The following is a 132,148-nucleotide window of genomic DNA, read 5'->3' as shown; positions in this document are numbered from 1 at the left end:
GATGGAGTTGGGTGATGGATCCCTGAGAAGTGTTTAAGGAAAGACGGGACCCGGCGCTTTTTGCCATGGTCTAGCTGATGTCATGGGTTGGACTCGATGATCTCAGAGGCCTGATGGACTGTGTGCGACTCTATGATAACTGATAAAAACGAGAGCAGGCTCCCGGTACTAAAGTGATTTCAGCTTTTATTATAAAAAAAAGAAAGGCCTAAAGCATGGGGGCTCGCGGGCTGAGCAGCAGGAGCGTTCCCGTCGAGGATACTGCAACTGGAGTAGTGATGTAGTGATGTCCCCGATGGAGCAGCACAGATTCAGTGAGTCAGAAGCCCCTTTTTATCCTGTTTTTTGTCCCTTTGGATTGGTTTCTTTTTAGATTGTTCGTTTGCATGAAGGTTTAAGGCCCTTGTTTTGCCCATTACACCTCTGTCCAGGCTGGCTTGTTTCGCTTGGGGGGTGCTGCACTTTACTTCCATGTATTATGGTACGTTGAGTACTGTATTTCCTATAATTACCCTTTTAATCCCTTTTACAATATAATAACCAAAGTAACATACGTGCTTAACGATCTATCAACTATTTTACAACAGTTTCTAACCTATTTTTAACAATAACCATCATTATTATTATCACCATTATTGCCATCAGTCACACTCTGCTCTCCTAGGCCTGAGCTACCATTGTCTCTCAAGGGAGCTGGGAAGGCTCTTCCCAGCCCTGTGCTTGGATTGAAAAAGGAGCATTTCTTGTAGTCCTTCCTTGGCTGCTTGTGTGTGGGTCAACCAGAAGAAAGTGATGATGCAAGCACTTATCTCAAGTATGCCTCAGCTGAGAGGCTTGGGCAGAAGAGGCACAAGCATGAGATACAGCCAGCTGCCCCAGCAGCTCAGCACAGTGGCACGAGCAGGAGTTTCCTTGCAATGCAGATGAGAGAAAACACACACCTGGGTAGGTGAAGGGCATTCAGGCCTGTCCTGGTTTCAGCTGGGACAGAATTAATGTTCTTCCTAGCAGCTGGTACAGAGCTGTGTTTTGGGTTTAGCCTGAGAATAATGTTGGTTGTGCACTGATAATTTGGTTGTTGCTCAGCAGTGTTTACCCCAAGTCAAGGACTTTTCAGCATTCCATGGTCTGCCAGTGAGAAGGTGCTGGGAGGGAGCATAGCCTGGACAGCTGACCCAAATTTCCAAAGGGATATTCCATACCACAGAATGTCATGCCCAGTATATAAACTGGGAGGAATTACTGGGAGGGGCTGATCACTGCTCAGTAAGGGGCTGGGTGTTGGTCAGAGGGTGACAAGTCGTAATGTTGTGCTAACTTGTTTCTCTTGGTTTTTGTCCCTCTCTTAGTTGTCACCTTTTTAATTATTATTTTATTTCAACTAATAAACTGTTCTTATCTCAATCCCCAGGTTTTTCCTTTTCTTCCCCAGTTTTCCTCCACTTCTCACCAGGAGTGGGGGGAGAGCAAGCAAGTGGATAGGTGGTATTTAGCTGCCAGCTGAGGTTAACCACAACAACTCCATCACTTGGAATTAGAGAATAACATTAAGTAAAATGCTAACAAGTCTTCCCTTGAAATCTTCATATCGTCCTGAATGTCTGTTATTTTGCTGGTGAGCTTCTCCAGTGGTTCACTTTTATTCTTGATACTGTTCATATTAATGGTTCAGCTTACTCCCACTGGACCTCAGAGGATGCCTTTTTTTCCACCGTCCATTATCAATTTTTCAGGTATATAGATGTCTGGAGTGATGGATCCCTTCTTGTCTGCTTCCTGAATAAAAAGATGTAGCCAGAGCTAATTCAGTCTAATTTAGACAGACTTATTCTCCCAGAATTCTGGAGTGCCTTTTCTGAATACTTTTTGATCTTTCAGTGTTTTTCTTTAAGCACACAAAATAAAACTAGAGACAATATTGCTGTCACAGAGGGATATTGTTTTATCTCTTTTTTTTTCTTTTTCCTCCCCTCCCTCCCCCTTTGAACCCCTGCATTTCATCCTCCCAGTTGTCAGGTAAACAAACACTGTTTTCCTACACACACTGACACAAAGAAAACCCATCAGCAAAGCATGCCTAAACATATACAGACTCAGTCTTACTCACAATTATGGTTTGTATCCTTTCCTTTATTGTAAACCCTGTGGTTAAAAAAAAAAAAAAAAGAAAAAAGAATCCAGAGAAAACCAAGTATTTTTTGTTTCATTTTTTAATTTGGCTTCACGCTGAAAATTTAATTTACAAGCCATTCATGAGGAACATGTCCACTTGAGCAGAATGAGCCATGATTGTGTAACTGCACTCAACACTTGTAGTGTATCATTTAGGTCCCTTTCAGTAAATCATCACATGCCTTCTATAGCACATTTTAAGCACCTATACCATATGCTCACTTCATCACACCCTATAGTCCATTTTAACCTATCAGACAAGTAACAAGAGAAGAATGCTCGAATTGAGGTATTTCTTTTAAAAATTTACTGATCACTGGCATTCAGAGGTAATGTTAAATCATATAGTTTTAAACATTGAAAAAATGTACAAAAACCAAGTTCATTTTTAAAAAATATTATCATTAGTCTTCCATGCATGTTAATAAAAAATATAAAAATCAAATTTATAACACTGAAGCTATACCTTTTGTTCTGCAAAAGTATTTCCACAATTAGAGCCACAAGGTATGATCATCTTTAATACAATACTTGTTTTTGCTCTTCATTTTATGAAGTATAGTCATTCAGTGCAAAGGTAATAGTCTATGTACACATATCATTGGAGCCACATGAGGGAAATTTACAGCAGAAAATATGCATTTAGATCATTATTATCCAGTAGCACTATATATTGTTACAGATTTACACTGCACATCCAAGGGCTCTTACAATAAAAACCTTTTTTCTTTAAACACACCAGCTCTGTTTGAGCAGCCTTGGAGCCAGGAATAGAAGTTGTACCCCTGATGGAACAACCATGTAATACCTCACAAGTGAGGCCCAACAAAACAGCTTCCTGCTCTGTCAACACAGGTTTCCAGCTAAAAGCATCCTTTTCATGGCAGTGCCTAACTTGGATTCAGTAGAAGTACAAGAAAATTCCAAAATGTGATAATTTCATTGTTAACTTTTTCGGTTTTGCATTTAAAGTTTCAAATGTGTTCAAAACCATAGCAATCTTTTTTTTTTTTCCCTCCCAAAGTATAAAAATGATATCCTCAATACAAGTTCAACAACGGAGATAATTTTTTTTTTTTGAGTTATTTCTCAGCTTGCTGATTACTCAATTTTATTTTTCCAAAAAAGATCAACTAGTATCTGTCATCAAATTAGAAATGTCTCACACCCTGGACAGATGCTGGGAATTACAAAAAGGATTAGAAAGTGGTCCCATTGAACAGATGTCAAATACTTTCAGCACAATGCTGCAACATTTGAGTAGTAGAGTACATAATACAAGGTTAGCTGATGCTTACTCTTGGTCCTCTTCCAGGAAACAAATTCTAGCACTTCTAAAGAAATTTACTTCTGACTTCTATTTCTAACATTGCTGATTTACATGGACTCTTAATACCCTTAGAGCAATATGAAAAAGCAATATAAACAGATCACCGAACACAAACAACTATAGAGACAAGCAGCTGCTATGGGTTTGCTTTTTGTCTAAGTATATACAGTTGCTAAGGAGACATGTTTAACTTAAAGGAATTCTAATTCACATATTTAAAAATACAATTTCATTTTTAGATGTTGACTTTTAAACTGCTTTTGTTGTCTGGAAAATATAGCACTGACTAACCTAAATGTCCTTTTTGAAATATAAGAAATATTTTGCTTGAAGTTCATTATAAAAGAAAACATAGGACAAAAAAATATATACTTAGGCCATAAAAGATCTTTCAAAGTTTATTTCTTTAGCATTTAAAATACAAAACTGTCTTCATGCTGGATAGTGAATAAAAGACATGTATTTGGGTTTTCCCCATATACATTCATAGACTTAGAAACAACCTATTGTCAGATGAATTTCATTTCCAGTACCATGGTAGGATGAAAAGTGTCTGAGTGTCAGCTTTCTTCGGTATCCATGAGGAGACTTTGTTTGCAATCACATTTATAGATCCTGCATGTGGAACATGGAATTGAACAGGCTCACACTGAAAGTGATATATATATATAACGAGTCAGGAGTCAATCCAATTTAAGGTTTCACTGTAAACTTCTAATACTTCTAAATTTAATGTCTTGTTGCTCACAGGAACAAGGACAATCTCATAAGCTCTTTCAGACCTGCTGTCACCTGGACACAGCTGCAATGGTTGAAGTGTATGAAAAGAAGAAGCAGTTCTGTACCTAATGGCAGGCATGAACTAAAAGAGTTTAGTTTTGGGTAGCAATACCAGAACAGGACTCAAATATTCACCTGCTGCTGCCGGCTCAGGGAGAAAAGTCCATGAATGTCACTTCAGCTTAGGAGGCAGCAGGGTCTCCCTCTGGCTTCAACAAACCTACAAAGGACAGCACAAGAAAAAACTAGGAATACAGTAAACTGAATTCACCAGCCCAAGAGGCAGAAAAGATCCTTCTTTACCGTGGGAAAGGGCCAGCTGCCATGCTGGGCATGGATGGGATTTTCTACGTGCTGGTTCAGAATCAGAAGTTCAGCCTGATTTTTCTTCAGCTGACTTTGGCTCAGAACTGACACTCTTAAATAACACCCCACTGACAATATAAAAATAGAGTACTACAGAAGTAATGACTTTTTTCTCTTGCTTCTGACATTTTTGGTCAAAGTGAAAAAACTGAAATGTAACACTCTACCAACAGATTATCATACAGCACCTTTTTTGAGATCCCCAAGCTATCTCAAATGAGCTCTGATGCTCATATGGCTCTGTTCAACTTAGCTCAGAATAAAGCATGATAACTGTGATAATAAAAAAATACCCCAAAGAGCTAAGTTATGTAACAGGAATAACTTACTGAGGTGCAATCAGTGGTGAGGTGATTCTGCTGTTTCTGTTCCCAGACACTGATCATTTTAAAACTGCAAATACATCTATACCCCAAAGTTGGTCTGCACAGGAGTATTCTGCTCTGCCACCCTGCTAAGAAAAGTGGCATAAACAGCCACTGCCACCACACAACTGCTAAAAGGATTTTGCATAATGGACTTGCAAGACAATCTAGGCAGTGTCAACTACTGTGCAGAAATGTGTCAGCATATCTCACAGAAACATAAACCCTCTATTTTATAAGCCTCTTATATCCTCTGCTCTCTTGGTATCACCCACTTCAGTTTAATCACATTACACATGATAAAGCACGTCACACCATCTGGGGAAAAAGAACCTGCTTTCTACAAAACAAAGCACTCTTCCACTTAAGGAAGTCCAAGTAGTTAGTATCTTGAAAGAAACCTGAAATGTTTCCCAGAGAAAGAAACTGTCTCAACTTGAGCACCATGAGACGCAGGAAATACTCACAGACCCAAGTCCAAACACATCTAAAGGATGCCCTGTTTGCTGCTGTGTTCTCTCAGCAGTTTTAACTCAGTAATATAATTTATACCTGGTTTGATCACAAGGTGTTGGTGACCAGCACTGTATATCCAGTTCACCACCATAACTATTCCACAGAACGATCACCTTTGTATCTCTGAGGTGGTGCTGGAGGGTTTTTACCTGTAAGAAGATCCTACAGGGTTCCTGTCATGGTTTGAATACTTTTCTCCATATTCAAAGAAAAAAAGGCAAGGTGAGAAGATATCTCCACTGTCAGTGACCAAGACATTACTGGCATGTTGCAGTACCTTCAAGAAATCACCCTCTGAGTAAAGACCACTTGGCTTAAATTCTACCTAGTCAGGATAGCAAAATTACCTGAATGTAAGCCTTCTTGCTCATATGTAAAACAGATCTTGCAGTTTTGCCAGACTGATCAATAATTTAATTAATTAGTAACTAATTATCAGTGGTGCTGATGACAACACTTACTTCCATTTTCTATTCTTCTGGGGTTTTTTTGTAGTGATTTATTCAGAATAATTTGTTAATTTAAGTCTTCCTAATCAGCTGAAGTTCAGATACCTGAAAAGTAACAAACTATTTGAAATGCCTGGTTCACAGGGAACTTAGGTGCCTCAATATGGCTTTAGGAGCCAAATTTGAATTTTGTAAATGTAGAACTCTTGGCTAATGTATTTGTCATTTCCTGTTTCTAGAACACTCATTAAAGCTCTGCTGGAGAAAAAAAACAGAGGGTTAACATTAGGTAAAATGCAACATTTCAGAAAGTATTATGACCCATACTCTGACCTAAAGAAAAATTGAACTTACTTGGTCAGACCTTTAAACCAGAATTTTGTTTCTCTCCAGGCTAGTTCAGTCCCATAACATGCAAAGCTGTGCCTACAGGTTTTTTCTGAGATCACAGGATCTACAGCACATGCCACATGCTACTGGAGTTCTGCAACTAGTATTTTTTAAGTCATGGCAGGTGGTTTTTTTTTTGGTTGTTTTTTTTAAATTAAATTTGTCCTTTAATGAGGATGTTATTTTTGAAGGAACAGAGAGCAAAAGGTGACTAAAACAGTTAATCTGAGAAGCTATAGTTCCCACATGGTAATATAAAAGTAGGAAGAATAATTTACTGGCAATACCAATAACAAACTTATCAGGGAACTCATAAATATATAAAACCACACCTGCTTTGTAAATTTATCAGATGTTGAAGTGCAGCAATGACTTTTACAGGAAAATGTTTACTGCATTTTGTGAATACAAAAATATTCCAACCACCGCAATGCCTAAACTAGCTAACAAAGTTATTCAGCTTGCATGAAGATTATTAATAAAGAGCTCTGTGTGACACTTAGCTATTTACTTCTGGCAGCTGTGTCACTAAAGAGGTTACATCACTTCCTCACTGCACACGTGTCCTTTTCAACCCCTGTGACCTAAGGATTTATACCTTGAAAATGGGATTAGCAAACACACACACGTCTGGTTGCTATTTATCACACCTAGATCATTCTAGCTACAATAAATGCATCTAAAACATACAGTGTAATTAATTAAGATAAAACTAAGAGTACAGCCTAGTTTCTCCTTGATGCTTATAAATTTCCTATGAAGCATTTTAAATTTATCTGTTACAGCAGACTCTCCATAAAATCTGTAATAACACTTGCCATACCATGCTAGAGGCAGTGGTTTAAACATGATTTGCACCTACCAAGCATTTGTTTGGTCTCAGTACGGTTTCATTATGTTCAAAAAAATATAAATTAAACAACAAAAAACCAAACAACCCCCCCAAAACTTCAGATATTTTGGATTTTGTGGTTTTCTGGGTAACTTTAAATACTTGTTCAGGCATATGAGAAGAGATACCCAGTGCCTTGGCTGCGTATCTCATACAATATGTAAAAATTCAGGTTGATGCAAGAACTCTACTGGCAAGGGATGGCAGTGTTACATAAGAGTACAAAAATGCTCATCAGAAATGTCAAATGCCTTCACATCACTGCATTTTTTGTGTAAGGATCATTCAAGTTAAATAGTTGCTAAGTCTGCTTATGTCCCCTTGTAAATTTAGTGGATATTGATAGTACCTGTTAAAATACACTAATCTGCCTATAAAATCAGTAATATTTTAATGGAAAGCATTTACATGTCAGTGTTTGGTGAAGGAGAAAGGAAGTTTTCACTTCTACTCTGACTTTGCATCAGGTCACTGAAACTTGACTGTCACAATCCAGCTGCTTCACAGTCGGGGGGCACTGCAGCCTCTAAAAAGGCTTCTCATCAGGAACTACTGAAACACTTCTGCAGCTGGGGTTTGATGGATGAGTTCTAACAGAGTATGGCTGCAGTCATGTGGTGGGTTACAGGCCTCTGCCCTCAAGAGCCTGAGTTCACCACCCTGTGGTAATGTGGCTTCTCTCTCACTACAAGGCAGTCTACTATGATATACTACAAATGCTAAAATTAATGGAATTCTTTTAATTAATATTTAATTAAAAGAATTATTTAATTAATATCAACTTTTGTATCAACATGATATGTGATCTAACAATGTTTCCATGCAGGCTGATCCTTCATCCTATCATTCCTCCTATTATGTCTTTATCTCATTCAGTAATTTCTCAGAAGAGGGAGAATCACATTTCCTTCCTTCCAGAATCTGTTGTTTTGTCTTATGCCTTTTTCTTTTTAATGATTTAATCCACCAATTTTTAAATGGGTTTTAATCCATTAAGAGTACTTGCTTGTGCCTTGTGTTGGTCACCAGCCTTCTCCAGCAGCAGCTCTGGACTGAGCTCACTGGTGCACGGGACTTTCAGTGCCTCTTTGTGGAGCCTGTTCAAGGGCCCATCTGCTTGAGGCTGCAGTGCCCCCCAATGCACTCTGTACACAAGTACACCTATTGCACTCACCACAATTACAAAACACCTCACAAATAAAAATTAAAAAAAAAGTCAATGAACCTATGGGTTTTCATAAAACAGATCTTCAAGTTACTCACACTATACATGCAAATTAGACTTGTATTTAGCCAACTTCAACCAGCCTTCTTTGCTTTTTCACAGATGTGGTCAATGTATCTCTTTCTTTGGAGCTTCTCTCACTTCAGAGTTGTCCACAGGATTCTAAGCTTACCTCTTTCTTCCTTCCAGACACATGTTGGGGAACTCTCTCTCGTTCCCTGTATTCTGAAATTCTCACATACCCAAGATCATATACAAAGGAGAAGATAGCTACCTTAGCCAGCTTGAGCCACATGCCATAGTCTTGTAGAGATACAGTATGTCCAGACTACACCTGCCTTCCCTTACATCTGTATAATTACAGAAAACAGACCTCAGGGACATCTCCCTGTAACCCTGGGGCATCATCAGCAAAATCAGGTGTCTCTACTGGAGCTCTCTGTTTTTTCTGTTTTCAAAAACTCCAGTTTCAAAAACTTCCTTCTTCCAGTGAAGGAAGGCAGGCTGTCCACCCCACCTGAAACTCTTCTCTTTAGCTTAATAAGGAATATTGTAAGAGACTTTTCCTAATGCTTAACTTGCCTTTTCAATTAATAGCTAGCATCTACTATCCTTGTGGAGAAGAGTGTTCCTATTTCCTCTATAACAACTTTTTCCATATTCATAGACTGTTCACATCTTCCTTCAGTCTCCTCTTTTGGATTAAAGGATACTTTTGATCTCTTTTTGAGTACTTTCTGTCCTCCAGACTTTATTAATTTACACCCCATCTCTCTCAGGTGTCCCAGTATGAACAGGTACCTCAGACCTTATAACAACTTGATAACAAAGAAATACCACCCTGCTTCTCACAGGCCACATGCTGATGCATCCCTCCATCATGAGCATCTTTTCTGCAGCAAAGAGTTAACAGTGCTCAGTTTGACATATTCTGTGCCATCCCTGCCTCCAGATATAGCACAGTAATACTCACGCCCTCCTCTGTGCAGCTGACTATTCCTACTTAAGTGTAGATTCTCATACACCTTATTTTTTCAATCAATTTGTCCTATTTTTCATGATCAGTTTTAATTCATATCTTGCCAGCCAGACTGCTGCTGCTCTGTGAGCTTGCCTTTTGTCACTTGGATAAATCAAAAATTTAATTGTTACCTCCATGTACCCCCATAAAGCATATTTTCTTGCATTTTTTTCCTCCTACCCTCTTTATTAAAGCCAGTTCCAGTTTGGAGACCTGCCACATACAGTTCAGGATTTCTAAGGACATATTCCAATACCCTAATGAGCTTTAAAACACCTGGTATTTAAAAAATAGTTATAAAAGCATTTGGTACAAACAGACATCCTTTGCTAAAATTCTTCCATTTCAAATCTAGTTTTAAATTCCTTGGTGGAAGTCTCTAATCTCAATAGTTTTCCATGCACAAAACCCTATAAAACTGGTCAGAAATGACTTAAGAGATTTTTTTGTTTGGAAGCAGAGTTGCCATCACAGTTATTTTGTGACAGTCCTCCCTCCTACTCCTTGAGGCTTCTGTCACATTTCCTAATAAATGAAGTTCTGTGGTTTTATAATAATCTAGATTTTTCTCTGAGACCTCCAGTAGCAGTTAAGGCATCTGGCTTTACAAAAGGAAACATATGAATTACTAATAAAAGTGTGGTGTTTTTTTTAAACAGTTCTAAACTACTCTATGAAGTACATATGTTCTATGAAGTATATGTAATGTTGCTATAGAGATTTAACTAGCACTTCTTTGGGATGTTCTGCAACTTGCTGCTGGTTTGGCCTCTGAAGTGACTGCAACCTTTTCCAACTTGTGCTGATACACCAAAGTTTCCATGATGTATTCCATTCTAAGTTATCTGTACAGGCTTGCTACAAAAGAAACCTGTGATTCCTGATAAATCTCAATCAAATATAGTTCTGTATACATCTGCCATAAAATGTTGTGTGGATGTGATTTGGATTGGTTATGAGAGAAAAGCACAAACAGTTCAGTTACGTATTTTCAAACAGTATGTGGCATGTCAGTTTGGAAAGAATTCATGTTTAATTGCATCCGGAAGATTACAGTAGAAAAGTGCTGGGGTGAGGGATAAGGAGCCTCTCCTTTTCATTCTACCATGGAAAGAGAAACAATTTTGCCATTCAGCAATAAAAAGAAAAAAGTAATCCTTAGCAAGTTTTTGTATTACTGTTTCCAAACTGGAACCAAAACAAAGGGCCGAAGTATGCTTACCTTGCTCAAGAGAATAATTCCCACCAAAATCAACAAGACTGACTATTCAGATATGGACAGCAAAGTTTGGCCCCAAATAAACATCCCCATAACTAGGGAAAACACTAATCACCAAAGTGCACTTTACACCATAGTAGCTACATTTTCTTTATACATGCACAGTTTGTGCGACACTTGGTACATGGAACTAGCCAATGGAATATAAATAAGTTGTGCCGCTTCCTTTTAAATATGAACATTAATAATGAAGCACATTCACATTTTTGCCTTTCAAAGACCTTTTTAAAAAAAATAAAAACACCTTTCCCAAAGTAACCTGGAACATGTTGTTAAACACAGCACATATGATTCAAAGGATGGTATTCAGGTAGAACTTTCACACACAAAACTGGTATTTGCTGTATAATTGGAGTGACTTATGAAAATTCCAAGAAAATACAACCCTCTCACCAGGAGAGGAAGGTAACAATTATAGTGTTAATTCAGTTTCTTCTGCAAGGGCTTGCTTCTATCTCCAGCGTTGTCAGGGCTGAAGTCAGTACAGATACCATTAGGAGCAGAAAGAGGTGAAATCTCCAAGCTGCTCTCAGCTCCCATCTGATCAGCATAGAGATATTCTTCTGCAAAGTGTGGGTGCAACACAGCAAATGTGTAGAAGTCATCTAAAAAAAAAAATTGTTGCACAGGATCAGCTCTTTGAAACAGAAGGATGCTAAATTTGAATACTTACACATATATAATCACATGATTTCTTTGGAGGAAAATAGCAGCAGTTAACATAATGCTATCCCCAGTGCTTGTTTTAGCTTTCAGCCTAACTTTATCACATCTGTAGAGCTGAGATGCTGTAAAGAGTTATCTAAGCCCTCTGAAAACACTTCAAGCCAGAGCTTAGCTGTATGAAGAGGTAAACAGACTCAGATTTGCATTAAAATGCATGATGAGCACCACATGCCCTGACATAGCATTTCACTATTCACTGGGGAAGTACAGAAGCCCTCCAGCTGAAGATCACTGAACATCAAGAGCAATCATTTCTTAAACTCTTAAAACTCTTTTGCAAACATGCCCTTTAATGTTTTGCACTCATCGTTTGCTTCAACCTAACAGCAGCTGTCACTGCTGCCTTCTGCTTTTAAGATTTCAGCATTTTAAAAGTCCTAATATTTTAGAGAATAATATTGAGGAGATAATTTATAACACAGGAAAGAGCTCCTGATTTTAATGTCAGATAATAACACGATAATAAGAAAAACCAGATTAGTTCTTGGTGGAGTGGGGAATCTTTAACATAAAGAAGTAACATTCTTTGTTGAAAATCAGACACTGAAACTTTGTCTCAGTTTGCCTATATGACTTTATTCAGACATGATCTGAACACAAGATACTGTACATGAACCAAGCAACAAGAAGCTATTCTTATAATGTAAACTGACACTAGAAAAATCTGGATGTGAATGTTTTCACTAATTCAGTCACCTACAGTGTATCACACACCTCCCACTCAAATTCACTGTGCTATCCCAGAAGAGCCCATGATCAGATGATGATGTGAATTTCCTAGAGTGCAGAGCAGATGACACCCGAAGAAGCCTTTCAAAGGAGTGAAGCCCAGTTCCTCCTACAACTGGGCTGGTATGGAAGAAGGGAAACACTGCAGCTTTCCCTCTCTGCCACTCTTTGAGATGACATGATTTTTCAATACTACAAAGGGCAAGGGAGCAAGGGAATGCCATATGGCTCACAGGGGCACTGAAGCTGTAGGGCAACCCTGCCTCTGAACTGTTGCAAAGGGATTGGTGAGGAGAAGGCAATAAACATAACTTTATCCTTCCACTCACAAAAAAGTGGGTATCCTTCATCTACAGACTATATGGATCTAGAGCATTCTGGATCTATAACTGCAACAAAAGTTGATGAAGTTTAGGTCATGAAAACCAACATTACCATCTGTGTTGAAAAACTCTATGTACAACAAGCTGATGCTGATGGATCATATAAATGAAAAACTCTTCATGAGGAAAGGGCAATCCAAACTGAAGAGAGTAACATTTTGGATACATCTCAGTAAGCTGACATTTTGGGTCCTGCTGAAATAAGTACTGAAAGTATTAAGGAATACTTATTGAAGTTGTACTTGCAGAATGCAATGAAAAGTGCTTGGAATCCCATTTGCCTTATTCATCAGAGACGTGATACAAGGTCATGTAGAAAGAACCAACTATTCCAGCATCTAATCACAGCTCTCATCTTGGAGTTCAAACTGAAAGCGACTGGGAAGCATTACACTGAAGGAAAAGATCACCTCAGTCATTAACTTGGGGAAAGAAGGTGATTTTGCTTCCCACCTCCATTAAAAACAAAGAGACAAATGAAGAACCCAAAGCGGAGTTAAGATTCATGTCAATGTCTTTGCTTTAAGTATGCATACGTACTACAAGAACTTCAAGAGTTTTTCTCCTACCCTTGAAACACCCTCCTACTACTTGATGCTCCTCTTGGAAGCTCTGTGCTCGTTAATCTTCTCTAGTTTTTGTTTCAACTAAGCTAAATAATATTATAATTCTGTGGTTAATATATAATTATTTTAAGCAAATAATTCTTCCTTCCCTGATTCTTCATCCATACAGATACTCCAAATATGGTCAATTCCCCCTTTTTTTTTCTGGCTACAGCAAGCCAGGCAGTCTGAATTGTCTTTTAAGAGCTGGTTGAGAGTTTCCTAGAATTTGACATGCTCTCCTAGAGAACCAATTCAAACTCTTCAGAATCATGTCTTAAGACTGATAAATTTTGCCTCTGTCTATATTAGGCTAAAAGGAAAAGCATTGCAATGAAAATGCATCTGAACAATTAAGCCAACTGCACACTGTATAAGAGAACTGATACATAAATCTTTGGCAACCAGAGTGCTTTCAACCATGCAAAAAAAATTCAGATTTCCAATAATTCAGATTCACAGCCTCAATTTTGCTCTTGATTATTCTGTTTACTTGCAATCTGAGCTTTACCTTTGAGATGAGATCTGTGGCTTCAAGGACTCTGCTGTGCAGGCAGCAATTTAGGTTTGATACTTTAGGTATTTTATCTTTTGTTCTTACAAGTAAGGCTCAACTTAATATTCCTGCTTTAAATTCCAACACCCTAGAAAGGAGATTGGCAGTAGACTCTGCTGTGTGTATCCAAAGTAACATTAGTTCCATCAGATACAATGCTTGATTTCTCTGAACTTGTCTGGACAGTATCTTCAGAACTGTGTGGTCTGCAAGTTTTTTCACCTCTCCTTTCTAGTAAGTGCAACAAATTGAGCATGTGTGAAGTTCCACATATTCTCAAGAAAGGCAGGAGGTTGAATATTTATGGCAGGAACTCTCAAGACAGAAATGCACTACCAAAAGTTATTTGCAACTTCTAATTCTGTAATCTAGTAACCTGGACATTTACTTCCACTATTAAACTTTCAGATATGTTAAAATGACATGTTTCTATTATAAAATGAGCACTTCTCTCAGAAAAACTGCTAAGGAAAGTTTCAAAGAAATTATGTAAACATCGTCCTGCTATCTGCTTTGTGTTCCATCATAAAAGACTATTCTTGACTACAGGATATAAAATAGTGAAAATGAGGGCCAAGCACTCCAGTGGCCACTGCTGCGGCTTGGTGGTCCAGATTTTCTTGTAATGGGAACATATGATGACCACTTAGGGAAAAAGTGCAGATTAATTGCAACAATTACAGATGAGTATTAAAATATTAATTCTTTGGCAACTCACATGACCTGGTCTGAGTTCACTTGTACATGACTACAAATTTAGCTATTCTCAAACAATGAGATGTGCCAAAATTAAAATTCTGCTGCACTTACCAGCTTAAGATTTGTGCTGGTATTTTTGAAGTTGGTGACTGCGAGGTGGGGAGAAGAGCTGAGTGACTGCACATTATGAGTTGGAAGACAAGGAGCAACAGTGATAGGCAGGAAAAAGGTGATGGGCAGGATGGATTTGGAAATGCTGGGGATGTGACAAATAGAGGCACAGAAAGGAAAGGGACAGTACAGCAGGAATCAAGGAAAGAAGACGGTAGTCAGGCAAAAAGGAAAGGACAGTGGCAATACTGTCCTGATACTGATTTCAGTAACTCTAAGATATTTGTGTATTTGAAGCTTTACATACATATTGTATGCTTGAAACAGAGGAATTACTAATGTAGAAACTATGATTTACTAACACTAATGTACTATCTTGTAAGATTTTTACCAATTAAATACATACTGATTATCCTGAGGGAAAACAATTAGAACAGGGTATGTCATAAGCACTTATACTGGAGATACTTAATATGTTGGCTATCAACAACTCAGTTCATACTCAAATGATATAACTAAATTTAGAACCTTACTGCATAAAACATAAATAATCTGAAGTAGTGTATAAGTACTCTGACTCCCAGCACAATCTATTCACCCAGGTCTCAATTTTTCAAATGCAACTTTCTTGCCTCCATTCCACCTCCACTGCAGACTATAGAACAGGCAGCCTGATTAACCCCTTCATTTCCTGCTCTCAGGCACAAGACACAAAACAACAAGACAGAGCTAAGGCATGTTTCTTTAAAAATACACATTCACCTACATGGAAGTGATAGAACAGAATACTTTGAAGGAGCTAATCCTCATATTATGTGACCTGATGAGGAGGGGAAAACTGAAATCATGCAAACATGGCATTTGATACCAAAGGTGAAACTAATTTTTTAAAATGTAAATTTACTTTGTTTGCAGTGCTGTTATCACTATTGAAGTCACAAAGCCAACTAAAAAAGGTAGTTTAATAAAAATGTAATTGCTTTGTTTGTCAACATGAGTGCAAGCAACTTGGACATTTTGTGACAGTTCAGATGCAGTTAGAATACTTACCATATGTAATCTTTCCTTTTTCCTCTTCATCTACAGCTCTAAAAAGATGTGTAACATCAATTTGTGACACACCCATGGCAGTCTTCAGAATATGAGCTAAATCCTCTTCTGTTACAGTTCCGCCTTCTGACTGGTACAGCTATGAATCAAGACAGCAAGATAAATCATTGCAAAGCTGGATGCCAACTCCTATAAGCCAACTCCTATAAACAGTACTACACTGAAGTAAACCAAAACAAAAAGTTGGTATTAGAAATTTTAGACACTCTCAGACTGATGTGATGCATTAAGGATTTCAGATTAGTCTGGGTAAAAAAATATCATCATCAGTTCACATGTGCATGCTTAGAAAGTAAAGCTTGCTATAATCAGAAAAAAGTCCTATGTTTACATGTCTAACCACTGGAATCACCGTGATATTCAGCAACAAGACTGTCAAACACTAACATGTTTTGCAAACATACACCTGAGAACAATATTTAGTCCATTGAGCTATGTGTCTGAACTCCAACATAGTCTGTAATATTGGGAGATATATTTAGATCAGCCAGATACCATTTTTATGTGATTTTTTAAATCAGATACCATTTCCACTTGGTCAAGTGTAAAACTCAAGATTCCTTTGACCAAAATCCAAGAGCCAGCTTGCACTGAATGTCTGTATCTAAATGATATTAATCAGGAGAATCCTATCCATACACATGGGGCATGTACATATGGGCATATAATTTTCTACAAGTATTTATTCTAGAAATCAATTAATTGCATACTCTTACATCCTAGAAAGTTACCTCAGAAAGATTTAGCTTTACTACTGACAGATTGATAATTATAAATAATTGCTCAGTCTCATTCCATTTTTGCATATGTACGGTGTTTTACCCTGAGAAATGGACCTGGATACTTCAAAACATCTGTACCAAATACAGCTTCATTAAGCTTCCTTAAAAGAACTCAATTTGCCTATACAATCTGAAGTGAGAGAAAGGAGGTTTTGAAATATATCTCTCTCCTTTTCAAGCATGACAACACTGAAAATATCAAACCATGTAAGAAGTGCCATTTAGGAAACTTCCTTTTAATTTCTCTACATCATTGACAAGGTAGGAACTGATGAGATTGAACAAACCAGGCACAAGTATGTATTTTTCACACAAGCAGAAGCAATTGCCACAAGACAGCACACCTTAGGGGGGGTGCCCCCCCAATAGGGGAATGAAAATATTGAAATTGGAAGAAAACATGCTCAAATCGGGAATCTTGCCTTTTGCCCCCCAGCACCTAGCCTGCACACTGTTTCACAGGAATAGGGCAAGGACCAAGACATTTCTTTAATAAAACTTGATACATTTCCACTGAACAAGTAGTCAGGTAATATTGGGTGGTCAGTAAAAACACTATATTGACAAGATTTACAACAGCCTTTAGTTTCTTCAGCAGTTTGGAAGGGAAGGTGTAGCACTTACACTGGAGTGCTGCTCTTAGTCCAAACCTCCCGCCAAGCCAGGGTCACCTAGAGCAGGGTGCACTGGAGTGCAGCCAGGTGTGTTTGGAATGTCTCCAGAAAGGGAGACTCCACAACCTCCCTGGGAAGCCTGTTCCAGTGCTCTGCCACCCTCAACATAAATAGGTTCTTCTTCATCTTGAGGTGGAACTTCTTGTGATTTAGTTCATGGCCACTGCTCCTCATTCTGTCATTGAGCATCACTGAAAAGAGTTTGGCACCATTGTTCTGACACCCACCTTGGATTAATGAGATCCCCTCTCAGTTTTCTCTTGTCCAAACTAAACATCCCCAGCTCTTTCAGTCTCTCCTCATGAGAGATGCTCCAGACCCCAAATCATCTTGGTGGCCTTCACTGGAGCCTCTCCATTACCTCCTTGTCTTGTACTGAGGAGCCCAGAACCAGACACAGCACTCCAGATGTGCCTCCCTAGAGCCAAGTAGAGGGACAGGATCACCTCTCTTGACCTGCTGGCCACACTCTTCCCAAAGCACCCCAGGATCCCACTGGCCCTCCTGGCCACAAGGGCACTGCTGGCTCATGGCCAGCTTGCCATCCAGCGAGGCTCTCAGGTCCTTCTCTGCAGAGCTGCTCTCCAGTGGGTCACAGCCCAGCCTGTGCTGGGATTTGGGGTTTTCCTCCCCAGATGCAGGACCCTGCACTGGCCCTTGCTGAACATCATCAGGTTTCTCCCCATCAAACTCTCCAGCCTATGGAGGTCTCATTGAATGGCAGCACAGCCCTCAGGCGTACCTCCCACTACCCCCCGTTTTGTAACAACTCCATTTAATGATACTATTTTTCAAGTTCTTTACTCATACACTAAAACACTAACTTTGAAAACTTGCAGCTGTGTGAAACGTTGCACTTTTCTTGAAAGAAGTAGCACATGGCAGAGGAGAGCGCCTGTTTAAAGTCATACACTCATGAACTAGAGAGGTCCTTCAATGGCTCCAGGTAAACTCTGTGAATATCTTATTGTAAGTGAAGTCAGGACAGGAGGTAGAAAAGGATTTTAAAAGGTCCTCTTTCCTTATTTTTTAATCCCAGAATAAGCAAAATTTCCTCAGCTTGACAGTTTTCTTAACCCTTCCAATCATCACTAGCAGGATAAAATGAGCCATATCTGCTTCCCCTTGCTGAGTACTTCCCCTTCTTAATACATGCATAAAGCTTCTTTGCAGTTTTACAGCTAACTTTATATTTTGTAATTAACAAAGTGACTCAAAATGATGTATTATGAGTCGGGGAGTGAAGCAGACAATGAAGAACAGAAATTTTCCTAAAAAACAGCTTAATTAACTTCAAGTGCTTCCAGAAAGAAAATAACCATCCAATCTGAGCTTTTCTTCCTCTCAAATGATAAAATTATCTTGCATGTTATCAAGCATGACAGCTAAATTTAAAAAAAAAATATTTTCCCAAAGCCCCCTTTACATTTACTTCAAATTTGTTCATTTCAGTATGAAGACACAGAGCTGACCAGCAGCACCTATTTTTCTATGCCATTTTATAGATGAAATGGACTGAGTCAGGACAGAGACATTTCTTTCTGCTTTTCCCTCAGAAGCAGCAATAAATAACAGCAGCTACTAATGGCAGATTTCCCACAATATTTGTAGGAAATAAATATTTTTGCTCCATCCTCCTTTGCCAAATTTATTGGATTCTGACTGAAGGGTAAGAATGATACATGTGAACGCTAAGCATTCACAGGAGCCTCATTTCTTCAGCAACACTTATTTAAAGTCATTATGCTGAAGAACCTGAATACAACTACACAGAAAATAAGGCTGCAATATAGCACCATGCAATTGAGTGCTCTGAGCTCCATGCATTCACTAATGAAGACAGTATCAAGACTTAGCACTTCTCAGTTTCAGTAACACTGAAGACCATGTGAATTCAAGGCAAAGGGAAAAGATGATGCAGGATGCAGCAGAGTTTGCATGTTGAAACAGTAATATTAAAGAAACAAATTGAAAAGTAATAAATTAAGGTGTCAGAAACCCATTGGTTAAGCATTGCTTCTGTCACTTTCCCAAAAAGCTTCCATTAACAATCTGTGGTGATGCTACAACAAACTACCAAGGCTAGAGCAAGATCAGGAGCACTCCTGGGAAGCATCAAGTCTGGACAAAGACTGCAGGACCACCACACATACACGGTAAGACCAAGAGGGAAGAAAATTTTAACAAGAAATAAAAAGGAGATGAAAAAAATCTCTATTAACATGTAGGAAATTAAAAAAAAATACTTTATTAACTTGAAAAACTAGATTTGATTGAAACATTCTAAGAGTAGTAAGTACTACTCAACAGACTGTTTAGAGGAATGTGTACAAAGGACTTGAAGTTTGAAACTTAATTTGCTAAAAAGCTTTCTGCCAGAATTTTACAGAGAACAATTTCAAACAGCAAGCGTTCATAATTTTACACAACTTACACTTGCAATGCATTTCCTGTTAACACAAACTCTTAATCTAACTCTCCATTAATATTATTTTAAAATGTCATCGAGTATTAAAAGGAAATGTAGAAACATCTATTGAGTCTAATGCCAGTATTAGTAATTTCTAAAAATACGTAAACTACATAGACCAAGAAAATGCAGCTTACCTGAAATGCCAGCTGAATTGTTTCCAGAGTTTTGGACGGCTTACAGACAACTGACAGAGCAATGACAAATTCCCGAATGTCAATTACACCATCTTCATTCTGTGAAGGAAAACCTTCCATCAAAATAGTGCAGTTTGTCTGAGAACTTCCATGAATAACTAACAGTTGCTAAAAATGCAGAATATTCAGAAAGATTGTTACATGCACCATGACAAAAAAAACCAGTCCCACTGAAATGAAATCACATGAGGACAAGAACCTGGGTGAAAGCTCTGCAGATTCTTTTCACAGTCTCAGTCAAAAGTCACAGTTTAAATATTCTTGAAAGACAGCACTGCTACTGTCACCCTTCACTCGCATATTTAAGATTTTTCCATTAAAGCATCTGAATCACTGGGCTGAAATTAAAACCAGAGAGCCAGAGGACAATGCACCCTAATTTAAGCCCTGAATACATGACATCTGCTCCAGGAGAGAACACTGTGGACAAATCCACCTCCTGGTCCAGACAGCACCTCATCCACACAAAGATAATCGTCATTTCCCCATTCTGACTGATTGCCAGAGGAATGAAAAATTGGCTCACTAGCCAAGATCCTTCAGGTTTCAGGCTCGTAGAAGAACAAGTCATTTATTTACAAGGTAAACAAAATATCAGCTAACAGACAATGCATTCATCTGCTATGAGCAGCAGCAGAGGTCTAGCCTGACCCTACCTTTCTTCCTCTTCATATTTTGCATCTAGAAAAAGAGACAGTTTTTGTCCAGCTGATATTCCTTTTAAGTTCTAGCTGAAGGAATGCTTTATTTAGCTGATGATAGGCACCCTTACCTTGTTGAAAGGAAGTGCAGTAAGCAAATTCTATGGTAAAATGCTTAGAAATCAGACCTCAGTGAATCAATTGAAACAGAAATAGGCTAAAGTGGAGTTTACCAAAAGCAGTAAAATTCTAAAACTTAATGTTGTTTCTTACCTCATCAAAAAGTGCAAACATACTTTCTAATGTCTGAGAAACTGGAAATTCCAAGTAGGCTGAAAATTCTTTGAGATTAACCTTTTCTTTCTTCATTTTCATGGCACTGGCAGCATATTTATCAAGATCATCTTCAAGTTTTTCTGGCTTCAGCCTATAAAGCACATTATTTTTGCACATTTTAAAAATAAACCCAGTTTTAACAATATGTATTTCAAAATATCAAATGAAAAAAAGGATGATTATGGCGTAAAGCATTACAAAGTCTGGTTTCAGAATTATTACACAACTTTATTATCAAATAATGTATTTCTGTAATTTTAAAGCTCTCATTAGTTCTCAAGCTGTATCAGGAATTACTGCAAGGGCTTAAAAACCCTGGGCAAACTCATGTCCTTTAGTCTACCTTGATTATAAGCCGTATGTGTAAGCAGTTCAACAGGAAGAAACACAGAAACACAGTCAAGAACTAGCTAATAAATTCCAAGCATGGAGAACTAGGTGGAATTTAGGTCACCTGAAAATGGCTGTATTGTAGGACACTAACATAAACCAATTATGTTTCCAAATTTACTAATGTCACTGAAGAGGAAGGACATGATGCATCTTACCTAAAAAAAAAACCCCAGGGATTACATAATAGTGATTATACTGTTAATCCTGTTTATCAGTCCTCATTTTTCACATTCAGTCTTGAGTTGGACACCATTATGAGGTAACCCAAACAAAATTCTTGTAGTTCGTACAGCTACAGAATTTCCTTAGTCCTTCCCTATTGCAAAACCAGATACTGACTGAAGAATGAACAACTTTATATTTATATAGATATCTACTGCATGGTTGTTGGTTGGATTTTTCCCTAAGTCAAGCTTCCTGTTTTGGCTTGGCAAAAAAAAAAAAAAAAAAAAAAAAAAAAAAAAAAAAAAAAAGCTGACAACAACAACAACAACAAAACCTCCAAAAATAACCAACCAAACAAAAAAGCCCTACTGAATAATCTTACTATGAATAAAATAAATGGTGCTGCAGGTACGATGTAAAGAAAAGCAGCTTTCCCACTTAATATAACATCAAGCAGATCTGGATCAGGTCTCCTCTGAACTGATTTAGGGTAACTTAGGCATCTTTCCGCTCTGAAGACAAAGGATGCCAGTAAAGTCTCCTACAGTGTCCTTCTGCAGTTGCCTGTTTTGCTGCTGCAGACAAGGAAAAGCAGTTATTCACACAACTCAGAAGCTTACACCAGACTGCAGCTGGGACTCTTCAGCAGCTTCCTCTCAGTAACAAGAATGAATAAAATGCTTAATATCAGAATTCTGAGGAGCTTCTGAAAAAAGATAAGAGCATTTCTGCTAGGAAGATGATCTGATACATCAGCTCCAGAACTGGATTGCTTGCTCTAATGACCCTTCCTAAACATCACAACTCTTAAGTAAAAATACAACTCCCATGGTTTTTGTCATGACCTATACTGACTTACCAATATGTACAAATTAAACCAGCCAAGACCTGTATTTCTGAATTATAAGACTTGAACATGCAAGAATTCTTCCAGAAACTCATGGCTCCTACAGAAAATTCACAAATTCTCCATCCTAGGTTTAAAGCACTTATCTCAAGATTTAGTCCTAGACAGTGAAAAAAGAATGACATACCCTTCTGCAAACATTAACTTTCCACAATCAAGCAGAAAAGTAGAAGGAACAATAACCAAAAAAAAAAAAATCCATAGAGGATTTGAGATGCACACAGAACTCATCTTCTCACATGTAGGATTACATGGAAGAAGTGTCCACTGATAAAATAACCCAGAGTACTGGCTGCACTGGATTTTAACTGTAGCACAAGGACAGCTGGCATCTAAATCCTCCCTTGAGATAAGCCCCCACTGACACAGAATATGTAGTGTAACATTTGTCTCTAAATCAGAGAGATTTTGTTTGCAATGAATTGTCTCAAAATTCACCTTCTAGAAATGAGGGAGCACTCATTTGAAGAGTAGCACTCAAGACTTGCAAGATCTCCTCTTCACCAGTAATTAAGCCTGAACAAGTATAGAAGCTTGAAGGCAAAACCTTGTATGGAAAGTAATACAGCTCATCACAAATCTTACAGGCATCTTGTGGTTTATGTTTTGTAAATATAGAAAGAGGTGTAAGGCAATCTCAAAAGCAGTATGTGAATCAGTGAGGCAAGCTGCTTCAGTTTGAGTATGACAGCATCTTGCTTCTGGTCATCCAAGGTGGGCACACTTCCCTCTAGCCTTTCAAAATCAGGAAGTCATTAATATGTGATGACCATAAGCTGCTAAATTGAAGTCTTCAGAAGCCAAGTGCAAAGCTCATAATAGCTTGTGAACCAATGTGAAAAGATCTGAATGTCCCAATTTCTTTACAATTGTCACTTTTATCCCAATGGAGGCCATAAATTAGAAAGACAACAAATGTCTTCCCTCATGAAAGAATTGAAATGATGTCTGTTGGCTTAATAGTCTCCATGAAGGATCTAGGCTATAACATATATGAAATTATTTGCTGTTGTGATGTTTTGCCTCATTTTTTAGGTGCACACTAAAGAGAACAGGAAGTATTCCTGAGTCCATGAAGATGGAAAGGACATTTTTCAAGATTAACAGCTCTGAACATTAAATTTTTCACAGCAGACTTCACAAGGAAAACCAGATCCCCCAAGGTAGAATATTTTACAGCATAATTACCACTATTTTTAGCAAGTAAGCTAGTTTAACTATATGTGACTACTTGAAAACAAGCTTATTTTTTGCATGCCGGGGAACCTGCCAAAACCCTTTACAGAGCTGGAAGAACAGCTGGATCTTGTAGCTATCTGCTGGAAACTGCAAGCACAGAGAAACATACCCTAAGCCAGAAAAGCACAATACATTCAGCTTTAAGTCTGCTGATGTACTTGTGTGGAAATTCAAGCTATCTTAGCGCAACTATACGTAAAACCGGAAAAATTGACCATCTGAAAAACTCTTGGAACACCCTGCCTTCATCCAAAAAAGCAGGGGCTACCATGGTTAGTATTTGCTGTCATGTCTGATCCATGAGCAACTCCAGTAGTGGAGAGCATTTTTTTAACAACAATGCAGAAGGCAAAGACCGTCCAGAGGAGTTTTTTCTTGTTATAGATGACATCTGAGGACTCTGAAGACGAAGCAGAGGGAGTTCGCAGAGCAACAAAGGAAGCCGAGGGCTAAGAAACATTCCAAGTAGAAAGCTGTTGAGGAGGCCATGTTGTAGCAGAATTCTGCTCCCCTTGGGATGCCTTTTGCAGCTGCAGTGTGTCTGGAGCTCTGGGCTTTGTGGTTTTCAGAACCGTAACCCTAGGTGGAACCCGAAACCTAACCCAAACCCTAACCCTAAGCCAAACCCAAACCCTAACCCTAACCCTAGGCAGAGCATGAAAGCAGCCTAGGGTTAAGGAAGGTTCAGAGGAGAAAGCAGTTCAGAAGGCCATGTTGTGGAAGTTATTTGTTCTCCTTGGGATGCCTTTTGCAGCTGCAGTGTGCCTGGAGCTCTGGGCTTTGTGGTTTTCAGAACCCTAACCCTAGGTGGAACCCTAACCCTAACCCTAACCCTAGGCTGAGCATTAAAAGAAGCCTAGGGTTAAGAAATGTTCCAAGGAGAAAGCTTTGAGGAGGCCATGTTGTGGCAGTTTTGTGTTCCTCTTGGGATGCCTTTTGCAGCTGCAGTGTGCCTGGAGCTCTGGACTTTGTGGTCTTCAGAACCCCAATCCTAGGGGAAACCCTAACCCTAACCCTAACCCCAGGCAGAGTAGAAAGGGAAGCCTAGGGCTAAGGAATGTTCACAGTAGAAAGCTGTTGAGGAGGCCATGTTGTAGCAGTTTTGCATTGCCCTTGAGATGCCTTTTGCAGCAGCCTGGAGCTCTGGGCTTTGTGGTTTTCAAGACCCTAACCCTAGGGGGAACCCTAACCCTAACCCTAACCCTAGGCAGAGCATCAAAAGCAGCCTAGGGTTAAAAAATGTTCCAAGGAGAAATCTTTGAGGAGGTCATGTTGTGGCACTTTGTGTTCCCCTTGGGATGCCTTTTGCAGCTGCAGTGTGCCTGGAGCTCTGGGCTTTGTGGTTTTCAAAACTTTAAACCTAGGTGGAACCCTAAACCTAACCCTAACCCTAGGCAGAGCACCAAAAGCAGCCTAAGGCGAAGTAATGTTCCAAGAAAAAAGGTGTTGAGGAGTCCATGTTGTGGCAGTTTTGCGTTGCCCTTGGGATGCCTTTTGCAGCTGCAGTGTGCCTGGAGCTCTGGGCTTTGTGGTTTTCAAAACCCTAACCCTAGGTGGAACCCGAACCCTAACCCTAACCCTAGAAATCTAGGCAAAGCATCAAATGCAGCCTAGGGTTAAAAAATGTTCCAAGTAGAAAGCTGCTGAGGACGCCATGTTGTGGCAGTTTTGCATTGCCCTTTGGATTTCTTTTGCAGCTGCAGTGTGCATGGAGCTCTGGGCTTTGTGGTTTTCAAAACCCTAACCCTAGGTGGAACCCTAACCCTAACCCTAAATCTAGGCAGAGCATCAAATGCAGCCTAGGGTTAAAAAAAGTTCCAAGTAGAAAGCTGTTGAGCAGGCCATGTTGTGGCAGTTTTGTGTTCCCCTTGGGATGCCTTTTGCAGCTGCAGTTTGCCTGGAGCTCTGGGCTTTGTGGTTTTCAAAACCTTAAACCTAGGTGGAACCCTAACCCTAACCCTAACCCTAGGCAGAGCATCAAAAGCAGCCTAAGGCGAAGTAATGATCCAAGGAGAAAGCTTTGAGGAGCCCATGTTGTGGCAGTTTTGTATTGCCCTTGGGATGCCTTTTGCAGCTGCAGAGTGGCTGGAGCTCTAGGCATTGTGGTTTTCAGAACCCTAACCCTAGGTGGAACCCTAACCCTAACCCTAACCCTAGGGTGAGGCCCAAAATCTGCCTAGGGTTAAGGCAGGTTCAGAGGAGAAAGCTGTTGAGGAGGCCATGTTGTGGCAGTTTTGTGTTCCCCTTGGGATTCCTTTTGCAGCTGCAGTGTGCCTGGAGCTCTAGGCTTTGTGGTTTTCTAAACCCGAACCCTAGGTGGAACCCTAACCCTAACCCTAACCCTAGGCAAAGCATCAAATGCAGCCTAGGGTTAAAAAAAGTTCCAAGTATAAAGCTGTTGAGAAGGCCAAGTTGTGGCAGTTTTGCATTGCTCTTGGGATGCCTTTTGCAGCTGCAGTGTGCCTGGAGCTCTGGGCTTTGTGGTTTTCAAAACTTTAAACCTAGGTGGAACCCTAACCCTAACCCTAGGCAGAGCATCAAAAGCAGCCTAAGGCGAAGTAATGTTCCAAGAAAAAAGGTGTTGAGGAGGCCATGTTGTGGCAGTTTTGTATTGCCCTTGGGATTTCTTTTGCAGCTGCAGTGTGCCTGGAGCTCTGGCCTTTGTGGTTTTCAAAACCCTAACCCAAGGTGGAACCCTAACTTTAACCCTAACCCTAGGCTGAGCACCAAAAGCAGCCTAGGGTTAAGGCAGGTTCAGAGGAGAAAGCTGTCGAAGTAATGATCCAAGGGGAAAGCTTTGAGGAGCCCATGTTGTGGCAGTTTTATGTTCCCCTTGGGATACCTTTTGCAGCTGCAGTGTGCCTGGGGCTCTGGGCTGTGGTTTTCAGAACCCTAACCCTAGGTGGAACCCTAACCCTAACCCTAGGCTGAGGAACAAAAGCTGCCTAGGGTTAAGGCAGGTTCAGAGGAGAAAGCTGTTGAGGAGGCCATTTTGTGGCAGTTTTGTGTTCCCCTTGGGATGCCTTTTGCAGCTGCAGTGTGCTTGGAGCTCTGGGCTTTGTGGTTTTCAAAACCCTAACCCTAGGTGGAACCCTAACCCTAACCCTAACCCTAGGCAAAGCATCAAATCCAGCCTAGGGTTAAAAAATGTTCCAAGTATAAAGCTGTTGAGAAGGCCATGTTGTGGCAGTTTTGTGTTCCCCTTGGGATGCCTTTTGCAGCTGCAGTGTGCCTGGAGCTCTGGGCTTTGTGGTTTTCAAAACTTTGAACCTAGGTGGAACCCTAACCCTAACCCTAGGCAGAGCATCAAAAGCAGCCTAGGGCTATGGAATGTTCCAAGGAGAAAGCTGTTGAGGAGGCCATGTTGTGGCAGTTTTGTATTGCCCTTGGGATGCCTTTTGCAGCTGCAGTGTGCCTGGAGCTCTGGCCTTTGTGGTTTTCAAGACCCTAACCCTAGGGGGAACCCTAACCCTAACCCTAAATCTAGGCAGAGCATCAAATGCAGCCTAGGGTTAAAAAAAGTTCCAAGTAGAAAGCTGTTGAGCAGGCCATGTTGTGGCAGTTTTGTGTTCTCCTTGGGATGCCTATTGCAGCTGCAGTGTGCCTGGAGCTCTGGGCTTTGTGGTTTTCAAAACCCTAACCCTAGGGGGAACCCTAACCCTAACCCTAAATCTAGGCAAAGCATCAAATGCAGCCTGGTTTAAAAAATGTTCCAAGTAGAAAGCTGTTGTGGAGGCCATGTTGTGGCAGTTTTGTATTGCCCTTGGGATTTCTTTTGCAGCTGCAGTGTGCCTGGAGCTCTGGGCTTTGTGGTTTTCAAAACCCTAACCCTAGGTGGAACCCTAACCCTAACCCTAACCCTAGGCTGAGCACCAAAAGCAGCCTGGGTTTAAGGCAGGTTCAGAGGAGAAAGCTGTTGAGGAGGCCATGTTGTGGCAGTTTTGCATTGCCCTTGGGATGCCTTTTGCAGCTGCAGTGTGCCTGGAGCTCTAGGCTTTGTGGTTTTCAAAACCCTAACCCTAGGGTGAACCCTAACCCTAACCGTAACCCTAGGCAGAGAATCAAATCCAGCCTAAGGCGAAATATTGTTCCAAGCAGAAAGCTGCTGAGGACGCCAAGTTGTGGCAGTTTTGCATTGCCCTTTGGATTTCTTTTGCAGCTGCAGTGTGCCTGGAGCTCTGGGCTTTGTGGTTTTCAAAACCCTAACCCTAGGTGGAACCCTAACCCTAACCCTAGGCAGAGCATCAAAAGCAGCCTAAGGCGAAGTAATGATCCAAGGAGATAGCTTTGAGGAGCCCATGTTGTGGCAGTTTTATGTTCCCCTTGGGATGCCTTTTGCAGCTGCAGTGTGCCTGGAGCTCTGGGCTTTGTGGTTTTCAAAACCCTAACCCTAGGTGGAACCCTAACCCTAACCCTAACCCTAGGCTGAGCACCAAAAGCAGCCTAGGGTTAAGGCAGGTTCAGAGGAGAAAGCTGCTGAGCAGGCCATGTTGTGGCAGTTTTGCATTGCCCTTGGGATGCCTTTTGCAGCTGCAGTGTGCCTGGAGCTCTGGCCTTTGTGGTTTTCAAAACTTTGAACCTAGGTGGAACCCTAACCCTAGGCAGAGTTGAAAATGCAACCTAGGGCTATGGAATGTTCCTAGTTGAAAGCTGTTGAGGAGGCCATGTTGTGGCTGTTTTGTGTTGCCCTGGGGATGCCTTTTGCACTTGCAGTGTGGCTGGAGCTCTGGACTTTGTGGTTTTCAAAAACCTAACCCTAGTTGGAAGCCTAACTCTAGGCAGAGTAAAAAGGCAGCCTAGGACTATGGAATGTTCCAAGTAGAAAGCTGTTGAGGAGGCCATGTTGTGGCAGTTTTGCATTGCCCTTGGGATGCCATTTGCAGCTGCAGAGAGCCTGGAGCTCTGGGCTTTGTGGGTTTCAAAACCCTAACCCTAGGTGGAACCCTAACCCTAGGCAGAGTTGAAAATGCAACCTAGGGCTATGGAATGTTCCTAGTTGAAAGCTGTTGAGGAGGCCATGTTGTGGCAGTTTTGTATTGCCCTTGGGATGCCTATTGCAGCTGCAGTGTGCCTGGAGCTCTGGGCTTTGTGGTTTTCAAAACCCTAACCCTAGGTGGAACCCTAACCCTAGGCTAAGCATCAAAAGCAGCCTAGTGTTAAGAAATGTAACAAGGAGAAAGCTGTTGAGGAGGCCATGTTGTGGGAGTTTTGTATTGCCCCTGGGATGGCTTTTGCAGCTGCAATGTGCCTGGAGCTCTGGGCTTTGTGGTTTTCAGAACCCTAACGGTAGGTCGAACCCTAACCCTAGGAAGAACAGAAAAAGCAACCTAGTGCTATGGAATGTTCCAAGTAGAAAGCTGTTGAGGAGACCATGTTGTAGCAGTTTTGTATTGGCCTTAGGATGTCTTTTGCAGCTGCAGTGTGCCTGAAGCTCTGGGGTTTTTGGTTTTCAAAACCCTAACCCTAGGTGGAACCATAACTCTAACATACACTAGGTAGAGCACTACAAGCAGCCGTGGGTAAAGTCAGGATCCAGGAAGGGAGCGTTTGAGGAGGCCATGTTGTAGCAGTTTTGAGTTCCTCTTGGCATGCCTTTTGCAGCTGCCTTGTGCTGTGAGGTTTATTAGTCTCGGGATACAAAGTTCTACCTACAATGTGGACCATTTCAGATACAAGTGGAGAGCTGATGTCTGCATTGTTGTTTGGATGGTAGATGCTGTTGAGGTAGAATAGGCAGGCAGCAGGCCTGAGGTCCTTGTAGATCATGGTAGCTTACAGCTGCATTGACTAAAAGGATCCTCATGGTCAACTTGATGAGGTAATATCGGGAATTAGAAAAAACAGAATCTTGAAACAATAGGAAGAAATTAATTCAAACTAGAACTCAAGGATCTCCTTGCAGGCAACTACCCTAAAGCAACTCATTAGAAGCATCTCATAAAAAGACAGACTAGACTTAATTACATGTATTAACACTTCCTGAAGGAGTAGATATTCAAAGAAGTTTTAGTAAGGCACAAAATCCAAATAAGATTAAATGTCCAGAACATGGCAATAGATTCAGATCAAGTAAAAAAAGAGATTCGCTTTAAACAGCGGGGCAATCACTTACAGAATAAGTCATCAAATGAAGCAGAGGATTTACAATGTATGAAAAAAACAAAAGAAAGCTATAACATATACTGCACATAGTTTAGAAATTAGCTTGTTGGTCAGACAAATTATCAGACTGAAGAGAAATACTACTCCTTGAGGAGTAATGAATGCACAAGTTGAGAAGACAGGTCTATGATCAATTGATCTTGTTGATAAAGAGTAATTTTATCACAGAGTTTGGTACAGGCCAGTTGTACAGCTCTGTTAACGCAGCCCGAGCTCTTCCTTAGATGAAGCATGAGAACTCACTGCTGTGCCTGCATGGATTCTGGACTGGATCCCATCCATCTGAGCGCAGGCTAAGCAAATTTTACAGACAATGATAATGAATCCTATAGACACATAATGTGCACCTTAGTAACTCTTCAGTAGAGCAAACTGAGGTGTAAGTTGATTTCAAAAAACAGAAACCAAAACCAACTCTGAATTTGCCTTACTATAGGAATCTTAAAATTGGATGTTACCTTGAAAGTATGTCATTGCTCAAAAATAAGTGTTAAGAGCGGATGAAAAATTCATTGGATAAAATTTACTCCTCCAGTTGTTTAGGGATGCTAGTGGATGATCTTAATGCCTCCCTGGCCTCAAAACCTTTGAATAAACAGCAAAATTACTACATTATTATCAAATGTGCATTAGAGATGAAGTCATATTACAATCTTCATCCAATTGTGCCAGAAAAATACCAGCATAATATCCTTCTTATTGGCACACACCAAATTCAGAGAGGATTATATTTCACCAAAGATTAATTACTCATGCCAGAGAGAGAACTCCTGGGCTGCAGCGAACCTCACTCACAAATGCATGCAACTGTTTCTGAGGCCAAAACAAAACCCTAGAAAAGCATAATTTGAAAGAACAGATTTAAATTGAGCAGACAGAAGCCAGACAACTTAACAAGAGGATTAAACTGAATCCCAGGATTATCTACTGCATAATAAGAGACGTGGGTGGTTGGTTTGTTTTGCTTCACTTGTTTTTCTTCCTTAGTACTGTAAATTCAGAGCCTTTTAAACAAAGTGAGAATCTTTATTTTCCCTTATAAGTCTCTCCTATCCTAATGGAAGTTTTTCAAATGGAAGCCCTGACAATAGATTAGTACATGCTTGTCATCTGAATTTATAATGTGTGCTGTCCTACATTCCTTATTCTCCAACAGAGCTTTTTCTTCTGTATTTTCATTTATGTACACAAGCTGAAAATGAAGGAAAAATTAGTGAAAGGAAATAAAATACACAATGGAAACATGAAACGACACTCTGTACTTTCAGGTGATGAGACAAGAAAATGAAAAAGGTGTTTGCATATTGAGAGTTAATAGGATGAGGCTGTACATTTAGTTCATAGTCGCTCAGTAAGATCACTGGAGAAGCAGGAGAAAAAGTGGAAAACAGCAGCAAGTTCTACTATTCGGTTTATTTAAATTTTTTGGGTTTGCTGAGGGTTTTTAGAAAAGTAGAGCTAGCAGAAAGTAGCACTATGGGAAGAAAGCAGAGAGGGCCCAAGCTGCAAGCGCTGAGCTACAGCTGCATTAGAAAGTCCATCTGGCAGTGACCTGCTCAAAAGATCAACCACCACCTTGTCCTTCTCAGGATAGGGCGACCCCTCTGTCCTCACTATTACAAGGTTAATCCAGTCACAAGATTGCTGTTGGCAGCATTTGTTTTCCCTCCACAGATGTCACAGGAAAAGGCAATTGACTCTCAACTGAATCAAATATTAGGAATCCCATGGTATTCCTGATCCTCTTCAGAAACTGTCTTCTAGCTCAGAAATGAATGCTTCTGACTCATTCTGCTCACTTGTCAGATGGAAAATAAGAATTTTACAACCTACTCATTAGGATTCAGGGGTGCTGCTTGCAAGTGAAGTACAGTACTGTTTTAATTTTACACTTGTGTTTCCCTGATTGTATGATGACAGCATTCCATTTATACTCATAAATGCAATATTGTTACATGATGGGAAAACTACAGATATATAATAAAGATGCACCTTACATATAAATATTGTATATGCTCACCCAAGGCTTCTCACAAGCTTTGCAAATTCTAAAAGACACGTATCTGCAGGTAGACGAAGCTGTCCCTCAGCCAAAGCCAGCTGACAGTCTTCAAATGTGTAGTCTGTCACTGGAACTCCCAACGCCCTTGAATAAACCAAAGAAAAACTGTAAACAAGACAGTTAAAAAACTGAGCATAATAATCACTTGTTTCACAGCAAGAAATCCTGTAACAATTATGCTCTCAAATCCGAAAAACTGTAAGGAAGAGCCAATAAAAGTAAGTTTACATAGAGAGAACAAAATACAGTACTCGATCTGTTACAGAGCATCTGCTTTGATTGAGTCCATGAAAACATGCAAGAACACAAGGCAAAAATTAGGCAGTGCATTGACTTTCATTGCCATAAATTTCATATAAGTGAATAACTAAGGTTTCAAAATTTTTAATCTAGAACACAAATATATATTTATTAACAACTGTGGCCAATATTTTTATTATTATTGATTTATTAAATGCGTTAGCACAATCACCTGAGCAGAACAGCTATTACCTTCAGCTAATAGTAATATTATACAAAAGGCAACATTTCCCTATAAAGAACAGCTAGAACACAACATATAAAAACAAGCAGAGTTAAACTCTAAGCAAACAACTTATTTTTAAATATATGACATAAAGGTAGGAAAAAATACTCCCAAGTCTTTATACACCAAACAATTCAGTACTGGTTTTGGCTTCACTTCTAACTTGATGCTCTGTAGTCATTGCAGCACCAAAAGATAGATGATGGAAATCCTGATATTGAAGCTGCATCCATTTGCTGTGGCAAAGTTTAGAGAAAGACAGTGTGGTATGAAAGAAGCCTTTAAGAATTCAGTGGACAAACATAAGATGCAATTCAGAAAGCCAGCATAGCTCCATATAAGCTACTCATCTGCCACATTTTTACTATACTTGATTTTACTCATCATAGTAAGGAGCATTATCTCCTTTATGCAGCGTTTTCTAGTTTGATGAAATCTTCACAAAATTTTTTGTTTAGTTACCTTCATTCTTTTCACCTACAGTTTGTCTACCTTACTGCTAACCACCTTTTTCATATGTGAAGTTAATACACACTAACGGCAAGACTGATGCAAAACCTTGAGGTCTGCCACACTAATTTTGGCTTTGATGAAAACTCTGCATTCAATTCTATGCTTTACTATAAACAGTTTGATCTGTAATGGCAGTTACCTCTTATACAAACAATTTCTGTCAAACAGTCTCTTCCTCCCAGACTCTCACTCCAAGGCCTTTGAATGGCAAGGTAAATAACATAAGCCAGTTCTCTTCTGTCCACTGATTAATTATCAAACTTCAGGAATTCTGATATATAGGACATGCACTAGACCTTAAAGGCACTGATCAGGGCTTCTCTCTTCCCTTTAAGGCTGAGAAAGTCAAACATTTAGGAAGAACACCTCACTAATAAATATTCAAGCTCCAAAGTACCAAATATGGTAAAAAAAATAGATAGTATTTATAAGCTATTTATGCACAAAACAAGGAATTAGAAGGTAATGATCTTGGCTGAATAGCTTCCCCCTTCCTAAGAAGAAGAAACAAAGAGAAAGGAACAAAAGGACAAAGCAAACTAAACCAAATGATTTAGGTACATAGAAAAGTCATCTTACAAGCAGAGTGTTGAAGATTAGATTGTCTCATACTGGTGATCTAAGCAATTAAATCCAGTTGCTCTAAAATTTTCTCTGCTTGATCTGTTCGTGTTCCATCAATCCACTCCTCCTATGGTGTCCCAGCAGTATTTGTAAATCAGTAAACCACCTTAATGGAATGCACAAGATTCTTGTGATACTTTACCTCACCCTACAGGCTTATGATAAAATACAGATGAAGAACTCCCCCATGCTGTGGGGATTTAAATCCATTTCTAAGTTCATCCTGACTTAGAGATCAGGTACTATGAGCATGTCAAGACTTCTGTTTCATTCCACATAGTGCTATATTATACAAGATGAAATCACTGGGATTTTACAATACAAAATTGATTTTCCTCAAAAGAAGAGAAAGGAGTGGATGAAAGAAGCAGAGTTTATCCAGCCAGTTGAGATTACTTCCTATTCCCCTCTTTTGTATCACCAGTGCCCTCGATCATCCCTACAGACATCCATGGCAACTGTCTCCAGTAAGGACATGCTACAGACAGTACTACCCAGAGCAGTTCCACAAAAGAATGGGGCAATAAACAAAGATCTAGCCCAGCCCAGCATATTACACCAAAATGCATCAGTTCTCCAGGCCAGGCTAAGTATAGCATGTAACAGAAATACAGGAACTTACAGGCGATCAGCTGAAGCACAGGGGAACTACATGCAAAAGGGGAAGCGTGTTAAAAATAAGTTAGGAAACTGAAAGAGTAAAGTGTTCCTCTGTTGGACGTATTAGGACATCAGGAGAAGTGGTAAGATACTTAAATTCTGACAGGGCAGAAAAAAAATTAGTGTCATTGAAAATGATTAAAGGTGGCAATTAAAATAAAGAGACTTTAAAGAAACAGAAGAAACTCAAACATTCTCTCAAGGGAAATGGAGAAGATGGACAAGCTAAAACATAACCATAATGTAGCAAGCCAAAACAAGAAACAATAGCTTGTTAAAACCAAAAGAGAGATGCTGTTCCAACACATCAAAAGAAAGATGACTAAGAAAGATCAGGGCACTCAGCCTGGGGGAGGGTTGAAGCCTGAGTGACTGCCAGCCCAACACCAATGTCAGATTTAAATAACTGCTAAATAATGGTCCCCAAATAATGGCAGAAGCAGCCTAGCCAAAGAGACATTTTAAAAAAGCCCAAAACAAACAACAAAAAAAATCAAAACCAAACTTTAGAAAACAAATTCCAAACAAAGGCCAGGGTCATTTCAGACTCAGCCAAACCACAACGGGAAACACAACCTACATCTTTTTATAGCTTTGTGCACCCCTTATAAAAGAGGTGGTAGTTGGGCCAGAATTATATTGCTGCTATCAGAGAAGGAAAATCCCCACTGCAATTAATACCTACATGTATATTCAATGTCAACACAAAATGGGATTCAGACAGACAAAAGCAGCTTCTTTTGTTCACCTGTTGTAATTTTCAAGCTACTGGACTTAAAAAAAACCCAATCAAATGAACTTAAAGAGGGTACATATACATCCAGACTTTCACAATAACAAAGATCAGAAGTGAGGAAGGAAAGAAACACTTTTGCTCAAAGCAAAGTTCAATCATAGAATCAGCCAAGGCCGGATAGAGTTCAAGGGGCTCTTGAGTTCAGAAGACAAATCACAAGCTGTATAGAGCTAGCAGCTTTAAAGGTCCTTGATTTCAGCTCAGAATGTTGAACAAACTGAAGCTGGGCAACATATAAAGTTAATTATTTATACTAAGACTTGTGAAATTTTTAATTTCTTAGAATAAAGCCTGGCTTATTAGAGTTCACTGTAAGGCCTCGGTACAAGTGCAACTCACAGGATTTTCTACTGAACCAGTTATCAAACTATTCTAATTTATTCTCCAAGGCAATCTTTTTCTACTTCAATTGCGAAAAAAAAAGATAATTTCAATTTGAGATGCAAATCACAAGTACAATCCCATATTCTTAATAAACTAAAACAACTTTTCCCATATCTTCATTTGAAAGTGCTTCCCCCTGTCTTTTCTTCAAACTACCTCTGCTTTCACACTCCATTAATGTGAGCCTAGCCTTTTTAAAAGTCCAGCAGATTTAAATGGCCTGACATGAATGTCTCACTTGACATACCTTTAAACTTTTTTCTTCCCTGCATTGCCCAAGATGCTGGCTGTTTACCCATCATGACACCATAGTACATGAAGTTTCAAAGTTAGCAAGTCGCTTGAAAACAATAAACTCAAAGGAAACAAAACCTCTAAAGCTTTCCTGCAAACCCAATCTGAGAAACACAACAGCTATACTTGTTATACCCTGATGTCTTACACCAAACAGCTCCCTATGTCTAACATTTGTCCAGTCATAATACAAGATGAATTATTAACTTCCTCATTTTCTGCATACCAATCCACTATGCATGCAAAATGCTAAACATAAAACAGAATGTAACTGCTGGAATATTATGTAAAGTGAGAGAAAATAGTACAGGCAATATTGTGACATTCGGAATCTACATTTCAACAAAAAGAGTCTCAAAATGTTTTACATTGTTCATAAGCAGAACTGTGAACTAATCAAGAGAACATTCCATAGGCTGCTCAGAAAAACTCCTTTAAATCAATTATTATCTTTATTAGGTGCTGAAAACATTAGGATTCTATCTATTTTGGTATTTTTCTTCATTCCCAGATGTTCAGTAAAAAGACAAACAAAACACAGTGGACAAATAACTCCAATTATTAGTAGTCATGCAATCTAGTCATCAGTAGTATAGGAACTTCCTGAACCAGAGACCTTTTGTACCACTATGTTTTAGAATCACTAATTAACCACATGCTTTTCACAGTATATCTCAGCTCTGATGAAGTAATTTTGTCTATCTGGTAATGAATGCCACAATTTTGCACATTTTAAAGACTTACTCAATATACTTTTAGCTGATCTACTGTTGAGTGCTTTCCATCTCTCCTGCTATGAAAAGTAAGACTTCCTTTAGTATGCTTTTTCAGAACACTGGTGATTTTCCTGATCTTCAAAACAACCCTCCATTCTCTCTTCCCCTATCCTTTCCCAAGCTGAAGTGCTGCCAACTATTTAGTTTTGGAAGGCCAGAGTAGATAGTCCCTTTCTCTCCTCAGACTACTACTCTGTGACATTCTCCAAGCAAAAGAAGGTCCAGTCATGAGTCTGAAGTTCACATAAGGAATCTATTATCTTAAAATGGTTTAATTTTTAGACAGAAAAAGAAGCAGCCAACGACTGTATTTCTGCCTGGTGTTGCTTGAAATTGAGTCCTGTAATTGTTGATCTTGTAGACTTGCACATCACAAATCTTCAAGAGATAAAAAACAGAAGAGATTCTCCTTGTGCTGTCAGCATTCAAAAACCAGAATGTTGCAGTTCAAACCAGTGTTGCAAAGCATTACTTAACATTTAAAGAATTAATTTCTTCCTTGAGAAAATAAATGTAGCAAGAAGCTGCACAGTTGTTTACCCTGTTCTGTGACTATGTTCTCCACCTGCCACACTCACAGCGTTCACAGAAATGAAAAGAGTGCACAATGTATCTCTCATCTCCATTTTTGTTTATAGTGTGAAACCCAAACAATGCACACTTTTTTAGGTGGGAAAAGACCTATGAGGTCAAGTCCAACCTTTGACTGATCACTGTCTTTTCAACTAAACCATGGTGTCACATCCACTTGTTTCCTGAACAGCTCTCCGGGCAGCCCATTCTGATATTTAACACTTTCCATGAAGAAATTCTTCCTGATGTTCAACCTGAACCTCTCCTGGAGCAGCTTGAGGCCATTTCCTCTCATCCTACCACTGGCTGTGCTGGACAAGAGGCCAAGCCACAGCTTGGAACAACCTCCTTTCAGGCAGTTCTAGAGAGCAACAAGATCCCCCTGAGCCTTCTTCTCTCCAGGCTACAGAGCCCCAGCTCCCTCAGCCACTTCTCACATGATTTACTCTCTAGACCCTTCACCATAAATGCTTCAAATGGATGCTTGTTAACTCCAGCACTACAGTAATTCCACTTACACTGATGCTTATGCCTTTGATGGCATAAAAATGCCAAAAACCCAGTTTGGATTTCAAAGTTGAATGCTGAGCATCCAAACAGTACCTGTGCAGAATCACACAAGGAATTTCAGAGAGCACAGGCACAGAACACAACAGTTTTTCCAAAGTTAGATTCAACAGGCCACTGAATACAACAAATAGCCATGAGTCAAACCAGTAAGCTACTGTAAACTCCCATCCTCAAGGCCACTCTTCAGCAACTAGCATTACTCTATCACAAACATTAGCAAAGATCACATTCTGATGCTGTCAGAGCCTGCAAGAAAAAAACCAAACCCTGATTTTGATTGTGTAGAAGATGACAAAAGGGAAGATGGACACAGAAGACTACCTGTAGTGTTTTGTGCATTCATCAGCATGCTGGATAAAAGTACTCATTTTTCAAAAGCAAGATGCAATGCTCATATGTCAAGCTGGTAAGCCAGTGCTTTAACTGTATGACATGCTGCAACATGGGGAAAGTGATCCTGGCAAGCACTTGACAGAAAACATCAGGAAGGCAGATGTTTCAAGTTCCCTGTCTAACATCCTGCACTTTAATTAATTTCAACATCTATGCAAATATAAAAACATGTCTTTAAACGTTTCTGTGAGGAAGAAAAACAAAATTACTGGACAAACGCAAACTGCATTATGACATTTTGCCATTTCTACAGGAAGGCTGCCTTTCTGGGCTCACCAAAAATGAAACTCCAGGACTCCTGGACAGTGTCACACATGTTATTACAGTGCTGAGTTTAACACTCAAAAGATCTAGGAAAACAAAATGCTCAAATCAGTAGTACTGAAAGAACTTAAGTTCTGAGGTGCATACAGTTTTGAAAAACAAAGGGTCAAAGGTTTCTGGTTTCCTGCAAGTTTCAGTCTCAACAACTGCCACATGCAAAAAAAAAAAAAAAAAAAAAAAGAACAAATTTGCAATAATTTGTCTTCCATTTTTTCCCCCAACTGTACCACCTAACCACATTCTTCCCTATTTCGAAGGCAGTCTTTAAGAGAAACTAAAACTAAAGGAAAACTAATTGTGTTTGCATGTGAATAAGTGACCTGTGGGTCTGTGTATCATCGTCTCATCAGCTTATATCTGTAATTACAGCTCAGGTTACTTTAGACTTGCACAAAGAGCCTGCAGTGCAGATTTTCACAATCAGCTGCCTTCACTACCACTGGCTTATCTATGTACAAAATGAATTTTTACAACTAACTAAAAGCTAAGCTACTAACATACTTCTTTCAAACATATCTGAGTCCTAAAGAGCAGCAGGGTAACAAACTTAACTTTTACTCCCACTTTGGGGGAAAAAAACATCTGCTTTTTCCTTCAAACAGAATTTCTATATCCTAAATAGTACTTTGAGTACAACTAAGAGATGTCTTTTAGAATACAGTTGCTCATCAAAACTAGGCATTTAAGAACAGTAGCAAATGGGTACAACCCCACAATAAAAAGAGGCAACTAATATATTTTCTTTAGGGGAAAATACTCCAAACAATCCGCAAAACAAATAACTCTTTAAATAGCTATCAGTAAATTAAGAACTATGATGCAGCAAAACATTATAGAAAGGTAAAAATGCATAAAAAGTTGCAATTGATGCAGCTAAGAAGCATAAGACTTTTCAAGGCATAAGAGAAAATACTAAAAATAATGTAACAAATTACAGCTAAGGATAGGAAAATTGTCATCAGGAAAAAGGCCCTTCTGTCATGTGCAATACTTTACATTGGGAAACAGTTAAGACAACAAATCTTATGAATAAAAGTAAGTATTTCCCAATGCTCTAAGAGTGACAGATATTTCCTCTACCACTGAGAAATTTTTAGAAATAAATACTTGTGATTGCAAGGTCAAGTGATTTGTTCCTAATAATTCTGGAAAAGCTGGGATTGAAGTTTCAAGTAGCTGACAATTTTACAACACTAACATAGTTCCACTAAACTATTACTTATTAATTCAAAGATTAAAAAAAACCCAAAAAACAACATGGGCCAAAATGTTTGACACTTGAGTAGAAAATATAGAGAAGAAACTGTGGAACTCAAGAAATTAACAGACCAAACCAACACAAGTTGACTACCATCAACATATGATGATAATAGGTTATGCACATGAACACCAAAATGATGATTTTGCTGAAGTAATACACAAGTAAGGCAACATAATATTTACCTACATGGCATGAATTTCAGAGCCAATAAAGAACACATGAAGTGAATTCAAGCTCAGAACAGCACCACACTTTATTTACTGATTATAAAGAGAACCAGCCAGGACTGTTGCCATATTTAAAAGCACTCAACATTTTCAGTGATTTGAAAGTGACTGTAAACACAGATCCTGATAGCACTTGGTGGGTGATATGGGCATTGACTAAACTGAGTAGGAGCCAGAACAAGGCTAGAAGGACCAAACAAGACAGCACCTCCTTAACAAAATATTTAGTGTTCACTTTTATATATATATATATAAATTGAGTATCTAGAGACCACCATCACTCACATCTGTGGCCACCCACAGGAAAGCTAGTCAAATATGGGTAAACCAAAAATTCTTCAGAGAGCCAACAAGCAGAAACAGTCTTGTCAAATGCTTTGTTCGATGCTAAATAGAAGCTGTTCACAAATTAGGATTATTGTGAAGGCAAACAATTTCAAGAGCAGAAATCCATTGCTGCACTCAGCAACTTCTATCAACTCCCTCTGAAATCAAGAGCAAGACACAAGGTTTCCACAACACTGGTTCTAGACTCACTCACTGGGAGTGCCACCTTTGATGCTGTAAAATATCCAGCAGAATCAGGCACTTCAGACAGAGAAATATGATGGGGAGGAGGGGTAAGAAGACACCTAAAGAGATACCAAAAGGACCTCTTGACAATAAAGTGCTACACTGCCACTAACTCAAGCCTCAAGAAAATCTAGATGAAACAGTAATATTGTCTTTTATCCAGCAATGCAGAGTGCAATGCTACCACCAAACAGCACCCGAGGCACTTGAGTTGCAGCTCCTACAGCTCCAGCCTTGGAATCAAATGCTTGATTCCAGCATTTGAGCTGGAATCTCCTGTACCAAAAGCAGCATGAGTAAGTCCAGAGAACTGACACAAGAAGGAGGAATCTGGAAGTGGTCAGAAGTAAATAATTTTAAACTATGTTGATGTTACTTGGTCTACAGTTATCCATGGTATCCAGGCATCTACATTCTGGTTTATTCCAATCTGCATTTTGACTTCAAAACTTTGATATCCAAACACGTTGGTTTTCCCATTCACATTAACACAGCATCTACAGCCCCTGCTTCATCCCAAAGCCATTTTTGACATCTCTCATTCTGACACTCTTCCTGTTAGATCTGCACTCCTCTTCTGAGACCACAAATGCTTAATTCTTCAGGGGTGGGAGGGAGAAACATAATCAAGTTTTTCCTCCTAAGAGCACTTAGAGTGGAAGGCTTGCAACATGCCAGTTGATGTAAACTTTTGTAGGCTTTCAAAAGTTTTCCTTATAGCACACAATCCCTGTTATGTGATTGGAGCAGAGTTCAGAATGAAGATTTAATAACCTGGCCTTCTGCACAAAGTCTGAGGACAATACTTGCCAGGTGATGGTCTTTAATTACCAACAAAAGTCTTTAAGGCCAGTGCCTCAAAGATTTTTGGCTCTAAGACAGGATGATTCAAACAGGTCCTTTTGTTCTTTTCTCCTGTGAGGAATGTCCTTTTGTACAATGGATCTATTATTATATTATTGTCTCAACATCCTTAAGGAAACTCACAGACCTGGGTTCAAGGAGACAAGAACTCTTAGTTACTACCTACAAACTGGCCTTTGGCCTAAATTGGAAATGGAAGAGAAGTTACACAAAGGAAATTATGATTTCACAAGTTCTTTCAAAATCAAGATTAGGAAGATACATAAACCTTTCAAGAGTTATTAGTGGTCACAGGCCTGAGGGTTCACTGTATATATGGAAAAGAGTTATCTACTGACTAATGGAAGATTTACTGAAAGAACAAAAAATAAATGAAAAAGACATTAATTAAAATGCAACAAAAGAGTGAAAGTATTAAGTGTTGCCTTTATTATACCCTATAGACAAATGTTTTAACTGTCTTCACATTAACATTAATTTCAATAATTTGCCTTGTATCAGCCCTCTGTTTCCAATGGAAGTAAAGCCACTTCACTGTGCTTTACTGTTTGAAATACTACAGGCTAACAATGAATACATGAAACTATTCTTAACCTCATTAAAACAGTCACAGCTTAAAATGCAACCCCAATAGCACAAAATTCAGTTACATAACTTTCCCAAAAAATTCCACCATACTCTTCCCCCAAAAGATTAAATACCCACTGGAGCAAGCAGAACTGGCTTGTTATATGAAGGCATGTTAAAAACCCCCAAAAGAACCAACTGAAAAAAAATATTCCAAATCCATCGACTCCAACAGTTCTTGCTGTATTTGTGGCTCCTTGGCCTCCTCAGAAGGGAAAGTAACTGCTATGTAAAAGGTCCTGCAGACTACAAGGCTCTTTGTAGGCAGACAACCACACCGACTTGATTTTGCGATATTTACTTCAGTCTAAATTTAAAATCACACATCTATTTTAACACAGAATTACAACATACTTACTCTGCCATTACACGCCTGACGTTATTGGCATATAACGCTGGATTTTTTCTTTCTTCTTCTGAAGGAATATACACAGGTAGAAACTGCATACAGAGAACTGAATTACACCAAAAATATTTAACATTTTAAACAATCTCTTACAGCACTACGGTGAAAATTGTATACAGTTTGTTGTTACTCAGAAAATTATATTAAGACTACAGAAAATATTAAAAATGAAACTTTTAAATGCTTAAGTATATGTCATACTTCTAGAAATTCATATAACACTGACTCTGCTCATTTCTCACTGCATGGAATCCAAGCAGAGTTTTATTTTCATTTCCTATATGGGACTCAGAATTTGAAAATAATTTAGAAGTATTAGTACTTTCTTGTATAAATGTCACTTACCTTCTGTATTGTTCAGCTCTTTTCAGATAACCAAAAAAAGCACATGCAACAGGAATATTGTTTTATAACTTAAAAATTAAGAATTTAATTAAAATTAAATTTTAAGGACACCAGGTATTTACTGTTCCCCCTGCATATTTTGAAATCATGTATGACTGCCTAATATGCACAGGAGAAGTGTTTTTATTTTCTGCTGTTGGTTGTTTGGAAACTTTTTCCTTCTAAATGGACATCAGCCATTAACGCTCCATTGAAATAAAAAAAATCTAAATGAATGCAGATGACCAGAGAACCACAGAACAGCTGATGTTGGAAAGTAGAAAATTAAACCAGAACTGCTGGAGACCCACAAAAGAAAGAGCAGCTTTCAGAATGGCACAGCCTACATTAAAATATCCTCCAGTGTTTAAAGCTGTTTTTAAGTGTCCATTGAAAAATTACATAAGCCCCAAGATCACGGCCAGTCTCACCAATAAAAACTTGCAAAACATTTCATTCTGCCAACTGACTAACTTCTCAGATGGGAGGCACAAGAGAGGATCACTCTGATCACCACTCCTACTCAGTACCAGACAGTTAACTCTCTTAATAGTGCAGCACAGTGAAATAATTTATGCACTAATTAAGCAATATGCTCACAATCCTGTGTAAAGCTTCTGTTTAGAAAAAAAGCTGCAAGAAGCTTAGTAGTAGTACATATAATTACCTATGAGTAGCAAAAATGGAAATTATGACCCAGAAATTTCACACTGGTCTTTAAAACAGAAACTAACAACTGGGTAAAGTTGTTAGTCTTAATTTTAAAGTTTACAATTTCAGCAAACACTTCTCAATAACCATGAAGCTAGCTGTGTTTTTAAAATTACATAACTGTATGATCAACGGTAGCCAAACACTGCTATTGGACATTCATCTTTTCCTGTAAAGGACAAATATTGAATTGATTTTGAGTTTTGCTGGAGTTTTCTCTACGTGCAACACTGCAGCTGAAAACACATGACTCCTGTCTTCTAAGTTTATGTTACAAGCAGGTACACCAGCCTCATGTAATATACAAAACCACAAGGACTCTGAAGTTAACAGAGATGGAAAGACTGCTCCTTCAACTTCCAAACCTCACTCCATTTATTTGTGTTGCAAATGGCTATCAAGTAATTTGTCCAAACACAGGAGAAGTTTAAATATGAGGTGGTTTCAGAGGTGTTCTGCATGTCTGTGCCTAACTAAACATAAACAGCGTAATCATTACAACATCACTAACAAAACCAAGAGAAGAACACTCAGCTGCTGCAGACTGTCATGGATGTACAAACACTGAAGTTGACAGGTCAGTAAAACAGACATGAGCCAAAACAAACTACAGGCGCAGATGATCATACATCCTTTCTTCTTCACAACATTGCCAGCGTGCCAGTTCTAAGTACAGGATGGGTGGATGGGTGAATATTTACAGAAACCTATTACAAAACCTACATGGGTGCTCTCTTCTCAATACACATACTGGATGACACACACAACATGCCAGAACATATATTATATGCAGAGAAGCCCAGACTAGCTAAGTTTGGATCCTGATTGCTGGCTATTAAATCTTCCTGGCTATCATTTAATAAAAAAAAAAACAACCCTGAGGTTGTGTTGTTTTGTCATGTGTCTTCCTGAGTTATTGAATCATCAGCACTAACTGTGGTACTCAGGCTCCTAAGTATTTGCCAGGATCTCTGTGCTGATTGAACAGAGCAGGAGCTTCAGAGATCAGAGGAAAAATAAGACTTTGAGCACAAAAAACCTACTTTTTCCTATATGTTGCTAGTCCTCAGTGCACTTCCTTGCAAAACAGATTCAACTGCTACAGCTCCAGAACAGCCTTGACAGCATTTGAGCTGGAATCTCCTGTACCAAAAGCTGCATAAACTGGGAAAGTCTAGAGAACTGACACAAGAAGGAGGCATCTGGAAGTGGTCTGAAGTAAATAATTTTAAACTATGTTTATGTTAATTTGTCTACAGTTATCCAGATAGTATCCATGGCATCCAGACATCAACATTCTGTTTCATTCCCATCTGCATTTTAACTTCAAAACTTTGATAGTCAAACACATCTGTTTTCTCATTAACACAGCCTCATACTTGCCTTGAGGCATTACTGTGCCTCATACTTGAGAGCAACTTTGCAAACAGGTCTACTCCTCTAACCTCTGACAACTCCTGTTTTAGTTTGGAGTATTTCAGAAGGTCACTAGTTAGTTTGCTTTTTCTCCTACCAAGAACTACCAAAGATCATGGCTTGTTATGTAAGAGCTACAGAAATTCAACATCTGCTAGCAGCTGCTGCCTCAAAAATCAAGAAAGCTCACCAGTGTTCACTCCTGTGTGAAAGAACCCATTTTACTTGCCTAGGGCAGCAAACCATGTTCCTGAGAAAGGGTAAAAATCCTTCCAACCAGCTGGTTTGTGTCAGCCCTGAGTGAGGCTGTCATTCCTTGGCCCTTCTGCAAAACACAGGCCACTATTCTGGAAATCACATTTGTTTTCTGTCCAACTGAATTGATAACACAAACCACAAATTTCTACAACACATACAACTATTGAGGGGCTGGTATTTTGCATATTCATTAATTTTGAGAATAATTGATTGCAAAAATAATCAAACACAGCAATGACAAGTACAGTGATCAGCATGCAATATATGTTACCAGTGTAACACAGTGTATGTAAACATGCAATAGTTTTTCCTGCTGATTTACCCTGCCATCTTTTCCATCTGTCAGACCTAAATAGCTGCTTCATTATTCAAAAAGCAAAAGAATTGCAGAACATCTGTCAAATATCCTATATGACAAACTTCAAATATCGTAATTGTCCACAAAAATGTAATTACTCTGTGTAAAATGCATTAGGGACAACAAATTGAAAGGAAAGGCTATAATTGTTTTCATGTTTTCACTACAATAGTCTTCAGTCTTAAAATAACAGTATTTTCCTCAAAATGAAGTTAAGAATATAGCTAGATTTTCTCTGTGTTTTCCTATTTCACATTCTGAACAGTGCAGCCTAACAAAAACAAAAAAATTAGCCAGACATTAAATAACTTACATGGCCTATAAGAAACCACCTACAATTTTTCTCTACAAGACAGTTCTTAGTTCATACATCAGCATTCACACATGTGAATGTCTAACATACAAGGCTGGTACACTACCTGAAAGAGCAATCAGGCCATTAGAAGACAAGAAATTTGTTCACAAAAGACTTTTTAAAGTGAGCCAGAAATTTATCTACTCAATTCAAATCACTAAAAAAAATAAAGTCTCATGCCAACTGGAAAACTGTATTTTGCTACTCCATTTTTAGACTCTATTTTCAGATAAAGAAGCCATTTGTCTAAAATATAAGTAGTATCTTAACCTGTTTTTGCAGGCATACATACAAGATATGAATACAAACTTTTACTGCAGAATTATGTACAATATTATGTATTCTACAACTGCTCAGAATACACTGGAGTTTTTTTTACTAACCTCAATTTCCACAGAATTGTGAAATTGACATAAAGTAAGCCACAGAATTTCAAACCTAAAAGAGGAAAAAGATAGGGAAGGATGGAGAAAAAAAAAAAGTAGTGAAACTGTAATACATTATGCTTCAAAGTCTTCACATAGCATCCTACTTGTAGTATAATCATATTCAGGCAAAAATTAACAGAAAAGGCCTTTTTAAAGTACTTCTAAATATTACATTCTGTAAGGTGGAACAAAAGTTCACCCTGAATTGGCATCTTAAAAAATAGTCAAAAATGGGAAGACAAACAGTGAAAGATAATATATGCATAACATGTTAAAGGAAGAGTAAGTCTGTTTCAGAAAAATGCAGTATTCAGCACAGAGCTGGCAAGATTAATTACGTAACCACTGAGATTTTATCATTACCTCAGTTTGGAATCAAAGTTCATTATACTTCCAAAGTCTGTTAATGAAATGCAGTGTGTGTTTTAATAGCCTAAGATACAAGATAACTGGAATCAACTTGACCTTAGAAAGCATTAAGATTCAAATCCAGGAAAGGATTTGGTAAACCTAAATTAAGGAGCAGTGTCAAGTAGCCACATTTTCATGCAGTACCTAGGTAGTTACAGTAATCAATCATTGTGAGGGGATGGCAGGCCAAAATCCTCTTACACAGATAAAGTACGGTTCCTAGAAACAAAACCCAACTCATTTTGTTATACACCCATGTAGGGCTGCAAAACAATTCCCCTGTTATCTTCTTATTGAGCTTCCAACACATCAAAGAAAAGAAAAGAGTCAGGAACAACAATGGAGCCTGTAATTTGAAGTTTACATTCCTGACAGAAACACCAAAGTCTGGTTTCTTGTTCAAGAGCATTAAAAACCCCAATAAGTTACAAGCAAACTTTTCTCTCTGCCATCTCTGTAATCCTCAAAGACTGAACCCTGAATTTAAATAAAATTTAAAACTGATTGAATCTGTATCTAACTCAACTATGGTCATTCTTTGTTTTCAAGGTAGACTCAGTTGATCTGTTCTGAATACTGCCAAAGCAGTAAAAACATTACTTTCAGTGAGTGTTTAAGCTTGCACATGACAAGTTTTCAATCCATCTGACAGGCTACAGCACTTTTAAACAAACAGAATACTCCTAGATACAGAAACATTTCCAGATTTCTGTTTTAGTGTTAGCCAAAACATAAAGATATGTTTCCTGAGAAAAGGAAGCCTGTTATCAGTCTTGATAGCATTTTCTGCTAAGATATCACAAATACATTTTAGGTCACCCAGGAGAATTAATCCTAATTAAGCCAAGCTGTAATTTAAACTGACCCAGTCAATTTGTATAACATCACATGCTGCTGCAGATACTGATTCAGCTTTAATTTAACTTTATTAGCAGAGGTCAACACTTCAGAATAAGGGTTTTCTAGACATTATAATGATATGAGGCAAGACACCTACAGGTTTCTTTTGTCTTTCTCTGTGTTCTTGAGTCCCCAGGTAGGATACTAAGGTGGAAGTAAGCTGCTCACCTTTCTCCTCTATGGCTGTGTTACTTTTTTACATGACTTGCAGTGCAAATGCAAGGGAAGAGGTAGGAGCTCACAAGAACAGAAATCCCTTTATGCAGCAAATACCGCAGTGTCTGTTTACATTATACACAACCATGGACTCATTACTTCCGAAGTGGCAAATTTGTAAGATGAACCTTTGCAAGTGATTGATGATTTCCTCAAGTGTCAAAATCATGTCCTTAATTAGACCTGGTTCCTAAGTGCAAAACTTAATTGACAAAACTCTAAATTACTTGAATCTTGGCTAATCCCCTTGGTTTCCTCATTATTACTGAAATGTAGGATGTCACATGGGATGTTCAAAACAATACAGAGCATTAACCACAGAAGCCAACTCTACTTAGGGTTCAAAATTTGTTTTCCTCTAGATCTAAACATTTTGGAATTTCTATTCAAATCCCAACGAGAAAACAAAGCTTAACAATTTTTTTAAACAAGCAAGAACTGCTTTGTTTAATATTTTGTACTACATGAATTTGCTAAAGAACCTCTAGAATAACATTTTATTTTAAAAAAAAGGTCAAAATTATATTCGGACAAGATAACAGAAAAAGTATCTCCAAATTCTTTGAGTGGTTCAGCTGTTTTCATGAGAGTAGACCAATTTCAAACAACAGCCCTAGATTTTATACAGTAAGATATCAAATCAACTTGCAGGCATAGAGCAAAAGCAAGTTGTTTTACTTCAGGCACTGGGCTAAAAAAAAAATAATTTGAAATAAAAACCTAAAATTCTTTCTGCAAGCCAAGAGAATCATAGCAGCTGAAGTACATTATTTACACCTGGATTCCTCTTAATGACTATTAGTATAATTAGAGAATAATAGATAAAGGATAAATTAATCCTAAAAAATAATCAAATAACCAGCAACTGGTTGATTATATATGCATATAAGTAGTATAAATAAAAACTAATTGAGGAAAGCAATGATAAAAGCAATAAAACATTAGCAACTTACGCTCCTGGCCCTTGCCATGTCCATGTGATTGTGTCCTAAGAAAAGAAGTGTGACATTTGCAATTAATTATTGGGCTTTCAACTTTTTACACTGCACACAGCATAACTCACAATGTATTACTAAGAAGCTTTCATGGAAACTTCGATGCTCTCTTTGCAAAAGCTTTTAACCCAGTTAGGAATCAGCCCATCTTTTATACATCTACATGGCCAAAATGAACACTGTGTGAAACACTAAGAGAGGACAAATCACATTAAAAGAAGTGAACAAGATGCAAATAGCAAAAAGGGAGCAGAGACCTGTAAAGCAACATATAACAGGTAGGAATCATCCCATTTTTAACTAATACTAAGAAACAGCACTGGAAAAAACTACACTACTTGGAAATGTGATTTAAGTGTACAAAAAAATCTAAAAACCTAAAAATTAGTTCTGTTCTAACTGGGAAAAAGTGTTCAAGTCATTAATGTAAAGACAAGAAGACTCATTGAATTCAGGTTTGTGAAAGACCTGATCAGAAAGACATTTTTTTCAACCTACTGAACATGTTCCAGTTCAGTTCTATGCTACGATCCAAACCCATTCTAGAGATTTCAGGTGATCACACATGCCATGACCATGAAAAACACAAGTTAACTCAAGTTTTAATTACCATTTACAGCCACCTAAAGTAAAGATAAAAGAAAGCAAACCCATCCATAGAAGGTGAAAAATGCCATTAATGATAGAACAATAGCTTGGAGAGTAGGGTCAATATGTCATAAAGATCCACTAAAAATTTAAAACTTGACATTTAACAATTATTTTCAATCAAACGAAACATGATAAAGGATGAGTCTATCTGTAGCAATCAATTTACCTGCATTAAAAAGCCCCACATCCATGTAGTGATATTTTAGAACTATAACCTGGATAGTTTTACTGTCACACAGTTTCTGGCTGCTTTGATGTCTCTGATAACACTGCAAGTAAATGTATTATGGGTTTTGTCTTTTTCCCACAAGGCCCTTGCATTACAAACCATGAGAAACCAGTGTAGATAGCTGATAACTTATCTAGAGACTAGATCTGCCTTATAGAACACCAAGCACTACACATCTCCAACTCTGCTCTCTAACTTGCAAAGGCACAGAGTGAGATAAAGAAAAATGTGATCTCCATGAGAGTGTCTGGATCATTGAACAGGGCACAGGTATTTTCAGAATCCAGCATCATGCTGGCTAGCTGGCAAGTCAAACTCAAGTAAGCCATCAACAATATTGCAAGAAACTCCCAATGCAAATGTCATAGTTGACAGGCATGTTTTTTTTGTTGAAACATCAGAATGCATCAGGGATAATGGCCAGGAAAATGGTTAGGGGGAAAAAGGGATTCTGATCTGTAAGAGGCAGATCCATGTTACAGGAGACTCCGACCAACACAGTCAATATCCTTATGATAAAAACAACAAGCAGGCAAAGGGAAGTAGGATTGTCCTTACATAATTAACTTACCTTTTATATTTATCACAGCTACCAGCTTATGCTTCCAGACAACATTCTCTTTGACAGCATTCTTTGAAACTACTGTATCCAAGTAATGAATACTTTAAATTGTGTGGAAGTACATAAAATGATACAATAGCTTGGTTGGAAGGGACCTTTTAAGGCCATCTATTCCAACTCCCCTGCAATGAGGAGGGACATCTTCAACTACATCTTGTTGGCCAGAGCTCCATCCAACCTGACCTTGAATGTTATCCCCTCTGTTATTTCCCCTCAGCATGGCAGGAAACAGGCAGAAGAGCCATCTTCCATAGAGGCTGTATTTGACACAAGACAATACTGAGAATCACATGTCAACCTTCAAAGAGGAGACTGGCTGTGGTTTTATAGGTTCAGTTAACCCTGATATACCAAAACTGTACAAGAGCTGCTGCCAAACTGCTTATCAAATAGCACAGTTACTTGTGGAAGACATATAGACAGAAAATACATTTCAAATGGCTCTGTAATATTTAAACAGGTATATAGTTTATATATTTTCATAAGTAAAAGCACTCTTGACAGAAAATTCAAATGAAGAAACAAGGGAAAGACGCAAAAAATTGTGCAAAGGATTGCAGTAGAGAACCTATGAGTGAAGACATTATAGCATTTATTCTACTTAGAATATAGGTAATAGCCCTCAGGCATCCAATACCTAAAATACTATCAATCTAGACAACCAGTAGCAAAATTTGGAATATCAGGTTTAAACAACATTTTAAACCTTAAAATTTATTTCTGCTCATGCATCAAGCAGAGAAACATATTAAAATACTACTACTAAAAATCACTGATAGAGGACTAGAGATGTCATCTAATACAAATAGTCACAAGCCCCAAGATGACTGTTTTTCAGAGAGCAACTCTATAAAAAATATAAAACACAGAGCTCTTCACAGCAACCAGAACTATATTTATTTGCTAGAAAAAAACTCTGAATTTACTTCTTCACTTTTGCCATGTTTCAGCCCACTGCAGAACAGTAGTGCTTTCCCTAGTTCTTCAACAGACTACAATGAAATAAACATTCCAGAGTGCAGACACCTACTACATTCACCCCAGGCTCTGATCTCAAAAAGCCTCTCAAAACAGCCAGGTGCACTCAAATCCAAGACTGTTCTCATCTATACTGTGGAACTCAAAGCTCTGAACACAGATCAGAGCAGGCACTTCAAGCAAAACACAGTGGGTGACTGGACACAATGCATATCTGGAGCTCACTGGCTAAGCAAAGATCTTAAGAAGTTCCTTTCTAAACCCGAAATTATAATTTGCATCAGTCAAACAAGACAACAAATAGAAAGCCAGAGACATTTAAAGTTTGCTAAAAATGTTATCTTAGTGTATGAAAACCAATTCTCATTCCCTACTCTGTTCTTACATGTGTTGTGGTTTAATCCCAGCTAGGAACTAAGTACTACATGGCTGCTTGCTCGCTCACTCCTCCTCCCCCAGGGTGGGCAGGAGAATTGGGAAGAAAAGGTAAGCCTTGCCTTGTAGGTTGAGATAAGAATAGCTCAATAATTGAAGCAAAATAATCTACCTCCATATTCCTAACCAAAATAAACCTCACCTTCGTGTACCACATCATATTCCTTCTGCCTCAACCCCTTCTAACTCTGATGCAACTCTTCTGCAACCCCCAAGCTAATGTAAAAATAAAGCAGTAATAGCAATTATCACTCCTGTCATTAATACTCAGACCTTTGGATGGTCTCTAGGAATTAGATCATAGGAGGTTAAATGACTCAGTAAGGCACTGAAAATGAAGTGTTTTACAGCAAGTAGAAGTAGTAGGAAAAACTTAAGTCCCATACACAAAACTCATGCCAGCTCACAATGGATATCTATATAACTAGTTAGAATTCCTTTTATAACATTTTTGCGGTAATATAAAATTATGAAAATTTTAATTTACATTTATATTGTTTTACTTCAACATTAGAAGCTCACAAATTTCTCTTAGTAAAGTGTTAGGAACATTCACTATTGGTTTACAAACACTGAATATTATGTACTACAGGCAATAATGACATTTCAGTATGCACCTGGATTTTGAAGATATTTGCAAAATAACATTTGATAGCTTTATATTGCTACGGCCTTAACATTAACAAAAAGTTACAAGGCATAATTAACATGACATAAGCCATGAGCATGTTTGCCATTTTAAATGGCAGTGCCATCAAAACTTCAAACTATTTTTAGAAAATTATCTTTCTTCCTGAAAATATAACAATTATGTAATGAAAAGTCCCAGGCAGCCTGCTACAATGCACTTGATACTATGTAAGCATATCAGGCTGCTATTCTTGTCACAGCATCTGCCAAGATAATTTTTGGGTTTGTTACTGCAAACTATTTGATTGCCATTACACCTTAACACAGCCAAGAGCAAATGGTGTTCTGTGTATATTAACTTTGCTTGGATCCTTTTTTTAATCAAGCATATGTTTTATGTTTCACTTGTAAATGACAGAAAGAACAGTGGATGGAAATATTTGTAAGCTACTCAAGTACCAAGAAGAAACAAAATCCTTCCTTAGAACGAGGGGTTTTTAATGGGCTAGTCAGAGATCTTCTGATGTGACATGCATCAGTAAAAGAGACCAGTGGTCCTTATTTTACTTCTGACACTCTTCATACCCTCCCTAATTAACTTCCACTTCAGAAGGGGACAAACTTCAGATATTGTAAATAAACATTCAATAATCTGCATTTTACCTGAATATAATTTACACTGGAAGACTAGTAGAAATTAGCTAATTAGCTAATCACCATGCTTAGCCAAGGGCATGGTGAATGTAAAACAGACAAGATGACACTTTAAAAGGTGCAGATGTCCTCAACACATTACCCCTATACCATTCATCCAGTCACAGTAATTCATGACTAACGCCCCCAAAGGCAGGAGATGAAGAAGCATCTTCCAGCAATAAATGACATTAAGAAAACTCTCCAGCAAACACTGCAGGAACAGGGAGCACTTAGGAACACAGACCCTTGACAGAAATTGCCATTTGTCGAGTACTTCTTGTAACAACCTGAACAACTTTCAAAGCAGAAACAAACTATCCTAGTTAAAACTCTCTAATATTGCTTGAGGCTTAGTGAATAAATGCTTGACTAACAATAATTTAGTAATGATTTTTGAATTTCTAAACGTAAAAGACTACACAAGGGCCAATGCACTTCAATGAAAATTCCCTGAATTCCAAAGACACTGCAAGCTGAACTTACCAGTTTGTTTGGATAACGTAAAACCACTGGCTGCACAGGAACCCCAGGAATAAACGCTCCTAGAAGGCACATGCAATACATAATTAATTTACAGGGCATTTTGGTAGAGAAGAAATTTACTGCAACAAGAAAAAAATTATACAACTAACAGACTGATAGGAAGTAGTTGATGGTGAAAAAACAGGATCTGAAAGTAGCCTCAAAAGTAATCAAAAAAGCAAGCACTGGAGAATGACAATGTATATCCTCCTCTTCAGCAGATAGCTAATTAAAGTGTTTGCTTACACTATCTAAATTATCCTCTACCATTACACATACTGTTATTTACACAAGTCAAAGCTTAGTACCAAATTCAGCAAAATAAATGAATATTAAAAAATGAGCATGCAGAAGATGATTAAATTAATTTATTCCCTGTGGTCAACAATATTTTTGGTAAAGACCTTGGGCTTTCTTATATAAAAGAAGATTTCTATTTTTATCTGAAGAACAATAATTTATAGGCAATTTGCCATCTCTGAAATAACAGAATTAATGTCACTTCTATTCTGTAGCTACAGGAAAACTAATAGTTACAAATTGAACTAGAGCTATATTGAACTAGAGCTATTATTCAGAAGCATTGCTTCACTTCATGGGAAAATTACAGTTCTGATAAATAAGCAGCACAAGTTCTCTGTCATTTGCTAAGCATTTTCTTGGTTTCTGATACAAAGATTGGGTAAGCATGATAAGTATCTTGTTCAGGACTTCTCTTAACATCTCTTTCTCTTATGAAGAAATTTAAGAGTTTCAGTCAAATTATGTTATTCTTGACAATTTACCACGGTCTCCCTAATATTCCAATTAAAATTAAGAACTGAATAATTGAAGTACACTGTATTTCTAGCATAACATTTGCTTTACAACGTAAGTGTTGAGACTTAAAAGGAATAATTGTTTATGGAGTATAAACATCTTTAAATGAAGGTGGTCTGTATAGAAACCTTAAGAGATTTGGAGGCCAGTGGTACCTTCTGCTCAGTCTCAAAGAACAGTCTAAGCAACTTTTGAAATAATCCAAAGCTGACAAAAGCTGAGTGGTAGATGACAACAGTACCATTTAAACATAAACACAAAACCAAGAAAATGTGCAGTAAGAGCAAGGAGCATAGGCCATGTCAGCAGAATGGGGAAAGGCATCCTGATAGAAAAACTTGAATAGAGACCTAAAATAACGTGATTTATGGGAGGAATTTTGAAGCAAATGATTTCTGGAAGGCTGGATGGATGCAGATGCAGGTTTCAGTAGGAAAAATGAGAGTCAAGAGGCAGACAGCAGCATGTACTAGACCAGAGCAGAGGAAGATAGAGTGAGAATGTAAGGACAAAATACACGGTGCCTGGAATGTCTATGGCACAGAGGGAGGGCAGGAGGGCAGGAAATCAGGGCTTCACGTGAAGGATTCAGGCTAGCTTTCAAAGCATAGTCAGGATTCAGGTGAAGAGAGAAAGAGAGCAAAGAGCTACAGCAGTAGATGTTTCCCTAATCACCATTCTGTCATCTAAAAAGGTAAAAGCTTAGAGAAAAGTCTGAGATTCCTTCAGCCAAATGAATCAGTACAAGGAACCACAGTGCTGACTCACTACATGGTATTCTAAGTGATATTTAAATTGCAGGCCAAACAAAACACGAAACACACAGTACGACCAGAAACCAGGCAGAAAACTACCAAGTCCAAAAACACATTCACAGCTGCCTTGCTTACTGAAGCTTCTTCATTGACCATCTTTCTCCCTGCCTACATGATAAAGGCAAGTTTACATTAAAGATTAGCAGTTTACTGCAGTACTGACATTTGTCCCTACTGGAAATGCAGCTTACAGCTGCATCAATGTTCAGCGTTACACCCTCTACTAATCTGATAAACTAAAAGGGTGATACTACTGAAAAGAGCTTAGAACATGGATGTTATGTAAAAATTGTAAAAAATGGCAGCCTCTGTAGCAGTGTTACATGGGAAACATTTCCATGCACTTTTCACCAGAATGCAGCTCCACAGAAGAGTTAGAGAGGGATCAGCCAGATACAACACAGCAACAAAGGCTGAGCAGCCTGAAATAGATACACTACAAAGCTTAAGGTAGCAGTGAGTATCTTAAATGCTGCATGACAGACCCAAAATAGGAAATGGAGGGGGCAAGGGGAAAAAAAAAAGCAAAAAGACATAAACACAAACTCAGGAAGAAACATTACTCCTTCAGTTCATATGCATCTCAGAAGCCAAGAAAAAACCTGACTTATTGAAACTGTTTTGTTCAGCAGTAGAATTACAATCTTCCTGTAGCATCAAAATTTACATTCCAATTTTACTCTATTGCAAGGTTTTTAACTCAACTTCTGCAACAGCGAGCAAATTAAAATGCAACTGGTATTTCAGAAAATGAAGATACAAGGACATTCTGTAGAGAACAGAGAAATGAGCATAATACCTACCAGGTTTGAATGTAATTAGACAGGATCGGTTTGTGCAAGTGCCCTCTGGGAATATCATTATCTTGAAGTAAAAAAAAAAGTTGACTTTTAAGAACTATTTCAATGTGAATTTATTTATAAATACATATTTTCAAAGCTGTTACTAACTGATTACAGCAAAAATGTTCTCAGGGAAAAACAGTTCAGTTAGAGTAAAACAAAATGTTGCTGAAGATGTCAAGTAAAGTTCTATCTTAATAGGAAAAATATTTTTATCTGCGATTCTGCCTCTTTCTCGCCCTCCAATAATAATTCTATTTATTGGAACATTGACAATGACCAGAAACACTTGTTAAGTATGAGTATTTTCACTGAAGATTTTGGTGCTAGAAAAAGTTACATAGTCTGTTGCATACCAGAACAAAATTCCTGCTTACAGGCTAAGAAAAACCAGTTTTCTCTTTGCTGTTATTTGGCACAGATTTCTCTTTGCTGTTATGTGCACAGATTTCAGCCAGAGACTGAAAATACCTGAACAGAATTCTAAAAAAAAAGAGCAAAAACGATTAAGTTGAACCAATTCAGCAGAAGAGGGCAGACTGTACAAAAACAAACAAACAAAGCCCCCGTCCCTGAATCCATGTTACAATGGAACAAAGCAATGGACTAGAACTAACATTACTAGTTTTATTGCCCACTCTGTTCCTAGCTTGTTTTGAAATCTAATGATGAAAGTCATGATGCAAAAGCTATAAATCACCTGTCACATTGTTTATAGCTGTTTATAACATTTTTGCACATGAGTACGCAGAGGTATACCCACTGTTAGCAGAAATAATCCCATTAAAAATATACAGTGTCCTAATCTCAAAAAAATCACAGGAATGCTTCAAATTTGCAAAATAATCACATGCTTCTAGGAATCTGAGACCTTATATATCATCCTTTCTCTCTTTCCCATTGCTCTCTTTCAAGGCACATTATAAATAGCCACATTTAAGGTGCAGAAAAAAGCCCTGAGCCACTTGTTGTATCCAGGTTTTCATCACGTGTTTTAACAGAGGTGGTTATTGGAACATCCAAATTTCTTGGGCTGCCTTGCCCAGTATCACATCTCCAACAACGGCAATGCCAAAATTTTGCAAAGGGCAAGAACACACAGTACTTTCCCAGGTATTCTGCTGAGCACTCAATTTTTTTCCTCTTAGAGGACTTCCTCACCTGCTGTGGTCTGTCCATTTAGTTCCACTTAAGAGCTGTCTAGCCAAGTACTTATCCAGTTTCCCTCAAAACACAATGCAATGAGAGACAGATGAGAATCTTACACCTTCTAGAAAGAGGGGGTGAGGGAAATTTCATACACACGCACACCGCCCCAAACCATCTAAAGCTACTCACAATGAAGAAAGCCATCTGCATATCCAAAGCCTGGAAATGCCAAATACCATCTCTTACAGAGTAGCAGAATACAGTACCTGTGGCCATTTACCATCAGACTGGGCACGCCTCTTTATCTCTTCAACAGTTTTCCTGCGAGAATCCTGGTCTGACCGAGATACAAATACTGGTCGGATATATTTGATCAGAGCTGAAGAGGAGGGAAAACAAAAACAAGGACCAGCCTTTATTTTCCCTTTGCTTGAAAAAGATCCCCCACCTCCTCCATACATCTCTACACCCCCCCCACCAATTAGTCCTCTGGACAAAAATTTTTGTTAAAAGAACATAACTACTTTACTATATTACACTGCAGAATTAAATACTCAGCTGAATTATTGCAGCTTTATTGAAATAAAACAGTTTTCAAAATTTTGGCATTTTGCACTTTTCTGTTTTTAATAGATCAATGCATACAACACAGTTAATGTAAAACATGATGGTACATATTATGCAGCTTTCTGCAACAATGCAGCTATGGCTGTCTATAGGCCATTTCCTCCCCCCCCAAAAATCACAAAGTCTATAGCCACTCCCAAAACAGCAAAGCAGCAGGAATCTCCCATAATGCTTGTAAATCACATCCTGTCAATCAAATTGTCTCTGTCTTTAGAGCTTTTGTCTTCTATGACAGCTCAGCTCCACTAAAGGTATAGCACCCAAGATATTATATACACTGATGTTATTTTTTGTGAAGAATCAGTGTCAACGGAAAAGGCATGCTCATTTTCTTAGTTGTCATTTGTTTGCCTGTTCCTCATACCAGATGAATTAGATCTCAGACATCCTCTTTCTGGCTCAGTGGGAAACCTCTTGTATGTAGCCAGACACAAAATGAACATGAGCAAAAATCAGAAATCAATCCACAAGATACTCTCCATGCATGTCTGTCACAAGGACACAAAAGAATACTTACAAAATAGGAAGAAGCCCATGCAGCTTTTTTGCAGTGTCCAAAAGCACTACAAGAGAAGCAGCTTCAAATATAGTGCTTCATGCCTTTAATTAAGCAAGTTGTCTTCCAAAACCTTTTAATAATTTTTGTATCATGTAATCTTACTTGAAGGTTCAAGAGTCACTAAAACATCAGCTATTCTACTTGCCTCAAATACAGTTTTCATTTTTCCAGCCACTGTGAGAAGAGTTCACTGACACTGTATAATCTGCTTTTGTCAAGGATAAACTTGCTACATTAACGGATCATCCAGTGCTTAAAGTGTGAAGAAAAAAAAACAGTGTATGGAATTACAGCCCTATACTCAGCAGAAGCTGCTGGTTATGGTGTTATCCCACTGGAAGTTTAGCCACTAACTCGCCAAAATCCTTCAATTCTGAAGGTTCTGAGAAACTAATCTGTCAAACTTTACAGCAAGTTCCCAAACATTCAGCCAGCCTCTGAAGCCACAGCTCAGGAGACAGTGTATCAGAGAAGTTACCTTACTCTTCTACTTTTTCCTACATGCCTGCTCTTAGACAGTATCTACAGAACAATGCTTGTCAGGGGAGCAAAGACCATCTTTAGCCAGCTGGGGTAACTGTCAAGGCAAGGTAAAAACAAACAAAAAAGCCCCAAAACAAACCACAAAAAGACTAACACACAAAGAATAGGGGGAAAAAACCCCACAAACACAGAACAAGCAATAAAAATAACAAGGGAAACCATACTTGGTATCATAATTGTTTTCTTAGTGATCCTACTCCTGAGTTTGCCCCACTGTTGCAATTTACTACTCCATAGCAAAAACATTATAAAGTAAAGGAAAACAAAAGATCCAACATCCCCAGCCTTCACTTGGAAGTTTCTTTTACATTAGGCCCAAATGACAGAATTTGGGTTACTTCAGGCCAAGGAATGAATAAGATAATTCCAGAACTCCCAGGCTCTTTTCTGAGGACATGCTGCAAGCAGGGTCTTATTTATCATGCATGAAATTTAGCAAGCAGACAGATTTTTCTTCCGGCAGTGTGACAGAAAACAGAGTGCATTGATGTCATCAGTATGTGAGAACTGTACAGGCAAGATGGGCAGACTTGGGAGCTTTACTGTTACAACCTCCCCAAAAGGAAGCTACTGTAATGTTACTAAGCTCCAGAGGAACACCAAGTGAGCTATCTTACAAATGACCAGCACCACAAACAGCAACACACCCCCGTGCAAAGAAAAATTACTCTGGTATGCTGAAAGACAGAGGCAACTGAAAGCTTCCTATGGATTTGTCCTGCCTGTTGAATTAGCCTATTAGGGTAGTTACATTAAGTCGTACTTCCCCTTAGACATTGGACTAAAAAGGCTGACAGAATTCTTGTTTTAATATTAAACAGAAACTGAAGGTCCAGTGAGACACCAGCTACCAGGCCCTTAGTGGTTAAGTACAACACTTTAAGTGAACTTGAAACTCTCAGGCATCAGTAAAAAGCTGAAAATACACACCAAGGGAAGGCTAAAGTTTACTTTTTTAAACCACTTCTGAAAACAGAGCAGAAGGCTACACAGACCTTTACTTTCACCACATATTTTCATGTTCAGTAAACACACAAATCTGAAAATTCAAAGGCTGTACCAAGTCGACCTGTGCAAGAAAGTCAGGAGCAGGGCCAAAGGTCTGTAAAGAGAAGCTGAAAAACATACCAAATAGTCAACCAAGATGAGACTGTGGTCAGAAGTCAAGTTGAAACACAGGGAGACAGTACCTAAGGTAGTGTGTGATGCAAGGAATAGGCAGGACTAGGGTGAAGTCAGGCCAGAAGTGAAAGCACAAAATGCTTCAGACAGCTGCCATGCTGAGCAACTAAAGGAAACAAGTAGAACTCTGCAACATGTTTGATAAACAGAACATAATCATATCCTTCTCTGCTCAGCTATTTAACTGTCCAAGACTGGCTGCAACCAGATAGTGACGACCACACCTCAAGTGTTCAGAGATTCTGAAAAATGTGCTTGCCCAGCTCCTCTCACTCCTTTAAAACCACCCTTGAATTATCAAATCTAGTGGGCAATGACAGAGAATCTGTCAATTCAAAAAATTGATATTGGGAGTGTCATTATTCCAGCTTTTTCTCTAGCAGTGTCAGTCCCATTTCATCTAGTCCCTCTCATTCCCAATTTCAGCTCATGCGAGGAGTCCTGAGGACACTGACATGCTGTATTCTACCTTCTTAGGCAGGCATTTAATATGCAATTTAAATAGTGCTGCCAGTAAATCATTAAAACCTCTGCCTCTCAGGGCAGCCAGAATGCCACAGATATTCTAACCAACTTAAAGGTGCTTGAAACAGCCTTTTTAAAAAGAGCCTGCAAAAACTCAGTATTGCTTTAATTAATAGCAGGGTGGCAGCTCCAACTGATTTCAGAACTCTAACTCCCATGCAATCAATTTCAGCACCAGCACAATGCATAAACAAAACCGATCTTTTTTCCTGATAAGCTGAACACATAGAGTTGGGGTCTTTAAGATTCTTAGGATAACAGCAGGGAAAAAAATTATTTCCCATCTCTCTTTGTAAGCAGGTAGGTGCGAGGAAACTTTGTTTCAATTCAAGACACAAAGTGCTGTATAACACACAACAGCAGAAAGTGTTGTAGCAAACCATTTATACCAGCAACATTGCCACTGGTTCCACAAGGCATGAGAGAACACAAAAATCTATGGAACAGACACGGGGCACTACATACAATTCTTCTAAAATGTATCCATACACACATTTTTTGAGTGGGCAGTTACATTTTCACCACTGTAGAATCAGCAACAAAGTGACAGCTGCAAAAGCAGAGAATGCTGAAGTTGGGGCTTTCACTTCATCTCTCTCCTAAACAAAAACAAAACTCCACCACTACATTCCCCTGACACTCTAGGAGAATCCTTCAGAGACAGCACAACTGGCACAGCTCCACAGCTTTTTTCTAGTATGGAAAAAATACAGTTATTTTTCTAACAGCAATCACCATGTTGTGCATTCTGTATTTAGGGGTACAAAACCCATGAAGGATAAAGGTTGAAAAGCTCTATCTTGGGCTTAGTTTTCAAGAGTTGCCTTACTCAAATGTACACGCTCACAAAGTTCTGAACTCACAACTTTTCTAATGAAGTAACATCTAATATGAAAACCACTCTTTTCTGTAGAGAAAAGAAGAAATCTGTAAGAGGCTCAAAAGTATTCTGAAAGTTATAGGGGAAGAAACCCATTAAGGTTTTCTTACAATTACTTCCTGTGTATATAGACACAGAGACCTCAAAAATGGAAAAACTCACAAAACATACAGACACCAAATACACAAAGTTATATCAATGCATAAAACTTAATTCAACCAAAATTAGGATCTTTTGCACTTGGAATTACACTGTTCTTACAAAAGAAGTGTTATAGTCATGATACTCTATAAGAGATTCGTAAAGCTGGTGGTAATATTTTTTTAATATATAGACTTATATATAATATTCATACTTATTTGACTGAAGTCTGAATCAACCACTGAAGATAAATGTACGTCAAGAAAACTTCTCCAAGTTTGACCAAATGCTTAGCAGATGGACCACCTGACTGCAGGCATGCCAAGTATTCATGGCATTAATGAACAGGAGGCAGCATTAATGGGAAAGTTCTCCCTGCTTCCAAAGAGAAAGGCGGGAAACAATGCAGCCTATAGGACAAGGAAATGTCAGCAGTGGGAAGTAAATAATTGGCGTCCTCTTTAGCTTTAACAGAAGCAAGTTGTGGTATTTGGGTTGGTCTTTCCAAACGTGACCAACTTCCTTTAAGGACTCCTTCAGGGACAAAGATGTCTTTTTTATCTCAGAGACATCTGCAACACCTGTATGAGAGCATGGTTTTATGTTTTAGCTTTCTGCTGCCAATCTAAAAAGTATTTAAGGCAGGCAGCAGTACTGGTTTGAAGGTTTCCTATATACTAGAGTTTGTAATTTCAATAAATGATATTAACTAGTGGTGGTGGTTTAAAAGCATTCCAGTAGCAGTTTAAATGAGAAGTAATTTTTACAGAATTTTCCAGGACTCCAAGCCAAATGATAAACACACAGGTGACAAGGCAAGTATTTTAAATCTCTCTGAGAGACTGAAATCTTGCAGGACCATCTGGGTGCCCACAGTCTGAATGAAACATTGAATTTTGAAACAGAGGGTTTTAAAGGAGATTAAATGGATAAGCTTGGCAACAACTTCAAGATGCTGCTCAGAAATGGGGAGCTCAAGTGTATATTCAAGGCAGGCTACAATGCCAACACAGCATAGGATGTTGGCATTCATCCTGGTGACCTCAGTGTTCAAGCCCCTGATTTACAGCGTATAGAAGAAAAGAAATCTGTAATGCCTTCACCTTAGCACAGATTTTTCCATAAGGAGTTTAAGGACTATTTTAGTGAATCTCATAAATGTTTAAATGTGGGATTCTCACAGAAGAACAATGAGTTAACCACAGTTCTCTTCCCTGTGTTGTATGGAAGGAGTGGGGGGGCACTTGGGACGCAGGACTAAAGGATTAGGTTGCACAACAGAGCTGGCGAGTAATTTGGTGCCTTTTAAGTTTTGAGATGAAAACATACGCAGTTACCCAAGCATAAATACTTTCCCCTGAATTACTTTTATTCTTAATCTTTTAGTCATGATGCTTGAGAAAGGCCTATAATGCACTTTCAAAAAATGAGCTTGAACAAAATTTCATGAGTTTACTAGGCGTGGATAAAACCATCTACAGCAGAACTGAGAGTTTTATAGCACTGTATGATTCTCCCTTTCTCTGTAGCTCTGCTGTGTTCTGCCAAACACAAATTACCTCCTTCCCCTTTATAAACTTAAGGTAACATATCATCCTGTACATTTCACAGGTACCAACTCCCTCTCTTTCAGAGAGTGGTGTTAGAGATATTGAGAAGTTGCCTAAAGTTTAATTTAACTTTTCACTTATATTTAGTTTCTAAAAGTTCAGACCACTGAAAATGCTCAAATCATAAAAGTGGTCTGAAGTCACCATCAATTCATATTTACTGATAAATTCTTTGTCCTTCTTACTGAAGCACTTCGGCAGCAGGACCAATCATTGCAGCAAAGAAAAACTACTTTTATCCAGGTTGCTTCAACAGCCAAAAATAAGACAGTGAAGTGTAACTACCCAAAATTTATGCACAAACCTTGTCCTGACTTGAAGTGGGATTCAGTAGACAAAAGAGGGATGTTTAAGGATCTGTACTGATAAACTGGTCTGACTTCTTCAGACCATGTAAGATATAACTGAATCCTACATGTCATTTTCCCACTGTAAGACTGAAGTGGTCCAGCAAAGTTCACATCTCCAATCTACCAAAACTCTGGCAAGTCATTGAATGGAAACATACATCTTCCTTCAGCATCATGACATATTCCATCTGTTCGGCATTCTCTACTTTCCAGATACTGATTTTTTTTTTTATGATCACTGAACTACTGTTTATATTTGGGCAAGCAGTTCCTCCCCAGAGTTTGTTAACCTTGTGTTTGTGCCAAACGGATAATTTTCTTCACTACTGACCACTGACTGAGGAGTTCATAACTCTTCTCCCAGAACCAAAGAGCATTTTTAAATCTCGTTTTCTTTATTTTCCTTAAAAGGATGAAGATATCTGTAAGAGTCACAAGACATAAGTCTGCTTCTGAAATTGGACTTTGCAAACCAGGAGAGCTGCCTTCAAGTTAGACAGCAATAAAACCCTCATACACAAATACAGTTGTGGAGTACTTCCAATCCCATAAAGAACAGGCTTTTAATCATCTGGATTTTCAAGTGGATCAGAAGCTTAATATTCCATGACTGACTAACTAAGGGTACAATAATATAGGCAGCTGTTCCAGAAACCTATTAAAATGCTTGCAGAACCAATCTTAGTAACCATTTAGCAATCAGATCATTTTGTGCCTGCTAAAGCACCTGATCCCTCTGGTATACAGTGTACAATGTCTTAATAAACACTGCCATTACATCAAAAAGCCATTTATTTATATCATACTTGAATATACAGAATGAGGATGTACTCTTCACCCAGCCCTCATCCTTGGAAATTATCTTTAAATTTCCTCTGCCACTTCATTTTTTACATCTTTAAGTCTGCTCAGATACTTAAATGAATGTACTTTATTCAAAGCCTCCCAGAACATACAGAATAACCATTCACAAGACTCAAGAGATAACAAGTTTAGGAACATCAGCGACTGGCTCCAAAACCTTACTGAAGATAGTATACCAAGCTTGCAAGACTTACAAAACTGAAGAACACATAACATGATTGTGACCTCTCTGGGATAAATTCTGGATGAATGTTGAGAGTGTTGACAATTCACCAGGCAATCCAACAAAAACATGAGCACATTATCACACAAGCACAAGAGAAATATCAGTGGTCCAATAACATGAAATGTATTTTTTTATGTGTGTGCATGTAGACAGGTGTAAATAACACTGGGATTAAAATACTAATCAAAGGAGAGAATAGTCAGCACTATCTGCTTCACAGAAAACTTCTCTCAAAGCAGTAAAAGAGATTAAAAAAAAAATCACAGCTTTACTGGAAAGTTCTCACTAATTTTTAAGCCAAACTAATCAATACAGTGATTACTACTTCTCTGTTAAGGTCCATTTGCCTAAAGAACACAAACTACTGTAATTAATGTTGCTCATATAAAAGTCCAGCCCTAAACACAAAAATGGTTTTTGAACTCTCAATCCCAGTTACGACTTTTGGTATGCCTCACTTCTGTGGCATTTTTGTGAACGTTTCACAAGTGACTATATAACTTTTGTGGCTGCACAGTATAAAGCAAATGCAGCTATACAAGACAAAACATTCATTTATATGACTGCACTGTACATTCCAGTAATATTAAATCAAATCACTACATGTTCTCTTTTTCTGTAACTGGTTTCACTCACATATGAACTAAATGAAGTGAATAATTTTTTAAATGTATTGTAACAAGTCTAGGCTTTCAACGGAATCCTGTAAAAGTCACCTCAAAATTAAATTAGATATTTAGAAAATAATTTGATCTTCTTAATACACATTCTTTGTGTTACATTCAGAGGAACTACAATCTCCATATCCCTACAGATTCTCCTGGTTCCCATTGAATCTACTACGTGGGATACTTCAGTAGCCATTATAGCACTGTCAAATGCCATTCTGCCATTTCATCCCATTGCAGTAGCACAACAGTGACTGGAGTTACCTCATTTAATCTGGGTTCTCCAGACAGACCACCTTCAAATCAAAGGGAGCTCCACACAGACTATTTTTATTTTGCTGAGCCAGCAGTTATTACACAGTCAACTGAGTCACCCGAGAAAGAAGATAAATCAGCCCCTGCTTCTACGTCTGGACTGCTTCTAAAGCCCAAGCTGGCCTGGATACACCTGTGCCGTACAAGACTGCCAACATACTGTCTCACAACAGTATCTTCTTTCAGTACTGAACAAGGGAATTCAATTTCTTTTTGTTTTCACACAGTGTTGTTTGCACACACTTGTCTTCAGAAACACATGCCTGCCCGTACACTTCTCCTTTTGGTTCAAAGCATCTATTCATTTTTACATAGATTTTTCACTGCCACAAATTTCTAAACGCCATTAGTAAGATATTCAATGAAATTAAGATGCAACTACAGATCTGGCCTGAATTTTACCTCATACAGGCAGACCCTTATATGACAAGATTCCTTAAATGAAACTTCCATAGCTAACCACCCTCCATTTATGGCCATGTCTCAGCTTCTGGTTTTGAATGGGACCTAAAAAACACATTGACTAATTAAATTTTAGAAGGATGTCAGCACCAAAAGCCTGATTCCACTTACTTGCAAAGGAACATGGCCAAAGTAAAATCTTTTGCCACTTTTATATTACCAATAAAAATCTACACAATGAGACACAAGGATATTCTTTGAACTTTGCCGGTCGCTAGAAACAAGATGGTGGGTTTCTCCAAAATGCTTCCACACAGACTTTGGTTAGAAGTCTACAAGCCCAAAAGCTTACACAACTTTTTTGCCTGTCACAATTGCACCAAAAAATCACCGGTGTCCCTCAAATATTTGTGAGAATATATATGAATAATTCCAAAGATAGTATGCAAGCACTACTGACTCGGGCATCTGCTTTTGTCATGACTAAACCCAAGTGCACACCAATCTGCTCTTGAGCTCATCTCTCACACTCTGCCTGAAACAAACTTATTGATGTGTGAAGGATTAGCAGCACTCCCTCAAGGCAGGGTAGTGCTCAGAGCAGACCACATTCCTAAAACACTTTTCTGGGAGGGCACCCCAACTCTCACCAAGTCTTTATAGACTTCCTCTCTAGCATCAGTCTTTGCTTCCATAGCCCCATGCTAATTTGCTTTTCCATCTGGCAGGTCTTAAAATGCTACAAGTTCACTGCAAACTAAACCATGAGTTCTGAATCATTGCTTTGACTTCATACAGGAATTCGACTTTGGAGAAAGTGGTAAAAGAACATTCCCCTCACCTTCTTGCCCCAATTTTTTCTATTGACATTCAGAGTTGACCAGTTGAAAAAATATTCGCACCATATATTATAGCAAATTTTCCTTTCTGTTTCAATCCTTCTAATACACACCCAGTGAATTTCTTAGCAATCTTTTTTAAATTGTTCTTGAAAAATGAAGTATCTACCAACTTACTTCCCCAAACAGGAATGTCTTTGCTTTCTGCCTTCATCACAATGGAGGCGAAGGTCATGGTTACTGGAATGGCATCAAAGTAGGAAGAGTGGGGAGCCACTGTCAATATTGCTGCTTCTGCTGGCAACGCCCGTCTGCCTTTTACATTTATCCAGTGGAATCCACCAGCAAGCCACATCATTCTCATTATTGCTTTCAGCAAAATATCCACTATCCTGTAAAGAGTTGGGAAAACAGTTATGTTGCCACAGGAACACCTTAAAATAATAAAATTAAAAATTACATGTGTGACAAAAGTTCAGATAGGATTTAATACTTAAAACAGAGCTGGAGCGCTGCACACACTTTGCTCTTCTCTTTCTCAGCTAAATTAAAAACACTTTTTAGGTAAGATGCTGTTCAACTTCATTTATACCTGAACACTATTCATTCTAGTCTCCAAGACTGTGATTTAGTTCATCATTAATTTTAATTCAGACTATGACTGTTTAGTTTCTTCTACACAAGACCTAATAAGGTTTTCTAGTAACATCTAAAAAGCTCTAATAAATTCAGTCCTGAAATAAGCTACTAGGATATTGCCAGAATGCACTTACCCTGGTTCTTGGTTTCAAGTTTACCCAAGCAAAATGGGACAAATGTAGGGCAGAAATTCTCAAATACAGGGAGGCCTACAGGATACAGGAGAGCTCTGGAAATATTTCTACTTTCTTTCCTTTCCCCATCTTCTCCTAAAGTGATTTGGATTTTTGTTTCTTGTGGATTTTGGTTTTTTTAGGTGGGATGGAGAAGGTTTTTTTTGTGGAGTTTTGTCTTTTTTAACTGTCTGATAGTCATGAAGAGAGAAACTTTGAATCAACAGAGTACAAATATTGAACACCACAAATTGTAACACTTACAGGGATTGGAAGCTGGAGAGCAGGGTAACACTGAAAATTTGAATAAATAAGGAAAGGAGAATCTAAAAAGATTCAAAATAACTGTATGCAAGACTGAAGGCAGCCAATTATTCCATTAGTTATTGTATTGATATCACTCCAAATGAAATCTAAAGCGACATACCTCTGTGGTTCTCATCCTCCTTCCCTCCTGTGATGCAAAACACAATCAGCTTCCTTCATGCTAGTGCCAGCTCCTAATATTAAAGTTGTCTATAGAAGAGTGATACACCCCTCCTTTCCTGCTCCTCAAATGGCAGTTTTCATGGATGGGAGGACACTGTCTTACATTCTACCTTTACTAGCATTGCAATATCAAAGCAACCACAGACCTTCAATAAGCACCCAAGTATGGGCAAGCCCTCGGGGAATCAACACAAGTTTTGTCAGTTCATCACAGGGCAGAAGACAGTGGGGTGAAGCAGTTTAAAACAACAATTTAGAATATGAAATCTGGGCACATTCCATAGAGTCAATCTTCATAACCAGAAGTTGACATTACAGGAATAAAGGCAATAGAAGATGCCACAACAAAGCTTCACACTACCTCCTCAATAAAGATAAGAAGCAAGAGACTACCAGTGTAATTCTTGGACCACCTGGCAAATCAAAGAGTTGAGGCACTTCTAGTTTCCCAGCTGAGGAAAGTGTTTAATAATTTTTATATTTTCTTTTGAAGAGAAAAGTAGACCTCTGAGACAGGTAAAAGGTATTTCCCATCTCCTCTATTTCAAACTGCTGAACTTTATAATGATTCTCTCAGTATTTCACCACACCAGTGACTCACTTTCGCCACCAGGAGAGGGGCTTTTCAAGCTCTTGCTCGTCAGATCCCATTGAGGCAATGAACGCAAAAGGCCAGGCCAGCAGCATCATAAAAGCAGCAAAAAAGAGTCGGATAGGAAACAGAGTCAAGGTCATGAAGGCAATCTGCAAAATAAAAATAGTAATAAAAAACCATTATTCCAACACAATTTCAGACTGAAAAGGTCAGTGATTCCTAGAAACTGATACCATTTCTTAACTTAAAAGTATCTAATGGTAGAAACAGCGGAATACCATTAAATTCCAGATATGCCAGATAAGGTTTAAAAAAGCACACTTTTCAATATCACAATAGCTGGGCAAGGATGAGTAACAATGCATAATGTGCTGTCTCATGTTGTGCTTAATCTGATGCATCTCCAGGCTGCTGTGGAAAGATTAATTCATATTCTTCTCTTCCCTGATGCAGATCTAGTCATCATGCAGCTCACTTTCCACTTCCTCTCACTTCCCAAAACAGCTCAACAACCAACTCACTCTGTAGGTGCACAAATCTGTAAATCTAGTGCAGGGAACACACAGCAGGAGAAAAGCCCAAGATACCACTTTCAAGCCCTAAGCTACTAGCCCACTGCAGGTGGATTTTATGGCGCTGGTTCAGACTGGCACCATCACTTCATAACCACAATCTTACTCTCCAGAACAGGACTCCAGTCCCTATGGAGACTGCTTTAGTTGGCAGAATTGACAGAAAAAGGAATTTTTTTTTTTCTTAGATAGGCTAGCTTCCCAGATGAACCAGTAAAACTTCACACACTACAATGGTCAGATGAGTAGCAAAGTTACACCAACTCACAAACTCTGCATCCACAGACAAGACCACTACATCTGTCAGCTAATAGAGGAACATTCTGGAGATGAGAGCAGCTGCCTCTTAAGTTCTTAAAATGAGAAGGACCAGCCACTAAGAAGTAAGTGAAGTAAAATGCAGGAGAGGACACAGACCTTTGGGATTCGCACCTTCTCCCTCCCTCCCTCTCCTCCAAGTCTTCTAGTTGAAGGCAAAACTGAATGGCAGACGACTGGTAGTGAGGTATTCCATCCCGTGACTCTCTGTACCAGTGATCATTTTAGTGCCACGTCACAGAATGAAAACAGAAGTTGCATCCATAATGCCATAAAAGATGGCATAAATGTGCAGAAAAGGCTTTTTGGTCTTCCAGAGACAGCAGGGATAGTAATGGCCAGCAAAAGCAAATGTACAGGGTCTAGCTGTGACACCAGCCTCTTTTTAGGAGGCAGTAGTTCAGTACCTGCTCACACAATAAATTTGTCTGGAGAGAAAAGTATGTCTACCTCCTGAAGAAGGTTAGGAATCAAGAAAGGTGCTAGCATTTGAAAAGCAGTTCAGTCTGTACCTACATTCAGACATCCTCTTAGGTAAGAAAGCTTCTATTCTGTAAAACCTATGTACAGAAACAGTGTCAATGTCAGACAAAAAAGGGGAAGATCCTGTCCCCACTGGCCACTGTCAGAGACCAGAATGCAGGAGACATACACTCTGGTTCTGACCTTATGTGGACACTATTTTGGTGATCACATTCCTACATATTTGGGATGTTCATAGAGACATGTCTTCCATTAAAATTACAAATTCTGTTTGGCAACAAGAAATGTGTGAACACCTGTGTTTTGAGATACATTTAAAAACCCCTAAAGGTCCATCCAGAGTTGTACTTTCAGGGGTTCAGCTCACGACTAAAGAAATCTCAAGAGGGGGTTGAATACAGATTATTTAACATTTGCTGGTCTACAGCATCCAACTTAGTTTTTCAGAAGCTGCAGTGCATACTGTGAAAGACAGACCAATGGACAACTTGTAATGGAAGGCTGCCCTGGGAAACTCATCTCCATTCTTCCATCAGAAGGGCTTAAATCTGATGTAAGGCAAGTCACTTAAACTAAATAGGTATCATATGCTCCCCTTGTTTAGAGAGTGCATTCAAATTTAAGTATGACCTCACAATGAAGGTATAAAATATGAACTCAAGTTTCAAGTTCTCCAAAATATCTGGTCCAATGTATCTAAGCACCGAGCAAGAGAATCACAGAGTACCCTTGTTTCTACTTCTCTAGGTCTGTTTCCTGTCTTGAAAACCAGTATCACAGCTCTCACGCACAGGGAAGCTAAAAATATGTAACTTGGAAATTACCAATACCATAAGAAACATCATTAAAACCAGTTTATTCCCAACAAAATTTCCATGACTTGCTACAAAATAGGAGTCACAACACTGAGAAAGGAAATACTATTTGACACAGTCGAAGTTTTGATTTTTCTTTTACACTTATCAGATAGAAATTACATCTTATTACATCTTCTTTTACACTTATCAGATAGAAATTACATCTTATTACATCTTCTTTTACACTTATCAGATAGAAATTACATCTTACTTATACTTCCTCAGTATTATTACCCCTATAGCTCAACTCACCAAAGACAGCAGTGCAGGAGCTAGGAATTAACCCCTCAATGATTCTCTCACTACCCAGCTCCCCACTCTGCAAGTTCCCCAGCAGACACATCCATGGAGACAAATACAGCAGGATAAATTTTCCTGTGCAGCTAAGCCAATCTAACAGATCGCTGCTGTGAAAGAGCGGTCCTGTTCACTCTCTCCTCAATCCTCCCCCTGAGTCAGCTCTAGCACTTATGTGAGCTACCAATGAGCCAATATAGCTCATTAGTGAGAAAAAACACAGCCAGCCCAGCAAAAGAAAATAATCAGAACACAAAACCACAATGATATGCTGGTTTAATGAGCCAAATCAGCTCACCAAGGCACCAAATGAACACCAGCGCTGGTGAAATAAAAGGGCCAGAAACACTGGAAGAAAGGAAAATGGCACTGTATTGTGTTTTGAAGTAGCAGGGAAAAAAAGCTACAGATGCTTACTGAGAGCTCCAGTAATGCCTCTGCCTGCTCTGCAGTGGTAACAAGAATCAAGTGCTTGGACTTACATGACAGGTGCTCAGAAGATGTTAGCATGAACATAATCCATGGTTAATAAAAATCATATCTGTCTCCCTCACAGAAAGAATATTTTTATTATAATACTGAAATAAAACACATAGCTTCAAGAATGACCCCTACTGTCACCCTCAGATCAGAGTAAAATAGCCATAACTTCTACTGATGAGACTCTGTTCTGAAACAGTCTTACTGCTTTTACGCTCTTGTAATCTTCCAGTTTTTATAAAGTCAATGAAAGAGGACTTGAACAGTTCCTTGACAGTCAAAAGGATTTCTCTGTACTGTTCTTTCTCCTCGTGTTTATTTACCCTCTCACTTTCTACCTTTCTTTCACTCCCACAGTCTCAGGCTGGAACATGCTAAAAAGCATCTACTACTGAGCTGCACTAATGAATAAAAAAGCTAATCTAACCTCTTGCAGAGTGCAGGACGAGGTTGTAGTGAAGATAATGGGGCTATCTGGCACACCATCAGCAACAGACACCAGACCATGGGACAAAGCAGTCTTGTCCCCTGGGCTCCCTACTTTTTGTAGCTACATTCCTAACCTTCCTCGATAGCCTGTGCAATCCCAGAAACCCCCGTTAGATTCGGAGGACAGACAGAAAAGCCTGTGACACAATGCATGCCTGCAGCTGAACAGGAAGTGAGTTCAGCTGCAACAGTTCTCACAGAGCGCTCCGTAGCTCTGCAAGGCTGTTCAGAGGAGAATTCTCACTTCTGTAATTCACCTGGGGAGCATTTCTTCTCAAGTGGAGAAGTTCCACAGCTCTGCTTTAACAGCTTCTGTCTCCAGCACAACTTTTAATCAGTGAAGAGGCTGGAAAAGCATGACTAAGACAAAGAAAAAAATCTACCACAGTTCTATATGCCAGCTTATGGGCTTTTTCCTGCATAAAACTGCAACAGTAAGACTGAAGGGAGGTTGGGTTAAAGAACTCTGTGCTGCTGTATATCAGTGAAAGACTGCTCGCCTAAAGAGCAGAGAAAGTGAGACACAGTCTGGTGAGGAGGCTGCTCCTTTGACCTGTGCACTGTGACAAGCTACAGTGGTTTAAACATATCTCCCCATCTTCACTGAAAATAAAATATCCTTGAAATCCATTGGCAAAGCTCACATCTCATATCTAGGAACAGGGCAGCCCACGCAGAAAGCAGGTGTGTTCTACAACTAGTCACTTCCCTGACAAAGCACCTCAAGGTCTGTCAGACTAATATCAGATCAGCAATGCTAGTAGCTCCTACGAGACTCAACGCTGCAAAAAATGTCAGTCTGCTCTCCCCTCCCAGCAGCACTTTAAATTTTTTTTATAAATAACCAAGCAGAAAGCAACATTAGTTGTTATAACTAGAGACAATCCTAGTCCCTATGAACAAGTGCTATCTTTGCTTCTCTCTGCTCCAGAAAGACTTCTACCTCATTAACTGCATTAATCATGACTTCAGGAACAAAGTATGGTTGGGAAAGGAAAGGAAATCTTTACAACTACACAATTTATTGAGGAAGCTATAGATAAAAACTAAATTAAGAAGATGACACAAACCTTAGGAAGATGACACAAACCTTTTCTCCACTTTCCAGCTCAAGCAACAATTTATGAGCAACCACTGAATACATACTGGGCAACTTTATGAAAACTGAAAACCTTTTCTACTTGAGTGTACTATAAATTCCTGGGCTGCCCGATAAGTAACATGAGGCACATTCTGATGTTAAGACAGGCCATACATATCTTGTGTTAAGCATCTGGGCAGCAACAGGGCAGTGCAACAACGAACATTCAAATGCAAATCAAAGCAGGATCTAAAGCGCCTTGACTCAAGAGGTTTAATATTAGTGAACCATAATTTCCCATGTTAACAGGTACTGAAGGCTGTCAGGCACCCAAAACAACAGCTTTATGAAGTATTACAGTGATGGAAGTGGCAGAAATGGCCAGCCTCTCATTAGGTGAGCCTCTGACGGTATTTCTTCCTCCAGCCAGTGACCCAGATCTTACCGAAAGCCTAAGACAAGGGCCATGCCCTCTGAATACCCAACCACTTACTGCTCACCGTGCGAGGCGAGGCAGAGGCACGGAGGGGGGGAAAAAAACCCTAAACCCAAACAATGAAATAAAAAGCCACGCAACTGCAAATCTGCATTTTAATACCGCCTCCTGTAGTCTCACCGCTACCTGCACAATACCATACCTAAATTACGCCGCAGGGACTATTTATCCAGGGGCAAAACTTCAGCCGCACCGGGATGCCTCTGCCCAGGTTAATACCTACCTTGACTTGATGCTGAAAAAGAGTGGCCCCGAAGGGCTGCTCCCCCGTCCCCCATATAAAAAACCCCACAACACAAAAAAACCAAAAAAACAAAACAAAAAAAAAACCGAAAACCAGAAAACACGAAAAAACTCTCATACCTCAAAACGCCGAGAAAACCCATAAAAAGAGCCCCAAAACAAAGAAACAAAAAAACACCAACAGCTTTTTTTTTAATTTTTCCTTTGAAGAAGGCATCGGAGCACAAGTTGAGGCGCACGCCCTGCACTAGAGCATCACGGCCGCCCCCAGACTCCCGCCCGCCCGGCCCGGGCACGGCCGCCCCCGGCAGCCGCCTCGCACACGCCCAGCACCGCTGCCCGGCTCCGCGGCTCACAAAGCACCGCCGGCGCGGAGCCCCCGCCCGCCGCAGGACGTGGCCCGGCAGCCGGTGCGCCGCGGGGGACGTGCGGAAGGAGGCGGCGGCGGCGGCGAGGAAGGGCGGCCCGGCGGCCGCACGCCCCTACCTTGGCTTTCTCCAGGGGGCTGAAGCGCAGCTGGTGCACGAAGGGGCTCCGCGGCGGCGGCCCGCGCTCCCGGCTGCCGCCCGCGCAGCATCCCCGGCCGCGGCTGCTCAACTTCATGGCGGGGCAGGACGACGGGAGGACGCGGAGCGGGAGAGGGCGCGGGCTCTGCGCGGAGGCGGCGGCCACCGGTCCCGGGTAGCGGCGGCGCCGGGCGGGAGCGCGGAGTGCGGGCGGCACCGGCGGCCAGAGCGCTCCCCGCTGAACGCCGGCCCCCGCCCTCCCGGCCGCCCGCGCATGCGCTCTGCGCGCCGGCAGCAGCGGCTCGGCTGCGCGCCGGTTTCCGCGTCGGGTGGGAATGGGAAGCGCCTGGGAATGAGAAGCGCCGGCGGCGGCAGCGGGGTGGGCGCGCACCCTCCCGCCCTTCTTCCCTCCGCCCACCTACCCACCCTCGGAGCGTCCCCCTCGGGCATGCCGGGAGCCCGGCCCCACCCGCGGCATGAGGGGCGCCGCCCGCCTGCGCCTGGGGGCCGAGCCGGGGCCGCATCCCCACGGCAGGAGCGGGTGTGTGGCAGGGGTGGCCGCGGGGAGCTGTCGCCGCCGCCGTGCACGTGCTGGCACCACGTTCGAACCCCAGAACGGGGGTTCCGCTGGGCGTACGGCAGCGGAAGGGAATTTGGAGAGAAAGGGGAACGCTCCGGGCTGGAGATGGGTCTGAGGTGCCGCCGCTGTAACGGAGCGCGCGTCGGTGGTGCCGGATGGGCACAGCCTCCGTACCTGGGAGAAGCCAGGTGTTGTGCTGGCATCACGTGGCTGGAATTGGTGAGGTCCGTGGGGAGAGCTCTGTTCCAAGCAAACCTAGACAGTTTTTAATGAAGTTTGGCTAATTTGCACCGTGGGATCTTGACAGAGTTGGCTGAGGAAGTAGCTAAGTTTGGGGTTTAATAAATCTTAAAATGAAATGTAAGTTATTAAGAAGTAAAGAAAATCGTTCGTGTTCTGTCCATTTTCAAAAGACCAAGCTGGATGTTCTGTACTGTACTTTACTGTTTTAACATAAACCACAGGCAAAACATTAGAAAAGGAAACAAGAAAGATGACTTTATCTCTTGATAAACAGATGAGTAAGATATCCTTAGTGTCAATCACCTTGATCACCTCGACTTATAAAACAATTCTGATAGCCTTATTCAATAACAGGTAAATTTATAAAAGTAATTGCAGAAACATCGTGGCTTCTGTTTTTAATCTAGTAGGCTTAGAACTGCAAAATGGTCTCTGAGTCCTTTGGTTAATACCATATGTACTTCTAATGACTAATGCTGTTGAATAGAGAAATAGTTTTGAACTTCTGAAAGATCAGAAGAGTTTTCAGAGGCTAGTCTTCATTGTTTTGGGGTGTGCAAGTTTCTGCAGGGTCAGCATTTTCAAGATTTTTACCAGAGATCCAAGATCAACTCACTGTTAATGAAATCTAGGGATGTGCTAAATGATAACTTAGTAAACTACTGTGAGAGCAACTGCAATGTCATCTGGACTGCTTAATAAAATTAACACTTTCAAACAGCCAAATGTGCAGGCCAAATTTACTGCCACATTTTCCATGAATACAAGCCATGTCTCTGGAATGAGAGCTTATGTCTTAGAAAAAAATTGTCTAAAAATCACGTTAAGCAAACTGTTTTGCATAAGGTACGACGTGTCCAGTTTGACTGTTGGATGTACTACCAGCATTACAGTGTGTATTAATGGGAACTGATAGTAGAACAAGGTGTGTGGCTCTTGACATTAAAGATCAAGTGGTGCAGGAATGACCTGGCAGAACATTATAGTACTGGAGAAAGTCTCTTATAATGATATGTTCTGAACTCATTATCAATTTGTCAAAAAGATCTGCAAGACTTGCTGTGCTAAAGCTTTTTAAACGGTAGAAGAGAACAAAAAAAAACCAAAAAAAAAAGGAATCAGTGGTCTGGAGCTGAGATAATGTAATGGAAATGTAGTGGTTTTAATCAAAAACAAGTTACTTGGCTCAGTTTGGGATTGGTAGTAAGACTTACTGGCCTGTGGTCAGAGTATGTGATCCAGTGATCCCTTTTAACCTTAAACTCTCTGAAGTATTTTAGCTGCATTCCAAACAATTTGGCTGCCCGCACCTTTTTTCCCTCTCCAGTGACTTCAAGCCGGTTGCTGGTTCAGCTGTACAGGGCTGATTTCAGTAATGAATGACAGATTTTTTGCAGAATGAAGGAGAGACTCTCTCTAACATGGCCCTCATGCCACGTAGCCAGGGAGTTCATTTCAGCTTCCCTCAGGGATCTTCCAGGCTCTTCAGCCAGTAAGAGCTGTCCTGCAGGTCAGCAAGGAGGAGGTGGTGGCCACTGGCTCCCCAGCACGTGGCCCGTCAGAGTTCCCCATCTGATAGGTGTGGGACACAGCATACAATGAGGGTATTGGAACGGGTTCAGCTCTGAAATGTAATCAGGCTTCTTTATTTCTGCTGGTTGTGTTTTCTTTTCTAAAGCCAGCTTCCAAAAATGATGTATTATTCTTATTTGTACCAGAGCTTTTGGTATTTGTAGCGTCTTCCTCAGTTATAAACCCTAATAAAGTGTTAGGCACCTGCCTGGTCCTTTGGCTCTTGAGCCTTTGCTATTAGAGCACTTGTTCTGTATTACTGAGTGAATGAGCAGTATTCTAACTTTTTATTACTGCTTTCATGGGTTTAGTCAATTATTTTCTAATTAGCACATTAACACCTGACAGAGACTTTGGAGTTCCAGGAGACTTTGGAGTTTTATAGAACTCATTTGTTCAGTAGGGATAATATAGCCTCTAAAACAAGCTAGGAGATAGTTATCAAATTACCATTCATGGAATATGTACATACATGAACTACTAGGATGTTAAGGGATGCTTTCCTGGTTTCTGCTTCTCATTTGTTTTCTTCAAAATTCTGATGTGATCAGTATAACTGAAGACAGATAACCTAAAAAATGTACAAGCTAGCAGTCTTAAACTTGCAGGAATGTGTTCCCCTATCTCCATAGTCCCTTTTATCTGAAATTGTAAAAAGATGAATGTAAGCCCTGTTTCTTCTGTAATAAAATCTGAGCAGTGAAGGAAATGAGCATGAGACCCGGAACAGGGGCAATCCCATGGCAGGACTTGAATGGGAAAGGCAGGCTAGGAATCTGGAAGCAAACCAGTTTGGCCTGTGATAAAGAGAGGGGTGAAGGGACCAGTCTACATGGCAGGGCAGAGTCAGATACACACAACAGTACTGCATACTTTGTAGTGAACTGGAAAACTTATTTGAATCCTTCCAGACACGTGATAAAAAACTTGCTCCTGCAATTTTATTATATGACTGTAGGAAGATGTGCTTAAGACTCTGCAAGTATGCACAAAAAAAAGGGGCAGAATTTTATACTTATAATACACAAAACCAAGAATTATTTAAAAAAACATGGATCATTTTTGTGAATTAATTTGGTGCTTGAATAAAGTATGTCTGTAGTACTGGAGTTTGATTGCTGTTTTTTGTGCAAATCACTAAAGAGGCATAACTGTGATGTTGCTTTCAAGGCTGGCATGTGCTACATAACTCAGCTAGTACAGGCTTATAAGGACATAAGGAGAGGTGATGAATTTACTGCAGGATTTATGGAATCTACCTTGCAGCACAAGAGGTGTGATACGTTATGTTGGATGTAAGTGTATCATGATGCATTTGGAAAAAGAAATGTTGAAGCTGACTGTCGTCAGAACAAATTGCAGTAAACTCTCAAATAATCTCCTCAGGGAAAGTGTGGAACCTGAAACCATTAAAATGAGACTGCACAACCATCTAAGAGCCATTCCACCCTGAAAAAGCTCTAATTGGTCCTTTCTGTCATTCATTTATATGATTTATAGGGAGCTGTATAAATAAGAGGACTCATGCATAAAAAGCATACAAATATTATGAAATCTGCTTCTGTGAACCTTGAAGTAAGAAAAGGAGTATTCAATATTTAACAGCTAAACTGAAGTGGTTTTCTCAAAAATAAATCAAAGAGGTGTTCATAAAAAGCAAATATATTGACCACAGCCCTGAACTTTATTTCAAAATTAAAAAAAAAAAATTACTGCCTAGGAAAAGTCCTTGCTTTGATTTTTATGATGGTCCTTGACCTTGATGGCCATTTCCTATAATCAGCTGATACCTGTTCAAGCATGATTCTGGTACATTTCCACCCTTAAAACAATTTTTCTACAGTTGATTTCACATGTTCTGTAGGGGTGTTTTTCTTTCTCTTTCTTATTTTTTCCCTTGTGGCTTTCATCATAAATCTATTTTATGTTTAAACTAGGAAAGGTTTTAAAAACATTTGATAAAAAAAGTATTTTGTGAAGGGAAAAATTAATGTTGAATTACTAAAAGTAGTACAAATTTTTGCAATGAAAATGCACGAACATTCTTCTTCTGCTTTGTGAAGAAGCACAAAATCCATCTGACTTGCCTGAATCAGAAAAGGAATGGATGGAGTTAGTGGCAGGTCTATGGGAAGAAAAGCAGTTTCTTTCTTTGATAGTTAAAAAAGAGAAAGAGACCTCCTTCATTCAGAAATTATTGGGAAGCATAGCTTAACATAATTCAGAATTTTCAAGAAATAATTGTTCTCTTAATAGCTGTTTTACCTCAGCATTCACAGTATTATAGTTCACACGTGACTTTGGCTTCAGCATCACAAAGGAACTCTTTAGATCCCCCTGAAGATCTGCTCTCAGCAGTGGGGCAGGAGCAGGCTGCTGTTTTGGGTGTCACAGACTCTGCCAGGTGCTGAGCTGTCCACGCTTGGTGCGCAATCCCTGCCCCTGCACACTGCTGGGAATACCCAGCCTTATAAGAGTGAGGGAATTTAAGGTGCAGTGTGTGCTGATTTCATCCTTTCCCCGTTGAGGAAAAGAAATTTTGGTCAGCAGGAGCCTTGCTCACCTCATTCAAAGGCTGATTTAAGACTGTGGAACAAATTGCTGTGCAATTTGAGATCTGTCTCATACTTGATCAATTGATCAATAGTATCCCAGTTTGTCCTGGGTATTTTATTTCTCTCTTATTTTTTTTAAACTGTAACACAGAAAAAGGAATCCATACTAGTCCTGATAATATCTCAGAGACATTTAAAAATATTTGCTTTTTAGGGATGGTTTAGATCCAGACTGAACTTCTCTCAGTTCCTCCTTGGAAGACCACATCCTTGTAAATAGCTGCACACACAAACTTTAGGAAGTTGAAATCAGAGCCCAGGAAAAAAGGGAACTAGGTACAAAATAAAGTAGCAAATATTTTCAGCGCATCACTATGATTGTAGCTCTCTATATATGTGTTCATTTCTTTCTCATGTTCATATACCTTCTCCCTCTTCTCTCTCTGAATGTCTTGAAAAAACATTGTCTCTAAAATGTCTTGTCTCTCTCAATGTCTTGTCTCTAAAAATATTTTATGTTTCTAGTTCTCTCAGGAAAGTGCAATACTCAGGAAATGAAAAAGTATGCCCCTGATATAAAATAATCTTGGAAGGTAGGGAATGAAATCCTTGACTACTTACCTGTGCCTTCTCAGGTGCATCTGTCATTTGCAAGTAGACTATACATGTTCGCCAAATTCTACAGATGCACTTGTGCTCAAAAGAAGGAGTATTTCTCTGCCCCCGTGTAAATCCCATGCCCAGGTGTATAGCAGCTAAAGCTACATGACTGTCGTGATAATTTCTGCAAGTTAGGACACAGAGTAAATACTTCCTGTCTTCCAGGTCACATTATGTGAAGTAGATAAGAACATCTAAAGTTTTCTGAATGCTCCACTTGTGTCTTTGTGCAAATATTGCAATATCTTATGAAATACCTTTTGAATTCCAGCGCATTTGAACTGTAGTTTGCACTTGTTCTCTTCCACCCACTTCCTGTGATTTCTCATTCCTAAGTTATTGTACTTATTTACAGAAGTTTTGTATTAGGCAACCTTTATTTAAGGAGTTCTACATTAACATTATTCAGAATAGGAGGAAAATGGTATCCAAAGATTTATTTTTGGAAGCTTTGTTCATTATTCACATCACAAATAGTAATAGAGATTGCTGATAAGATGAATCAAATTCATATAAATGATATCACCAGGAGCAGCCTTCATGAAATTAATACCACAATCCAATTGCATTCAATATTGTTTTCCAATCACATGAATTCCTAATTTTTCTAAAATGGTGTGATATTTAATATGCTTTAAATATTTATTTACTATAAGCTAATAACAGTAGCTAAATATGCAAAGCATAATATTAAAACATTTTATACTTTTGGAAGTGCAAATAGGATGAGCTGCCAAAAGATCCCTGGGCAAAAAATGTCCAGATTGAATCTGTTGCCTTGGATTTTAGGGAGGCAAAATCACAGCCTGAAGCCATAAGAAGCCCATATGGGAGTCAGAGTGGTGCCAGCAGCCTTATGCCCAGCTCATGCCCCTGCCCCTGCCCCTGCCAGCTCCCTGGCAGCTGCAGCCCTCAGATGGAGCAGGGCAAGGCAGAAACAGGCATCCATGTCTTCCATTCCATACCGGTATACTCCCTTCACTCTGCTGGGGAAAGGAGTGCAGGGGTGTGTGTGTGTGTGTCTGGATGTTGCTGGGGAGAGCAGGGCTACACTAACTGCCTTCCAAATACTGATGGATGCACAGATCTTCCGTGGGGTCGGTAAAATCCAGGGATCGTGTGAAAATACAAAATACGGCTGTGCCACAGTGAGTGTTTTTGGCTTCCACAAGTAAGAACCACAAAGGGCTGCACCTGTATGTCTGCAAGTGAGGATAGCCCAGAGGCAGGACAGGACCCAGGGAGAGCAGACGATGTAGCCAGGAGAACCAAGCAGGATGATGAAGAACTGCCAAATACAGATACATTGCCTCAGGATGCGTCATGGACTGCGTCATCCAGTGGAATAACCTATCTAAATCTAAGCATATTAAGTTCTCCAGTGAGTTTATTAATGTGGGCTAGCACCATCTGTTTGTGGATGCAGGGCATTTTATCTCTCATTACCATGATACAGCAGTTAAATTTAGATAGGCTCTTCTATGAGCTCAGAATTACTTAGCTGTTCTTCATGTTATAAGCAATTTCTTGGTGCTCGAGAACAAAGTGGTTAGTTGATATTGTACCTAACTTTTGTACAGCTTTTCTTAAATTCAAGATCATCTAGCCAATAAAAAGATGATTATCTGAATAGAACATTTTGTGTTAGTAACATTTCAAAAGAAAGGTTTTCCAACAGTGAGCCGAGATGACAAACAGTAAGGTTGGCTATACAGAGTGCATTAATTTGATGTAAAAGTTTTAAACCCTGTCAAGTAGTAAAAGTTACTTGAAATGATTCAGTTGTAAATTGCACAGTCCTGTTCTATACGAATCTTGTATAGATTAGATTTTAACACTTCTCATTGGCTTTTGCCAAAAGGTAATTGATTTTTTAATGTCTGTTGTGTAAAGTGGAAAAAGATGGAATGAAGTATCCAGTTTTCAGTTTGCAGGAGCTCCCTGCTAGTGACTTTTGATTCATTTGTAGTGTGCTATTGCTGGCTGGATCAGATAGTTTTCCCAGAACTTTGATAAGGATAGGTAGATCTTAGAAAATCTACTCAGTGGCAGAGAAAAATAGTCGTAATGATGGTCCACAGAGCAGCCCCTGTTAAACAAAATGTCTTGCACGAGCTTTAACCTCTTCTGTGTGGCTCCACACAACTCCACCCACAACCACCAGTAACCACAGGTCAGCCAGCGGAGGATTTGCAAAGGGAGCAAGGAAGATTATTGCTCCTGTGCCTTGCTAACAATGCAGAGCTGCTCACATGCTGTCCCCAGGAGGCAGAGGTAGTTTCCTTGCCTGCATGGTGGCTGTGGCCCCTCAGTGGAGCAGCCCTATCTGTGTCCTTTAATTTGTGTGCTGTAATTCTCTGGCCCACATCACAGTGAGCCAGAGAGAAGGGAAACAGTATTCAGAGATGGTGAATTTATTAAGAGGGCATGGAGATCAACAGCTCAGAATCAGCTGATCCTCCCTCCACAATGTTCAGGCTCCAACTCGTGTCACAAGCACGCATTGACATGGCTCTCCTGTTTGGATTGAGCATGGGACAGTCCTTTGCAGCTTGAGTGAGATTGGTACCAGAGGATCACAGCTTCATAAATGACATTAGTGTTTAAGTGAGATTTCAGCCAGGAAACAAAAGAATATTCTGTGGTCTGGAAAAAAAACCTGGCTGATGAGAAAATTGAAGTCTGATCTATCCTGTAGGATTCATAATTACAGGCACTTAAGGAGATTGTCAATGGTAAATGACTCTGACCCTGCAGAAAACAATATCATAACAAGGTCCAGTGACTGGAAGAAAGCTAAAAGCATCCAGATTCTAATTAATTTGGAGAAGAACAGATCTGGGGAAAGGCTAGTGAAAAGAATAATTAAACATTTAAAGGTTTCCCTTTAGATGCTTACATTTCTCACATTAGCTGTTGTAGTAAATGCTTTCAGTGTTTTTTAACGGAATTAGAAATTCATGCAAAAGTTGCTGTCTGGGATTTGGGAGCTGAAGTTACAGAGATCACTTTAGGCATCACATGTGTTCTGCCTGAATGGTCATTGCTCCAGAAGTGGTGGACTTCACCTCTTTGACTAGTGAGTTAAACTAATGAACTGCACAGAAAATCTACCAGCAGCCAGAGACTTGGGCAATGGTTGCAGTATCAGAGACAAAAGCAAAGTGTGACAGGTAGCCAAGCTGAAATATTTTTCAAGGCTCATCTGCCCTAAAAATCTCAAGTTCACTATCTGTAGCATGTGTGAGAGTGTTTTTGTCACACAAAGTGTTTGTGAAAGTCAGGGAATGGCAATGACTTAAAAGGAGGTTTCTCAGAAACCATCTTTTTCTTCAGATACACCGCTGCTATCATGTAAAGCATTTTTTCTCCACTTCTTTAACTACTATTTGGGATTTTTCAGAAAACTTGAGAGAAGTTTATGCCCCTACTTGTATCTCTTTTGAACCATTAACTCGCTGTCTTCTGATGAAGAGAATCTTGTATACTGCTTTTCATAACTGAACCATGCCAGAGTCCACAGCCCATGGAAACCCTCTTAGCTTGGCTCTCTCCCTTGTGATGAATGTCAAATTTTTAGTTACTGGCTTATTTTATGACTTTCAAGAAATATAGCTTAGTAGCCTCCTGCTCAGCTCAGGAGAAGCTTGAAGTTTGCAACTGCATCATATTTATAAAAAGATATTCAACAGTAATGTAATAATAATAATAATTTATATCTATTCATGCACGCAGATGCATACACCATACTTTCAGTCCTTGATCTCACATCATTTACCATATAGGAACTGGTTGCATGCAGGTAATTTGTTGCCACAGACCACATACAAAAACTATAGTTTCATATTTCCTTTCAAAAGATACAGGTCAATTAACCCACAATGTCTTGTGCTCGTCTGTGAAATCCCCAAACCTCTGTAACACTGGCATGTTACTTTTCTTCACTCAAGATTGCTGCTTAAGGCTCTTTCCTTATAGAAAAGAATTCAAAGAGGATCAACCTCACTGTATTTTGCAGTAAATACAATTTTGACAAATTGTACAGCAGGCATTTATTTTATTGATAAATTTTGTAGCCAGTCTTTATATTCAGCCATGTTTAATCTTAAGTCATGGAGTGTGCAGCTTTTGATAATTAAATCAAAACTGTTTTTCATCCATTACCATTTAAGTTGGGGCAGAGTTATTCTATAGCAATGAATGAAGGAGCTGAATTCTACATCTGCATGTGGAAGCTCCTGAAAGGAGGAGATTCCAGAAAGGGTAGCACAGTGCATATCTGTCCTTCTTTGATGGGTTTCAAGTAAGTGCCAATTCCAGTGAGCTAGCAGCAATCATCAAGGAGGCTGCAAACCCACCTTCATTGACCTGGTAGTCAGGGGGGGAGGCTGCCTTGAGAGGCCCTTGAGAGCACTTTCAGCTTCAGGAAAGGTAGGCCCACATCATATTTTCATCGCAGGCTCTTCAAACCAGGGTCAATCAATCCAACAAGTATATGTCTGGTGGAAGAGGACACATCAGAGAGCCTAATGCCTTTGTAAGTAATGGAATGAGTCCAAGGACTTCTGCTCTGGAATAGAGACCAAAATTGTCTCAAAACCCCTTTGAAAAGAGGTGAACATAAGACACCTCTGTTTGCCACAATGCAAGGTGTTTTATTGCCATCTCTGTAACCAGAAATACAGCACTGTATCAGTGGTTTCGATACCTTTTCTGTTCCATATGACAGGAGAATGCAGCCTAACTGTTTCTGTGAGGGACATGTGCTGGAAAGGACATCAGGAACCCTCTGACCACTGCTTTCACTTCTCCTTGCTCTACCAGGTGCTCTACAAGGAAGCACTGGGGCATGGGGCAGGGGTAAAGACAGGTGAAGGAGGAGGTACTCAGTAGTGAGGGCCATAAATCTGGGAGAGGATGTGTAGCTATTTTTATTTTGGGTAGTGTTCTGAGCACTCAATGTCCAGGATGATTCCCTTTAAAGGATCATTACCAGGTGCAGAAGTGTGTTGTCTCTAGCATGGAGTCTAGGCTGTACATGGTAAGGCAAAGCGGGCTTCCCCCATCAGTCAGAGAGTTTCATAGAAGGGACATCTGCAGTTCAAACTTCCTGCAGCTCTGTCTCTCTGTTTCTTCTCTATGTCTTGCTCACCCAGGATAGGTTAAATGGATCTGTCAGACTCAGCCTCATATTTCTCATCTGCCTGTCAGTACAGATTTCCCTGTTGATCAGCCTAGGGCCACGGTCAGCCATTCCTCTCTTCTAGCAAAGTAATTATTAAAGGAGTTTGAAGCCTAGAGAGGAAAACAAACTGTCTTTCTCTATTAAGAGTGACAAACCAGTCTTACTGTAACTAGACTTCTCTGTAACTCTATCAAACAACAGAGGAATATTTTTTTTCCATGAGTGTACTCAGTATATTGGATACATGACTCTCACCAGCAGCCCTCATGACCATGTGGTCTTTCCAAAAGCACTGCAGCACTGTGGACTGCTCCTTCATGATGGCAGTGTGGACTACTGTCACAACAACTGGTTTATCAGCCAGTGACAGCAATTGTAAATGGTGATCTTCCCGATGTCACAGGAAAATCTTTCATCCTGAATAGAAATCTCACTTTAGTGGACTGTGACACTACACTTCTGACACAAAAATTGTGATGGTGCTGCCAGCTGCTGGGCTGTTCCACCCACCAGAGGAAGATGTTTTGAGCCGAAGACAGGCAGTCCTTGCAAGGAGAAAAAACCCCAAGCAAACAAATAAAAAACAAAAACAACCTCAACCCACAACTCTCTTTGGGAAGACTTCATTGTCTGCTCAGTTTTAGCTGCTTCCATCTTATAAAGCACATGAACCCACCTCTGCTGCACACCAGTGCTGGCTTGGACTTAACAATGTCTGTATTTTTGGTTCTGTACTAATTCTTAACTTTCTTTTCTTATCTTGGGAAGTGATTATACTTAAACACTTTCAAAGTGGACAGATTTGAACTTTTTGAATCTCTCACTGGGAGATACTTTTTTTCCTATCTTTGATCATTTCAGCAACTCATCTTTGAAATGTCTCCAGTATTTCAACATCCTTTGACATATCAGTAACTTGCCCAAGTCAAAAGAATTAATGCCTCTTGGTGGGCAAGGAGAATTGATGTGGTTCTATACAATCTGCCAATGGAATAGCAGAAGTGAGTGTCTGTCAACACCATTATTTAGAATTTTATTTTCTTTTTTTTACCTGTCAAAAATGAAGAAGATGGCAACCCTTATGGAGTTAAGTGGAGAAAATAAAAATAATAGCAGTAAGAATGAAAATGATCAGATGAAGAACTTGCATAATATATGCATATAGATATTTTTTCCTAAAGCAGATTTCTGAGAGATGTGGCTTCTGCACAAACCTGCTTTGCAGATAATGTTTTAGAGGCATCTTTACAGGCTTTGTGAATTTTGGTGGGTGAAGACTGGAGCAGTCTCTGTGATGAGAAGACTGGAACATGAGAATGAAATGGAAAATGTGCTTGTGAGTCCTTAGCAGGTATGAGGAAAGGACAAAATTACTGCAGCCTAGGGCTCTTGAAATGTCGAGTGAGATCTGCAAGATGCCACTTTGCATTTGTTGGCTCACCAGCTCATGAAACAACTTGTTCCTCCCCTCGCAAGGCAGCAGGGATGAATCTCTTTATGGCTTTCCCAAGGCTAGGAGCACCATCTAGCGGAAAGCTGTGCTGGTCCAGCAAATAAACCCGTTCTTACAGGACGGCAGATTTTGTCTTTACATTTGAAGTATATACACTTGCTTTTGTCTCTATCTACAAGCACAGGAGAGAAGTTTAAGTCTATCATCACAAATCAAATGAATTACAAAAGTGTTTCTATCCTATCCTTATTCCTGTTGAGCCACTGTTACTATCAATTTTCGTGGCCATCATAAAAATATATTATCACTTTAGACAGTCCTTTCTTTTTAAGTGCTGTGGATTCTCCATTGCTATACTTAGTATTTGGTGTTTTCATGTTCATAGTACAGTACTCAGGGTCCTCACAGTTCCCTCAGAGTCAGCTTATGTGCCTGTATATATCTGAACTGTGACAGAAGGGTGCAGAAGAGTCTGGTATAAGGGTAAAGCCTGTATTCCATGAAAAATCAGCACAACAGAAGACCACAATAGGAATTGAAAATTATTTGTAGAAATAAACAGTTATCCTTTAAATTCCTATGCTTTATCTATAGTAAATTTTGGCATTAAACTCTCAAAGCTACCTCCTAAAATATGTACTTTCTAACACTTTATGAGAATAATTTTGCACTGAGGGATAAAATACAAATAAGTAGATGAACTGCTTCAGGCTAGAAAAGAGCTGTATGGTAAAGAATATCATAAAGATCCCCCAATATTTTACTGTTTTCTCATAATGTGGTTAGTAGAGCACTTTCAATGAAGGTGCCAAGTGACCTATGAAAAGTAACAAAGATGAAGTGCCTTTATTCACAGTTTCTAAACAGAGTTTAGAATTATTGTTGCAAGATAATATGGAGATCAGAAACAGGTTTAAAAAAAATGGGATTAAGCATACTGTTGGAGGATAAGCCTGATGTGGCTGTCAAACTCAGCAGTTTAGCTGCAGCCCTGGAAATATCCCAGCTGCTGCTAACTGGAAGCTAGTAGGACATACAAGCCTGAAGAGCAGAGGAGTGGCTGGACTGGTACAATCATGGGCTAACTAATCCATTATCCTGTCTCCAACAGGGTCCAAAAGCCTGTGGCTTGGGAGCAATAAAAAAAAAAAAAATATAAAATACTTCCCTTTTAAAACTTTCCCAGCTGAGGGTATTTCTTGAATCTGCTGTGGTCTCTTTTGCAACACTTAGGACTTTTTAAATGCTCCTGCAGACTCTGTTGGAGGCCCATCACACTTCTTGAAGCTGCAGCCTCTGAGTGGAGGAGTTTCTGGTCTCTCCAGCTGCCGTGTGGTGAGCCACTTCCTTTTGTTTGTTTTGAGCGTGGCTGCTACTAAATGAAATTTTTGGCTTTTGCTTCTATACTGGACAAGACAGGGAACAATCAGTCTCTTTTCCATTCAGGGTATTGCAAAACCACTCACTGTGAGCTCTTGCTGTCCCCACATGTTAGTGGAGAGCTGCTCCCAAGCTCTAACTCTCCTTGATGCACAAGGGCATGATTAAATTCCAGCTGATTAAGGGGGTGTTTTCTTATCTGCAGCATAAGGCAGATTCCTTGGGGCTGCTGTGGTCCTTTTCTCCTCCTCTTCTTCCCTGATCCTGCTCCTGGCTGCAGGCTCCTCCCTCCTTGTATCAACATCAATGCAATTCAAGAGCTGTGCCTGTGATAGTATTGGGATGCTTTGAGTTGCATTGCTTGCATTTTCAGCTTTGGAAGTGTGGTGCAGGGATCCCTGGGCTGGATTTTCTCAGAATGGGCTGAGACAAAACCAAATGGGCTTTAAACAAAAAAGCACAGGTTGCCCAGGGCTGTCTCAGGTCAGAAACTCTTTAAGACCTGAGAGAGCTCTGAGGTGCTTTGCCTTCTCCCGCAGAGCCTGCTGAGTTTGGGCTCCTGGGGAGAGGGCTGGGGGTGCACAGGCTGCCAGAAAGGCAATGTGTGCCAATGGCACATCCCACACTTAAATCAGCAGGATGATTCAACATTTCTCTATTTTGCCATCTCTTTATAAATTGGGTAACTGCTACTATCAAATAAGTTAGGTTTTCACTAACCAGGAAAAGCTTTTAGACCAAGAAGTTTGCTTGAGATATGCTGGAAACCTCATCACCAATATTTGTAAAATGCTCTTCTTTTTTTTCTTTTCTTCTTTTGCTTTGCTTCTGTGTTGCTCTTCCAGACTCTTTTTTTACATAAGCTTGCCTCATCTGCAATTTGTTTCCTTCCAGCCTTATGGGTTTGTTTTGCTGTTATGTGTACAGCACAAAAGAGTGTGTTAAAGATGGGAAAGTCTATCTTTTGGTGAATTTGGTGTATCTATGTCACTGATGTTGTTGCAGCTGAGTTGGTTGTCTTGGGAATGGAGTAGTGCTATTTGAAACAGCAGCTGCTTTTGTCTGAGCCTCCAACCTTGTAAGTATGAATTGTGCCTGTGGCAGCAAAATTAATGGCTAACATAAAAGGAGAAATAGAAAGTAGGTGGCCTCTTGAAAAAACAGCCAGAGCTGCAGGACCACATTTGTACTACAGAGCAGATCATAAGCCATGCATTTTCTTTACCTGAAGTATTTTTTGTAGCCCTTTTCTGTAACCTTACTCCCTACTTGACCTACAGTCCTCCCAGAGGCCCATCCATCAGCCTGGGGAACTTGATATTAAATTATAATTAAGATGAATTTGTTCAGACCCCAGTAAAAGGACCCTGAAATCCCGCAATGTTGCACTTGTCTATTCATTTATATTTACTGCTCAGATGTTTTTATTTGTAAAAGCAATTGAGTCATGAACAGCCCTATTCTTCAAAGAATGTGGCTCCATCATGCAAGGCAAATTATAGTTGAAGTCTGCATCTTCCTTTCTAATTACAGTGAGTGATGTCCCTTTGTTAATTCATCTCTATGTTTCACTAAACTTGATCAAATATACTAAAAATCCCTTTTTCAGAGAGGTGTTGGAGGCACAGAGATCAGGGGGAGCTATGAATCTTCTTCCTAACATCTCAATTTTTTTTTAATGGATCTGCAGTCTGATCCACTACCCCAGAGGATCCTTCCCTAACAATGGCACAAAATATGAACCTTATATTTTAAATAACTTTTAAAAAACCCTGCCTTTTAAGATAGGCAAAGGGAGCTACCTGGGGGTTCTTATGTGAGTAAAAGCTGATAGACTGGGCAATCCATCTGAATGGGTGATTAATTCACCTAAGTCTACATTTTGTGATACACACTGATACTACAGAACAAATTATTTGTAACATTTTGTAAGTACTAAAATTAATGTTGTATGAATTTGTCACTTCAACAGAAAAGTTATAGATTTTCAGTATTATAATTTCATCTTGTTAATGTAAAAGAAGGAATTTTGCTTTCGCCGGCCTCTTGGGAAGCAAAAAAAATAGTGTATCTAATTATCTGAACACTCAGGAACATAAAAGAATAGCAAGTGCTGAAATTACAAATCTGTTGGAACAATTCCATGTTTTCTGATTAAACTCTATTTCTGGTGGCTCTCAGCAATCATGTTCCTCCTATGTTCATAGTAATTGCATGTGTCAAAGCTGAGGCCTTGTGTAAACTGTACCAAATGAGTTACAATTTTAATTTAGAAGGAGATAACTGTATTTGGCCCTGCAGGCAGATTGCATCGGGTCAGAAGTTTAAAAACGAATAAGAAAGAGAGTAGGGAGGAGGCTGGAGGGTCTCCAGGTTAATAATAAGTAGAAAATCTAATAAGGCTTTCATTACAACAGTTGAATTTTAGGGGAGGAAAGAAAAATTGCAATTTGCAAGCATGAAGCCAAACTCTGTCACTTGCATGTTATCCATGTGTGTGAGTGCACATTTCTAACTGCATGTGGGTTTGTTTGGTATGGTTAAGGACGATTTCTGTATTTTACAGGCTACTGTGCACTTTACCTCTCTACTAAACTGATGAAAAAATTTTGAAAAAAAAGTTTTCAAAAACTTGTGAGCTCTCAAAACCAAGTGTATTTTTACAATTTTAAAATATGTTCTCAATCTCTATAATTGCATTATCTTTCAGATAATGCTTTTAGCCTAAGAAATACAGCAGATAGTTTTGCTTTTAGCCTAAGAAATACAGCAGATAGTTTTCTTAATGCTATGTGGCATTTTTAAAAAGTTAGTGTCCTCATGAAAAACAAAATGTTTTCTTTAATCTAAAATTTTCTTCTTTTTTAATTTTAAGGTTTAATCAAGCAGAAATAGAAATATGTTTGAATATGACTATGAAGCTACACTAATTCTATGTATATTTGAAAGCAATCACTTTAGCAATGATTAGATACTGTTAATAATTTTGCTTAGTACTGAGATATGAAGGTTGTTTTTGCCTAACTTTCCATACAGAAGACCAGGCAGACCCAAAGGTTGTTTGAAAAAAATGAGGTCTTACTACTGCTTATAATTAAGTTTTAATTTAATTTGTCTACAGCCTTGCAAACCTTTCCCTTTAAGGAGCCTTCTTCAAGCTGATTCCGTGTTTGTGCATGTTTGATTTTCACCTGAAACAGTCTGGTCATTTCCCAGAGTGATATTACAAGAAGAAGCCTGTTTTGTACCTGTTAACATTTTCCTTATAATTACTTCATTAGGAAGCTTCTACAGTTCTATCCTGCACTTCCTTTGTGATTCAGTGCAGGATAGAACTGTAGAAGGGTTTGGACTAGAAGGGACTTTAAAGGTCATTCAGTTCCAGCCTTCCTGCCATGGGCAGGGACGCTTTCCACTACAAGAGATTGCTCAAAGATCCATCCAGCCTGACACCCAACACTTCCAGGGATGGGGCATCCACAGCTTCTCTGGGCAACCTGGGCCAGTGCCTCACAACCCTCAGAGTAAAGAATTCTTTCTGAATATCTAATCTTTAACCTTTCAGTATAAGGCTATTCCTTCCTGTTCTGTCAGTCCATGCCCTTGTAAAAACTCTGTCTCAGCTTTCTTGCAGGCCACCTTTAGGTATTGAAAGGTTCTATAAGGTCTCCCCAAAGCCTTCCCTTCTCCAGGCTGAATAGCTCCAACTCTCTCAGCCTGACTCCATAACAGTGCTTTTCCAGCCTTCTGGTCATCTTCATGACCCTCCTCTGGACTCACTCCAAAATGTCCATGTTTTTGCTCTGCTAAGGGCCCCAGAGCTGGACTCAGTACTTCAGGTGGGATCCCAGGAGAGTGGATCGGGGGAGAAATCACCTCCCTTCACCTGCTGGCCATGCTACTTTTGATGCAGCCCAAGACAGGGTTAATTTGAAGACCATGAGAGATGGATAATCAGCTACTTCCTCTATTACCATTTTTCAGAGGTAAACTACTCTCCCCTTTAAAATATTCTGCCTATTTAATAATGGGCATGACAAGTTTTAGCTTTCAACCTTGTTGTTGAAAGGTCCACTTTACACTGCTGGTTTCAAAAATGTCTTAATTCTTGTATTAGTATTTTTCCCTCATGGAGATGATTATACTGTGTAATCACCTCTCAATCTTCTGTCTGTTAGGTTAAAGCGATTGAGGTCTTAAAGACTTTCTCTCTCTATTCTTAGAGGCATTTTTTGCAGCTCATGAACTTTTTTGAACCTTTTTGAAGGATCTGCACATGCCCTACAAATGACAGTAGAATACTTTCACTGCATTTCTTTGTTTAGAAGGAAGTGTGGTCCTTGTGATTCTTTGCTATCCATTTTAAGACTATCTTATAAAATGTTTTCTGCTCTCAATTCAGTTTGAGGTCTCTTGCTCACAGGTAACAGATCTCCCTGGTCTATTTTGACACCAGCACAAACAAGTCACCTTTTCTGCAAGGCCCAGTACTTCCATGCATGCTGCAGATGCATCTCATGGCTGTACTGGACCCACTGTTCTGTGACAGAGTTTGTGCATTCAGAGTTCTGAGCAGGACCATTCAGTCAAGACATGTAATGTTTTATTGAGAGCCTTAGTACTGAACTTGTGTGTTTGGGGGTTGGTGGGTTTATTTTTGTGGGCTTGTTTCTTTTTTCTTCTTCCTCCCCTCCCCCCCCAATAATAACTTGTATTTATTCTTCATTTCTTTTTTAGAGTAACCCAAATAATCTTCAGCATGTAGGAGCACAGTATGTAAGAAACAGGATCTGCAAGCAGTGCAGGGCACAGTAACATCATTCTTCTCTCCGCAAATGAACTTCATGCATCTTCTTTTTTGGATAAGGCTGGGAACTCAAGGGGATTTCATACAGTTCCTTTTTTTTAAGAAAAAGCAGTTCTTCATTACAGTGAGGTCAGGTCTTTCATGTGCCCAATGTGAGCCTTCAAAAACCTGTTGGATCAGTAATTATTCCAAAATGCTAAAAAAAAAACAAACCAGGAACTAGTACATATAATTCGGATTATAGTCTTCATTAGAGTTTTCTATGACTTCTATATGTCAGCCGTGGTTACAAATTTGAAAAAGCCTGTGGAAAATGGATAACTGAGCACATCTCCCACCAGCATATTTGCATAACTATATCGTGACATATTTACTCATCGTATCTATTTATTTTTTGGTTTTGTGTGCCACTTTTTAGAAGGATGACCTAACAATCCATCAAGAATACCAAAGTCTATAACTTAATAGTTTGAAATTGATTGTGGTACTGATTTAATATTTGAAGAAGGGGGATAAGACAGTAAACAATGTGGGCAGACTCCAGCTCATTTTCAGAGAGAAGCTTTAATGTAGTTTTGTGCCAAAATGAGCCACAGATGTAAATGTGCTCATGCATTTTAGATAAAGGAAAGTATTATTCAAACTGAGGGGAGTAAAATCAATTATAGCTTATATGTTCCTTAGCAAACAGTTCTATCATTTCCAATTCAGTCTCCTATAAAATAATTCCTAGGATAACTTCTCACTGGCTGAAGGCAGATGGAAATACTTTAGTCTTTTGACAAACAAAACTAGTTCACAGTAGAGTCTCCTGCAGTGTTTTGTAAAGTGTTGAATTTTGCTAAAACAATATTCGTTCCACAGAAAAATTTCCAACCTCCAATATCTAGAGAAAAAATTTGTCCTTTTTTGCTCAAAAGAAAAAATGCGTCTAACATGAGAGTCAACATGCATTTATATAATCAGACAGTTTAGTGTGAAGTATTCAAAACCAAAATAATGTGAGAAATTATAGCTTTGCTGATTCTCTAGGAGTTTCAAAATTACATAATTTAATGTTTATCCTGTTCCATGTGGTCTGTCAGCAAATGTATTTCCATTGGATGCCCGACCTTCTGTTTTCTCAGAAATAAAGAGTTTTTTAGGATTGAGAGATATTTATTAACAAATGTAAATAAGTGGCTGCAAAAGACCTCCTTTCTGTATATTTTAGCTTTTATTTATACATGGGAAAAACAATATATGGAACAGTCATATGCACAAAGCTTCTTGTATGCAGTCAGTTACTGCTTATTTTGATATTAGTAATTCTGAAAATGAGCATTAGGTTAATGTACATGAGAAGTGAATTCTGATAAAAGACATTGGCCTTTAGTGGCCATAGTGACTTTACAAGAGTGACAGAAGTAATTGCAGATTTACATCAGCCTTAAAAGAAAGTGGAATCTTTCTCAAAGTAATGCAGTGAGTTCCTTCATCTTGCTTAACCCTGTTTCACTGCAGCAGCTACTACAGCTTGCATGCTGTTAATTGCTGTTAGTGAAGCATACTTGATTTCAATTGCTCCTCAGAGCCCCATTCCCTGATACCAAATGATTTTGTGCAAAGTGGAGATCTTTGATGATTATCAACAATGAACAAAAAATTATACTGTATCTACTTTCATTGTTGCCTTAAAATATTTTTTGTTTCTTTTAACTTCGAACTTTTATATGTTTACAGGTTTCTTTTTCTGGAAAACCATTGTAGAATTTCATCATTTGCATGAGTAAAAATAACTTTTTTTTTTTTTCCCCAAACATACAAGATTACATTAAAATAGCCCCTATTTAAAATATTGCAATATTTTGATGTGGGTTTGTTGTTTTTTTTTTTTTTTTTATGTATGGCGTTTTTTGGTTTTGCTTGTTTTATTTGTTTTTTTCTTAACTTTTAGAAATATATAGTTAACTTTGTATAGTATAATTACACATATTTCTAATGTTTTGAATCACTGTGATATAGCCACAATATGCTATATTACCATAGAAGGATTTAAAAGGCTCATTATTCTTTCAAGGTGCACTTGAGTGTTGCTGCTTTGACCTCACTTCATTACTGATAGCTCTGCCCTAAAAGCTTACTAAAATCACAGAATATGCCAAGCTAGAGCTGGAAGGGGCCCATGAGGTGCATCTAGTCCCAACTCCTGGCCCTGTGCAGGACACCCCAAGAGTCACACTATGTTCCTGAGAGCAGTGTCCAAACACTTCTTTAATTCTGTCAGGCTGGTGCTGTGACCACTCCCCTGGGGAGCCTGTTCAGTGCCCAAACACCCTCTGGATGAAGGAACTTTTCCTGATATCCAAACTACACTTCCCCTGACTCAGTTTCATGCTGTTCCTTTGAGTCACTGGTCACTCACAAGAGTGAACACATCAGCACCTGCCCCTCCACTTCCCCTTGTGAGGGTGTTGGAACAGTCTCTGTCCTCTTCATACATCCTCCTTTGAGATTTGAGTCCACCAGCAAGGAAAGGTGTTGCTAATTTTAGACCTCTTAGAAATATTGGGCCTCGAGGTTGAGATGGGAGTGACAATGAAGAAGAAAAAAGGCATCAGTGTTTCACATCCTCAGCAGCAGCTTTTTTTCCTTTTTTTCCTTTCAATTTTTCCCTTCCAGCCCATCCCTTTGGTGCATATCTAGAGCCACTCTCAAGGCTGCCACCCTTTCCCTTGTTGCCCACAATTCCTCCAGGCTGACCATGATGGTGATTGCTGAAGGAAGACGCCAAGAATTCTGTCCTGGCCTCCAAGCAGCCACATATGTGATCAGGGCTACAAGATACATACAAACCCAGAGCTGGAAAACACATTCCCAGTTCAAACGTAGCCCTTTTCTCCCCGTTCCACCCTCTGACCCAGCAGTGGTCCCCACAGTGTAAATGACTGCTCCTTTTCACTGCTGGTTGATCTTTGAGCTCCCTGCCCATTTATAACCACCTGTATTTTCCTTCAGAACTGACATGGGAGTATTGAGGAACATTATCCTGGCAGTTGATCCCTGAGAGAGTTTATCAGGAAAACAGTTATTATCAGCAAGTCCTCATTAGTAATTATGTTTGGACAACAATCACTTAATGACTTTACAACCAGTCTAATGTGAATAATGACTTCTGTAGTGATTTTTTTTCCTTAAAATTATGTGTGTTACTAAACAGAAATCTTTTGGGACAAAGCTTGTTTTTATAGTTATACCTAACTCTAGTACTAATAAAAGTATAATGAAATTCAATGCAGATTGAAATTGGACAAAATCAATGTGTTGCAGTGGCAGTCTAAGGCTAATTTCTCTGTCCTTTTGGTCACAAAAAATCATCAGTCCCAGAAATCAGATTTGTTCACCCTGGAGGGAGTCACCAAGATCTAAAATTTGTGAGTGTGGGATTCTATCTTTTTGATCTTTTTGTAAGGAAGTCCCCACTCAAAATCATACCCCTCTGTGCCCAACACAAATATGATTTCATCATGCGTGACAAAGTGAAGTCTAATCCATTTTCATGACAAATTTTCACAATGATGTCAAATCCTGTTCCAAAGTGGATTCAAGCCACTCACTTGGATTTACCCCCAACATCAAAATGAACTGACAACCTGGAGTCAATCACAATGTTTGTAGCAGTGATAAGGATGGCAAAAAAAGACCTCCTCCTTCTTTTTTTTTTTTTTGCCTGAGACTTTTCATATACAGATTTCAGAGAGCCTAAAGTTGAAGAAACTGCATTGTTGTGTTTTTCATAATGTGTATATCCTCATTGTTATCAAGCAATAGAAAATAAAGAGAAGGTTTTATGTACACAGGAGCATCTGTGCCCAAAAACTAACCTTTTTTTCAAGTATCAGTTGGTCTAGCAAAGGATGATGATTACATATCTTGCCATTCTATTGTCCTTTGACCATAACAGCAATATAATATCTGTCTCAGATAAAACTATGTTTATGAAGAAAAGTTGTTTATCCAGCCTTTGTCTTTCACTACCTGGCATCACTGAAAAATGTACTCTTTTTCAAAATACATTAGCACCAATTTTCTCATTTTTCAGGATTTTTTAATGATGTTTCTTTCTGAGAATCACTGAGCCCTACAATGGAGCCCGCTTGCTCATTGCTCCTAATTTTTATTAAATAAATTATGAAAGTCCTCAAGATGTAATGCAACAGATGAGAAGGCAAAATTAGCACAGATTGAAACATACAATAAAAAACTGTATTTGGAATCAACAGTCTTCTGATATAGCATACAAAGACACTTTCTCTAGAAGCTTTCACCAAAAAAACCAAAATCTTTGTGCATGCCATTTATGGCACATACTTCCTCTGTGCAGAGACTATTTCATCTGCATCAATGTAGTTTAATATTTTCACTAGCTGTCAAATGTTCAAAACATTCAAATGTTCAAGGGTATTTCTTCCAGTCCAATGATGGGATTTCCTTCACTGACATAAATATTGCTGGGTGTTCATCTGAAGAGGGAGTTGACTCAACTTACAGCAACCTCATATGAGTCTTTTTCTGGTGTAGGCATTGTTCCCTTAGTGGTGTTAGAGTAGGCAGCCCTTGCACATCCCTCTTGTGTGCCTGGGAATACTGCTGATATTCCAGAATTAGTCCCACAGAATAAGTTTCTGTGCATTACCCAGATACAGCTATATTTTTCTAACAATTTTCATTATATGATTTATTCTTCCTGGGAAGGTTTTGGCACTTTTTTGGCCTTCTAGAACTGACACCTGACATTGTCTTTTGGGCTCATGGTCCCTCAGACAGCTGGAGGAGACTGACAAAATATTTATTTTGCTCACAAATCAGTCAGCCATCTCTGTGGCTTTCTTCACTGATGTAGGTTAGGAAACTAGTCTGCAAGATGATAACAAGGGGAGAGTTCTCAACCTTTTTAGATTCCTATGACAGTAAAAAGTAAGAAAAATACTCTTGTTAAAGTCTCAGCCACATTCAAGTTTAGTAATATTTTATTATTATCTCTGTCAAAATGTTGAATCAGAAAAAGTATCCTGAGAAGCTGATTGCAACAGTCACAGCAAAGAAACTCTTCAGCCAGATAGCTAACTTCAATAGCACAGTATTTCCCTCAGGGAACGGGTCTTTTTTACAAGAGACACGAGGAGACAAGAGTAGTCTGTTGTCAAATCAATCAAAATTCTAAATTCAGGTGCAAACTCTTGATTTCTAAATCCTGAGCTTGTGTAGAGTGCCTGATAGGCAGCAATACAATAAACATAGAAGGTAGGCTTTTTTAGTAAAGTTTGATATTTATGAGTTCCTGGTTGTAATTGTTAATTTGAATGTTTGAGTATAGCAGCACAATTAAGTGTAGCAAAGCACTGATGTTTCAATATAAAATCATCAAGCATTATGTTTAGCAGTATCTCTGCTTCTATGGCCCTTTGTTTGCCTCAGGAAATGGGATCTTATGAACAATTTTAATGAACAAACCAACAAAAAAAGCCAATTTAGTTCAAATGACATTTGTTTTGGGTTCAGTATTTCTGAGGTTAAGTTTTTTAGCCAGGCAGTGGTGTTTATTGCAACAAAGAATTGATTGGGTCATGTAGGGCATAGAGTACAAATAGCAGTGTCATTCACCAATAGGCACCACAATTTCCTCCAACATGTACTGAACTCCTACTGGTCCTTCCAGCACCAGTGGAAGAGAAACAGGAGAGAGTATCAGAAAAGCACACTTCGTTTTCATTTCTATATCTTAAATAAGCCTTGAGGCTAAGGCTCAAATGAGTGACAGGCTGGCTTATGTTGTTTTAGTCCACAAAAGTGTTTTATCAAATCGGCAGTGCTGTGTGTCAGTTTTGTGTGACCTCTGCATGGAAAATGTTTACACGACATTATTAACTGTTTTGCTCCAGGGTTTCCTTATGAATCTGCTATATTCCCTGCATTAAGAGCAGGGCAACCAAGCTTCCCAGATCTCCAAACAATTGCTTGAAAATACACTCTTACATATATATTCAGAGTCTGATCAAGCATTTTTGTTCAAATTTTTGGGGAAAAAAGTTATTATTAAATTTAATTTGGGATTAACTCTGTTCCTTGATCGAGTTTCAGGCACTGAATACATTATTAGTTGCCAGTTCATTCTCCCCTGCTTAACAGTAATAAACAAAGACAGATGATTATCCAATGCAGTGATAGAAACACATCCTTTTCCCAGATAAATTCTGTATGGTGTCTACTTTTTCTAGGAAAAGAATTTTTCTTTTGAGTCACTCTCTAAGACCTCTTCAGATCCACACATTCCCCCTCTTCTTTTACAACACCACATACACCACCTTTGGAAGTTACATTTACTTCCTGTCTTGTGAGACTTGTTTTGCTTGGGTAAGGCTATTTTTCCAGACCCAGAAATAAATGTTCAAGAGTGATCTGTAATCTACACTTCCCCACCCCAGAAAGGACTTGTATTTGAAAGATACACCTGATCCTTCATATCCATAATTATACATGTGATCCTTCATACCCTGAAAGAGAAAACAAGGTGTTTCAGGTACAGTCTTACTGCCTGAGGTGTCTTATATTTTCTTATGAAACACTCTGCAGCCTTGTGGCTGCGTGATAGAACCAAATCTCTTCATCTAGACTGTGGTGGTTTTACCTGTGTCACTTGTTTTAGTCATTAGAGTTTTTTCATGGTCCTGACCCACAGCTCAGTGGAGCTGTATTCCCACTAACAGTGTGTTGTTCCCCAAGCAGCTACGTGCTCCTTATTCTGGCATGTTGTGCTACTTGGTTTGCTCCAGGGCACTGGTTCTTTGGTGCCTCATGCAGAATATACATGCTGGAGTAGTAGCATCCCCTCTCTACCCAGCCATGAAGGCCAATCTGCTGCCAAACATGGAGTGAGGCAAAGCCTCTTTGTCAACACTTTGTTCACTCTTGCAGAAGACCAATTCTCCCCCTTTATCCCAACTCATGCCCACCCAGGAATGAAGAAGGCTTTGATGTATCTTCCTGTACCCTGGAAAGCCTGAATCATTGCAAGGATACTTCCACACAGCTATATCATCCCTCAGGTCTTTGCTAATCAGAAAGCTTATTAAAAAGTCCCTCCCTTCCCTAGATGGTCGGCCAGGTGGCCACCACACTAACTCACTCAGTCTCCCAACACAGAACAAATGCCCAAGCACTGCCTAAATTCTTGCAGTTGTGAGACCACAAACTCATGCAGATGGAGCACAGACACATGATGAGAACTTCTACACTGCTGATGAACTTTGGTGCTTTCTTTCTGTCTTACCAAATTGAACTCAGACTTGGCAGAGATATGAAGTGGTACAAAAAGAATTTTTCCTAGCTTGCATTCCCCAGGGAAATGCAGGTTGTCAGGGTAAATCAATAAATTCACATGCCAAAATGATTAGAAGTATAGTTCTGGCTTGCTGTGCACAGGTTGGAAAATGCCCAATTTACAGTTACTGTGAGGTTACTGTTACTTTTCAGCCCTCTTGCACTTCTGACCTGTACAATACATGATGTGGAAGTAATTCATAAGAAGTTGCACATGCTCACATATAGCAAATCTGGTTTATTTGTCTCTGGGATGACTCATCACTATTGCCTTATTCTTTGGTACAGAGTCTCTGTCACAACCCTTCTGATTTGTACATGTAAAAAGAAGGGGTTATTTGTTACTTGTTAAAGAAGAACTTGTCATTACAGATATGCACACATACTAAATAATAGTGAAATTTCCTCCCAGTGAATTCTTGGTTGTTGGAAGGCCAGCATGTCAGCTTAACCATAGTTTACAGACTAGAGACACATTGTGGATTTAAAGCCCCCATGTCAGTGGCCATGTTAAGTCAGATGGCAAGCAGTCAGCAGGCTGATATGAGCTAAAGACTTAACCTTTTAACAGCAACAATGAGGAGTGGAAAGGTTTATCTAAGTCTGGCACCGAGCAAGAAATTGGAAGCTGAACAGGAGATACCTGCAGATAAGCCATCTGATATATGAAAGAATTTAGTGTGCTGAACATGTCCTTTAGTGATCCACTAAGAAGTTAGAAAAGCATCCTGATGCTGTGCTTGGTGCAAAACCAAGCAACATTTTGATCTGATCAGAAAAAAAAATGTGTATGGCACTGAGCAGTCCCATGGAGATGTGCTTCTTCAGGATTTTCTCCAGGCTGGCCAGGTCTGCCAGTGAGGTTTCTTGTCCTGCTGCTGGCACATTGGACTTTCACTGAGGCAGATTGATTTTTCTGAAGCAAGACCTTGGTGAACTCATAGGAATGCTGGAGGAGGGGGTCAAGTTTTGAAATGTTGCTTTCAATCCTCCTTGAATCCAGCCTTGGGAATATTGATGTTCCAGAGAAGACAGGTCTTATTTATAAAAATGTCAGCTAACAGTAAGGTGTCACTGAGAGATGAGGACCACGTTGCTTCTCAGAGCATTTGTTGTTTGGCTTGTGCTACTGCTGTATGGGGCAGTTTGGGTCAGCCTGTGCTTCCCATGGTGGTCTGTTAAACAAGGAGGGCAGAGCAGGTGGACAGAGGGGCAGGGTGAGGCAGGAAGCAGGGTGGAGAGAGGGATCTTCCCTACAATGCTTCAGGGAACAAGAGACCTGTTTAAATATTTGTGAATTTACGTCATTCACTTAATAAGATTTCTCTACCTGACAAGTTACTCTACACTAATATGCTGAGTTCTAATAAATCCTGCTTTAAAAGCTGGAGGCAGATAGTATCTCCTGGTTTGCTCCCTTCAGAGTTATGTGGAGCAGTTGTACCTCAAGGCTTTGGCTGATTCAGTCCCACCATCAGTACTGAGCATGACAAACAACCACTGGGTGCACTGGGTGAAACTGCAAAGCAACACTGCCCATCTGGGTAGGACAGGTGAATGAAAACAGCTTGGGACATGCAGAGAAAAGGATTTGCACACGGAACAAGGAAAAGCTAAGTGCTTGCTCATTTCTTACATTGAAAATAGAAAATCCCCGTCTGGCAGCATGGTCTGCACTGTTTTCTAACTTTCAGAGGTTCAGGTGCCTTCTCAGGAAGTACAAGTGTCATTGTGGCTAATGATGCAACTTCTATGGCAAATATTAGTCCTTCAGTTTCTTTAATTATCACCTCACTCCACAGCCAGCAGATAGGAAGGGCTGCTGTGATCTTGTCAGCCAGCAATGAAGAAAAATATTTTAACTGAGATCTTCCAGCTTTGGCAGGCAAGCAAACTCAAAAGCAAGCCTGGAGATTGGTGTGAGGATGCCAACAGTTTGCCTCCTGCTGGATTCACACAAGAGGATGAAGTATCTCCAAACAAGGGCACTAACCTTGGTTTGCCAAGGAAATGAACTGAGTGTTACAGAGAGTGTGTCCATTTCTCTGCTCTAGCAACCAACACCTAAAATTCCATGCAGCAACATTCAGTAATGCAAGCAGTCTTTGTCTCTGGACACTGAGAGTTAAATACCTTCAGCAGAACACCTCCAGCAGTTTTATTTCTGCGGCATGTCTATATAGCAGAAAAAAATTGTGTCAAAGCATAGAGATAATCCATGTTCCTTCTGCTGGTTGTCACCAATCTGAGAGAAGAGCTAACCTGCCTGTAGGTGATAGCAGCTGCAAGTAGCCCTGAATAGATGCAAAGAGTAATTTTAAATTATTGGTTTTGAAAATATTAATGGCTGCAATTTATTGGTTTTTAAACATCTATTTCCTACTTTTCCTCTGATGAATTTTTAGAGACAGAGGAAATTCCCTTAAAACTATTTTTTTCCCTCTGTGTCAGGGTGACACCCAAAAAAAGTCCTGGCAGGTAGCTGCCCAAAGAATAAAAAGGTTGTTTTTCAACCTGTTTGCAGCTGGATTTATTCAACCACAAGCACTATTGGTAACTCAGCACTATTGGTAACTAAACAGCATGTTGAATAATGATTTCTTTAAACAATCTTAGATCCATGCAAATGTATGGTTCCCAGGGAGCAACAACTCCTTAAGTTCTACTTGGAACTTCTCAAACTGTGATTGTATAAATGGAGAATAGATAATAACATTTATTAATATTATTATTAAAGAATACATTTATTCTGACAGAATAACTACTCTTAAAAGACTTTAAACATCTGCTTCAATAAGTTACAAGCCTCACAACCCTTATTCTGATGTCAGTACCAATCCTCACCTATAAGTACTGCCATCTGCACCTAAATAAAGGAAATCTGAAATGGTACCTGAGAAATGAATGAGAGGAAGATTTCTTTAAAATCCTTTTCTCATTCAAACCATTCAGCTTTTGTCAACACCTACCAGAAAAATCCCCATCCCCAAACATTGTTGCAGAAACAGAACTATAAAATATTATTTCCTTGATTGCTGCAATCAAGGAAATTGCCCAAGTCTGTGCTGCTTCTGCTTTATATCTTCGTCCTCTAGTCTGGAAATCCCCTCCTTGGCAATTACAGGATCACAGAATCATCAGGGTTGGAAGAGATCTTCAAGATCATCTAGTCCAGCTGCCAACATAGCAGCACTATAAATTATATCCCCAAATGCCACATCCAGATGCCTTTTGGATACTTCTCAAGACAGCGATTCCACCACCTTCCTGGGCAACCTACTCCAATGCCTAACCACTCTGTCCCCAAAAGGTTTTTTTAGATATCTAATCTGAACCTCTGCTGGTGCAACTTAATGCCTTTTTCTCTCATCCTTCCTCTTGAGACATGGCAGAAGAGCCAGAGCCTGGCCCCCACCTCACTACAACCTCCTTTCAGGTAGTTAGAAGGCAATGAGGTTCCCCCTGACCCTCCTTTTTTCCAGACTAATCCTGGCTCCCTCAGCTCAGTTATCTCATAGGACAGGTTTTCCAGACCCTTCACCCTCTCAATTGCCTTTCTCTGAGCCCAGTTCACCACCTTAGGGTCCTTTTTGAAGTGAGGGGCCAAAACTGGACACTGTATTCAAGGTGTGGCCTCATCAGTGCTGAGTACAGGGGCAAAAATCTCTCCCCTAAGTCCTGCTGGCCCCACTATTCTTGATACAGGCCAGGATGCCATTGGCCTTCTTGGCTACCCATCTGGCTCATATCCAGCTGGCTGTTAACCAGCACCCCCAAGGCCTTTTCTGCTGAGCAGTTCTCAAGCTGCACTGCCTGCAGCCTGTAGTGTTGCCAGGCGTTGTTGTGACCGAAGTGCAGGACCTGGCATTTTACTTTATTGAACCTCATGCCATTTTCCTCAGCCCATCCATAGTTTGTTAAGATCTGTCTGTGGAGACCTTCTACCTTCAACACTTCAACGCTCCCACCCAGCTTTGTTTCATCTGTGAACTTACTCAATTGCCCTGTTCAAATAATCCATAAAGATGTTAAACAGATGTTTGCCTTAGGTGGGGACTCCCTCATGCTAACATGCCATCCACACAGGCTTTATGTGTATTCAAGTCCCTTGACTCCTCTCTCCACCTTTGAATGCATTGCTTGATTTCTGCTGAAAAGCTTCAGTATAGCCCTGGAGAAACTTCTGCATATTTTCCTTTGGTCCTGCAGTACTCTTAAAACAACTTTCTTTTTTTTTTATGTTCATGACAGAGACCTATAGAATGCTGTTGTGTGTCACACACAACCTGTCTTATTTTTGAACTTGCGACACTCAACACATGAATTAAGCAGTCACAGAAATACCCAGCAGGAATGGAAATGTCAGTCACAATGTAGGTGGTGACAATAATGTTCTTTCAGCAATCATTTTGCTTTTTGGAACAGAAGCCTTTGACCCTTCTTATTTTTTGGTCAGTACCCCTACATCTGGTTTAGTCATAGGATCCAAAGAAAGGGTTGAATATATATTCTTCTTTAAAGACTTTTTTGTGACTTGGCTTACTGTGCTGGGTCAGTCCCCAGGATTGGGTCACAACAATTGCTGTAAGAAGACAGCTGTGGGCCATGAGATGTGCCAAGTACAGAGGGAGCAAAGGGAACAGGGCATAGGCACCTACCTGTAGGACTTTGGCAGTTCTCATCAGTGTTTATGTTTTTATTGCTTTGTATGAAGAAACACCCAGCTGTTACTGGAACCAGTAGAGAGGTTTCCTTTTCTATGAACATGAGTTGTTGTAGTTGAACCGCATTTTGCAATCTGCAGGTGTTAAAATCTACCATATTTTTCTGAATTATGGTTGACAAAGCCACAAATTAGTGACACAAGCTATTTTTTCCTGAAAAAATATACCTGACCAGTATAGAGACTCATGGTAAAACAGCAGAAGAAATCTTTGTTAATATATATAGCAATAACATACAAATAATCATATACAAATACATGTCTGGGTTTCCTATTCCCAAGAGATACTGTATTATCAAAAATGAAGAGAGGTTGTCACCTCCAGTAAGATGCTGAACTCTACATCTGTTTTAAATAGAAAATTTAGGGAAAATAACTGCACCTGAGTTGGCTGCAAGCACTCCTTTTTCTATTTTCTCTTTAACTTTACTACCTATTCCATCTCTGTTATGAACATGAGATACTCATAAACAGAAGGACCAGCTAAAATATGCAGATGGTAATTTACACTTTTAATGTTTGAAGTGTGCTGTATACGCAGTTTTAGTTGTCTGATCCCCTTCTTGTGGAAAACTCCTGCATTTAGCACCTTGCCATCTTTTAGGGATTCTGTTAATACTCTCCCTGTGCCCAGCTGGGACATTATTAAGTCTGTGAGACCTGCTTTGCTGGACTCTCTCTCTCAGCACTCAGAGCCCAATCTGCCCTGCCAGCCCATGCTCTCCTGGTTTCACAGACTTTTTGTTGTATAATCCCAAATCTGAGAGTAGGTGTATTGAGCCCTCATGAATGGATGCTGGTTTGCATCGTCAGACACAGGCAGAGACCTATAAAAACTGTGGTTCAGACCACACCAGCCTCAAAGGTGTTGGTTTGAGTAAGGCTGCAGAATGGTTCATGGGATTGTGTGTGGTGTGGTTATACAGGGACTAGAATAGTTTTCCTGGCCTGATGAGCCTGGTGGTGCTAAAGGTGCCTGAGCATTGCAAAGTGTTCCCTGGAGCTCTAGCTTGTTAAACAGGGCATCTTTTCACTATTTGTACAGGCAAGTTAGCAGAGCAAAGATTATAATGGAAGTGAAAAGTGCTGGATTAAAAATCAGTTACAGGAAATGCAGAATGCAGTTGTGATTTATCATTCAAAATCTCAGGCCATAAATCAGCTCAGTGACCCTTAAATGAATGCAGTAGCAAAGAGGCGTGACTTATAAATCAGGTTTGGACTTCATACATCAACTAGGCAGGACGTAAATCCATTGTTTGACAAGGTATGTCAACAATTCAAGACATAAATAGTATGATAAGTATTTTCTGACAAAGGTCATCTTGGTTGTAGCCAGTGTGCAGCAAGAACAGGGGGAGGAAAGAGCAGATGGTACTCCTGCATTTGCTGCACAGAAGATGCTGAGGGAAGAGCTGCTTTTGCCACCAGGAGGAGAAGGCAGCACAGCCACCTCTGTGGGGAATGCCAGCCTTGCACAGCGGAGATCAAAACACAGATCTCTTTGCTGGCCCCGATCCTGCTTGGCTGGGAGATGAAAGCTGTGCATGTGCAGTGCTGAGCTGAGCTAATTCCCTTCTGTGCTTGAATGTGGCCGGGGATTTCAGGTTTGTATTTTTGCAGAGAGCTCTGCTGTTCCACATAGGTGTGCTGGCTCCCTCCCAGCCAGATGGGTATCTCTGACAATGCTCTGGGCTGTGCTGTGTACACATGCCCTCTGCCAGCTACATATCCATTACAAGTTCTTGTGGAAATGCCAGGACAACTTAACACTCTGGGTAAATAAATCATGACCAAGTGACAGAGCCCAGCAGGACTGAGCTGGGAAGCAGGGCTGGATCTGGGCGACTGGACAGGATGTGGTGCCTCTGGAGTGAGGGCTAATCTCTTGCTGTAACTGAGCACTGTGACTTTTTTTGTTCTCTTAGATTTATTAGGCATAAGGCTGTTTACTGCAGTTACCAAAGAAACAATTACTCACTACCATACTTAGCTGTTCTGGAGTGACTTGCTGCATTATGAATTCACTTTAAATGTACCTAATCCAAGTGCTTTTTGAGCACTTCCAGTCATGGTGATTTAACCACTTCCCTGGGCAGCCTGCTTCAGTGCTTGACAAGTCTTTCAGTAAAGAAATTTTCCTAATTTGCAATCTAAACCTCCCCTGATGTAATTTGAGTTCCTTTTGTCTTGTCCTGTTGCTTACCTTGGAGAAGAGACTGATGTGGCCAAATGATAAGGTTTTCCCTGATCTCAAAATAAGTAAGGAAACTGTCAGGGGCATGAGAGCACAACCAGCCCTGACTGTCCCTGCTCAGCCCCCTGCAGCTCTCCCAGCCTGCTCAGGGCCCAGGCCAGACTCCAGCTCCCACAGCCCTGCCCTGGCCCAGGGCAATGAAATATAGAAAAAAAAAGCATTGGTGCCAATACCTGCGAACCCCTCTATTAAAGCAATAAAATGAGTTACAAACAGTGTAGATTTGTCAGAAAGAATTTGTGTCAATTTGCTAAATTTCTTCATCAAGATGAGAAATCTCTTGCACAGATGAGCAGCAGTTGGTGGCGTTGGTTGCTGCCTCATGTCATACACTGACAGCTGAGATAGTGAAGTGCATTCTGGACAAACTGCAGTTTGGAAATTCTTTGGAAAAGTATGCTCACAGATCTTTTGCAACTGATAGCACTGTCAAAACAGACAGGGTCCACTTTGTGTCTTCAACTGCTCAGTATTTTTACAAGTGACCTAGAGTATGGGATAAAGAATATATCCTTGGGCATGGAAAAAGGCATGAGGAGGACAGGGCTATGAAGGCAGACACAGTTTGAACTCATAAGAGCAATGAAAAACTGAAGAACAAAACTGGAAATGATCATAGGTCTGGAAAAAGTCCTCAGTGAAGGAAATCTGAACAAAGAGGGGTAGCCTGAAGTAAAGAATGCAGCATTGAACTTGGCCAGCAGCTGTTAAATATGATAAAAGTAGCTACAGGGGAGATAGCAGATGCATTGAGCACTACAGAGGAATCAGCATTCCAATTGTCCATCAGTAGAGTCAGCTCAGACACCGGAAGAAGCTTCTGTGCTCTAAGGATGAAACTGTGGAAGAGATTCTCCCAGTGTGCCAGAAAATCTCCCTCTTGGGAAGTATTTAAATTCAGACTATACAAAATTCTATGAAGTTGACACAGTCATCCCTAATTTTTGTTCGGGACTGGGGAACATGCTAGAAGGCAGTTGGAAAAACTTGCCAGTGCTGAGTTTTATGATCTTGCCAAGCAATCTGGATTACTGTGCAACTGGCTGGTCCTCAGTATCACCTATCACACTGCCAAGCTGTCACCAGAGTTTTGTCATTGTTGATTTTCTATTTTAAGCATATGACTATGTTAATTAGTATCAGACTTAGCAGTTATTCTTCTTTCACTTTACTGGGAAAACAGTATATGTTTGACTATTTTCCCATTAATGACTGCTGAGGTCTAATGATAATTAGTCATTGTACAAAGCAGTCCTTGCTGCTGTGCATTTCAGCTGTGTGAGACAGACATGTGAAGCAGGTGCTAGTGTGGTTGAAGTCTGGATCAATGCTAGCATAGGTAGCATAAAAGGTGTGTGCATGCTCCATGATGAAGTAAAAACCTTTTGTTGTAGAACAACTAAAAATCTGGAGTACTGTCTCATGAAAAAGGAACTGTTGTATCCATATTATACATATAAAGTACATTAGCCAAGAGTAATTATAACTTCTGTATGTATATTTTTAGACTTCTCGAAATATTAGGGAATGCAATGGATTTAGCCTCAAAATGATCTTCTGAAGTGTGTGATCAAGTATTCTTGTTCCTAGCTGCTCAAACATGAAAGCTTAAGGCAATGTGAGACTAGCACAGACCTTGAAATCACAGGTTCCTGATAGAGATTTGCTCATATTATCTGTGTCCTGCTCCTTTCCTTATACTTATTATGTAGTTAGAATAGTAAACTAAAAACAAGTAAAAGGGAACACACACACACACACACACACACACAGAGTGATACTAGTCTGACCCTGCAGGACAATGAATTATCTCAACAACAACAACAACAACAAAAAAAAAAAAAAAAAAAAAAAGGAAGAAAATGATCTTACTAGAAAACCCTCAAACTGGAATTTTGTTCTGTTAAAATAAATATTCTTTTATGTTCTCATGCTTGTGCAGTTTCTTTATGGATGATCAATTTTAAAAAGCCAATTGCAATCTAAGGTGTGTCTAGGAGACTCTTGTACTTTGGTGATATCTTCAGAAGATGGTCATAGAGCTCTAAATCCCCAGGTACAACAAGGTATGGATTGGTCACTGCAGCTGTTTTCTTCCCACAGCTTTCTTTGGTCCCTTCAGTGGGAATTGCTCCCCCCTGGAGGAGGTGGCAGCTCTGAGATCATGGGCACAGGGGTCTCCCAGCTGCTCTGTGCTGCCCTGGCTGTGTCCCAGCACGCTCCTGCCATGCTGGGTGCTGCTCACAGGGCTTGCCACTGCTTCTGCTCTCCTACTTTGTCTGTACACAAATGCTTGAAACCAACACCTGCAGTTTTATGTACTTTGTAGAACTGTGTCTTTTATTTTCTGTTTCCTGAGAGGAAGGTATGGACAATGACACCAGTAAGAAGGGAGATGGACTGACCATTGCAGACCTGTGTTTGTAACAGCAGAGATAAGATTGGTTCATCATTCCACATTTGTAATGCCTACCCTGAATCTTGTTGTTTGGGAGGTTTTCTTTTGGTATTCAGGACATTTCATTTTGAGCTTAATCCACTTTCTGAGCATGACATATCTTAGTTACAGGTCAGGACTTGGCTTTTCTAATGCTATCATGCTAGTCAAGTGACTATTGTTGTTTAATATCACCCAACACTTTGAGTTGTCAATGTCCCAAATATGATAACCTGCTTCCTTTTCCCTGCAACATGTCACCCCTTAGCATTCCAGCTGCATTACACCCTGCCTTCAGGGATACAAAGTTAGGGCACCAGGTTCCCCTAACTAAACAAGAGGACCGTCTTGTGTCCTTGAACACTCAGGAGTCAGCAAGAGGAGTTAATAGAGATGAACACTCATTTGAATAAAAGCTTTCAGCTGGTTAAATTTATAAAAAATACAGTCTCTTTAATTATCTTACTTGTCTCCTTAATTAATTTGTGATTAAAAAACCCTACATACTTAATAGAAATTGTGATTACTGAAATATTATTTACTCACCGCTTATATCTTACCTCTGTATTTATTGCAAGTCTTCAGCCAGCTCCTGGTTGCTCCATGCACTGGACTTGTAACTTTGATTCTAAGGCTCCCCTCATATTACCAAAGCAATCAGGATTTGAGTCATATAAAGTAATCCACTGGAAATAGAATAATTAGTTATTCAGTGTGGATTTATATTTGTAAAATTGTTGCTTTGAAACAACAATAAAAGATAAGAGAAACCAGAATGGAAACTGTTTTCTGAAATAAAAAATCCATCCATTTGCTGAAGTGAGACTCATAGTTTCCTTTGTACCTTTTCCAGTCCAATTTTAAAAATCCCAAGGGATATTAAGTAACAAATTAGACATGAGCTTCCAATACGTTGTGCCTGTGAAAGAAAGGTCAGTGTGGTTTTGGGTTGCATCCACCAGGCACCCTATCATCCTGTATTGGAGCAGGAAGCTAATAATCTTTCTTTATGTGGTTTTAGTATGCAAAACATGCTCTTGCAATGCTGTGTTTAGTTATGGGCATCCTAGTACCAGAAAGATATTGACAGATCATAAAAGCATAAGGGCTCAGGTCATTTTCATTTGTCACACAGTGTGACATTCCACCCTTCTCCTTCTCCCAAGAGGAAAAAAAGCATAACAAAATTTGACTCCAGAAATATTCTGATTTATTTATTAGTAAGTTATGGTAATAAATGCATTGTTCTGATATTATATTGTGCAAGTTTAAGTGACCTGCCAGTCTTGTGAGAACAATTCTGAATCTTTGCCATGTATAAAAAATACAGAATACTATGCTTGAAGGTCCAAATGAGAAGTCTAAGATGATATTGCTATGTATTTCCTGCACCAGAATGGTAAAACAATTTAGGGGTCCCCACAGAGATTCAAAAGCTGTTGGCATCTAGAAACCTTTCCAGGATTCCAGAAAGTCTTGGCATGCCTTTTAAAATGTGAAGAGTTTTTTTTCCATTCTTATCACAGGAATTACTATTATTTAAAAAATTTAGAAACCTGTAAGCACTCTTAAGCTAATCACACTTGTCTCCTTTATAGAGTATTATTAAAGTTTCTGAATTAGTAATGTATTACAGTCTTCTGTGATTATATGGATATTTTAATTTTGTTTCATAACTCAATGCCCAAAGAAAGCATTTCTCATTTTTTAAATTATGGAGCAGATAGTTCAGTAGGAGTTCTCTCATTAATTTTTTTTTTTAAAAGCTTGTGCAATTCTTAGGAGTTTCTTCAGCTTCTCACTGGAGGAGCAGATTTCCAAAAGCAGCACAATTGTTTGCTTTATTCTGAATCTGAAAATACTCTTTTTGAATCTCTCATTCATGGGGCTTCAGATGTGCTTTCAATTATGTCGTAAGAAGAATGAATACATTAAATATTTATTCATGTCTCAAGGGAGATTGCCACCTGGAAAAGGACACAATCCTGGCCAGAGTGGGGACTCCTTTGGCACTATGATCTCAGTCACACCACAGGCAGCTGGAGCCTGGGGAAAGCAGCCACAAACACTGCCGGGCTCAGGCAGCCCCTTACCCTTGTAAATAAATCTAGGGCTTTATAAATAAACATGGCTCAAGTTGCTTGTGATCTTTATTTGAAGACTGACTCGTGTAACACCCCCTGTTGCCTATAACATGCAATACCTGAGGTAAGGCATGATTGTAGGTAGATGATGGTATCCATCCTTACGCAGTGATATGCACAGAGCTGTATGCACACCTGCAGTGTGTAAGAGGGATGGGAGTATGTTTATGTACCAAAGGAAAAGCTACTGAGGGAATGAAAACCTGTGACTCCTGGAGTGTTGTTTAGGCCTGGTAAACACCACAGTTTCATTAGTTGGTCAAATATCTGTATTTATGAGTGACTGTGGTGGCAGTGCCTGGCACTGGAGCTGTCTGAGGAGATCGCTGCAGCTACTCCTGCTCTTCAAGGAAAGTACAAAGTTGTAAAAGTAGGGTCCTGAGATACAGATGCACAAGGCCTGGAAACATTGTGGAAAGGCAGAAAGTGCACTTTGGGTCCTCTATTCTGGAATGAAACTCTTCCTTATGTCTCAAAAGCAACCATTTCATTTACAAAATCTGTAGTTTGGTAATTATAACACTGGAAAACTGCTCAAAGTCTAACTTGGCATTTGCATGTTATTTTTCAGTCACATTTACTACCCCAGGGAGACTCATTTTACATTATATGATTCTGTTTACTATGAGGGTGGTAAGCCACTGGAACAGGTTGTCCAGTGGACCTGTGGATTGCCCCAACCCTGAAAACATTCAGGGCCAGGGTGCATGGGACTTGGAGCAAAGTGGTCTAGTGAAAAGTGTCCAAGCTCATGGCAGGAGGGCTGGAGCTAGTGATCTTTGAGATTCCTCCCAACTCAAGCCATTCTATGATCCTATCCTGAGCTCAGTCTTCCTTGGAAACAGGGCAACACCATAGATTTGCACTAATTTCTACTTAAAACCTCATAGATTTCAGTTTCTGCAATCTGGACATTTTATTAAAGCATGAATGGACTTGTAAAGAAAAAGAATCAGAAACATCTGCTGGCTTTTAATTTTTGTTCTATGTAGACACTTGTTCTGGTTTCAAGGACAACATGTTTGGTTTCAAGGGTAGCCAAAAGATATTCAAAATCTTTAAACTTCTTGTCTACAGTAATCAGCCTGGAGAACAAGGAAGTAAAAAAGGAGAAGAGAAAAAAATAGGAAGCTGTTTCCCCCGTAGGTTGTTCCTAGGAGGAGAAAAAAACAGAGGTGTGAATATTAATTGTTTTGAGTAGATGACACCCAAAGCACGAAGGTGCTTGCAATACTGAATACATAACCCAGACTGGTGTCCCAAACAGAGACACTGTCATGTCATAAGCTCATCCTACAAAATACATCACAGAGAACACTTAATGCAAATAAAATACAACTGATATAATAAAAGCAAAATGCTGAGTAAGAGAGCAAATAAGTCCAAATTGTAAGTAGCAGCTGTTTAACCAATGCAGTGAATGTTTATAACAATTTTCTTTTAACATACTCTGGTTGGATCTGTCCTTATATCAACCCTATATCAATCCAGGCCCCACACTGGATGCCAAAAAGAATTGTCATGGTTTTAAACCCAAGGAGAAAAAACACCATGCAGCCACTGGCTTAACCTGCCCTTTCTTTCCCTTCTGCTCACTCTGGTGGCATGGGGAGGAAAATTGAAGTAAAACTTCTATGTTGAGGTAAGAACAGTTTAATAATTGAAAATAAAGTAAATTGGGTCAGTCCAGGTCATCTGTCCCAGCTATGCTCCCTCATAGTTAGGGTTGTTTTTTTTTAAAATTTATTTACCTCCTCACTGGCATGAGACACAGAAAAAAGTCCTTGACTTAGGACGAACATGACTTAGCAAAAAACCAAAGCATCAGTGTGTTATCAACACCATTCTCATTCCAAACCCCCAAAGCAACACTGTAACAGCTACTGAGAAGAAATTAAACCTACCCTAGCTGAAAACAGGAAACTTCAAAGTGCCATAAATCTGGGAAATTCCCATTGGCACCGGTCCATGTATGTCCCATGGTACATCAGGCACGGCAGTGCCAGCAGCCTCTCTCCGTCTGACATGGTTTCAGTCACTTGGTGCCAGGCAAGGACTGTGTTGAATCTTTCCTGAACCATGTGCTGCTTAGCCATGCACAAATCTCAGTGCCCTTCTCCTCTTCTTCAGACTTTTCTACCCCCATTCCTCAGCGCTGTGAAAAACGAGACTCTGTCCTGCAGCGAGGGCGTCTTGGGAGCAGAAGTTCTACAGCCCTCTGTTTATTGCGAAGGCAAGGCTAGCAAACGAGGATGAGCATCACTTCTGAAATGTCACCCTGCTCGGCAAACCTCGGCTCCCCTCTCCTTGTCTCTCTCTGGGAAGCATGTGGAAGGATGCACTGCTGCCGGCCAACAAATGGTGGAGCTCTTGCTTTGAGAAATGGGGATGATAATTTCACTGCTCCCAGCCGATGCAGAAAGAGAAGCTGGCAAGACACGTAGCTGTGTTAAACTGCGGGACTGCTGAAGGACCAGTTTTGTCTGTTAGACGGATGCCAGTGGAGAATAGAAATGCATTATGGCTAAAAAGGCTAATTTTTTTTATTTTTTTTTAAGAGCAGCTACCTTGGAGTTGGTGGGTAAAGGATGCTCCTGGTTCAGCAATCTTCATTTTCTGAAAGAGGCATAAACAAAGAGCTAAACGCAGCTCATTTGACTTTTTTAATTTAAGAATTCTGTTTATGTACAGCAATTAAAGTTTTAATATTTTTGAGACAAAAAAGTCCATTTTGTATTTTATTATTAATTCCTAGAAGGTAAAGAAAAAATAGGCTGTAGATTTTCTAATGCACTTTTTGTAATATTTTCAAGAATTACTTTTTGTACAAATATTTAGATAATTTTCATAGATATGTTCCTAAGAAATGTAAAATTTGGGTGTTTTTTTTTTTTTTTTCAAATGACACACAGTCACTGGACTAAAAGAGTTAAAAAATAATTTGTCCCACACAGACAAGTGTTTTGGAACATAGGCAATAAAGTTTTATGTGACTGCTAGAGTTATTTTTTTATCTTTACAGGTAATGTTGCTAAAACATATTTGTGGGAAATACATGTGTGTGCTCAGCTTTACATATACATCCAGTTACATCTTCCTGGAGTAGGAAAATATCCCAGATAAGCCTTTTTCCCCTGTCATTGCAATACATATGTTACACTGTCGGTGTCACAGCCCAAGTTCTGGCTTGTTCCACCCCAGCTACTGACAGTCTTATAGATTTGGGGCCAAAATATCCTTCACATGCCTGTAAGTGATGCTTGGGATAGAAAACCACCATGTAATAGTTGGTAAGACACTAATTATGTGGCAGATTAACTAGAATATCCCAGCCTTTGTGTTGCATAATGTTCTTGATAAATTGACTGCAAATTGATTTACAAACCCAAAACAAAATAGAAACTGCCCACACCCTCAAATCCAGCCTTCCAACCTGCACGAAAACTCCAAACAACACAAAGTATTTCAGCACAATTTGGTTTGGGGCAGCTATAGGGAAGCTGGACAGCCAGGAAAGCTTTTCCCCTCTATTTCTTCCTCTGCCATTCTGTTTTTCTTCAGGACAGAGTGACTGCTTGTTGTCAAATAATGCCTTCCTCCATTATTTCTCATCAAGAGCAATGGAAGGGCTGTTAGCATTGTGTCTTCTCAGACCCTAAAGGGTCTACCAATAGAGATAGCTTTGCTGAAAAGCCATTCTATTTGAAGGAGCATTTAATTTGTGCTTTAGTCTTACTGCAGGCCATGAACACAGGTGTGGGGATTTTTTAAGGGCTCATTTTTAAAGGGGCTTCAGGGTTCACAGCACAGCAGTCTTTGCCAGTCAGATAACAGTTTGCACACAGTGTATACCCTGGAAGTGACTACCTGGGTGATTTAGCCTGAGTGCTGATCTGAAGGTGACTGGAATAGATATACTTGTTTGGGCCTGTAATTGACTTGCCACAAAACAGTTTTTATCAATCAATGCGCTTTAATTGTTACTTTTGTGACTGTTTCCTGAAGCAAAGGGGGAAAAAGCATTCTATAAATGTCATGACAGGATTTTAAAAAAATGATCTGACATTACCAGCAAGCTGGGTGGGCAAATGTAGAACTTGAAAATTACTGCAGAATCCTTTCTAAAAAAAAAAAAGGTAGATTCAGAATGATGCTGCCACTCTTTAACTGCACTTGTGACAAAGATTTTAAATCATGTCTCATTCACAAAAGCAGCTTGGAAAGCATTTAAACTTCCCTTTTGCTAACCCCCCCTACATTTGCAAAGCTAATGCTACAGCAGAATTCCCAAGCAGCAATTGCAGGCTGGTCTGAGGAGCAGCAGATACTGTGCTGGATGAGGACTTGCTCTCAAGGGCTCTCCAGATTTCAGATGCTCCAAAATTTCTAATTTTTCAAAATCTTCTACTGGAGCAGACTGCACTATGGTTTTAATAACTTCTTTTGATAAGATAGTGTACTGTAGTGATAAAATGCCTCAATTAAATTTCTCATCTTTTATAAAAAATGACTGAAATGTAATTCAATATTATAACAGGAAGGTGCTTAGTTGGAAGTAGATTTGGGATGTTCATTAGGGTCAGTGGCTTGGAAGGAGGCATTTAGATCCATTCCATCAGTTTCCATCTCTGCTAATGTCAGAGAAAACCAGTCTAAATGGCTGTCTAGAAAGATTTTCCCCCTGTGTTGCTGTGCTTTAAATTAGGTGATTATGAAGTTTTCAATGCAGCTAAGTGCAATTTATATTGAACTGAAGTATATCTTATTATTTCTGAGACTGTGTTGAGCTTTTGATTTCAGGTTGATGAATTATTTTAACAGTAATTCTGCGTATTAACTCACTTCCTACAATGGATGCAAATGATTGAGAGATGGGACACAGCTGGTTAACTTGCCTACTGCAAGTTAACTGATACTGCAGTGCTACAAAGCAGAACAAGGAGATGTGAAAGCTGTTCAACTTTTGCCAGCCCAATATCTCTGCAAATATCTTCATGTATTTCTCACGTGGGAGTTCTCAGCCAGATCCATCTGCTGACAGCTGGTGGCCAGCACCAAAACATTTCTAGGCTATTAGGGTCCACAGAATCTTGAGACCAACAGCTACCTTGAATTGTTCAGTTCTCCTTAACAGCAGGCACAATTTCCATTTAAATTTCTATTAATCTTTAATTTCTATGGTTATTTTAGATTTCAGGGTAATTTTCGCTTCCTGCAATGTTGGTTTTGCAGACTCTATCCATGACTGTTCTGTCACAATAGATGCCTGCTGCTACTAAGCTAACTAGTTTGCAGCTGGCTTAGGTTTCTTTCTACCACAGGGCACTCCCTGGCTGTCACATTCATACTGGCTGCAATATATATGTACTGATAGCTGTAGACAAGCTGGCACCATGCTATTCTTATGAGTACCAGCTATACCCACTGCTAGTTAAACCAGACAAAATTTCTCTTCCATTTGCCTACAGAAAGATTCATTTGTGCTCTCCTTTCACATCTCCCCTGGGATCGTGCTGTTGGATCTCTTTATCTTCCCTTAAAATTTCTCTTTATTTGCTTTTACAGACACTTAACTTCTTTCCCCCTGTAACACTTAGGAGGAGAAAGGTAAAGCTTATGCAAAAGCTCATTCAAGGATGTTGATTTTGAAATCATCTACTTCTTGAGGGGATACCCTAGGCAAATTCCAGGAAAGTTAACCTGTCAAACCTCATTAGCTCTGCTTTTTCAACCCCTGATACATCTTCCTCTAGTCTCTTCAACATTTATTAACATAATTCTCTTCATAAATTTTTTTCCTAAGTAAAATATGCAGGGCTTGATCTTACACTGAGGCAAAGTGGGTAGCATGCTCCAGCTGAAAATGCAGCTCCATACACTGCCAAAGAAGAGATGATTATTTGGCAAAGATTTCTGCATGCAATATCAACACTGCAAAGATTTCTGCATGAATATCAACACTGAGGAGACATAAGCTAGCTTCAGACATATATCTAGTCTGTTTGCTCTTCATGCTGGAGAAAATGTTACTGTAAATTAAGACCCTCAAAACCAGAGAATATCAAAATGTTCAGCATTGGCTGTATATTTGATACTGCATTGCTGAAGATTTTGTTATTGTACAGACTATTTTTCAGAAACAGAACTGTGTAAATAATATTTCCTATTTTCACACTCTCAGCTACTCTGCATCTTTGTAACCTTCATCCCCAAGCACTACATTTTACTTGTTTCTCATAAGGTCTCTTGTAAATAAATATTCACAGATAGTGAAAATAAAAGACAAGGGGTTTGTCTATGCAGGTAAAGAATGTTTTGAAACCTCATGAATATTTTCATTTCCAAGATGAACAAAAAATTTCTGACTGATGCTTATGGGCTCTCCTTGTAAAGTGAACCTCAGAAATCCTTTACTCTTCACTGAGGTCTATTGAACAACCAGTGAACTTTACAGAATTTATCTTTATTTAACTGATCTGTTGTAAAGGCTAAAACATAAGTTTTCTACATATTGAACTTCTGGTTAATTATTTTTTACAGGCATTAGCACTAGTTAAATTAATCCACATTAGGTGACAGTGATGTTAACATTGTCCTGATTTAGAGTCAGTTATTATCATTCAGTATGTCTAGGTAGTCTTCCTAGGAGAAATCCTAGGACAACATATGCTTGCAACAGCAATGGGCAGTTAAATACATTGTACTACAATTATATTTTATATATGTGTGGAGGACTTTTCATCAAAACACTGCATTATGATTGAATACTGAATCATGTTCCTGCCAACAAGTGATGCATCAAATCAGTATGATTACAGTCAGGATTGAATCAGGAAATGAACTGTCAGCATCAATTGATGGTTATCCTGCTTTTGGAAATTTGTAGTTGCATCAGTCAGAAATGGACTTGAAAGTGTGGGCCGATAAATGTGAATGAGTTTCAGATGATAAAAAAAATCACAGATCTGAAACTAAACACAATCTCAGAAATGTTGTATGACTTACTTTAATATAAGCTGGTTTAAAATGCATTTTTAGATTAATAAATCCATCATGTAAATCACCAGCGTAGAAATGGGAAAAGAAACACAGCAGAAAATTAATATATCTTGCTTCTCAAATCATCACAAATGAAGATGGCATCCATGCTTCTTCCCAATGCAAAGTCTAATGATCCCAAATCCCGTTAAGGTCTAAATACTCAGGTACTTACCAGAAGTCTATGTAATAGATAATTCTAATTCTAAAAAGTATTAGAATATTGCCAGGAAATGGCAGAAAGCTTCAATGATTCAAGACATTTTAAATTTTTTACACAAAGAGGGAAATTAAATTTAAAAACCAGCCATAGGGGGACCTCCTCTCTACTCCTTTGTTGCAGCTGAACAGAAATACAAGGATGAGGAAGAATTTCCAGTGTGTCTTTGCAGCAGCAATCTCTGTCTCCAGTCTTTGTTTCAGTCAATGTGGTGGCTTTCTGAAGTGCAGAAAATTTCAAGCAGGTCCTTCCAGACCCTAGAAAGGGCTGTCTCTGGGATATGCCTAGCTGACATCCTGCTTCCTTCACCAGCCTCTCAGCCCCTGCTCTGCTGGCTCCTGTGTCAGTCCTACCCCTCTTCTCTCTGCCACATCCCACTGCAGGACAGCTTGTCCCCCTGAAAAATGCTCTAGTGTGAGGGCAAGCAGGACTCTGCTCTTATCAATAAACAAAATTAAAAACTGAAAGCAAGAAAGTAAAGCAGATACTGTCCTTCAAGCAGGGTAACTCCTTTCTTTGGGAGTATGACTGGTAGGGGAGGTACTGCTTCATCCCCTTCCATCCAGAAGCTCAGGGGAGCCCTCACTTGCCCTTCTCCCTCTTCCATGAATTTAGTTCTCCCACTCATCCAATCAGCTCTGTATTGTTAACTGGTTCCTGTTGAAGTGACTTGCCTTCAGCAGAGAGGTTTGGTTGAGTCCCCATGGTTGGAGGTTTTCAAGATGCAGTTGGTCAGGGTGCTAGACAATATCTTCTACGCTCCCTTTCCTCTGAAAGGTTGGACTAGATGAGCTTTGAAGTTCCCTTCCAACCAGGGCTATTCCGTAATATTTTTACTTTTTCAGGACTTAACTAAGCCAGGAGACATATGACTCTGAAAAGGAATGATATGGCATTCACATATAAAAGTGAGTACTGGGTTCTAATTTGGGCCACAATGACTGAATCAGCTGTCTAATCTACATCTACCTGGCATAAATGGCATGTATAATCTCTGGAGCAAGGAATGGAAGCTCTCTCCTCTTCCCCAGATGTGACCCTACAACTAGTGGGCTACACCACTGACTCCATCAGTCCATTTTCCCTTCCCTCTATTTTGTGTCAAGCAGGTGTGCTCCCCTGTCAGACAACACAGAGACCTGTGGGGGCAGTGCTCGTCTCAGAGTCATGAGATGTGGAGCTGAAGGACTTTAGGGAGTGGAAGGAACTTATTTCATCACCAATCATTGAGCTGTCCTGCAAGAAAGAGGCTGCTGTTGCATGGTTTGGCAGAAACCCTTATTGCTTCTTCACCTTGGCTGCTGAAAGTTGTTCAAGGGAAAGCCAGAAGAAAGGGAGCCTCAAGCAAAGAGCTTGATGGGCCAGCTGAATGTCTTAAGTAGGGAAGCCACAAGGTGAAGGAAGGGCATGTTCTCAGAACCTGGCCCCAGCAGGGATAACACTTTTGGGAATCCAAGGTCTGCTGTGCAGAAGCAAGATTGATAAGGAGACAGCTCCAGGAATGAGGAGAATGATGAAGCCTGCTGTGGTCCTGCAAACACGGAAGCTCCTGAGCACCTGGATGGTATTTGGATGGAATGGTCCTATGTTGATCTGAGTGCATTCAAAAAACAGCGGATCACCAAAGCACCAAAGTGCAAGCATGGTCTCAGGGGGTAAAAAAAAAAAAAAAAAAAAAACCCACACTATTTTTTGCAGCAGACTAAGATTGAAATGGTCTAACTGTAATTCATCTGCATGCCAGCAGTGTGCCCAGACCTTCATTCCATATGTCTGTAGAGCACAGTCATCCACTCCCATTGGTGCTGGGACATTGTCTCCCAGAAGGTTAAGTAGAATGGCAGAAAGAAATTTCATACCCTGGAAGTCAGGACATCTGGCTGGAAGCAGGAAGTCCTGGAATTGTTAGCTTTTCCTTTGATAATGTATATGTTTTATGTTACACACCTGTTGAATAAAAAAATAAATGATTGTAAAGTGTGTTGGGAGGGAGAGATCTATACCAAACAGCATGACATTGCTGAAAATATCTGAGTTTAAGAGGAAGGTAGTAGAGGTAGCAAGTGTTCAACACCTAATTTGAACTTTTCAGTACCAGCATCATGAATCTGCCACTTTTGGCTGTGTTAAGCAGTGTTACATTGTTTATCTCCCATAGAAATCAGAAAAAAACAGCAAAACTAATGTGTGGGTCTCAAAGACTGTCTATTGGGATCAATATAACAACTGTCAGGAAAGGGATTGAGGCCTAATGCGCTTGAAGAATATTGTCTCTCCCACTGTGTACAGAATCACGTTACTTATAAAACATGGAAAAATCCAAAGCAAAAATGAAATATTGGTGGAAATATTTAGAGTATCCCAGACTTGAGTCATGACTGAGATGTTTGTGTAGGGGGAAATGTCTATAAATAGACACTTCAAATAACAAAAGTGAACATTGCAATAGGATTCACTGATCATCACAGCAGGTAGATCCTATTCTTAAGTGTATCAGGAGTGTGGGGCCTTTTTGCACATTTTCCTGTACCCTCATAGTATAAAATGTTTGCATGAGCCAAGCTAGTTAAACTAATCTAGTTCTTTTTTCAAAAGCAGCATCTTAATATTTTGTTCCCAAATCTTGATTTAGATGATGTGCTGAATAATCTGATACTCAAACTAACTCTTTTAGAAGCTCACGTGCTACTATGATGAAAAAATAAGTGTTGGGCTAAGTTCTTCAGTTCTCCAGTTCTATGACTGCTTTACATAAAACTGGTGAAATGGGACCAGTTTCTCATGAAGATTATTGGTGAAGTTATAGGATGAAAAATTAGGACCAAAGCAGAAAGAAGATAAGGATTTGCAAATCACACCAAGGACACCAATTTTGAAGTCACTCTACTGACTGCAAGCAGTCTTGCTGACTCCAGTTGAACTCCTAAGAGGGTTCTGAGGTAACCATGTGCCCAAGGCATTGCTGGATGTGAATGTTGATCAATAAATCATCATTCAATACAGCTACCATAACATGACAAGCCTGAAGGGAAAAGCACGACTTAAAAAGGAGAAACTTTAGAAGAGAAATGTTTATTTCTTTCAATGTTAAATTGTTCATAAGTGATTGAAAGGCGCAGGTGCTCTATTTACAGTAAAAAGTAGAAGTGTCCACCTCAACAGAGGATGCAAATACAGTTGTCTCAGTTGTTCAAAATTAACAATGTTGAAATCTCAACCAAAACGCCTCAATTACATGATTTCTTGGTATTATAAAAGGTGTGTGTATATATATATTATATATATGAAAGAGTTGGGATTTTATTGGTATGGTATTTGACCACTGAGTGTGGCAAGCCAACCACCCTCCTCTAATCCACATCATGAAGACAAGAATTAACACTGTTTTCATTAACGAGTGACTGAGACTTATTGCATTAGAGCACGACCAAATTACCACATTAGCCAAATATCCATAAATATATCCATAAATAATCATGTCTGCATTTAGCTTTAAGTAGATGAAAGAAAACTGGAATTAACTGAGCTCAGAGTGAAAAACAGCTAGAGGATTAAAGTCATGTTACCTGCTTGGGCTGAATGGCAGATTCTGTTAGTGTGCACAGGTAAGCAAGCCACCCCAAATTGCTTGGTGGTGCTCGGGATGCCACCAAGATTTACAAGTGAGACATCCTCTGCTCATTTCATGTTCTAACCAGGCTTATATAAACTAACTTGGACTTGGATTTATCCCTGTGAAGAGAGGCTTGAACCTGGCTTACACTGATCATGGAAGATAATTAAATCATAAGTATGCTGGAATAGACAGAGACAGGGAAGGGAAATGGAGCAGAGAAGAAGAGGATACTGCAATATTAGCTCTGCTGCTTCTTTGTAGGGAAAGAAAGGACTGCATCACCCTCAATGCTTGGAAGAAAGCCTCAGTGCCTAATTCCAGGAGAAAGGTCTTGGTTATGAACACCAAGAGATAAACATCAAGAATCCTGTGAGGAATAGGACTTAGCCTATGGTCTTCCTACCAGCATTGCCTCTCTCAGCAGCTGCAGCTTCTTGTGTGGCATGCTGGTTTCTGCAAACCCCATTCCCAGACTCTGTAGTTTGACTGTGTTTTCTGCAAAGAACCTGGTCCTGCCTAGTTCACAGCTGAGAGCTTCACTAGGCAAAACTGCCTGGAAACTAAATGCTGCAGCACTCAGCATCCAAGGGCCCTTGTGAATCAAGCCACAATGGTTTCAAATAGAAAATCCAAAGACACACTCCTTTGTACACATTGAATATTGGTCTGATTTCTGAAACTGAAAATGCACAACCTGTTCCTTTCAGATGAAATATCTGCTCATGAAATACTACTTTTTCTGAATAAACCAACTGACACCTTCTCTTCAACACCAAGTTTGTGGGAGGAAGGGGATTGTTTTTTTAATTTCTGTGACTCATTGGTCTACTTGTTTACAAAGTAGATACTAAATTTAAAATGAAAATATCTAGTAAAAAAATGAACCAGATACTTACTAATAATTCTAACCCTCTCCTCTCCTCTCCTCTCCTCTCCTCTCCTCTCCTCTCCTCTCCTCTCCTCTCCTCTCCTCTCCTCTCCTCTCCTCTCCTCTCCTCTCCTCTCCTCTCCTCTCCTCTCCTCTCCTCTCCTCTCCTCTCCTCTCCTCTCCTCTCCTCTCCTCTCCTCTCCTCTCCTCTCCTCTCCTCTCCTCTCCTCTCCTCTCCTCTCCTCTCCTCTCCTCTCCTCTCCTCTCCTCTCCTCTCCTCTCCTCTCCTCTCCTCTCCTCTCCTCTCCTCTCCTCTCCTCTCCTCTCCTCTCCTCTCCTCTCCTCTCCTCTCCTCTCCTCTCCTCTCCTCTCCTCTTCCTCTTCCTCTTCCTCTTCCTCTCCTCTCCTCTAAAATTTGATGTGTCTGCTTCCAGATGGTTTCTGGAAAGAAAATATTTTGACTCAAACTTTTTTGACAGATTGGTTAACCAAGCCCAGTTCTAAGTGATTAACAGCCCTTATAACGTAGCCACAAAGCCTGTATGTTTAGAAAAAGATTATATATTTACCCACTGAGAATAAACACTGAAATATTTATGGCAAGACATAAAATCATAAGTAGCTATTGCTTGTAAATCAAAATTTAACCCTCTAGCAAAAGTAATGGCTTTCCCACTATATTTCAATTGTTAAAAATAATTAATAGAAGTATTAAGAATTATGGCAACACAGTATGAACTATATATGGATGAGTTTTTAGCAAATTCTCCAAATAAAAAAATTGAAAAGCCCCAAATATGCTTTACATATTATGAAATGTTTTTTTCTCAATATAAAAAGAAACAGAATGTTTTTTTCTTCATTAACATTTCAATTCAATAAATCCAAACAGGCCATGAAACTGTGTGATCTATTGAATTTTTTATGGGAATAAATTTATTCTTCCTGTCTTTGTCTCAAATAATATTTTTGAATGAGAATTTCCCAGACTATAAAAATTTATGCTAAATTTCCTTAGCCATAAGAATTTATAGCTAAATTTTTAGCTATAAGGCAAAGTTCATTTTTTTCATTCACTGAGGTCAAATTTAGAAACTTCTATCTTATTTCATAACAAGTTAACCTTAGACCCAGGCCTAGAAGAGAGATCACTGCCTAACACCAAACTTAATATGTCCTTAGTTTCTGTAAAAAAGACAGGCAATTATGTTTACCACAGGAAAAAATGTTTTGTATTCAAGTTGTCCCCAGCCTTGGGTGCAAAGGTAAATGAGTACTATTAGCTCAACTTTATGGATTTGAAATGTAAAGCTCTTGACAAAATAAAGACCAGATTCTTTGGTTACACTGAATAAACCTTGTTACATGAATAGATACATTCTTTTTAGTGGGATTTAATGGTGAATCATTACTCATTTTGAATAAGGGGGTAATGAGTACAGCAACCATCTGTCACAATTTCACTTCTCACAGCAAGGATTAGGCATAAAATTGTGTTAGCAATTTTGATATTTCACCTAATGTAATGGTCAACTCTGGGCATACCACACAATTTTCCAGAAAGTGGCCGGCCCAGTAGTCAAAAAGTTGTTCTGCCTTTTCTTACAGAAATCTAAAATATCACCCATAAAAAGAGAAAGTATCTGTAACTACTTTATTATTTGATATAAGGCACACTATACTCTGTGCCTTTTCTTTTCCTATCAAATCTGTTTTCATGCAGAATGAGGTGGAAGACTGATCACTATGACCTTCAGTATCTGTGAAATGGGATCAAATCCATCGAATTTACAGATATTCTGAAAACACCCAGGATTTTAGAAATGTTGTCATACCTTGATTATAATTCTTGTCCATTTGTACATAGCTACAGTCTCCTTTCTTCACTTTTGAACTAGAAATCATTGCAGACTAAACTAAAAAATATGAATAGAGAGCAGATATTACACCTCTGGTAATGATCCTCAGCCTCCTATTGTGAAGAAGCTGCAGGGACTAGAATAATGAGCTGGACTAAAGGTAAAATTTTGCCAATTTCATGATATCAAATGTTGTGAATCTGAGCTTGAAATTGAAAAAAAAAAAAAGAAGTGAAAAATTAATATCATTGTTTCCAAACCTATTACTTTACCTTTCTTCCCTTTCCCTCTTCTCCTCCTGAGATAGTCCGGCCTGCTTTTGAGATTTACTTGTTTCTAACAGATCTGTTCTAACAGGCTCTGTTCTCCACCTCCACAGCTCATCCCAAGGCAGGGTAGTCCTTAGGGATTGTATCTGGAAAATGCCCAGCTCAGGACTCCAATGAACCTTGGGGTGCTGCTCCTCCCCTTCCTTTCATTGAGTGAGAGCACTTCTAGGTACCAAACAAAAGAAAGGCAGAACTGCCCTTCCTAAGCAGTCTAGGTAGTTGCTTCTATCCAGAAAACAGGCATCTGGAAAATGAAGTTTTTTTCCTCATACAAGCCTAGTCCTCATTAAAAGAACAGCATTTCTTCCATGGTAGATGCTGACTTCAGGAAGAGGCAAAGTCTCAAGAAAAATCCCGAGCTTGTTACAGCGGAAGTGGGTAACATATCCTTGGTGCAGATGTAGATGAGCACAAGTTTCTGAAACTCTCAGTTTTAGAGAATTCAGATTTGGATTATTCCTTTTTAGAAACAGGACATCTATGAGATCTGGATTCAGGTTCAAAGCTGAGTGTTGGAATGCCAAAAATAAGCTAAAGAGAGTCTAGAGCTTGGGCTTTGATATTGTAGACCAGAAGGGTTCTCCTGGACAGCAGCCATGTGAAAGATGGTCTGTCCCATGTTATCAAATGAGAAACCTCCCATGCTAGTCAGTAGTGTAATGAGCTTACAGTCAGGGGGCTTTGCAAAAGCCATGGCCAGTATGAGAAAGAAAAAGAAAAAATATGTAAAATTGCCACCTGATCCTGCCAGAGATCAAAGAATTCCAGCAAACAGCAGATACTGTTGTGCTTTTGCACTTGTTAACTGATTGCACAAGAGGAAAGACAAAGGAGAAAAGCTTAGTCTGGGCATCTGCTTCTCTGTGAACTGTGACAAAGACATGAAGAGGCATTTACTTGTTATCATCAGCCCAGGGAGAGCCGTTCTGAGAATGGAAATGCTAATCATCAATCTCCCTGTGCATGCAATGTCTCTGTTTAATAGCTGATAGAGCGTCTCCAAAGGGCCTTTTTTTTGCTCTTTGTTTAAAATGACATATAATGGACCTGGACTTATCAGTGTCTCTAAATGCATTTTCTGTGCTTTATCCTTACTAAGGGATTTAGTCCGTTCTAATGAATATGTGCAGAATTGATTTTGAGCTTGGTATAATTTAATCCATCAATTTAACATTAAATTAATATGCGAAGGGGGTCTCTTTGTGGATGAAAAACAGAAGGGGAACATTCTTATTAATTTAAAATGGACTTGAGAAATGGAAAGAGGCTGCTGCTATTAGTATCTGCCACTGGGCTTAACCACTGGTTGGTGAGCTACCTTGTGTGAATACTGCTAAAGCCACAGCAGCCAAGAACTCCCTGGCACATGCTGAGCCTGAAGCTTGGGAGTCTGTTGCCACCTCTCTGGGAATCAAGCTGCTGAGAGATGTCTTGTCAGGAACTCTGGTGGTTGAAGGCTCCTCACCATCCTCCCACCCAAAATGGTTTACTGCAGAGCACTGCTCCCCATGCAGTTTTTCACATGGAAGAGGAGTCCAAACCAAAGCCGTGTCCCAAGTGCTGTTAAATATTTGTGTCTGTGCTCAGATTTCACAGCTGACTCCTACTTCTTGAATTTGACAAATTCTGAATAGGAAAAGATATCTGGAACAGAATGTTGTGGAGCATCCTCAACCAGCACAGTTTTAAACAATGCTTTAAATTCACCTATGGTGGTCTAACAGAACTCACAAAGATGGCACATAGCAACAACTTAAACATAGAAATTAATGATATAATTTTTAACAAGGAGATGCAAGAAGGGCTCTGGGAGCTGGAGCAAATTTGTTCAGAGCAGCATACTTTTAAAATATCTTTATCAAAGGAACATTTTAATCACTCCTTTATTTCCCTTTGGGTAAGGTCAGACTTTCAGGCCTGTTAGCTGATCCATCAGAATTCTCATTTTTAAGTGCAGTAAAATACTAGAAATGCTGGAAGACTGGGAGGAAGCTACCTTTCAGCTACTGCTGAGAATAACCCAGGAGGTTCCTTAGTTTTGCCTTCAGCAGCACTTGGGAGCCATGTGGTCAAGACTTGCTGAGCCTGTTGGTATTTTCAAAGTTGCTGTCAGAATCCTTTGGGATTGTGGTTAGAGAATAAAATTTTTGACCATCCTTATATGAGATGACTGTATCATCTGCCTCTTGCTTTTGAGAGCACGGGTTCCCAAGAGCAGGAAGGTGGCAACAAAAGCATGCTGGAGCTGATCCAGGAGACACAGAAATACTACAGAGAAATGTAACAAGCCAAATCAGTGATTTAGAACAGTCTTCACGTGAAGGGAGATAAAAATAAACTAGGCTTCCTAGGCTTAGACAACAGAAGATATAACAAAAAATAACAGGGAAAAACTATTGGTTTATCACATCCAAATAGCCCATTGACAACCAAACAAAGATATCAATAAGAATTTAAAATAAATGAAAGGTTTTATTCATAACACATAATTACATTTTAGAATGTATTGCTGCAGGGGATTGTAGGAGATAAAACTCAAATCCAGAAACACACTAGAAAGAGTAGTGAGCTGATTTGTGAATATGAATATTTTAACCAGAGGTTTGGCTGCTCAGGTACAAATGATACTGTAGAAAAAATTTAGGTTACTGTTACACTTTGTACAAGGCATCTTTTCTTTTATCGAATCATCAGGGCTTTTTTCCTGATGTGGCATTTGCTGATTTGCAGCAGAAGTATGAACAGCTGATAAGGAAGGAATGCAGATTCCAGTGTGGGAATGCACTGATAAGTAACATCAATCCTCGTTAGAAAGACTGGATGGTCTTTACCTCTCTCCTAATAATAGATGGATGATTTATCTTGCAGTATTATCATTCTAACATATTAAATTGTAGAAAGACTGATTTATATCAAATGCAGATCAGGAGGATGCTTTCTCTTGAAATGATTTGACCACATTTAACCATTTTATCTGGTCAGGTACACATCAGAGAACTGCCTATGAGAGAGCACCAATGAAAGCAAAAATTGGAAAGCCAACTAGAGTAGAACAGATATTGCCTCACCAGCTAGAAAGTACACATAGAAAAAATGTGAACAGCAGGACAAAGTTAATGGCCTTTGGGTCCCTGAGCTTTAGCTACATACTGAAGATGTGGTGGGTCTTTGTCAGGTGAAGCACGCGCTGCTCACAGAATATGCAATTCACATGCAAAAGAAGGAGGAGAAAAAGAAAAGGGATCAGAAAGGAAGACTTTTCCCTGCCCACAGCTCTGTATACAGCCCTTAAAACTTTGATATGGCACTTATCATCAGGACTAGTGCTCCTTGGAAAAGGCAGATCCTTCATCAGTGTTTCTCATAGCCCTGGAGAAGGAGCCTTGTTCCAGCAGCTTTTAGTGGAGGGATGTAAACTGCTCTCCCTTCACTCCTGTCCCATCACAGCTGGTACATACTCAACCTGAAACTCCAGTACTTCTGGAGGTGAAGCAAATGTGCAATGGTAGCAGGCCTTCATTCAACCACCACCATTCAACATGTATGTTTAAACGTGGCAATAAGGGAAAGATTAATCTTCCTTGTAGAATTGGCTACAATAAATGTTTCTGGAACAAAATTCTTAGCAGACCCTTCACAGTTCTAAATATATTCACTAGCTCCTTGCAAAACCCAGCTCATTTACCTCATCACCTAGTGTGTACTTTTGTCATTGCAAAATTGCTCTTCTGTTGCAACTTCCAAGAGCTGCAAGCACCAGCACTTTACTTGCACCCAGTTTGGCCTATGATTAGCCATCATCACAGCTGCTCATGTTGATTTAGGTTTTGGCTTCAGTCCTCTCAGAGGTGGTAGTGGTAGTGTCTTGCCAGCAGACTTGCTTGGACAGTAAAAACTCCCAGTGTGCGCACCCTGCTCTTGTGCAGTGTCCACTTGGGAACAAATCCAACGTCACTCCAGCAGCAGAGACGTGCTACAGCTGGGGTACTGGAGGAAGAAACACTGCCAAATTTCTTCTGCCAGTACCAGAGATAGGAGGAAGTAAAGAGAGAATTATTTTATCTTTTTGACACCTATATAGTCTTCTGTTTTCCAAAGGTCTATTGAGCCCACCTTTCAGAGGAAGAGGAAGATCTGGAGAAGGGAAGGTGAAGAGTTTGGGTTCAGTTACAGGGAACAGCTGAGGCCTCTGTTTGGTACCTGGGGAAAAATGTCAACCAAAGCTGACCAGACAGCAGTGGCAGCTTGCAACATCCAAAGCTCTTTGTGCTGCTGAGGACTCTGAGCTACCTCTTCATAATGGTTCAGTCCATTAAATCTGGCCAGTTAGTTTCCCTGACAGCATTTGGCACAGGACTTTGACAACAATATTTTGGAAATCTCAATCCCTGTGTCCTCAGGATAGCCCTAATCTCAGGAGTTTTGCTCCTTCAAGGAACTCCACCAAATGCAGACTCCATGGCTTGTCTTTGCAAGGCCTGAGCCTTTCACTTTGCAGTGCTTTTATGCATGTATTTGCCAATTCTAGCCTTTTGTACAATACCTTGCAATTCTTCTTGTACAAGTGTTGGCTGTTGTTTCTTGGATCAGCCTTTCTAAAACCTGATGCCATGTTTGTCAGCTTTCATGTCTCTGATACTTAGGTAAATTTAAGCAAAATTTATTGCATCACAGATAGAACAATAAAATGTTTTAATTTTCTTAGACCTCTGCAGTGAGTACTGTCTACCACTGACAACCTCTAACTAGTTATTTTATTGATTTGCCAGAAATCTTTTCTAGGTTCCTTCAGAGTAAGGGTACTCCTCTTCCATTTTTCCTGAAAAGAAAGGCTGTCATATTGTCACACCTTTTTTTTTTTTTTTTTTTTGGCAATGAACACTGAAGCAAAGAATATATTTTTTTCTTGTTCCAACCTCATTTTCTGAATGCTTTTATTAAAAGGTGATTCTCTGGTAAGCTTCCTGCTGTTGGTATTTGAAAATGTTTTGAAGTATTTTAATTTTTTTATATGTGCTATTAGTTTATTATTGATTAAATCCAGTTTCTGTTAAAGTTATATTTCAGTCTATTTTGTCCTTCATTCGTTTGGTCACCAGAGTAAAGGCTCCATTTTCATTTGGTCGTTTGAATGTCAGTTCCAGTTATTGAAGGATTCCAATTTAGTATCAACAGTCCTCTTACTCTACTGTTTTTTTTAATTCTAATTAGAAGTGGGAGAATTTCCTTAATAGGTGCTATAAACATACCATGATTTTCTAATAGGAGTCTTTAATAATACAATATTATTTATCCTCAAAACATAATATTAAAACCACTGTTATTTCTATTTTTACCTATTCTTTTTTCCATGCAAGTCTGTTTTTCACCATCTTCTCCCTGAATAAATGCTGTTTTCACAGGTAGAACTGCGCAGGTAAGTTTTATGTAAGTGTCTTTAAAAGGGTGACAACATGGCATGGGAATCACAGAGATGACAAAGCTTTGAAAACAACTAGGAAGAATCCTTTTTGAACTGTAAAGGTGTGCGGTTCAAAATGTGTAAAAGGTAGCTGATTTTCTTTTTTTCCAGCCTTGCTGCCTGAGTTCACTGGGAGAGGAAAGCAGTGGCACTTCAGCTGTTTTTCAAAGAAGAGATTGTGCTTGAAATTAGGTGACTAGAGAGGCCAAGCTGTAGCATGGAATTGCTAAAACTCTGTAAAATACTTGAAATACTTGATCTCTGGAGACATTATGGAAAATTGGTTGTTTTTTTTCCCCAGAATGCCAAGAATGCATCTGCTGTAGGATTTACCCTGGAACTGTAAGACATTTTACATTTCCTGAAAGTCATAGCACATCTCCATCTGTGGCTGGGATGCTGGAACAATGGAGGCTCCATCATCTGTGCTGGGACAACACTGAGTGAAAAATATAGCTGAGAGCAATCATGGTAACTAGGCAAGACACATGGTGGAGTTCTGCTGGGTAGACAACACCTTAGATATTACACCCCAGCACTGACCATTCTACCAGACTTATTGGCAGCCTTTCCAGTTAGCAAGAGCACGCAGCCAGGGAAGATTTGTTATTGTGCAAGTCACTGTGTTTCTAACCTGCTGAGAATGTGTTGTGGATGCCAGGAAGAAAAGCAGCTGACTAACATGGCTTATCTCAAATTCTGCCTCACTATTGAGAAGAAAAAAAAATATAACCTGAGAAGATCTGTATGGTTGAAGGACTTTGTAAAAAACAAGTAATGCCAGATGCATTTTCTAGAAGCCCCCTGCCTAAGGTAGAGGAACAAAGGTGCCTGTGACTCCAGTGGATTTGACCTCAGAACAGCCAGAGCTCAGGAGAGTGGCTGGAAGCTGGCTGACCAATTAACCCAATCAGAAACATCACTGGCTTGTTCAGTGCAGCCACAAGGCTTCCAGTGACACTGGACCCTTTGCAGTGTGGTGCCCACAGATCAGAGACTGTGCCACCAGA

At 39.5% G+C, this 132,148-nt stretch overlaps 1 protein-coding gene across 1 annotated transcript; it reads right to left on the bottom strand.

The window, feature by feature from the left end:
- Window positions 1–10,516: 10,516 nt before the first annotated feature.
- Window positions 10,517–74,688, bottom strand: LPCAT1 (lysophosphatidylcholine acyltransferase 1). The gene is made up of 14 exons (XM_059856319.1): window positions 74,373–74,688; window positions 68,577–68,719; window positions 66,852–67,066; window positions 57,210–57,322; window positions 55,756–55,816; window positions 53,280–53,338; window positions 48,514–48,548; window positions 45,989–46,043; window positions 42,076–42,158; window positions 31,691–31,816; window positions 20,742–20,895; window positions 19,768–19,866; window positions 15,645–15,783; window positions 10,517–11,390 (listed from the first exon to the last, which is right to left on the bottom strand). Exons 1-14 carry the CDS (start codon window positions 74,487–74,489, stop codon window positions 11,206–11,208), a joined length of 1,584 nt encoding a protein of 527 aa, XP_059712302.1. The 5' UTR covers window positions 74,490–74,688; the 3' UTR covers window positions 10,517–11,205.
- Between the last annotated feature and the right edge of the window lie 57,460 nt (window positions 74,689–132,148).

This window comes from Haemorhous mexicanus, chromosome 1, assembly GCF_027477595.1.
Source record: "Haemorhous mexicanus isolate bHaeMex1 chromosome 1, bHaeMex1.pri, whole genome shotgun sequence".
NCBI classification, from domain to species: domain Eukaryota; kingdom Metazoa; phylum Chordata; class Aves; order Passeriformes; family Fringillidae; genus Haemorhous; species Haemorhous mexicanus.
Note: the sequence above shows the minus strand (reverse complement) of the source record. Positions and strands in the feature narration are given on the sequence as shown.

What these genes read in the sequence shown, in the direction of transcription:
- LPCAT1 (XM_059856319.1), bottom strand. Translation starts at nt 74,489, where the DNA reads ATGAAGTTGAGCAGCCGCGGCCGGGGATGCTGCGCGGGCGGCAGCCGG. An exon ending in AAGCTTGTGAGAAGCCTTGG is followed by an intron (nt 20,896 to 31,690) that starts GTGAGCATATAC and finishes TGTGCTTTATAG; the next exon opens with GCTGAAGCCAGAAAAACTTG. An exon ending in CAATTCAGCTGGCATTTCAG is followed by an intron (nt 15,784 to 19,767) that starts GTAAGCTGCATT and finishes CTTGATTCATAG; the next exon opens with CTGTACCAGTCAGAAGGCGG.